General features: G+C 45.0%; 1 protein-coding gene across 2 annotated transcripts; it reads right to left on the reverse strand.

Moving 5' to 3' along the window:
* Positions 1 to 9,394: 9,394 nt before the first annotated feature.
* On the reverse strand, positions 9,395 to 90,251 carry Rcan1 (regulator of calcineurin 1). 2 transcript variants are annotated; one of them, XM_090349124.1, is made up of 4 exons: positions 89,848 to 90,251; positions 15,535 to 15,708; positions 13,627 to 13,786; positions 9,395 to 11,133 (listed from the first exon to the last, which is right to left on the reverse strand). In XM_090349124.1, the coding sequence occupies exons 1-4, from the start codon at positions 90,088 to 90,090 to the stop codon at positions 10,961 to 10,963; spliced, it is 750 nt and encodes a 249-aa protein (XP_090205250.1). In that variant the 5' UTR covers positions 90,091 to 90,251; the 3' UTR covers positions 9,395 to 10,960. The 2 variants fall into 2 exon arrangements, with proteins under 2 accessions (XP_090205250.1, XP_090205252.1); XM_090349126.1 differs by lacking the exon at positions 89,848 to 90,251 and adding an exon at positions 19,013 to 19,175.
* Positions 90,252 to 105,187: the final 14,936 nt, after the last annotated feature.

Consider the following 105,187-nt stretch of genomic DNA (forward strand, 5'->3'; position numbering starts at 1 on the left):
GCCGGGGCATTATCCTAGGACACGTTTTGCCACAGCATCCCTTCTAGTTTTTCTGTGTATGTGACACCGAGCAATCGAACCCAGGGCTTCATGCATGCTAGGTAAGCACTCTCCTACTAGTGTATGCTCATGGCCTCCCTAAGACTTTTATCTCTAATTAGTCACTGGAAAGCTGGCAGTGGCACTGTGGCTCAAAGTGGTAGAAGGCTGATCTTGAGCAAGAAAGCTCAGGCTCTAGGTTCAAGCTCCGTGACTAACAAAAATACACAAACAAACTATCAAAGAAAAGATGCCAATGAAAAATATTGACCGTCTGTAATACAGACTATATCTTGTTTGTAGACAAAATTTATTCTACATACAATAATACCCAAGACTGCTGGGCACCAGTAACTCACATCTGCAACCCTAGCTACTCAGGAGGCTGAGAAAAAAGAAAAACTAATAAAAAATAATACCCGAGATTATAAATACAAGACTTATCAGAGAAGTCACTTTTGCAAAGAAAGAAAACACATAAATGTGTTTTATATATATATATATACATATTTTTTTCTTTTGTGGGTCGTGGGGCTTGAACTGTGGGCCTTGGCTATTTTTAAATCTGTATTTTTTTAAACAAAAATGTCTGAGGCTAAGGAGAGGTATAGCTCTCACCCAAAATATGCAAGGCCCTGAGTTCAATCACCAGTACTCAAAAATAAAAATGTCTGTAGCACTGACCTATTGGATTCAGGTATACAGATGTCATAATATATGTTTACCTAGAGTATAATTCTCCAAATTAGTTTTGTAATATATACATATTTCATATATAGTATATGCATATATAGTGTGTGTGTATATACACAAATGTATACAAATATATATACAAATGCATGCATGCATATGTATGTGTTTGTACATTATATATATATTGACAGAGAGCTCTACAAGAATGGATTGCTAATAGTGTACAGAACAATAACAACTAGCAGAAGTAGTGTGCATTTAATACTCGTCCTCTGTGTTATTAAGAATAAATGGATCCATAGAACCCGTGTGGTATGGAAACTTGGCTTCTTTTCATGCCAAGCAGCATTCACCTGGAGACTGACCTTTGCATTTCACCAGCACCTTGTTATTCTCAGAGCTTTCATAAAATCTAGTCTCAAAGTGACCTGGAAGACAAATCGCATTTGTTGACAAGATTCTTTAGAACCACTGGGAACAGTCAGATACTAGATAGAGGTCAATGAGAAACCTGCTCAGCTGCCAAAGCTTCTACTCCACAGCATGTGCAGAGCCAGCCGCGGAGTGCTGTGAGATAGGATGCGGCTTGAACGTGGCTGGTTACAGAGCGGGGGGAGGGGGGGGAGACAGAGAGACAGGGGGGGGAAGGGAGGGGAAGGGGGGGAGAGAGGGGGGGGAGGGCAGAACAAAACAGATCTGAGAAATATTTTCAGTCAGAGCTGTCAAGAGTCCCTGAATGGATCTGAGTGGTAAGAAGAATGAAACTAGAAAACGAGCCAGGGTTGATCAATGGCTGTGTGATAATAGGGAGAGGCGGGAGCAAGACAGGATTGAGTGAGGGAGGCTCTGGGATGATGGACAAGTTTGACTTTTGACTGTGAGATATTTGGGATGCCCTTCGAAGTCCAGCTGCAGAGGGGCGTAGCTGAGTGGTAGAGTGGCTGCTTAGCAAGTAGGAGGCCTTGAGTTCGAACTTCACCACAATGAGACGTCCCTTGGCCTTGAAGGCTGCAGGCTAGACTCCTTAGGAACACATAAAAGACTCTTCCACATTCAGCTTCCTAAAGGCAATTCTCAAACTTGGGTTCATTTCCAAATCCCAGAGAGCATTAAAAACTGCCCAGGAGTTATGATTTAATTAGTTTGAGTTAGGTCCCAGGGACCGGAACTTTTATTTCATTTCCCAGGACCTGATGCCGCCTTGTGGAACCATGTGCAAATTCCTGTACCTTTATCAGATGGCCGGTTTTGTTTGCCAATCTGAGATCTAAGGAGAGATGTAGGAACTTGCCTTGAGGCTTGAATTATTTTACTTGTACTCCCTCCCCATAGTTGGCAATCACTCTTCTGTACTCTCAGGTCAACACTAAGAAGGCCTTCGGGTTTGTAAGTTCCGTCTCTACTGAAGCATTTGGTAGATTTCAGAAGGAAACATGAGGGTGGGGACAGAGAAAAGCAACAGGAACCTCAGACCTGCCAGACTGTCTGTGAAAAGACTATGCCATTCTCAAATATTTCCTTTTGGTATATGACAAGTTTGGCCTGGTAGCCAGTGAGAATAAGCTATTTACATAGCACTTACATATAATCTAGAGGTGATTTAAGGTATATGGAACAATGTTAATTGGTTATCTGCAAATAGTGTTATACAAATACAAAAGACTTGATTATCCACACCTTTTGGTGTCTGTGGGACCTGGAAAACATTCCCCCATAGACACTGAATGATGACTTCATAGACTCTCTTGTTCTATTGAACAGAACCATCTTGAATAAGGACCATAACTCTACTATTATGAGAAACGCTGCTCCCAGAGGAAGAATGAGAAGACTCCCCTTATACAGTGTATAGAGTGCTGCTTCAAGCTCCGCTGGGAAAGGAGAAGGGGGTTGAAGCATAGGTATGGACGGACTCATTCAAACATGAATGGATAGAGAAGACACTTTCATCCCATCTCAATCCTTGCTATTTTCCTAGAGGGAGAGAGGTGTTTGAGAAAGAGGATGAAGTCATTCCTCTTGATAAAGGGCCTGCAGATAGGGTTGCAAGGTCCTGAGGGCAGAATGCAGGTGGGTGAGAGGGTTACAGTCTCTGCTTCCATGAGGTGTTGGTTGGTGAGCATTGGGAACACTGAAAAACCAGCAGAGCTTGATAAGCTCCATACATGGGTGCAGGAACAAGTTCAGACGTGAGGACCTATTGCTGGACTGTGATCTCACCTCTTAGGGCTTCACTTTGTAGCTGGATTGTCCAGGACCTCTACTAATTGAAGACGGCATCTTCCAGTCTCTAGTCAGGACTAAACATAGCGGGATGCTAACTGGGTGTCAGTGGCTCATGCCTGTAATCCTAGCTACTCAGGAGACTGAAATTTGAGCACTTCAGTTTATAGTCAGCCCAGAGAAAGTCCACGAGACTCCTATCGCCAATTAACCACTAAAAAAAAAAACAGAAGGGAACAGTGACTCAAGTGGTAGAGCACCAGCCATGAGTGAAAAATCCAAGAGATGGTACATAGGCCCTTAATTCAAAACCCCCCTCCAAGCAGAAACAACATCTCCACAATGTCTCTGAGCATCTGTGATTCTGTGGGTCACGGGATCTCAAGGTCGGCTTTCACCAGCCAGTAGGTAGCTTGGTACCTGGAAGTCTCAGACATTAAAAGTAGGAATACTGATACCATAAAAACTGGGCAAAAAGGAGATTAAAATCCCAGGTTCACATGTTCTTGCCAACTGTCTACAATACCCTTCTTTTTCAGGTCTGTGTAGACGGAAAGCTTCCCATTGGTCAAGAATGATGTTGCCAATAGAATAAATGAACTGTCTCAGGAAGAACAACCAATCCTTTTGGTGTTCAAGCCTCCATTATATTAGTAACACTTTGAATAATCTCCATCACTAGCACTGTGTTGGACCTTGTTTCATACATCTAGAACACAAACGAATGAAATGGATGAATTCAATAGTGCAGAAACCTCTCTGAATAAGATTTTCTCATTTGTCAAAGTCATACAGTTTGTTTTTCATCTCTTAGGGTCTATCAAGAATACAAACTAAAACTCAGGACATGCCCAGTTCTTTCCGTGGCTGCGGGTTGAACTTGGAGTTCTCCTTATTCCTAGTGATTGATTGTCTCTTGTGTCTACCTAGATGGTTTGGCTCCAACACCCTGTGTTCCCTGACCTGACACCCCCTGAAAAGTTTACCTACAGGTCCTTCCATCAGCCAACAACAATTCATTGAGGAACTACTGTCCAGTCATTGTTTACCCACTGACCACATTGGAGTGCAAAGAGAGACTCAGAGCCCTGGCATGACCTGGAATTGGTGCCCTTGACTCATGATTAGAGGCCACAACATCCTTTATTAAGATTGCAAACAGCAGGAACCATGCCAGGCTTGGGTATTCCTAAAGCTTATGGGCAGGGGTGCACTGGAAACCTCTTTAGGTCATAGGATCAGTTGGCATTGAGGCTGAGAACAAATGTCATGTCATCCTTGCCTGAATCCCTGCAAACTGAGGACAAACACTTGCCTCTGTGCTCGCTCACTCAGCATGTCCTGTCCAGGCCAAGGAGGACTTTTGGTTACTGTGACCCAACTTACCTGTTTTGCAAAAGTGCTTCTAGGTTAAATGTTTTTATTCCAGGGGATCACTTTTCTTGGGTGCCTATAGGAAAATCCTCAGGCATTGTGTGTTCAGAATGTCGTGGCTCCCACCCCCTCTTAACCCATTGACCTGGGTGGATCACAGCGAGAATGCAGTCTGAGGGCACCGTGGGTGAAAGCCGGCCCATCCTGGCAGCACCTGGGGGGAATCCAGGCTCTGGCATCCATATTTTGCCACAGTCCCTAGTGAGTAAACAGCCCTGTGAAATATTTATGAGCGTCACCTGCTCTGCCCTGGGTTCCACCACACACACAGACCAAGCAAGGCTCAGTGGTATCTGTGGAGATCTAGAAAGGGTTAATTGCTTACTAGCTGAGTAAGCAATCCAAGCAATAACAACAGCAACAACAAAAGACAGAAATGCAGTGTTTAAATACACACGCATAAAGTGAAGGAATCCTTTGAGGGGAGCCTGGGTCTGTCAGAGCTGAGGTTTGTGCTCAGAGGATCCCAGACCCAGGGTCTGGCCTTGTGTCTCTGTGAACCTGGCTGGGATGGAGGAGAGCCTTTGTTACCACATTTCTGAATTAACTTTATATTTCACATAACTAACTGCCACATGGAGGCTCACAGCAACAACAAATGCACCACTTCCGTGACCAGTTGACTCAGGGATTCACCAGGCCTAAACAGAAGTGGCAGTCAGAGCTGCCATTGCACCTAACCTGTAGGTTCCCTTATTAAACTCACATTGTTGCTAGTAATGTTTATTTCCCTGTGGTGGTCTGCCTGAGGTGTTGCTTTTCTTGGAGCTTTTCCTTGGTGCCTGCTGCACTGTTCTTAGCAGGTAAAGACCCATCCAACCCCACCAAGGTCCTGGGAAAGCGCTCCCTCCACTGCCTGTGTGGCTGCTTGCTTTTTTCTGGCCAGCAGGGGGAGTAGCTGCTTCCTGTCTGCAGGGCTGTGATTAAGCCAGACCCCCTCTGGATAACCTTTCTGAGAAGCTCAGAGCCAAATGGCTCCAGATCTTTGCAAAGTCCCTTTTGCCATGTAGAGACTGAATCCAAGTTGCTGTGCCATCCTTATCAGATGTCCTGCCTACAAACAGAGTTACACACAGGCTGTTTACTGGACATGGGTGGGTGGAAATCGTGGGGACCATCTTAGCACCTAGCCCAATTTACATCATGCCTGCTAATCCCATTGGCTCTAAGGGGAGGTCAGTCAGGATTCCTCTTGAGTCCCGTAACATTCTAGTGCATATGAAGGAACTATTTAGATAGATTGGAGCCCCCAACCACTGTCCCTCCCCCCACTCAAGGTGCATGCCTAGCACCTTACATAGGCCGCTCTGACCCTTCCGTCTACATTTTGCTGATACGCCTTGTCTCGTTTCTGCATGTAGAAGAAGCTGTCAGTGGGGTTCAACTTACCTCGGCTGAACTGGGAGCGTGGCCCCGGAGGTGCCTTTACCCTGTGCTGGAGTAGAGGATTTGTGGCAGCAGAGAACACCTGTCAACGTGAACCTGTCTGCTGGGTCTGCTTTGTGTCCATCCTCAGCTTGCCCACTCTGCATCCCAGGACTCTTCAGGGACAGGAGAGGGTGTGTCCTGGCTGGGCCTTTAGGGGGACCTGTAAGTCACCACTGCTTCTGCCTGACTGAAAACTAGCTCCCCTGAGCACCGATGGTGTCCCAGAAGAGATTCAAATGCCTGTTTCCATCACTGCCTCCGTGGCTCACCCATTTGCTTTGACCAGCCTCCTCTACTGGGCTCCTTCTGTGCCCATGGCTACCTGGCAACAACTGTCTGTGATGTACTTCCCTAGGTAGAAAGTCAGCAGTTTCTTCTGAAAAAGGCTCACAAATCACCATCCATGCTTCTTCTAGTACTTTACATACATGTCAACATTATCTTGAAAGAAGTAAAGTATTAGTTCTAATATTTAGGAAAAGGACCATATAGTCACCTTGCAGGAAGTAAATATGATCCAAGTCAGATGTTGAATTTGCCGGGTGAGTTGAGGGTGTGGACGAGAGACTCAGCAGTAGGGGCTGGTAATGAGGCTCATTGGTGACAGGCACCTCAGGGTAGATGCTGAGTCAGTTAGTTATTCCAGTGATATTTATTGAATGTTGTGGGCTTGGCATAGGGATAATTGTTTGTGAATCTGCCAGAGACAAGCAGGGCGGACTTGGGTCTACTCTCATGGGGTTTTCAGGCAGAGGGGACATAAGGTAGGAAGAAAGAGTGGCAAGTAAGAAAGGAGGATGAATGTGAGCCAGGAGGGGCTCGAAGTGAAGAGCCAGTGAAGAGCCTGTGAGCGGTGGTTCTGCTTCTGCTTGGCCTCCTTTTCTGTGAGTAAGTCATAAAACCCCAACCCAAATCCTGACAGGAAAGAAAAAGGCTGGGTGTGGGCACTGCATCTCACTCACTTGTCTTTCACAAACACAGCCATGATTAAAATGACCTTTCACGAAGAACCAGGAAGAAAATGAGGGCTGAGAGAATCAAATCTATCTACCCATGTAACTTTGCAATGAGTCACACCGTGAGAGTTTCAGATGTGAGGGAAAGATTGCCAGTACGCTATATACTTGGAAAATGAATTCTCTTCATGCCCCATTTAGAGACAGAGACTGGAAAAGAAAGCGTATTTGTTATCATAACAGGCCTTCTTCCTAAGTAATTGTAAGGTGAATTATTTATGCAGTTTCCATCTGACTCGGTGACCTGTGGATGAGTGGGATTGGGTATGTACTTACTATATTGTGGCAAACATTCCAGAAAGTTCTGCAGACACTATTTAGTATGACATTCTCTAGCTGCCCATTCATTTCTGGTCATGACATGCCTATGTGGTACATTTAATCTTCTGCAGTTTAATATTTAGTTTACAGTGAGTTCTGTACTTTTCTGCCTAAAATTAAAAGTTCTCTGAAAACACAAATCTCCTGTGGGCATCAATTCACATAACATTATGGAAATAAAAATCCTAAATGCTTGTCAAGTGTGGACCAGTGTGTATAACCTGAGTGGTAACAGCTACGTGAGCCACCGGGTTCCATTCATCACCACCCTTGTCTGAAATTTCACATACATTTTGCTGAGTTTTCTTTCCTTGGATAGCATTAAGTTATTTACTGAGGAATATATTCTATGAGACCGGTATGGCTTGAGTGTGTAATGTCTCCCACTGGATCAGCTCATGGTTTCCAGCTGGTGTTGCTATTTCAGAAGATTCTGGAAACTTTAGGAAATGGAAACTGGCAGAAAGAAATAGGCCACTCAGGGCATTACTTCAAAACTTCTATCTAGTATCCCCCCCTCTATCTTTGGTTGTATATGGTCTCTCTCTTCCCTCTTCCTCACCATTGTGAGGTATCTTTGCTCTCCCAGGATGCTCTGCTTTCACCTCTGTCCCAGGAAACAATGGAGCCAGACTGGCATGAACTAAAACCTCTGAAACCATTGGCCAAAATAAATTCCTCTTCCTTTAAACTTCTGAGATGATTTCTTATAGTGATGTAAAATCTGACTAGCACATGAGCCTGTTTGAAAAATATATTCCATAAATGACAGAGAATGTGGTGCCTGTGTATGCCTGGTTTGTGCCTGTTATTCTGCATTTGACTGAGTCCTGTTCAAAGACATTTGACTCTTGGGTGGGTGTGCTCTCATTTGGGGTCCTTCAGATCTAACAGCCTGGGAGCTAGTGACCTAGTATGTTAATGATTTTGAAATTTCTACCCAGGTTGCCACTACAGAGACACTGCACCCTGACAACCATTGGTGATGTGTGATCTTACATTCTAGGCTCTGTCTGATCTTCTGCCAACTTCTTCCAAGTTAGGTAGAGGACCTTCTAGACGTCTGAATTAACTGGTAATACATATCTAGATTATTTGTGAATTAGGATCTGGGTCCACCACAATGCTTTGTCCATCATTGTTCACATAAATGACAACCCCAGGCTGTATTTCCACTTGAAAATACCTTCCTTCTATCTCCAGGTGGTTAGTTATCAAATCTGCTCAATAATGATCTGAGCAACTACATGGAAATGTGGATCTTCCAACATGTTCAAATCTTGAATGTAATAATTGTAAACCATGCAAATAAAAGCCTGTTGGAAAATAACAGGAAAAAAAAGTAGCATGTGAATTTTCATGCAGAAATACCTAATGTTACTCCTGATCAAGATCCATTGTCAGGGAGTGCTGGTACAGTCTCTGAACCCCTGCTACTCCAGAAGTGATGGCAGAAAGACCACAGGCTGAGGCCAGCCAGGGAGAAAACGTACGAAGACTCTGTCTGAGAAACGAACTAAGGGTCAAAGGACTATGGGCATTGCTCAAGCAGCAGAGAACCTGCCCAGCAAATGAGAGACTCTTAAATTTTAATCCCAGTACTGCCAAGAAGATGAGTTCTTCAGATTTCAACAAAGAATCACTGAGGTGTTTGTGGGCTAGCCAGGTGGATTACATAGGTGGTACCTGAAGTAAGAGTTCCAGGAAAAAGGCAGGCTGAGTTTTAAACAGAAGTCTTACAGATCTTCCAAACACAACTAGCCTTTACAACTTAGCATCTCCAATGAACATCTTTAACAGGACACACACAGACAATGCTCAATCGCAATCCTTACTACGCGTCTGGAGATATAGAGCAGTGGTAGATCACTTGCCTAACACATGTGAGACTCAACATTCCATCTCAAGCACTGATGGCAAATACATACATACATACACACACATACATACATACACACATACATACATACACACATACATACATACACACATACATACATACTACTCAATTGATGGTGGTGAAGGTATGCAGAATTTTCAATACATCATCTACTTGTGAGTTTCAGTGTCATCAATTTTACCCTTTTACCATGTGCTGTATATGAGTGTGGCATACCCTGAACTATTGCACAGAATCAGAAGTTTTTAAGTTGAAACTGGTAAAGGAATGTGCTCTTGGAGACTGCAGAACTCCAAGGGTTCACAAATTAGGCTTAGAAATAAAATGAGGAATAGACAACTTTTCCATAAAGAGCATATTGTGCCGATTTATTATAGAATGCAGTTAAAAAAAATATCTTGAGGTTAGCCTCTCCAGTTTAAAAGCACTTAACTAGAAACACTGGAACAGCTGTGATGGCCTCTCCCTGACGGAGGTTTCTCCTACCAAGTACTGTAAACAGAGGTGTGAGAACATTCAATCGATTTCATGTTAGGAACAGTCAAACACTTCAATGCATACAGATCTGCTCCACGAAAGAAAACCATCTTCCGAATTCCCAAAGCATGCATTGTTAACTTGGCATTAGGTATTCTGAAATGACAAACTTTGTTATGGTATTGTAAGGCCAAAATATAATACCTATTTACCAGACATACACATTACAACTAGAAAAACATTACGAATGTTCAGCTAGTGCGACGGTTCCCGCAGGAATCCGTGGGTGGGGGAAGGCACTGCATCCTTCTTGTATCAACACACGTCTACGACTCACGTTACATGCTTTGAATTCAATCCTGTGACACGTGGCCACGGTGTTTGCTATCATAGACAATTCACAGGTAGGTAGGTTACTACATCATACAACTCTTCCACTGCCCTACAGTTCCAACCCAAGTGTGTAACACGTATGGATATACACGACCAGCTTTATTTACAAGTTTATCTTGAGGTTTCAGTGGGGGTGAAAACCCAACTCCCTCAACCAACAGTTCCCCAGGCGTTTGGCTATGATTCACATCCACAACCACTACATCAAACGAAACAAAACAATGGAAACCACTATCCGACCCCAAACACCAAAACTAACGTTTCTTGCCCATTAAAAGTTGGCAGTGAAACTGCTATTCTCTGAATTGTCCAAGCTAAACTCTACACAGCAATTTCAGGTCAACATTTTTTTTTTCAAAATCACAAGTTACATGACGTACCAGACAGGTGCCAGATGAATGCATTCCAGGCAGAATTTCACAAATGAGGGCTATGGCACAGAGTGGGGGGGACCTGGCGAGGGGACAGTTTCCCCGTGGGTATCTGGCCTCCCAGGGATGTAAAACGACAATGTAACTTTATATCGGAACAGAGGGGAGTCTTGAAAACCAATAGTATACATGCACAGATATGCAGACAGGAGGGGAGAAATGAAACGCTACAAATTTCCACATAGACTGGTTGTTTTCACAACCTTGCAGCACTGGGCGCTGGTGACACTGAGCGGTGTCTCTGCCTTCCAGTTGGGTTTGGACCCTGGACACTGGTTAGAAACAGAAAACTCCCTCTGGCCCTGCTGACGAACCTGGCCTTGGCAAACACAGAACCTACCAAAAAAGAACGAGTACAGAACACAATCATTATCAGTTTTCTCAAGACACTCCCAAAGTCCCTGTGTGATCACCACAAACTCAGTGAATGGCCCAGGTGCCACAGACATGGGCTGAGGTGCAGCATCTGAACAAGGAGACAAAGCCTCGATTCTCTTCCACAGTGGTCACAGCTGCCACCTCCAAAGTTGTGACTGGCCATTTGCACAGTAAAAGATGTCTCCGGTGAGTGTAATTCCACGCATGCTCTTCATCCGTGTGCCAGTTCAGCTTAAGTGGATAGGTGTGTACTCTGGCCTTCTGGTCTGGATAATTTTGGGCTTGGGTCTCTTCATTCTTTCCACCTCTTCCTCTTCCTCATTCTCTTGATCGCTCTCACACACGTGGACAACCACGCTGGGTGTGGTGTCCGTTGCTGCATGCAGTTCATACTTCTCTCCTAGGGGAAGAACATCACTGCCTGTTAGCAGGGACATCTTCCCGAAGCAAAGGGCTCTTGGGTACGAGGGTGAATGGAGCCCCCTGGGAAGGAGGGGTAGAGTCACCTGCTACCCAACTTCAATAAGAAGGAGAGACTCAGCCAGACCCATTTTGCATTTCTGTTTTCTTATTGGCTCATTCAAAATCAGAAAGAGACACATTCCCTGGGTACAGTGTCTTCACGGGCACACTGAGCCCAGAGCCCAGGCACGTGAAGAACAGAGGAATGTACTTTAACTTGAACTCAGGGCCTGGGTGCTCTCATTTGGCTGGCATTCTACTACATGAGCCACACTTCCAACTTCTAGCCTTTTGCTGCTGCAGTGGAGGTGAGAGTCTCACAGACCTTCCTGCCTGGGCTGGCTTAAATGTGACCTTCTCACCTCTGCCCCCCGGAGAGCCACTGGCGCTTGACAGCGCTTGTTTTATGTGGTGGACTTCTCTTGTCCACGCTCCATCTCTGGCTACCTCTCCCCAAGGCCGGGGGCGGGGGGAGTGACTGTTCCAGACAGGAACAAAAGGAACACACGTTGGAAACTGAAGTCCTACTTGGGCTTGCTTTGAACCACAATCCTCTCATTACAGCCTCCTGAGTAACTAGATTACAGGCAGGAGCTACCCGTGCCCGGCCTAGAATTGTGCTTAAAAAAACAGAGGAGGCCAGGGATGCTGCTCAGAGGCAGAATGCTCACTGACAACGCAAGCGCCGGGGTTCCATGTGCAGCCCTGACAAGAGGGAAAGAAAGGAGGTCCTTGCAGTGGCTGATTTCCAAAGGACAGGAGCAGCCAGGCAGGGCGCCCAGCCTCATGCACCACGCACGCTGCTCTAAACATGGAAAGCACTGTGTCAGGGAAGATGGCTGCCGCACCCCTACCCCACTCTAGAGGCAGGAGTGTTAATGTTATGGCACCTGGAAATAAATATGCCAGAGCCTCAGCTGGCTCAGAGCATTCAGATAAGAGAGGCTCCCAGGTCACTGGAAATGGCCTTTGGGAAGGCTCTGACCCAATTCTAGAAAGTTCAGGGCTCAGCACCTTGGTGAGAGTGGGGGTTTGCACCCAGGGCCTCGTGTTTGCTAGGGAGGTCCTCAACGCCCCCAGCCCTGTTTGTTCCTAGTATCTTTGAAGCCCAGATGGGACAGAAAATATTATTCAATTCAATGTTGTATAAATGGATCCCAAGTTGACCTCCCTGCGTCGTCTTCCATACAAAGTCCTTTCCCGAGCTTCAGCAGAGGTGAGGGGGACTCCCGAGTGTGCACTGTCACCCCAGTCCTGCCTGGCTCGCCAACAGTGTGTGCCGGCCCTGGCGGAGACCCTCCCGCCCCATCTCTAGCTCAGCCTTGCTCATGACGTCTCCAACAGCGTCCTGGAGGACCTACTTGTCAAACCGGCCACCTTTCACCTTGACCTTCATGCCAGGTTAGCACTAAGTAATGTGATTCTTGGTTGATAGCAAGCTGGGAATTTCTGCGTAGGGGATGTTTTTAGAAATGCAATCTTTTCAACTTGAAACTGCTGATGGTTCATGAAAATAAAACCCGTGGCCCAAAGGAACATGAGATCGTGGGGACAAGGAGAGATGAAGAGCTCACAGGCTCAGCACTTCCTCAGCTTGCTCTGTGGTAGGGAAGGAGGAGGCTGGAGCCTCCTCACCCCAAGATTCCTTCCCCCTTAGCCCTGTCACCAAACCCTAGCACACAGGACAGGAGACGCCAACATGTAAGGAACAGTTTTCAAAAATCCTGTGCAAGGACCATGCACTGCATGCGTGCTTCCTGCTGGGATGACCTTGTCCCTGACCACAGATCTCCCACGCGAGACCCACTGTAGACAACCGGGCCTGCGGTGCCGTTAGGTGAGGACAGTCACCTCACTCAAGTGCAATTTCTAAAAAAAGGGTCTGGTTTCTTTTTGCCAGTCCTGGGCTTGAGCTCAGGGCCTGAGCACTGTCCTTGGGCTTTCTCAAGGCTAGAGCTCTACCACTTGAGCCTCAGCACCACTTCCCGCTTTTTCTATGTGTGTGGTTCTGAGGACTCGAACCCTGATCTTCGCGTATGCTAGGCAAGCACTCCGCCACTAGGCCAAACTCCCGGTCCTTGTTTTCTCTTTCCAAAGTCCACTCACTCATCCCACTTGGGGAAGCAGAACCTGGGGCCTGGGCATCGACCACACAGGTAGGTCTGGCAGGGGAGGGGACGGGTCGAGGGAAACCAGCCAGAGTGGCAGAGGCACAGGACCCATGAACAGCTGCTCTTTCTTGCACAGCTTCTCAAGAGTGGTACACTCCTGGCACAGGCGTGGTGTGAGAGGATGGAAGTCATTCAGATCATATGGTACACCTGCACTGGATTATGCGAGGGCAGGGCAATGGAGATCCCTAGCTCTCCTCCTCGAGGCAGGCCTCCTGTCTGGGGACTATCTCCCACGCCCAGCCAAGGGCGCTGCTTACCTGGCCCCAGCTTGGAGATAGCATATAAAAGATCATAATTTATGACGGGGGTAGCATCTTCCACTTGCTTCCATCCAACTGGCGGAGAGGCAGGAGGAGAGATGAGAAACTGCTTGTCTGGATTGGGTGGCGCCAGATGTGAGCTTCCTATGTGTAAAGTCTAAGGAGAGAGAGCGACATTCATCACTGCACCTCGACGAGCCTGCAACAGGTCACAGCACCCCCCGGAAGCTTCTGGAAGGCAGGTATGCTGGATAGAACAATGGTCAGGCAGCAGGGCAGTGATTCTGAGGTGAATCAAATCAGTCAGTCAGAAGGTAAAGGGTGACTGCCCTCGCTGGCAGTGAGTGACAGATGATGCTAGTGTGAATGGAAAAAAATAAAGCCCTGTCCTTGAGGTCAGAGGTGATCTCAGCATCAATTTCCCCAGCTCCTTATGCCACAGAGGGAGGAGGGGCCCAGTGGCAAGATCACAGTGGCAAGATCACAGCAGGTACCAGGATTCAGGGTTCCTCTAGCACTTCCTTCCCTGCTTCCAGGGCTCCTGACAAAGGCCAATTTCTTCCTCAAGATTTCACAATAAGCTAGGAACTGGTGGCTTACATCTCTATCCTTAGCTACTCAGGCTGAGATCCCAGGATCAAAGCCAGCCTGGGCAAGAAAGTCAGTGAGATTCTTATCTCCAATCAACTATCAGAAAAGCCAGAAGTGGACTGTAGGGTAGAGTACTACCTTGAGCATAAAAGCTTAGAGACAGTGTCCAGGCCCCGAGTTTAAGCCCCAGGAAAGGCACCAAAAAAAAAAATGTTTCATAAGAAATATCCATCATTTAAATAATCAGAACAGGCCATGAAGGATGAAGGTAGTTAAGTCGTTATTTACATGAAACCTTACTTAGGGCAGAGAGGTACTTACAGAGTAAGTGCTCTTTTCTCCCCTCCTCTGTGGGGGTGGAGGGGATTGGGAGAGCTCCTTGATGGGATGGGCGTTACCTGGCCAGTAGTAGAAGCTCCTTTCCTCTTCCCAAATAACCAGCTAGCCCCTGTTACAAAGTCAACAGAACTTTGGGAGCTGCCAGACAGGTCACCGGTCACCTAACGTCCCCTGGGCAGTGACAGCAGAGCCACCCGCAGTCCCTTCCTTCTGTTCCATAGGTGTGTTTTTGGCTGGCACTTAATGAACAAGAAGGTTTTTAGTATCTACATCCTGTCTGGTTAGGCCATGTTCCCCAATCAGGCTAGATCTGGCAGGCCTGAGGGGACTTCTGGTCCTTCACTGCCTGAGTGTGCCGAGACTCTGGGAACACCGACACAAGCTGCAAACCACGGGGATCTGTTTGGTCCGAGGGCTCCTTAGCCGAACCCTCGAGCAGTTCCCACAGCCCAGATGTCCGAGTGCTGGAGCAGCCTCGAGACGGTGACGTGGGCTTCTTCCCATTCAACACTATTGCAAAGTCCAGGGTGATCTATCTCTGAGTTCACTTTTACGTTTATCTTGGTTTTTATTTACTTATTTATTTTTTTGGTGTTGGTAACTGGGGCTTACACACAGGGCCTCCTGCTCTAGCTTGGCTTCTTTTACTCAAGGATGTGACTCTACCACTTGAGTTGAACCTTCTTCATTCCTGGCTTTCTGGTGATTAGTTGGAGATAAGAGTCCTACAGACTTTTCAGCCAAGGCTGGCTTTGAACTGTGATCCTCATATCTTTCTGAGTAATTACCCTTGATGTTGTCTTAAAACAAGGGAGACACTGAGAATTCAGAGTATTATTTTCTTAAGAGTATGATGCTTTTGAGATAAAGGTTTTCTTTGGGTGGGGGAGGAGTGTGTGTGAATTTTAATCCATGTATACTGCTTTAAGAGGATATGAAGGAGAGGGCAAAGCAACAAACACATTTAGCACTTACCTGAGCAAAATATAACTTCATTTCCTTCCCCAGAAACTCGGTCTTGTGCAGCCGTAACCTGGCGTCTGCTGCAGATAAGGGATTGCTGAAGTTTATCCGGACGCGCTTGAAGCTCTTAAAATACTGAAAGGTGATATCCTTGTCATAGGTTCTGAAGAGGGATTCAAATTTAGCCTGGAAGGGAAGAAAAACAACAAAAGGAGTGAAACCTTAAGTGCACATGGCCCCTGCCCAACATACCACATTCCTCACTGAGGAAGCCAGCTATCAACTCTCACTTCTGAGGAGATACTACTCTATTTATTTTGGAACCCAGGGCCTCTCACACATGTTCTGCCACTGAGACACATAAGATTGCCCTTGCTCTCATTCAAGTGATGAAGAAGATACGATTTACTAAATCTGGTTCGTTTTATTTAATTCATGAAATCAGCAAAACAATTATGAACACTGAAATGTGTGTGTGTGTGTGTGTGTGTGTGTGTGTGTGTTGCTAAGAATGGAACCTAGAGCCTAGTAAATGCCAGGCACGTATCCTACCACTGGGATACACCTCAGGTTCCTAAATATTTCACATGCCCCCTCCTTTTTCTTTTTCTTTCTGTCAGTCATGGGACTTGGACTCAGGGTCTCGGTTCCTGGTGTTCCCGAGCTCGTTTGCTCAAAGCTAGTGTTCTACCACTTGAAGGCACAGCTCCATTTCCAGTGTTCTGGCGTCTCAGGGATTTGGACTTTCTTGCCGAGGCTGGTTTTGAACCATGATCCTCAGATCTCAGCCTGCTTAGTAGCTAGCCACTAGTGCCTGGTGAAAAATTCAAGAATACTTACATTCTTCAGGGAGGTTAATTTTTACCATGTAAAGTACTCATTATCCATCGACTGATGCTTCTACGCCTTCCCCAATCCTGATACTCAGTTCAGGGACACCAGATATGTGAAATGTTTCTTTTGGGGGGGCGCTGTCCCTCAGCTCTTCAGCTCAAGGGCTACCACTACCCTAACCCTGGGCCCGGGCATTGTCCCTGAGCTCTTTAGCTCAAGGCTACCTCCCTACCCTTGAGCTAAGCCCCACTTCTCATTTTCTAGAGGTTAATTGGAGGTAAGAGTCTCAGGTCCTTTTGTGCCTGGCTGGCTTTGAACCTTGATCCTCAGATCTCAGCCTCCTGAGTAGCGAGGATGACTGGCATGAGCCACCACTCCCCGCTACCAAATGTTTCTTTAGGTCTTCAAAAATCCTACTGTTAATTTGAAAGAAAAAGAAAACACCTTTTTTCTGAATGAATAATAAACTTTGGAAAAGTCTTGCATTTCTTAAAGGAAGCAGGTGTGCAAAGTTCCGGTTACTGCAGGATGTCGAGGGTTCAGGCCTGTAATCTTAGCTACTCAGAAGGCCGACATCTGAAGACTGTGGTTTGAAGCCAACCTGGGCAGGAAAGTGGGTGAGAGTGTTATCTCCAACTAACCCAGCAAGAAGCTGAAAATGGACCTGTAGCTCATTTAGCTCAAGTGATAAAAGAGTGCCAGCCTTGAGTACAAAAGCTAAGGGAAAGTAGAGTACAAGCCCAAATATGGCACAAAAAGAAAACCTAACCACTACTATTTTATCTGAATCTGTTCCTTTTTAACTACCTGCAAGAAACTGATTTCAAACTGAAGGCATTGCACTGAAACCCGCAGTGCATGCCGGCTCTCCCACAGGTGAAATGGGCTCTGCTGGTGTGGGAAGGGCTGGTGAGAAAGATGAGTGAAAGACCCAAGTTCTGGATGCCCCACTTAGCTCTAGGGCAGCCCATCAGCCTGGGACAGCTGGGGAGGCAGAGGCTTCAGGTGGACAATTAGTCTCCTTTCACCAGGAGGGAGTTAGGAGCACGGAACCTTTCTGCCTGTTCTCCTCAGCTCCTCTTTCTTTAGCTTTGGAACAGTTCTGTGACTTCCATGGGGGATTCTGCAAAGGCATGTGCCTGAGTACACGCACAGATGTGCCCTAGGTTTCCTCTGGCCGTCCAGTATTGGTCCCACCTATTGGGGTCAAGGGAAGTTTGTGATATAAGCATGTCTTTGTAAATCCAGAATTTCACATGACTTATCCCTAGGTCTGGAGTTATGATTCAGAATTGGGGAGAGATGACTTTGATGAGTATTTTTAGAATGTAAGTCAGGGTTCAGGTCCAGAGCAACAGAAAACAGACATTAGCACTAAGTCCAGGTCACTAGTATAGCTTTAAAAAAAGTATTTGTTCCAGTAGTTGATATCTAGGCATTACTATTTTTACATAGTATTTCCACACTTAATTAAAAGGTGTGGCATTGGTAGCTCCTCTCTATAATTCTAGGTACTTAAGAGGTTGAGAACTGGAAGAAAAAGGTGCACAGTCCAGAAAAAAAAAAAACCACAATAAAAACAGGTTAGAGGTGTGGCTCAACTGGTAGAATGCCTGCCATAGCAAGGAAGTCTAGAGAGGCCCTGAGTTCAAATCCTAGAACAGAACAGGCACACACACACACACACACACACACACACACACACACACACAGGAAAGTAATGTTTTTAAGCACATACGGTTAATATGAATTATGTTGACTATGTCATATATTTATGCATAAAATGAGCCCCCCCATAATTAAGGGCGAAAACATGTGCCAGCCACTCCCAAATACTGTACACAATACTGTACACAAAGTTAACAAAAGTTAACTTTGATTAAAAGAAAAAATCCTTCCCAAGATAGCTTTGAGTACAATGCATATAACACAAATAACATTCCCATACAAAACACATACACCATATCACTCCTATACGATACTATATAATCTTTCCTGCATGAAACATCAATAGACACATTATTCGCTTCTATATGATACTATATGTTCACTTTTGCATGAAACATCAATCAGGTACCTACGGATGAGAAATCATACATTTTAATCAAATGAAGACAAAAATATAATGATTAAAACTGCTAATTATATTAATTATTGCAATGAGAGCTGCTACCCAGGAGGCACATTTATCCTACACTTGAATTATCTAGTTTTATTATTTGCCAGCCAGAGAAATCTGGAAGCTAGAGGCGTTCCCTTGTAATTACTAGAAAATACACAACAAACTTGCGTTATTGACTTCCTAGGAGGAAATGAAACGATTCCAAACTCTGGCTGTAGATGGTTCCTTTGGCTGTCAGAATAGGCCTCGGGTGGAAGAGCTTTCATGCGACACATTCAGAATAAAAACATGATGCCCACATATTGCCCAACTCAGAAGGTGATGCAGGGACTGGACATTTCCAAATACTGAGATCTTCAAAAGTGAATTCTATAGACAACAGCTTCTGATTTTCACGGCTCAAAACACTTGGGACTGATTTCCCACACATTTCCCCAGCCCCCACCAAAGCCACTAGAGAGCATCTACCCCCCTGAGGATTAGCGTCATGCTTTCAAAACTTTCAACCATTCCATTCACATTCCGAAGTCTTACCCTGCTTTCACTTTCGCTGAAGATCTCACTGCTCGCCACACAGGCAATCAGGGAGCTAAAACTGTAGTTAAAGTTCCTAAAATGCATCTTGCTTTCTTACTAGGAAATCTCTAGAGACCCACGCAGTCAAACAAACCCCAAGCGGTGTTCCTTTCTGCCGGGTTCTTTCTCCAGCCCAGGCTTATAAACCAGCCAGTGCCAGCCCCTGGGGGCGGGAGAGAGGAGGATCGCAGCTCTCCAAGCGTCCTGTTTGGACAGCAAATTCCTGAGTCAAGTCCTGTGTGGCTGGTAGGCAGACAGGGACAAAGTGTAAGTTTCTACTGGAAAGAGGTGACGTCAACACCTTAGTCATTTTCCCTATGCTAATTACCTCTGGCGAGAGGATGGAAAAGGCAGCTGAGGTTTGCTTCGCAGCTGCTGTATCCGCCCCTCTTGCAGCATAGTTTCCACTGGTAGTAATTCCATTCAGTATTCAGACAACAGTCAGCTAACTCCTCAGCTGAACGCTGAATGGGGCGGGCCTGCTTAAGATGGAAAATGTTACGGAAGAAAAAGGCCCAAGGTCCTAAGCAGTAAACAGTAATTAGCCTCCAGGGAAGTTTCAAGGGTTTGGGAGACCTGGAAACTAAAGTCTTGTTGGTGAGTTGCTTATCCTTGCAATTTCCTGAAAACTTCAATCAGTGTTTCATCTTGGGGCACTGAAGAAAACATTTTGAAATCTGAATTGGCCAGTGAACTATTTTTTAAAGAAAACAAAAAAAAAAGGTGGCATTTGTTTTGAAATGTTTTGGGGTGTGTGTGTGTGTGTGTGTGTGTGTGTGTGTGTGTGTGTGTGTGTGTGTGTGTGTGTGTGTGTGTGTGTGTTTGTCCAACTGAACTTCACTGCATGGATGTGCCAATTCCCACTTGGATTCCACTATAGGACAACAGGAAGAGATCCTAAAGTAATTCCAGCATCTTCATGTAAGCGGGGAGCCAGCTTAAATGTGATACTTGGATGGCAAGCAAACACAGAAAATCATTTAGAGGGCTGAAAATATCTCAATGGTAAAACACTTGCCTAGCATATAGCACCATAAAATAAATAAGTAAATAAACAAATAAATTTATTTTTGAGGAGATTTTGGCCTCTGAAACTGAGAAAGGTATCCTGCTGAAAGACTCATGGACAAATTGTTCCTTCCTTCCTTCCTTCCTTTCCTTCCCTCTCCCTCTCCCTCTCCCCCCCCCCTCTCTCTCTCTCATCTCTGTCTCTCTCTGTCTCTCTCTTGCCTCTCTCTGTCTCTTTCTCTCTTTCTTTCTCTCTGTATGTGTGTCAATTCTGAGGCTTGAACTCAGGGCCTGGACACTGACTCTGAGCTTTTGTGCTCAAGGCTAGCATGCCACTACATGGAGCCACAGCTCCACCCCACTTTTTTGGTGGTTAATTAGAGATAAGAGCCCCATAGACTTTCTTGCCTGAGCTGGCTTCAACCCATAATTCTCAGCCTCCTGAGTAGTTAGGATGACAGGCCTGAGTCACCAGCACCTGGCTTTTTTTTTTCCTTTTAAAAATAGGAAATGAAGAAAACATGGAAAGAATGTCCAACGCAATGGACAAGCTTGTTCTGCTGGCTCTCCGGGTAAGCTGCCTCATCTGAATGATTTTGCAAAACTGACTCCAGGCCTCTGAGCATCCCATCATTTGACTTCTAAACAGTGTCAGTCTTGCATTCTTTGTCCTCCTGCATCTCTCCAACTTCATTATCACCTAGAAGCCCCCAAATGCATTCTGTAAGTCAGTGTCTGGCAGGAACAGCTCCTCTGCATCGGAAAATTTAAGGGAACCCTTGCATTCACATAAAATGTTTACTTCAAAGCATTATTAATGCCAGCCAATAATTAAATAGAATATATGCAATCAGGGGAAAATACAACGGCAAAGTAGGCATTTAGCCCTTCAAGAAAAGGAACAGCAAAGGCTTCTCGAATGGGTACAGAGTTGCTTAATTTCAATGCACTGTGTCTTCTGCCAACTGCTGAGTTATGTAAGAAACCAGTTATGTTGTCTGCTTTGCCAAATTACCACAACTCCCAACCTGAAAAGACCTAGCTGCATTGATTCTAAAAAGGTTTGGAACGCAGAACAGTAGTGTGCGCCACACAGCAGAGGACGCAGCCCTGCTGAATAATGGGCTAGGGAGAGGCTGGCAGGATACACACTCCATCCCTCCAGAGCCAGACCAGCCCCTTCCCTTTGGTACAACCATGGGCCTCTCCTTTCTGTCCTTCTGCCATTCTCCTTGACCGATAATCTGGAGAAGGAGAAGGAAAGGGAAGACTAGGAGAGATGGAGGAGGAAGTGATGGAGTTCATGACACAGAGCTCTAAATCTCCAGCATTTCTGTCCATCTGAGACAATTCTGGCTCACTGGACTCTACCATTGTCATTTCATTGTACGGATCGGGGGTGAGGAGAATGAGGAATGAAGTGTTTGAAGATCATCGAACTGTCTTTGTCTCGAATGACAGATCTGTCCCCCAAGCAAAAAATGTGTGCTTTGGTTACCTGCCTTTAAATTGGTAATTCCATTTGAATTAAATTTAGTGAATTTGAGCATTTCTATTTTTAGATTACAAACAGGGACTGACTAAAATGATGGCTGGTATTTTATAGAAAGGCTGGAACTGATCCCATCTAGGGGAAAAAATCATTGAGTCACAAAATAAATGTGCTAGAGATAGATTGGGACCAACAAAGAGGCTCAAGATCAGTGTGAGGCAGTTTTCTTGGGATATGAGTGGGGTGGGGAGTAGCGGATTTACCTTTTTCCCTCTTTTGAGCCAGTCCTGGAGCTTGTACTCAGGACCTTGGCTCTGTCCTTGAGCTTCTTTGCCCAAGATGGGCATTCTACCCTACCACTTGAGACACAGATCCACTTAGGACCTTTTTGCAGTTAATTAGAAATAAGACTTTTTTGGTCCAGGCTAGCTATAAACCTTGATCCTCAGATCTTAGCCTCTTGAGCAGCTAGGGTGACAGGCCTGAGTCAGGGCAGTCAAGGGCTATTGGCCTTCTTGAGATGTCACGCTGTTCAGCCTGGTTCCTTTGTGGCACATGACACCCAGGCTGGCAGAGGGGCAGAGCATTGGGCTTTCCAGGACCTGGCCCCTTACCAGTTTGCTCTATGCCTGTCTGCTCATCTAATAGTTTTATTTGGGTGTCTGTTCTCTGCTTTGGCTTTGCACACAGTGTCTCATAATAAGAGTTCATCCTAAGTATTTAAAAAGTACACTTTTCTACTTACATATTCCTTGTAATATAGGAGGACTTTCTTTTTTGTGCCAATGCTAGGGCTTTGACTCAAGGCCTGTGAACTGTCCCTAAGCTTTTTTTTTTTTGCATAAGGCTAGCACACTGCCATTTGAACCACACCTCCATTTCTAGATTCTTCACACTTAGGTCGAGAAAAAAAATCTCATAGACTTTTGTTATTCAGGTTAGCTTTGGACCAGGATCTTCAGATCTCAGTCTTCAAAGTAGTCAGAACTGCAGATATGAGGCACTGCACCCAGCTGAGACAGGACATTCTTAGTTCCTGCTTGCTAGCTGTATATGAGTGTTAGGGGGTTGGGGTGCCCACAGCAACAGCTGATTAGGACTCCTGAAAAGTAAAACCGAAATCAGTAACTCCCAAAACAGTAAAACAGAAACCAGAGGCTAAAAAAGAAATGAAAAGCTCAATCAACCCACTTTTCCATGTTTTGCATTTCTTCCATTTAACCATAAAACTCACAAATGAAGCTCTTTAACCTGCATTTGCCTCCGCTGGCTCCACTCAGTTACAGTCTATTTTCATTAATAGTTTCTATTTTAGGTGAGGAAAAAAATCAAGGTTTATGAGGAATTCCATCCTTCCCATTACAGAATTCCTGAGGCACAGCTAGGATGACCTTTGCGATCCCCTGCGAAGCCCAAGGAGCTGACAATTGTGCCAGAAACACACCAACTGAAAAACCTGAAAAAAGGAACTGAGCAGAGCAGGAAACCGAATTTCACTTGCGTGTGCAAACTGAGGCCAAGAAGGAAGAATTGACAAGAGTCTTTGTGGAGGAAGATGGTAGCACACAGAACAGTTATAGGTGCACTTATCTTAAAGACTTTCATTAGCACCTTTAGCCTGAGACTACACACACACACACACACACACACACACACACACACACACACACACACACACACACACAAGTTTGCTGTTGTTTCCCCTCTGCATTTTCATCCAGGGCAGAGCACTGATTCTCAGCCCTAGGGATAAAAAGTGCAGGGGCTCCCTCTTTTACTCATTTTTACCATGCCCCTGAGATGGGCTCTTCTGCATTTCCCTGGCATCATACTTGTTCTTACTTGGCAAACTTACAAGGTGCAGGGAGAACTTTGTGAGAATGCAAAACTCATCCTGTGGTTCCCTGACAATTCAGACAGAGACTTCGGAGGTTAGTGACCTCCTATCCCATGCAGGTTAAGAACCAGAATTTACCAACACCTCAAAGAGCCATGGCCACTGGTGGTACACATCACGTGAAACTTCCTGTTTATGGGCCTCATGGCACTCAAGGGGGTACGTACATGTCTGCACCCCTAGTGTGCTGTCCTCTAGAGCACGGCTATACATTGGATGATGCTTGAGACAATTCTTTTGAGCCCCCCCCTTTTTTGCCAGTTCTTGGGCTTGAACGTAGGGCCTGAGCACTGTCCTTGGACTTTCTCAAGGCTAGAGCTCTATCACTTGAGCCTCAGCAGCCGCTCTGGCTATTTCTATGTATGTGGTATTGAGGAATTGAACCCAAGTCTTTGTGCATGCTAGGCAAGCACTCTACCATGCGGCCCCTTCTTCTGGGTCTTTAGCAGAACCACAACCCTCTGCAGGCCAGAAGACCATAATCAACTTAACAGCTGCTCACGTTGTCTTTTTCCCAGTGTCTATTTTTAACGTCTATTTGTTAAGGTATCCAGTGTAAAAAGTTTGAATAGAATTTACAAATAAAGTGCTTGGTTGACAGAGGCACTTAAAAATAAGGTTCATGATAAAAGATACTTGGAGACAAACTTTTGTCTAAGTAGCTATATGATTAAATTGTGTGTTTTCTTTAGTATTGTTCATGATGAATAATGTTTATAGGGATTCTAGTTTTGGTCCATTTTAAAAGGAAGTCAGGGAATGGGTTTGGAGAAAACCAATCCTGAACTTAGAAATGTATTGATCTTAGTGTTGCATTATCACTGGCGAACTCTGCTTGGCCACAGCGAAAAGACAAAGTCCCAGAAGAAATGAAAGAAGAGTAACCTCCTCTTTCTAGTGGCATTCAGTGGTTCTAGCCAAAGGTCCTGGAGGAAAAAGCAAGGTGATGGTTCTCCAACCACAGGAAAACTCAAATAGGAATACTAAATGAAATAATGAAGTTGTCTTACAGGAAAGTAAAGGATAATATAAAACATAACCTGTAGAAAGTCAGAAGATGAGATATTAATAATAAAATTTCAGCCTGGCACATTTCTGATATTTTGGAGGAACAAAAGGAGAAGTCTGAAGTATCATTTGGTACTTTGTATGGATTAGTTCAAAAGAAAGTACGAGTAATTCACACTTGGAGGGTAACTCAGAAGTTTTAAGAATGGCTTACTATTGGTAGTGTAGTACATGACAGATGGCATGGTGCTCTGAGCTCACATTAGAAGTGAAAATGATAAACATTCCAGCAGTATGGCATGCATGACTTGTTAGAGCTTATAGTGGATGTAAAGAGAAGAGAAAGGGCTGGCTCATGCCTGTAATTATAGCTACTCAAGAAGATCATGGTTTAAACATATGAAGATCATAGTTCAAAGCCAGCCCAAGCAGGAAAATTCATGAGACTATCTCCAGTTAACCACTAAACAGCCAGAAGTGGCTCTGTTACACAAGTGGTACCATCCAAGTCTTCAGTGAAAAAGCTAAGGGGCAATGCCCAGGCCTTGAATTCAAGCTTCAGGCACACATGAATAAACTAACAAACAAACAAATTAATGAACGGGAGGAAGGAAGGAAGGAAGGAAGGAGGGAGGGAGGGAGGGAGGGAGGGAGGGAGGGAAAGAAAGACTGAGAAAAAAGGAAGGAAAGAGGAAGAAAGAACTAAAGAAGGAAGAGAGAGGAAGGAAGGAAGGAAAAGAAAAGGAGACAGACATAGACATACAGACAGAGAGACAGAGAACGAAGAAGAAAGAAAAAAGCCAGGTGCCTGTGGCGCATGTCTATAATCCTAGCAACTCAGGAGGCTGAGTTCTGAGGATTGTGGTTTGAAGTCAGCCCAGGCAGGAAAAAGTCCGTAAGACTCATCTCCAATTAACCACCAGAAAACTGGAAGTGATACTCAGGCTCACAGTGGTACAGTGCTACTACCCACACCCTGAGCTTAAGCCCCATGACTGCCCAAAAGACAAAAACAAAAAAAGGAAGAAAGAAGGAAGGAAGGAAGGAAGGAAGGAAGGAAGAAAAAAGGGAGAAAATCACCAATCTAAAGCATGTGTGTGTGGTGGTGGGAGGGGGGTGTACAAATTTGTTCCTAAAGACAGAGGTCAAGGTTCACAATTCATCTTGTTTGTGAAGTCCCACGTGTGCTCAGAATCTATTAGCTCCTTTTTCCATTTTATCTTGATTTTTTTCCTTAGTACATAAAGATTAACCACCATTACCCACTCTCGCTAACTCCTTGGAAAGGCAATGTGTACAATGTTTAAGTTGAAGAAATCACCACAGGCAAATGGAAATAATACTTAATGATTTGGAGACCAGCAGATGAGGACTGAGTGAGGTGACATTTATTTAGAGATTACTAGGGCCAAAGTCACCCTGATTCATAATCCATTCTTTAGTCTGTTCCAGACCTGTCTTGCTTTGATGACTGATTTTAACTTTGGCTTTGCTATCATTCCCAGCCAGATCTACAACACCACAGTAACAAAAACCCGGGCAAGAACCATGGCTCAAACGTGGGCTGTGACACTGTCATGAAGCCCCAGACGATCGTCACTGCCATCTAAGCCCTGGCTCATTCCTTTCAACTATCAATTCCTTCCCATTCAAGAGAGGAGCAATGCTTTCTGGGTGTTACTGACTAGAAAGTCTTATTCCTTCCCTGAAATACTTTGTACTTCTATCTCAGTGAGACTGAGATAATTTAGCCCTAGCCAGGAGGCGGGAGCTCTGTCTGGGTGCTGCCTCCCAGGCTGCCTGGCAGAGGCTTGGATGTGCAAAGACAACGGCAATACAATCTGACAAAAGACTGGTCAACATAAGTATAAGATCCAGAAGCCCAGAGAAGGAAGGGAAAAGAACAAGCAAAACCAACATGTGTAGAGCTTAAACATCTAATAGAGGTCCCATTCACATTCAGTTTCAAAATACAGGAGTCAGCTCAGACGTGGCTTTTGGGTTTGGGGCCAAGAGCGGGAGAAGTGGGTAGTATGTCCTTTGCTTCTGTTTCCATGCCCTGTTTACCCATGTGCAGAGTGAAGCACACAGGGCCACGGCATGCCCTTTCATGTGAAGGGGCACATTGTATTCTTTCTTGACCAGAAGTCTGGCAAATCAGAGGAGTTCTCAGGAGGAGAATACAGTGATGAAGTGGACTGCAAACAAATTATGACCAGAGAACCACGATGCCCGGACCACAACTCTGATGTTTCCCAGTCATAATCACTAAAGACAGCGACCGCACCAAGTCTGTAAGGGAACTCGGGATGTTCACAGAAGGGCCTGAGACCTGGGTATGTCTTTGCACCCAGTGTTAGACACCAAAAAAAAAAAAAAAAAAAGGCTGTCTTCTTTCAACGAGGCCTAATCTACCCCTTTGTAAACTGGGAACACTTGTTGACATGAAAGTTGGGGACTTCCAATTGGGCAGGTGGCTCACACCTCCAATCCTAGTTACTCAGGAGGCTGATATCTGAGGATCGAGGTTCAAAGTCACCCGAGGAGGACCAACTCTAAGACTCTTATTTCCAGTGAACCACCAAAAATCTGGAAGCAGAAGTGTGGCTCAAGTGGTAGAGCACTAGCCTTGAGCAAAAAGGGTAAAGGACTGTCTTGAGTTCAAGCCCCAATAACTGTCACGATAAAAAGGTATCATGTAGGGTTCATGTACAAATTAAATTTCTGATTCTTTTGAGGGGCAGGAGGGACACGGTAATACAGCTCAGGGCCATGTGTGGTTTTGGCAGATACCGTTGGGAGAAAGGTATGTGTACTGCAGTGCTCACACTTTTCCTTGTTTTATAGAGTCCCCTTCACAGACGACTGACCCCAAAGGCATTAGACTGCTGAACATCTCACCCAAAACAGATCAGTCACCTCCTAGAGCCAGGCACTACACGAGGTGCTGGGGACTCCATTTCAGGGCTCACATCAATTAATCGGCACCAAACTATCCCATCCAGAGAGCACCCATCCCCCCCCCACACACACCCTATTCACAGGCACAGCACATTCCCCCTGGGTAAATTTCCAGGCACTGCAGAATGTTCTCGCCCACTTCTGAAGTTTTAGTGAAATGCCAGGGGACAGTGAGATGTGCTTAGAGGGATGACCTTGACTGTGCTCCAGTGTACAGAAGCCTCGGCTGGGCTCACCAGCCATTGTTAAGAACCATTGTTCTTAACAAATGACCAGGCTCCACCAGAAAGTGGGCAGGGTGGCTCAGAATCAGAAAGGCAATACACTTAGGGGTCTCTACAGAGTCAGATGAATGGGGAGGCAGACAGGTATTAATAGGACCAGCATGATAAGTCACAAGGAGATAATATAAAGGTATTTTCAGAGTGAGTTGTTTGAAGGCACTTTTGCTTAAAAGACCAGCTTGAGAAAGCAGCATTTGAAGCTGTTCCTGCAACAACTGCGAAGTTGTGCTGGTGGGCAGTTAGAAGCTCAGCCGGGAATTTAGAACTATAGCTCTTCTCCACTCAGGCTTCTCTGTGACTACTTGGACTTCCTGACAGCATGGCAGCTGTGTTTGTGTAAGAAGGATCCTAGAGAAACAAGGCAGATGTATGTCATGGCTTTTTTATAACCCCACACCATGTGGAGTCTTCTGCACCAGATATTATCAGTTGAGGTCCTCACACAGATCCTGACATTTAAAGGCAGAAGACAGGCAGTCTGTCTCTTGTTGGGAGAGTGGCAAGGTTCTCCAAGAACCTCCTGATAAGAAATAGTGCTGCAGGTATCTTGGGAAAACTCCATCTCCCACCTACAGCTCATACACACACACATACACACACTTGTGTACACTCCTACAACACTCTCATGTTCACACACTGTCCTCCATGCCCAAATTACTGTGCATGACCTAGTAGAAGATTTTGTCTACTATATTAACTTATTTTGTTGTTTTCACAAAAAATATAAAACAATGCAGCCATGTATACTGCATGGATTATTTTTATTTTCAAAATAAACAAAGTCTGTCCTAAGAAATCCAGGACTTAAATGAACAGATCAGCTACATAACCAACATCCTTCCAAAAAATTCAGGCAAAGGAATTGTTCAAAATGAAGAAAGTGGGTATGTCCTTTTGTTTTTTTGCTTCCCTGCTTGCTTACTTTTGAGACAGGGTCATGCTATGTAGCCTAGACTGGTCTGGAGCACACGATCTTCCTAACTTGACCTCACAAATGCTGGGATAGTAAGTATACATTACCATGCCCGGGAGACGTGTCCTTTCATAAAAGCAACTCCTTGTTTGGTTTTTACATGAAAAATGTAATTTCTTAATTTTTTTTCCAGATAGTAATGAGAAAATGCAAAGGGGGCTCCTTCCCTTATCAGTTAAGACTTAATCCTGTTTTCCAGTCTCTGTAACTGGACTAGTTGAACATCAGGGCGTGACCATTACCTACTGGATTGGTCCTTCAGGTCTTTCTTGAACTGAGAGCATCCACAGCACCCAAGAGCTATCCTTTCTATTATCTTGTGTCTCAAGCTGCAGTCCTGCCTCCCAAGCTACTAACTTAAGCCCTTGAACAGAGAATTGTAAGTCCTGAGCAACAGCTCTGTATTTCCTGTTGGATTAGACTGAGAGCTTTTTGAAGGAGTGATCATACCTTCTTCCTCTTTATATTTCCAGCAGAAAGTCGAGAACTCAGCTGCAAGCATCATTCAGGACTGTCTAGGGAGAGGTTTAAGTGCTCTAGGGAGGGGTTTAGTTTGCCCATAGTTTAATGGAGGAAATTAATTAGAATGCAGCAAAGGCTGAGAAAAGCAGAACTTGTAACTGGTAACATTCTGGTAACCTGTGTAACCAGAATGTGTAATATAAGTAATTCAACCCATTTATGGATTCAAGTTGATGTTTCGTTAAATGGATGAGTTATTGTAAACTTAGACATCTGTTCAATGTAGGTGTTTGAAAAGTATGTGTTTTGTCTCTAGGTAGGCAGCACCTAACCTCAGAAAAGCCCACCTGCCCAGAGAATTTTCCCCTGTAAAGGACTCAGCCTGGAATTTCCCTTTAGCAATGCATTCCTTTGGGGCTGAGACTTTGATCTCTAGAATTTGCTGATTAAATACAAGTTTGGTTGGAAGGCCTTGTACATTAAACAGCTGTCATCATTAACTGCTCTAATGGGGAAAAGTTTACTGGGTAACATTCCAAGCTTGTTAGGAGGGAGAATCTGAGGAAGGGGGTGTGCTGGGAGGAGGAACAAGATCAAGATGTGATCTGGGGCAGAAGGCAGAGAAAGGGGGATACTGGGGAGAAAGCAGTAACTATGAAGAGAAGAAAAAACGGGAGTTCCACTCAGAAATGGCATGTTGATTGGAGGTCACAGAAACCAAGTGACAGATTTTTCCAAAGGGCATTGGGTGTTTTCTGCTGGCCCTCAGGGGGGCGTGAAGAATGTGTGTTGTGCTCTGTAGGGTCTGCTCACATTATGCACATTGCTTCCCAACCAGCAGAGGTTCACCCAGGACGGTCAGGTGACTGCTCCCTGGTGCCCTCAGGGCCCTGTCTAGGGCAGACAGGCATCACAGTGAATCCATTTGGGTATTTTACTAGATACAGAGGGTTATCTGGAGAGGTTATCAAAGATAAGCAAAATAAATATTTTTCTGGTGAAATCCCTGTTTTCCTTACCTGATTTAAGTAAAGAATGGGAATTTTCCCCAAAACATAATAGATTAAAAACAAGATTGTATATAATAACCACAGTGCAAACAAATGTATTGTAAACAAGTTAAAACTACTGATAAGCCACTGATTAAAACCCTGGTACCTCTGCGAACCCAGTGGACACTCCACAGAAAAGCACTTCTGCAGGGTTCTGCAGAAACCGCAGTTATTGTTCCTTTATTCTGTCATGTTATTGCTCTGCAGCAGCAGGACCTGGAAAGCCATTTCCCAGATGGAAAAGAGTGGCAAAGGTTGCCAGCAGACTGGAAAGCAACCACGGACTTCTCCATCGAAGAGATGGCAAGAATAGGGCCTGCTAGAGTTTGGATCAGGGACACGCCATGTTCTAAAGGCTTGGGCTCCAGGTTGAGACTGCACAACAGTGGCGGGACCTTTAGGAGGCAGGATCTAGAGTCTCTGGTGGAAATTGTGGGACCCCTGCCCCCCCCCCCTCGCCTCTTTCTTTTTTACTTCCAGGACGCTGCCAGGGCTCCCACTGTGATATGCTGCCTCACCACAGGACCAAAGTAATAGGAGCAACTGATAATAGACTGCGACTTCCAATACCTCAAGTACGGTGACAGTGACTTAATATAGGGTCCTGAAGGTGGACTGGGGATGTGTTTGGAAGTAGTCTCCTCCTGAGCACCCACACAGGCATGCAGTCCAGCCGAAACCTCCAGTCTCATCAAACCTAGTCCTGCACGCCTGGACTTCTAATCTATGTAGCTGTCAGGGATGGTGCTGGCCTAAGCAACTTCTTTGCCCTGTTGCACAGCAAGAGACACTGTTCTTTAACAAGTCTTCCCGGTGACTAATGAATGGCAAGTTTGAGCACCTGAAATGTGCTTAAAAGACCACTGATAAAGCATGTGGGATGGAGGGGAAGACATTATGGCTTTTCTATCACACTTTTCTTTTTCAGGAAACATCAACCTCCTCCATTGTTTGATTTTTTAATTTTCTGTGTTTTTTTTTTCTTTTTTCAGTGTGCTGTTATTGAGGCTTGAATTCCAGGCCTTCACAGTACCCCTTAGCTGGTTCTCTCAAGGCTGGTTCTCTACCACTTGAGCAGCAGCTCCATGTTGGCTTTTGGCTGGTTAATTAGAGATACAAATCTCATGAATTTTTCCAGCCCAGGTTAGGTTTGAATCTCTGATCCTCAGAGCTCAGCCTCTGGAACAGCTAAGATTATAGGATCACCAGTGCCTGGCCCTCTTGCATTTTAAAAAAGCACAAAAGAAGCAAGCAACTCAGGAAGCTGAGACCTGAGGATGGCAGTTCAAAGCTAGCCCAGACAGGAAAATCCAGGAGACAGGAAAGTCTTATCTTCACTAAACTATCAAAAAAAAAAAAAAAGCCAGAAGTGGAGCTGTGGCTCAAGTGGTAGAGCATTAGTCTTGAACAAAAGAAGTTCAGGGTCAGAGAAGCCGAGTTCAAACCGCAGGACTGGCACATATGCACGTGTGTATGCATACACATACATATAGTACAAAAGACTTGCTTTTTCAGTTATTAGGACTGAAGTAGCCATAAGAACATCCACAAACACTAGACAAGACTTTCTTTTGAAACTTCCCAAAGTAGGAAACACAAGTACTCCCGTGTATTCTGCAGAAAACCTGGCCTCTGCAGCTTGAGCTTCTCACTGTCTCAGCTGCTCCCAGCTCCATGCAGCCTTCCCTTGCACCTGTGTGCGACTGCAGCTTCCCAGTCCTGCTTGAGGATGCTCTACAGTCTGTCCCCAGGACGTCTAAGATGGTCCTTCTGCCTGGGGCATCTTCCACGTTTCTCCCGGCTCACTCCCACTTTAACAGCAGTTTAAATACCTTCCTCTGGTAGCTGGTCCTAACCTGCTGGTGGAGTTGAGCCCTTGCTCAGTAATCCTCTTCCTTCCTTGCACAGATAACAATCAAAATGGCTCCATGATTTATCTTTTAAGCATCCAGGTTCCCTACAGAGAAAACGATCGCCTATGCTCACACCTCTAGACATCTCTGAGCACCCAGGAGATAGCGTGCTGCTCACTGTCTGCTGACTGAAAGCCTGTGTGAATTAATTAATGGTAATCTCCAACAGATTCCCTAGGGTGGGTGGGGGGGATAATTGGTGCCATATGACTGAACTCACTTAAACATGGTGAAGAGAATACATTTTATGTTATGCATATTTTATTATAAATTTAAAAACTGGAAATGGGGAACTTTTTTGGTGGTACTGGGGTTCTGAATGAGATACTTTGCTTTAGCTAGGCTAGCATGATACTGCTTTCCACTGGTTATATTTAAGTTAGGGTCTCGCTTCCCCTCCTGTAGTTGCCTGAGCCACAATTCACCTAATTATAATCTACCCTTTACTGCTGAGATGACAGATAATCCATTTCTCCAGCTCCTCTCTGTAGAAATGCTTGAGCGGGCCTGGGACTGCGAGCCTCCCAATTTCAGCCCCTGTAGCCTGAGATGACAGGTTTGATCAGAGTGCAACTGTAGATTGCAAAGGAAGTCTCGTGACCTTTTATGTGCAGACTGTCTCCCTGTTCTTGGCCTCCAGAGCAGTTAGGATTACAGTCATGAGCCGCCAGCACTTCTCCTTTTTAAAATTTCTTTTGTGGTACTAGGGATTGAACAAGGCCTTGCCCTTGCTAGAGAGACCTTTACCACTTGAGACATGCCTCCAGCCCCTTTTCAGATTGGTTATTTTTGAAATAGGCTCTTACCTTTTGTCCAGGCCTCCTGAACTGCAGTTTTCCTATTTTTTCCCCATAGGATGACAGGCACACACCACCACTGTGGTGCTTCCTCTGAGCCCAGGATCACAGGGGAGCTCTACCCTGCCAAGCTAGTGGTCAAAATAAAGCCTCATAAATTTCTTTTTGCCCAGGCTGGCCACAGATCACCCCCTTTCTGTCTCTCAGGTAACATATTGGAACCATTTTGAATGATGGGAGTGCTTATAATTTGGGATTTAAGTTTCTTCACATTCCTTCCATCAAGCATTTTCTGAGTTTTTTCCTGTCTGAGGACCCCACAGAGCTCCAGGAGGCATGAAGTGAACCAAGCCTGACCCTGTTCTCTGCTAGCTCCAGCTCTGGTGAGTATGGGGGGGGGGGGACAGCAGTTCTAGGAAGACACATGGATGAACAGTGGCAGTGGGCTGTGAGCATGAGGAGGGGAGGTACCCTGGCTGACTGGCAAGTGATCCTCTTAGAAGCCGTGCATCTGTAACGCACCCTAGCCACTCAGGAAGCTGGGCTAGGGAGATCACAGTTCAAAATCCACCTGGGCAGGAAATTCTGTAAGACTCTTAACTACGATACACTATCAAAAAGCTGGAAGTAGAGGTGTAGCCCAAGTGGTAGAGCACTACCCTTGAGCAAAAGAAGCCTATGGACAATGTACAGGCCTGGAGTTCATGCCAAAACCAAACCAAACAGAATGTCCCTGAAGGCCACAAAGTAGATGCGTTAGCAGCACTCGTCTTCCTGCTGTCCATGGAGAAAAATTCTGCCTGAGCCCGTGTCTGGACTGGGGAGTGTGGGCTGGCTGGCCCTCTGAGACTCAGTACCCCATCTCAGTGCAAAGTACTCTTCCAATGAGCTGAAATCCAAAGGTGAAAAAATAACAGAAATAAAAACTAGGTGCTACTGACTCACACCTAGCTCCTGAGGAGGCTGAGATTGGAAGACTGTGGTTTGAAGCCAGCTCAGGTAGGAAAGTTCATGAGACTCGTCTCCTAAAACCAACAAAAAGCTGGAAGCAGAGGTGTGGTTCTCGTGGCAGAGCACTGGCCCTGAGTGGACAAAACTAAGAGACTACACTCAGGTCCAGAGCTCAAGGCCCAGATAAAACACATACAATAATAACAACAATGATAAAAATCCTGGTTGAATCACCAAGACAGAGAGCAATTCACGTTGTCTTAATTCTTCCCCAAACACAGCCAGGTTACAGTCTCAACACAAGCTGACAGCAGCTAACATGCTTCTGCTAGTGGAGATAAAAGTTTTGGGTTCATGGAAAATGGACTGGAGCCTTGGGGAAGGTCATTGCACAAACGAGGAAGTGTGTGGTGGGATGCTTGTGGTTTCTGATGAAACCTACTGCAGTGTGGGCCCAGGGTGAAAGGCAGACACAGAGAACATAGACGTGCAACTAAGCCTGTGCTCTGATACAGGACCTTCTGGGTTCTAACACCCGATGGTTGGAAAATCCATGATTTCCCTCAGCATTTCTCAACCAATGACATTTTGCATGAATCAGTCTCTCCCATACGTCCCTATTCCTCACCTTCTAGACTTTTCTTTCTGCATTTTCCAGTATTCTTTTGACTGGTTCTTCCTCCTTCTATCCTCAACTACCAATCACTCTACCCAGCTGTGGCTGCAACCATGGACATTCAAATGTCCCCAGATGGAGGCTCCTGGAGATGAGATGAGATGTTCAACAGGCTACTCTAACGTCCTAAGACCACCCTGTACTCGCAACGCACACAGTCAATTTCTTGCTCAGCAAGGAAGAATGAATTCTTTAATAGAGAGCTCCTTTGAAACATGTCGTTTCAAACAGGCACAAAGAAGACAGCGATGCTGTCTCAGACTCAAAAAAAAAAATAAAAAAAGAGTAAAGCACACCTACAGCAATATTCACAGACTTTGGTCGAGATTGACTATGAAGAAATGTCTTAGAGATATGGAATGATCTTTGAGCACCTGAGAAGAGTTAAAGGAAAAGGATTTACTGACATAAGAGAGATAAAAATACATTTCAATGTTATAGAAAATGACTCAAAAGCAATCATGAAAACATTTACCTTTTCATTTAAAAAAAATTCCACCTTGGCTGGGCACATGGTCTAGTGGTAGAGTGTTTGCAAGTCCTTAGTATCACATAAACCACAAAAGCCAGATGTGGCAGTGTGGCTCGGGTAGAAGAGCACCACCCTTGAAAAAGCCCAAGGACAGTGCCCAGGCTCTGAGTTCAAGCCTTAGGACTGACAAAAAAAAATCCATCTAATAAGAACTTCTTACAGCCTTTTCTTCCTTCCTTCTTTCCTTGCCTCTCTCTCTCTCTCTGTCTCTCTGTCTCTCTCTGTCTCTGTCTCTCTCTGTCTCTGTCTCTGTGTCTGTCTCTCTGTCTGTCTGTCTGTCTGTCTCTCTCTCTCTCTCTGTCTCTCTGTCTCTGTCTCTGTCTCTGTCTCTCTCTCTCTCTCTCCTTTCTTTCCCAGTCCTGAGGCTTGAACTCAGGGCCTGGGTACTGTCCTTGGGCTTTCTCAAGGCTAGCACTCTACCACTTGAGCCACATCACTACTTCCGGCTTTTTCTGTGTATGTGATACCCAGAAATCAAACCCAGGGCTTCATGCATGCTAGGCAAGCCTCTACCATTAGGCCACACTTATAGCCCCAGCCTAGTATTTCTTTCCAACAGCTCAGAACTTGTTTAATAATGGCTCTAAGAGGAAATGACATATATGTCAACCTGATAGAACTGTTTGGAACTTGTGTTCTCATCAGTAGGTTTTTATTTTTATTTTTGCTATTGTTTTGTCTCAGTATAGGGCTTAAACTCAAGGCCAGGTGCTTTCCTTTAGCTCTTTCACTCAAGCCTGGCACCCATACCTCTACTTCTAGCTTTTTGGTCGTTAATTGGAGATAGAGTCATTTATTTTCCTTTTCAGGCTGACTTCAACTGTGACCCTCAGATCTCAGCCACTGGAGTACTGATGGCACAAGCCATCAGTACTAAACTGCATCACTAGTTCTTTTCCTTGTTTTATGGCTTGGAAAATACAGAAATTATGATCTCTGTTTCAAACTAAGTAATAATCTCTAACTAAAAGCACTACTGGTGTAATGAAATTATTTGAATAATCTTAGTTAATGCTAACATTGCCAACAGTTACATAGTCCCTATCTATTTTATAAGTGGATATAAAGAACCCTGTAAAATGTGAAGAAAAATCTCTGTGGCTTAAAAGCAAAACTAATTTGCAGTTTGAAAATAAATGCTGTATTCTCTAGTCTTATCTATTCTGAAAGTAGAAGTCAGAAGCCACAAGGTCTACTGTACCAGGAACTTAAGAAGAGGAGGAAGCAGGTTTAGAATAGCAATGGATTTTTCCCTTGAGATGGATATTTGACAGGAAATGTTCAATTCCACTTCAGATGTGGAAAGATAGCATATTTTTCCCCACTCAAAGGGGAAATAGGAAAGGTCTAAGGAGCTTGACCTATCACTGTGTCCTATCTGGAAAATTAACAAGAAAAAGCCAAGAAAATGACTAGTCAGGAGGACATGACTTGCTACAAGTGACTGCCAGGATAACAGGAGCATACCTGTGAGAATAAACAGGGCCCCTTGGAAAGGTCGTACACAGTGCGCAAGAAAGAGAGTGGCTTTGAAGGAGGGTTCTTTGAACACAAAAGGCCACAAGCTCTCATGAGGCAGCAGCTGTCATGGCCACCAGAATCGAACTGCCGGAGGAATCAGGGAAGGGTGGGCTGCCCTCACATGGGTAGGCAGGAGGGGAGTCGAGGCCCAGAAAACACATCCCCAATTGCTCAGAGGTGGCTCAGGGCTGTGGCTCACTTTGTGGCCCTCACTCGGGACTACAGCTTGTTTCTTGCACATAATCTGGCACCCTCTCTTCTCTCTCCAGTTCCCAACCCACTCCTCGAATTAACCCAGGAGATTTGTAAAACAGTTTCAACCGAAAGTCAAAGCTGTCATGGAGAGGCTGAGTGAAGGCAGAGCCAGCCTTATCTGGTCCTCTAACTGTGAGAGGTAAAGTCTGCTATTTAAGCCAGCTGTTTTGCTATAGAAGTCTGAGTAGATTAAAATACCTTCAAGTCTCAGCTTTGGACCCAGTATTTAAGACAAAGCCCATGGATTCTAAGACCATATTCCCAACTTTTAGAGAAGTAATCAGTTAAGAAATGTCATGTCTTTTCATTATAGCATCCTTTTTGTTTTCAAAGCTAAATGTGAAATATGTTTTTATAGCTATATATACACATATATATAGAGAGAGAATAATTAGGATTTTACAATGAGTATATCAACAATCAAATCAGCTCTCCTACTGTTAAATGGCACATTTATGATTCCTGCAAAAGATCTTTATTGTCTTCTTCAACTAGGAATGCTGGGAAAGGTTAAATACGATTTATTTTTATTTTAACTTAAAAACTCTTATTATAAGCCTAAGCCGGGTGCTGGTGGCTCACACCTGTAATCCTAGCTACTCGAGAGGCTGAGGTCTGAGGATCACCATTCAAAGCCTGTCTAGGCAGGAAAGTCTGTGAGACCCTTACCCCAATTAACCACCAAAAGACTGGCTCAAGTGGTAGAGGGCTAGCCTTGACCTGAAGAGCTTGGGGATAGCACCCAGGCCCAGAGCTCAAGCCCTACAGCTGACAAAAACAAAAACAAAACCAAAAACCTGTTATTATAAAGGCGATGTACAGAGAGATTACCATTTCATAAGTCAAGCAATGTGTATATTTTCTTTTTAGACAATGTTATCCCCTTCCTTTTGGGCTCTCCCAGTTTTTCCCTCTTGCCTAAATGTGATTTAAAAATGTTAAAGTAGCATATGTTTAGCACTTAAATTAGCTTAAAAAAAACCTGAGATTTTGAAATATAAGCACAGCATTTTAGAAAACTGGTTTGTTGAGCTATAATATATACATTTGTAGATGGGGTAGTGCTTTTAATATGTTGGTCATTATATGAAGATAAGGTAACTATATTGCTTAACACAGTAAATATTGTTTTAACTGTAAAAAAATTATTTGTGAAAACTTTCAAAGTTGTTATCAACTCCTACATCCATCAATAAACCCGATATTGGCAGAAGAATGTAAGTAGAACATTATCTTTCTAAGTTCACACTGTACATTCCAGCAAAGGACTAGGTTAGAGGATGACGTGACTACAGAGCAATGCCTGCTTTTCCTCCGTGTTTCCTTTTGCAGGTCTGATGATCATGCTGAACTGCCAGTCACTCAAGTGGCTTGTGGTTCAACCCCAGGAAAAGCATGTGGGCTTCTGATTGCTGGGTGCTGCTCTAGGACCAAAGCCTCGCAGACCTCAGACGTGCAGTCTGAAGTTTTCTCCTTCATTTGCCTTCTGTTACTCATGCTCTTTGTTGTCTCTGTCCTACATGATGGAAGAAAGATGGTCTCTGACCCATGACTAAGGCACCGTGCCCACACATGCTTAGTTTGGATATTGGTGTGTAGTGACTCATGTCCTTGGTGGCCTTCAAAGACACTGGGTAAAAGGAGAGTCAGACATCAGGAGCCATACTGGTAGTCTGTGATTTAAAAAAGTAAAATGAACCTGGAAGACAACAGCTAGAATTTAACCTGTAACCTGTGTTTTTTTTTCCTCTTACAGTAAAATGTTCCCTTTCTAACCTGGTGATTTAGGTGATGCTCTAATCTGAAAGTGCATAAATAAGATGATTCATTGTGGTTGCTCAAAACCAGGATTAGTGGTGAGCACCTAAGACCCCCAAAGGACAAATTATGGAAGGAAACTTGGAAAATTGATACTGTTTCATAGCATAAGTGATGCTGGTGACCTGCCAGGTCAGGTTCAAACAGGACCGCACAAGGCCGGCTGCAGGTCAAATCAAAACTGAGTGGAGTTCACTGGTGGTCCCCAGAGCCGTCCTGGTGACTGGCAGAGGCCCAGTGGCTGCTGTTCTTTTTAAATACTCCAGTGTGGACATAGATGGGAAGTGGTCTGTCGTATTATCTACTCACCCATTCTAGTAGTCATTGAATATTTACCATGGGTCACATACTGACTAAGCCAGCTGCTGGGGTCCACTGTTCCTAGAGGAGCCAATGGTCCCACAGGGCGCATGTGACAGTGCAAGCTGACTCCAAGAACTACAGAGCACAGATCAGATGTGACCTTTCCCTGATGTTCCGGCTGGCAGCTTCAAGATAACCCAGACAGTGAGGTGTAGCCTGCGCGAATCATGAGCCAGCACCCAGACTGGCAAGACACAAAGAGCCATGCTCCGCTCCACAGCCCTGTGGATGGATTTCTTAGGAAATCTCATTGAGCAAGAGTTTTCCAGCAATACAAAATATAACTCAGAGAGTTGCATTAGATCCCAGTTCTTACTTTCACAATAAAATTCTGGTGTGTTGTTCTTAATGTACTATGTTATTTCTCTTCTCTTTTATTGCCCTTAATCTCATGGTGTTACTGTATCGGACTTTGTTACCTGCTATATTGTATATATGTTTATTTGAAATAGGGAAGGGAAGGGTGGAAAGCAAGATAATTGGGAGGGGGTGGGGTGAGGGAAACGAGGATAAAAACGTAAGAAGGGATATTAATGTGCAAGAAGTAATGCACCTACTACCTGATGAATGTAACCCCTCTATACATTATCCCAAGTATAAAATGTAAAAAGAGAAAAAAATAGAATTCTGGTCTGTCATTAGCTCACAAAGATGGAGATAGAATTATTCTTAAAAAGAAAAGGAAGAGTCACAGAATAACCTGTATCTGAGAAAAAAGTGGGTTCCTTTGAGCTTTGTTTTGGACTGAATTGCACTTCACCTAGATTCATGTAGTGAAGCTCAAAACCCCTGATATCTTAGATTGTGACTGACTTAGATGGTGAAGTGACTGAGTTAAAATAGTGCTATATGGATGGCCCTAATGAAATCTGCCTGGTATCATTAACAGAGGAGATCTGGACATACAGGAATACCAGGCTAAGGAAAGATCACATGAAGACACAGTATGAAGGTATCCTCTGCAAATCAAGAGACGCCTCATGGAAAACAACAACAACAAAACAAAACCAAAAAGCCCTGCTCATTCTTGACCTGAACTTCCAGGCTTCAGGAACTGGAGAAAAAAAAAGTTGTTTAATATCTGATCAGTTCTACGTGTCAGGTGTCCCCTAATAAACTAATATAATCTCCAACTTAGAAGGCATCCATAAAGTGTCCATTTTGAACTTTGCCTCATATTATAAAGGCTCTACAAGAATCCAAATTCCTACCTACAGTTTAATTTTTTTTAAACAAACAAACAAACAAAACCCTCTGGAAGTAAACAGTTAACAGGAGGTATCTGGCTCCAGCCCCAACAGTAAGCTTCCGGTAGGCTTAGTGGCATGCACAGATTTATCATGTGTCTTACAAAATTCAAGTCCTGCCATCATCCAATATCCAGCTGTGGGTAACTCATCCATACATAGAAAACTACGGAATGTGATGGTGTTGACAGGGTAAGACAAGGTACTCTGTGACAATGACTAGACTTGCCTTTCCTGAGGCCACATTCTTGGCAATCATCTGGAATGGCCTCTTTGGTCCTTTTTTCCAGTTAGACCCAAGGAAAATGGTAGAACGCCTTTCAAAGCCACCTACTACATCAAGAAGAAAACATCAAGAATGGATGCATGCCAACAGTAACTATTTTTGCTCTTATGTCTTCAGCATTGCTTCTTTTCAAATGATGTCTATGAAGGTCTGCTGGCTGGAAAAGTCACAGCAATGTACCCTTGCAAAAAAATCTATCTATAATCATTTCTTCCTTGGAAAAAGTAATGACAAAAACCTGAATCATGTTTCCCAGGATTTTAAAATAATGATGTTGATTTGCTGGTTTATTTGAAAATTCCATGGTAATAAAATAGGTATTTTAAGATTGAACCTATTTCCCCTAGGGCAATGAAGGGAAATAAGAGGTGGCAGAAAGCAGGAGTCACTCCAGCCTGACAATTTCTTCAGTCCAAAACCCATGTTCTGACAGCTGGTGATTCTGAAATCAGCTGCAGACTTTGCTGGGACACTCTCCAAGAAACAGTTTCCTGATTCTTCCTTTAAGTTGGTGCTGAAGAATTTGAGACTGGGACCTTACTTTCCTCACAGTATTTCCACCATTTTCCTCTCCTGTCCCTAAAGCTCATTTTTAGGGAGCTCACTGTTGACACCCGAATTTTCTGATCCTGAATAGCAAACAACAAGTAGCCAAACCCTAAACTTGTCAAGGTTTGGTACACAGAGCATTTCTTCATCTAAGATATCAAGTCCCCTCTATTACACTGCGGTCACTCTTTCCAGCAGTTCTAGATGTCTTGAAGGTTTCTAGAACATTCTTTATCCTCTAACCCTTTCTTTGAAGGTTGGGGGATGAAGATTAGTGCCCCTCCATATATACCAGAGTGAAGGGTTCAGAAATCCTAAGAGATTTAGGTGACAGTAGTTCTAGAACCTTTCTCACTAAGAAAGTCGAATTGATGATGGATAAAGAAAATTATTACCAGCCCTTTATCTGGCTTTGGAAGAGTTTGGAATAACAATGTAGCCATACACTCAGAAGATGGACTAAGATTGGGGGCACAAGTCAAAAGGTCCTACAAGGAGGACTCACTCTACCTCCATCAGGGTTATTTTTCATCCTGGAATATTGGCGTGGCAGGGAAGACAGGTCCTGGTAGGGAATTCCTCCTGTAGGGCTGGGAACTGCAGAGTAACCCTGTACCAGCAGCACAGGCATCTACCTATGACTGTGCTGGAAATGCAAGACACTGGGCCCTGGCCAAGAGTCACTGAAATGGGATACATATTTTCAAGATGCTCAGGTGACCCTATGCACATGAAAACGGACAAGTGAGAATTTGGGTTATGGGGAGAAAGAATATGCAAACTATTGCCATCTGACTGCTAAGGGATACCAGGTAATGAGAACCTAGGACTGCACTCTGAATTTAATTATTTCACTAGACGTGCTGGTTGAAGAACAAACATATAAGCTGAAATAACTGAAGGTGATGTGTACTTATTCATCTTGAAATGTAGAGAAGCTGACTTGATTTTATTTTGAACAACTTATGCTTTTAGTAACAAAACAATAAGCCCCCCCCCACTGTGAGCGATTTCAGTGGTTGACTCAGCAGAACTGATGGGCAGTGGAATCCCACTGAAGCTGAAGAAGATGAGCCACTACTGAAAGGGCCTGGTGGCCTTTTGCTCTATCAGCACTTCCCAACAATATTTCAAAAATTATACTTATACCTATAATCCTAAGTACTCAGGAGGCTGAGATCTGAAGATTGTGGTTTGAAGGCAGCCCAGGCAGAAAAGGTCATGAGACTCTTATCTCCAATGAACCACAAAAAGGTGGAAGTGGAGCTGTTGCTCAAGTGGTAGAGCACTAGACTTGAGCACAAAAGCTCAAGGACAGCGCCCAGGCTCAAACTCCAGGACTGGCTATTGAAAAACAAAATTGGAAGCCAGATGCCAATGGCTCCTAGCTACTCAGGAAACAGACCTGAAGATTGTGGTTCAAAGCCAGGCAAACAAGACACTGTGACACTGTTATCTCCAATTAACCACCAAAAAGCCAGAAGAAGAGCTGTGCTATAAGCGTTACAGTGCTAGCCTCAGCACCCAGGCCCTAAATTCAAGTGCTAGGACACACGGACACACACACACACACACACAGACACACACACACACACACACACACACCCCCCTGGAATTATGGGGCGAGGGGAAGATGACTCTAGCCAGGTGCCTGAAGCACGACGGCACATGATTTGTAGTTCATAAAATCATGGAAAGTCAAGCTACTTCCTGCTAGCGACAGCTCAGGCTGGCCACTGAAATGCTTCTCCTGACTAATTCATTCCATGCTGTCGTTTTCCATGGGTGACTCATAACCATATCCTACTTTTCTCATTTCCTGAAATGATTGTGATGAGAGTTATTCCACATAAGGAGTGGAGTGATATATATAAAGACCAGAGACTAGGTACAATTTTAACTCTAAACTCTAAGTGCCAGATAAATGTTTGGCTGAAAATTCCTAAGGTAATTGGTGTTTAGGAAAAGTAGGGATGGACGTCATCCATTCCAGTCAAATAGCCTCTAGCGCAACACTTAGTTTATGATAAAAACTTTCAGGTCAGATCTACTTCCTAAACAAAAAGCAGGAATCTTTTCAGATCAACAAGTGCAAACTGGATAAGGAGGCATCATATATCCTCCTAAGCAGTGACGCATTCTGCTTCATTAAAGAGTAAGTCAGTACTTAATAGTTGATTTGAAGCAGAAAGTACTCAAGTTATTTTGAATTGCTTATGCTTTAAGACAGATAAATACTTGAAAACTGCTCATGATTTTATTTTAAAAAAATCTCTCAGAAGAAGTGTACAAATTTATAGGATGATAGTGAACAAGCTAACTTTACCAGTTACTTCTCATATTCATCTTTAAGTCCACTAATTTTATTGTCTTAATTACCATCCTGAAAAGTCTGTGTTCCTATTCAAAAATGTCTGAAACATGGGGTGGGAGTTTGGCCTACTGGTAGAGTGCTTGCTTAGCATGCGTGAAGACTTGAATTCGATTCTTTGGTACCACATACATAGGAAAAAAAAGCTGGAAGTGGTGCTATGGCTCAAGTGATAGAGCTCTAGCCTTGAGAAAGCCCAACGACATTGCTCAGGCCCTGAGCTCAAGCCCCAGAACTGGCAAAAAAAAATGCCTGAAACATTTTTGAATTATATCATCACAAATCATTGTTTTATTAGAATCATTCAATGTTTCAAAATGCCTATGAGTGAATTTTTTAAAGAAATTTTGATTTCAAATTGAGTTGGTGCTGAAAGGTGAATTCACTGATAAACATAGGTCATGGATCAGAAATTGCTTCTAAAATCCAACCAGGTAATTGGCTGATGGCAATTTTTTTTCTTTTCTTGGTTCTGAGGATTAAACCCAGAGCCTTCAGCATGCTGGACAAATGCTCTATCAAGCAAGTCACACCTCTATCCCTTTTTAGCCTCAAATTCCAGGTCGTTATGTCTCCACTTTCCCAGTTAGCGGGGATTGGGGATTACAAGTATGTGCCACACACTTGTCTAGAATAGGGAATTTTATAAGCTGCATCAGCCTGACCACATCTGAACCCAAGGATGGTTCCAATCCCTTAACGTCCCCAAAGGATTGCGTGCCTCCTGACGTACAGCATTACTCCGTGAAAGGTATCTCATATGAAAAAGTCTTGTCCAAATAGAAATGAAACGTATTTATCAACAGATGAATGGGGCAGAGAAAATGTACAGCAGGGACTTTTACTCAATCACTAAGAAGAATGTAATGATATCATTTGCTGGAAATTGTATGGAACTGGAGATCATCATAGTAAGTGAAGTAGGTCGGTTCCACAAAGACAAGTATCACATATTTATACTCATTTGTGGAAGCTGGGGGAAAACAAAGCAAAACGATCCAAGATTATGAAAATAAAGTAGACTATCAGAGATGTAGAAAGAGGGAAAGAGGATAAGGAACACTAACAAAGTAGGCAGATAAGAGTAAAGCACATTACATGCATATATGGAAATGCTATCATATATGACAATAAAAATTAAAAATACAAATAAGGAGCTAAGCTTCTTCTATTCAACTAAGCTTCCAAAGACTTTAGGGTAAACACAGAAAAGTAAGTGCTTAATTGCTTCCTCAATCTGACAACCTGTCAGGCAAATGAGACAATTTCTTCAAATACAAATGATTAAGGACAAAGAATGTAGATTTTAAAAGAAAAGAGCAAGATCAATCAAAAGCAATGGATGTGTTTTCTTTGGATTCAAATTCAAATGAGCTAATTAGACAGTATGCATAGCCAATTGGGTAATTTTGAATACAAGAGGAGTACTTGATGATATAAAGAATTTTTTTAATTAAGAAAGGAGTCCTTTAACGATTAATACAAATGAATGGTATAATGCCTTAAAATTACTTGATGGTATATGAGCAGAAAGGAGGAGTTTCTTCTGGCTCAGGAGTTGAATGTATGAGCTCCATCTGAATACGCTCCCTCATTGCCTTTGCAACAGAAAACTTCCGAAAAAAAATTTTAAGGTAAAATGTAGGACAGAGGTTGATGATATGCCTCAAGGGGTAGATTACCTGCCTAACAAGCTCAAGGCCTTAAATTCAAACCCCCCAAATAGAAGGAAAAAAGGCAATTAAAGATTTAATAAAGGTGAGCACTAATGACACAAACTATAAATGGATTATGATAATAAGATGGCTTTCACAATAACAGATAAAATTCACATGAGAAGAAAATGTTAACTTGCTTAACAATTTTTCAAAGGAAGAGTTCTCGCAAAATCTCAGAATCATATAATACTGAAAGTTTAAAATAACATTGTTTTGGAAATTTGGGGGGGTAGATTATAATCATTGTAACACAGTCACTGGAAAAATATTTAGCTTATCTTCCAATCAGATACAACTATCAGTAGGGCAAGTATGGAAGAAAATTTTCAATAGTGTAGAAATATTATGAGCAGAGAAATGCCTCCACTAAGCACCAGGGGAGTGTTTGCTTCTTGTAGCTATTTGCTACCATCTCACCTGGCAGGTCAATCTCATTTCCCTGGAAGGAAAGGGCTTTTCTGAGAGGGGTGCCCCAACTGCCTTGTGAATGGTAGTGCTTTTTGGAGACAGAGGGTCCATCTGGCCAGCTATGTCACTCAAGTACCTATACCTATATGACTCCTTCCAGCCAGCCAGGTCAGAAACACTTAACTCACAGCTCCCATAGCAATCTCATGAGGTAAGGAGATGGTGGCCTGGATTATTTTATTTATCTGCGGAAGGGTACTACAGATCCTGTGATTGCTCAATTCAGGGCATGAGTCCAGGGGAGGGCCAGAACCAGAGCTCATCTAAGCCGATGCCACAGAATGGCAGCAGGTAGTTTTGACTATTATCAAGCCCAGAGAAGATGCTAAATTGAAGGAGAGGTTTGGATGCCTATTAGCAAGTATCATGTGGTGGCTTCTAAAATTTTGAGATAATTTTTAAAAATAGGGAAATGTGAGAACAATATTCACATGTCACATACTTGGAAGATGAGAATGCTAGTCTCTGTTTTTCATAGAAGATGATGTTAATAGGCCTTTATAGCAAGGGGCGGTGATGGTGACAAAGATGCTAGGAAAAGCAGCTCCTCTAAATGGATGACTCCCTGTCTTTGAGGCACTGAGGGAAGGACTCTGCATAGGAGCTCTACTTACTCCTCCCCCCACTCCACTTGGACACGTGTACTGTGGAAGTACACCTCAAAGGGACTTTCCAACAACCAGTTGCTGGAATGTGGTCCCAGTCAGTTTCGGGAATGTGGGGTGGGAGCAGACAAGATGGGTCTATCTGAACACAGAGGGAAGCCCACAAGACATTTTTAAAGAATAATAATACAGAAGGGGTAGTATAAGTTACATCATGATTTCTAAACACTAGGAAAGAATTGCCCACCCGGTCAGAAGCTGATGTTAACCCACCTGGCTTTTACACATCTGATCAGTGCTTATACAGTGTGTAACAAGCATTAAAATCCCAGGTGCTCTCCTCCTCAGAATCCAAACTTCTGGCATTAGCCTGGTTCAAGTTGCTAGCAATAAACTCCTTTAGCCTTGCTAAAAAGTGTTCTTGATCTTTGCGGGGCTGTGTTGCCTTAACATGTTATCTCTTTTACAGCTACTGTGGAGATGCATGTAGAACGTAATTCTCTTGGCCATTTGACTGGGAATTGGAATAGGAAGCGAAGCAACAATGAAACTGTATCCAGCCTGTCACAAATTCTTCCAATAGTGAAGAATGATCCATCAATCCTGTGACAGCGGTGCTGACAAGTTCAAGCTGTGGGGGAGGTGGCTGTGGTCCCGCATCCCACTGATGGAAACAGTGTAGTGCTTTTAATGGTGCTGACAATGCACAAGACATCTGCCTGCTCTGAACAAGATGTGGCCAGACAGTTCCTGGGAGAAGGCTGCACCTCACCCGCTGCTGAGCCTATGTGCAGACAAGGGCTGTGATACCCTGGGGGGCTACTCCATACATTCGTGGCGGCTCACCACTGTAATCCTAGCTATCCAGGAGGCTGGGATCTGAGGATCAATTTGAAGCTAGTTGGTGCAGGAAAGCCAAGAGATGCTTATCTCTAATTAATCACCCAAAAGCCAGAAATGGAGCTGTGGCTCAAATAGTAGTAGTAATGCTGGATGGCCAACCTTGAATGAAAGGGACAAGGCACAGTGCAGGAAGGCCTCAGGAGAGCAGGCTTCTGGCTTTGTCCTGTGGACATTCCACTCAATGATTGAGGCTCAGGAAGACTATTGAGCTGGGATGGCAAGGAAAAGGCCAGCTGCCAGTAGTTAGCAAGAGAAAAGAATGATCACAAACAAGATTTCTATCAGTGTTGAAGGAGTCCGGTTGGACTGTCCATTTGAGACCCTGAACAGAAAATGGTCTACCATTAAATAGCTAGCATTCAAATCTGTGGATAGCTAAAAGGCTATCCACAGTTGAGCTCTACAGGAAACCTGGATATTGGAAATGTCTTAAGTTTCACTCGGATTGCCCAGAGAGCCCTGCCAACCTGGGATTCTGAAGTCACAATTTCTAGCTTTGGCTTTGGCAATAACAGTCTGTTTGCTCCCCTGGGCAGACATTCGGTATCCCTGCCTCTCAGTTTTGCATGATGAAAAGCCAATAGATCCTTCAGCTCTAGTGCCTGAGAGTCAGGGGACCCAAAGGGATGTGACTGCAAAACAAAACAACTCCTCCAAAGAAACTATCATCGTGTATAACTCAGTTTAAATTAGTGAACTGGATGTGGGGAAGCAAACTGCTAAATGGAACACTATAAAATGTTTCACCTGAATACCAACAATAGGCTTCAAGTAATGATAACCACAGTAAAAATGACAAATGGCTGTCATTCTAGCTGCATGCAATTCCCATTAGGCTCACTGGAAATTATGAGAATGCAGTGATGGATAAATGTAGCTTGCTTATTCCAGGAATAGTTGGAAAATTCGGAACAAGGCCAGGAGTAAAGGGGAAAAAATAGAAAGGGAAAAAAAAGCTTGCCTGAGAAATGAGATGGTATCAGGAAGTTGAATACAATCTGCATTTGACTCACATACCAGTGTAGGAGTCTTCAACAAATGTTGCTTGTTCTCAGGGTCCCATGATGAAGCTTACTTTGTGGGTAGCCACCAAAGCATTCCTTTAGCTTTCATGGGCGAGGGAGAAGATAAAGAACTCATTTGTAAGGAACACAAATGCTCCACTAGCAATAGTCTAAAAAGCGCTTCAATGCCAGAGTCAAAGCTATCTCCTTGTTCCAACGGATTAAGTCAGTTAAAACATCCGAAACTGGGTCCCACAGAAGATCCTGACATTCTTCTGACCACGGCTCACGTTTTCCATCATCAAACCACACAGGCTCTGTTTGATGATGATTCCAGATTATGTTCAACCTACACTCCAATTTGCAAGATCCTTTCATGCGTGTGAACTCCTTAAGTGTTTCCTTATACCCTTGGAGAATATGGGGAAGACATTCCTATCCTCTCCTTTGTGGAGAAACCAGGTGAGTTCAGATTACTCACTCAAGGTTACAGCCCAAGGTCATGCTGCTTATCACTTCATCATCCCCATTCATATTCTCAGACCCCACGACACAGGATAGCTAGACCCAAAACATTTATTTCTGAAAATGCTTAAGTTAGACCCCCAAAAGGCATGCTACAGGTATACTCAAACCCTCAGATTTCGGAGGCAATTCAACAAATATTGTTTAACTAGAACAGTGAGGTAATGACTGTCTTAAACTTTGATCAGAGAAAAGGTTCAGATCATTAAAAAAAAACATTTACCCAATTTCATTTTAATTGCAGAAGCCATTTCTAGATATTCTTGAGACCCCTGATACAAGCCAAGACCTAAGTAGCAGAGATTGTACAACTGTGATTCTGACATCCTGAGTTAGTTTGAAGATGTTGCTAACCCTAAATACACAATGGAGGGGTTGGAGGTTTCTGAAAATAGGCCAATTTTAGACCCTTGAGTTCCTCCATATAATGAGGCTATTTTATTTTAGTCTGGTGTGTGTGTGTGTATGTGTATGTGTGTGGGTGTGCATGTGTGTATATGTGGATATCCTTGCACACATGTAACATAGCATCAAGGTAATTTATAAAGGAAATAAGTTTATTTAGCTCATTAGGAACCCCAACAGCATGGTGTCATTGAGGGGCCTCACACTCCTTCAACTGATGGAAGAAAGAAAAGTGAGACCCGCATCAATGCCACAAGGATAAATATCGCATTTTCTCTCATTTGTGGAAGCTAGAAGAAAGGGAGAATAAAGGTAAGACATAGCAAGAAAGGAAATGAATATGACCAAGACATAGTGCATGTATGGCAATGTCATGAAGAACCCCCCTAACTCTGGACAATTTACTGGCCAATAATAACTTTTAAGGTGCCGACAAAAGAACATAAAAGCAGGATATTGCAATATCATTTCTTTATCCTTTTTTCTTTTTTGGCTAGTCCTGGGGCTTGAACTCAGGGCCTGAGCATTGTCATTGGGCTTTCTCAGGAGTAGCTCTCTACTACTTGAGCCACAGCACCAATTCTAGCTTTTTCTGTGTATGTGGTACCAAGGAATTGAACCCGGGTCTTGTTGCATGCTAGGCAATCACTCTACCAGTAGGCTAACCTCCCTGCCCCCATTTTTTCATTACCACATTTTCCTTCTGAGTGTAGAGAATAGAAGAAAAAGAGGAGAAGCAGAGGATGAATTCCCACACTCAAGTTCACATGAAGGTTACTGACCCTTGTGTTATACCCACTTCCTGGAAAACGTCTTTACAAAAGAAGGATTGTTGAAGAAAACAGGATTTTATAAGGGAAATCATTTTGCAAGGCTTTATAACTTTTATTACTTAATATAATGTACCAGAAAATTTGGTTGAAGTGACAACAAACAAGAAAATAATGTGTTAAAACTGGAACTATCAATGCGATTTCACAAGGACATCAGAAGGACAATGCCTCTGCTTAGGAAGCCAAGGGGTAAGGAGGAGGTTCTGGGAGGATTAATGGTCAAAGAAAGAAACAGGAAAGAGCAATGTCCAGTAATGCCCCCTGACTACCCTGGCAGTGTTGAAATCATTACCACCAGAGTGGGCAGACATTCCCCATCCATACAGTTTTCTCAAGCACCCGGAAACTTGGTTTTGGCAAGTGGCTACTTTAAAAAAAATTATTTTTAGTATCCAAAAATGATCCCAAAAGTTTGTATTTGTCAGCTACTAGTCAAAGTGTTTGTGGGTCCAGAAAAAATAACTTGCCTATATATCCATTAATTTTAAATTCTACTTTAATGATCTCTCTTTTAAAAACAAAACAAATAAGCATTTAAGATAATTAAACTTTCCTCTAAAAGTTAAAAACATAGAGCGAATTCTATGCGGGTTTAAATACTTGAGAGCAGAATTTTAAGAATTCCAGTAATTTCTGGAAAGTGCTACCTCTTTCTGTATTATTTTACATAAAACTGATTTACCCTGGCAATCTGTTTAGGGAGAAAAACTAAACACAGTATACACAGAGAAACAATGCCAATAAGACCTGAATTTTAACACAAAAATATTATCTCAGTGGCCCCCAAGCAGGGGCCACGAAAGCCCACTGTTAGGAAGGCTGATACATATCGCTGGCTCTCACTGAATTTTCCATGTACTCAGGATTCAGGGATCTGGTTCCTTAAAAAGCTCAAGGTCCTGTCTCACCCATCCAGGGGCTACCCAGAAAATTCCAAGTCATTCATCACTCATGTCATACCCAATTACATCTTCTCACATGTGACTGCTCTTGCTTGAGTGAGGCACTCCCAGACCGCCTCATATTTTCTGTGAGGTCACACAGAGAAAGTGCTCTGAGAAAATCCAATGAATGATCTGTGAATTCCATTACAGAGCGGAGAAAACAATCACCTTACTCGGTTTCTCTTAGGGACAATCCCTTAAGCCACATGTTGGCTAAGACCCAATGAAGACCTCATGGAGCACTGCTTTAGGTTGTGGAGAAATCTGTGTTGGGTTTATCCTTATGCTCCTGGAAATCAAATTGTGGTCAGCCTTCTGCAACCAGGGGTTCTACAGTTGTGGATTTAACCAACCATGGGTTGAAAACAACTAGGAAAATGAATACAGTATCTGTACTAAATATGTATGGACTTATTTATCATTACTTCTGAACAGTGCAGTCTAACACCTAGTTATACAACATTTCCATTGTGTTACTTACGATAAGTAATACAGAAATGATTCAGAGCATACGGAAGCGGTGCACTGATTCGATACAAACCCTGTGCTGTTTCATGGCAAGGATGGAACACTCATGGATTTGGGTATCTGAAGGGGGTCCTGGAACCAATTCCCCACTGTACTGTTTCCTCCAGATCACAGATTGCATACCTACCGTGTGCCACGTATTCCTAAGAAAGTATGTTTTCTAGGGAAGCACATGAATGGCACATGAAGAAAGCTGCAAGACAAATACTAAGATGGAGGCATGTGCCAAGTGCCACAGGGCACCGACAGTGGACAGCAGGGGTGTGGATGGGCAGGGTACCTCCGCCATGTTCCACCTGAGCCTGCCATTTAAGGCAGTGCTACCCAAGTGTGGTCCCTGGACTGGGATGGGTCAGCCATGGAAGAACAGACCAGGAAAGGAGGCTGTGTCTGTGGGGCTGGTGCTGACGTGTTATAGCTTATACTATGTGGGCCTTTCTTCCTCATCTCAGTCCTGCAAATTCATTTTTCTTATGCTGTTATGTTTAGATGTGCTATTATGTTGTCCAGCATTTGAGAAGTAGTGACAAGCGGCATCCCAAGCCTGCAGGGCCTCTGGGGGCTGCATGTCCCCAGAGTGTAGCCCACGCCAGCTCATCCTCAGCTGCAGCCAGGCCTCCCACCTGTCCTCATCCCAGGAGACTGGACAGTAGTGCCAGTCGCCCAGTTGCATTGCGTGGCAGCATGTGTGTGTCACAGGTGAGAAGCACTGGCACACAGGAAAGGTGCCCTCCAGCAGTCCCCCAGCCTGTGGTTCAGCCACTCTACCTCGTCTTTGTTGTCGTCGTCATCATCATCATCATCATCACTATTATTGGCAATACTAGGGCCTGAACGCAGGGACTTGTGTTCGTTGGGGGGCGGTGGCCGAGAGATGCTGAAGTCACACCTCCTTTTGGCTCTAGTTATTTTTCAGAAAGGGTCTTGTGTTTCTGCTAGCTGCAGGCCTTGAACTGTGATCCTCCTGTCTATGCTTCTACTGTGAGCCACCGTACCCAGCTTGTTTGTTGAGATGGGAATCTCACAACTTTCTTCCCTGGATGACCTCCAACTGTGACCCTACTAATCTCCGTCTCCCAAGTAAGCCAGAAAGGTTCACTTTGTCATCTGGGAAAGACAACATCAAATTCAGTGGTGTCCTGTTTATTTGCTACAGAATGAATACTGGTGACAAAGAGACGATGTCCCCTCTGTGGGCTGAGGGAATTCTAGCTCTGTAGTACACATGAGTACACGTAACACGTGTGCATGCGCACACACTGAATGGGAAAGCAGAGCGGGGAGCATCCATCAGGACTGGAGGTGGTGCTCTCGCCTGCACATCATCTCGGGGACAGCGAGGGCTGGCTTGATGCTCAGGCACAGACACCTTCAACCTCTCTAGTACAGGCCAGAGAAAAACCCGCCCCCTCTCTGGAATGTCTGAGATAACATCACAGAGGAAATGGAGGTATTTCTGGCTAAGAGGAAGGATTGTTATTCTGGAGCCATGTAAAGATGAGATAGGCTGGCTAGGGGCACAGGCAGCTACTCTTTCCTGGTGCAGGTGCAGGCCAGACAAACACCGGCATGGCCACTTGGCACCAGAAGGCTTTGGGTGAGGGCTGTTTTCCCAGCTGTCCCTCCAATCCCCCTGCTCCTTTCCTCATCCTTTCTCATGCACTGGTACACACATACACGTACATCAAGAAAGATCAGTAGCTCTCACTGTCTGGGACCAGATCCAGTCACCCAGGACTAAAGACACTCAGACTCCACCTGCAGAGCAAGTAGAAGGGAGCCAGACTGTGTTAAGCAATCCCCTTTGTTCTTTTTTCTTTTAGCTAAAAACCCCTCACCCACCCTCCTACTCAAATCCCACTGTGGATCTGCCTATTTCTACCATTTGAAGTGATATTACCACAAATCAAATGCTTCACAGTCACAGAAGTATGGGCAATTTCTACTAAAAAGCCACTGAATACATACTAGGTGGAGAACTCCGGCTCCTGGGAGTGTCATCTCTCAGAGGGAAAAATCTCTAATCCATTTTGAAACTTTAAACTTCAGCCTTGTGACTGGGAAGCATTTAACTGGGAGCAAAGAAAGCCCTGGTGATGTTTTTCTTGCTTCTAGCTATGCTGATAGAATGAAACAGGCATAAAAGAGAAAGGGGGGAGGAACCACGAGCTTCACTTTGGCTATTTATATCCCAGAGTTCATGGTTCTGCTACGTGGACAGCATGCAAGGAGAAGGCTACTGACATGTTCCCAGGTCTCCCATGCCTTTGATCACTGTCACAGTCAAGACCAGATTCCTCTTGAAGAGTAATGGCACAGAAAGAGCCAAGGTCTGAGAACACAGAGGGCGCTGACAGACCTGGAGGGCAAAGCACTCGCAGTAGCTTCCAGTGGGACCTGAGTCTCCCACAAAGGCTCCATGCGCCTGCTTTGAAAGCACTCCACGTCTGGAAGTCTGGGCCTCTGCTTCGGTTCTTCTGCCAAATGCTCACCGGCCTCATCAGCCCCTGGCATCAGAACCAGTTGTGGATTTTACCTTCTCCACGCTCTAATGATTAGAAAGGTGAATGGAAGGTGCCCTGAACTGGATGCAGTCCCTTAGTTAAATGGACAGATACTGACTTCACATGTGGTGCAGAAATTCTAAATACAAAGAATTCTTGTTTCTCGAGTGACTGTGCTCACAGACCACCAGGACAAAGGTAGTCAAGCCCAGGGCAAATCCTGAGGCCTTCTGAGTACCCCAGGAGGATCAGAGCCATGTCGAGTCCCATTTCCCTCGGGTTTTTCTCAGTATTGCTCATTTCCACTAGACCCTCTCTGTGTCTGTTTTCAAGGACTTTAGACAGCTTCTGATGGCTTCTTGGGCAGAAGAGGTACCTGTGGCTAGCCCAAGAGCCTTCCAAGCACCCAACGGCAGGTACACAGAGACCTTCAAGAATAAAATCGACTGCTGTGGCTAGAGGAAGAGCTGAGTAGAAGTCATCATAAATCCTGAAAGCTTGGGCCTCGTTCCTTTCTGTTATTTCCGTGATTTTTCTTTTTCTTTCTTCCTTTTGCTAGTACTGGGGCTTGAACTCAGGTCCTCACACTCTCATTTGACCATTTTGCTCAAGGCTGACACTCTATCCCATGAACCACAGCTCCACTTCTGGCTTTTTGGTGGTTAACTGAAGATAAGGATCTAATAAACTGTCTTGACTGGGTAGGCTTTGAATCCTGATCTTCAGATCTCAGCTGCCTGAACAGCTACGGGTAACTGGCACCTGGTCATTTAGTTTTAGATAATTTAATACAAATACCAAAATATGAATGCTATTTTTATTCTGTGACAAGTTTTATATGCTAGGGTAAGCCAAATTGGAAACCCACTAAATTGGGAAGGGATGGGAGCCCAGTGGGGAGCAGGGGCTCTGCTTCCGTCCACTTTGAGGATATGTGGGACACGTGGGCAATCTGCAGTGGAGTGCATGAAGACTGGAGGCCACAGAAGGGCACCTGAAGAAAAGAGCAACAGGAGGACAGAGCGCGCAGCGTGAGCATACTGCAACGCCTGCACGATTCTGGGTGTTCATTTGATATGGGCTTGTTCAGCTTCTCATGTTGGCTACTGGGTGGGTGTGACGGCCACATCACAAGGAGGAAACCATCGCAAAGAGATCCAATGCATTGCCTAAGGCTGTCACTGAATTCATTTCTGGTGCCAGTTTTTGAACACACAGCCTTCCGAGCTCAGGGCAAGGTAGGCTCTTAAGGGGCCTCTGAGGATTTGGGTGGATGAAAGGGCTGGAGAAAAAAGCTGGTGTGTGTATGGGGAGCTGTGCCCCACTGCTTCTCCTGGATGCCTATGGTCTTGCCCACTCATGGGCTGCAGCTGAGGTCAGGAGGTAGAGGCCAGGATGCCCAAGCTACTACAGCAGCAGAAAAGCCCTAGAGTTGCATTTTTAATACATGGGGTGCTAGTCAATATAGCAGATCCAAGATAATGAAAAAGGCCCTTTCTTGTCTGAACGTAAAGGGTCAAGAAAATGAGTTATCGGTAAAATATGATCTAGAGAAAGTAAGAGAGGGGCCAGATGTGTGGCCTAGTGGTAGAATGCTTGCCTAGTATGCATGAAGCCCTGGGTTTAATTCCTCAGTACCACATATACAGAGAAAAAAAAAATGGAAGTGGTGTGTGGCTCAAGTGGTAAAGTGCTAGCCTTGACAAAGCTCAAGGATAGCACCCAGGCCCTGAGTTCAAACCCCAGGATAGATAAGATAGATAGATAGATAGAGGAAGGAAGGAAGGAAGGAGGGAGGGAAGTTAGGGAGGGAGGGGTGAGGGAAAGAAAAGAAAAGGGAACTATCCACATAGCAAAAGAATTCACCCAGTGACTGTGGAGTGGCTGGCTTCTGCATGTAGCCTTCATTAATCTCAGGCCCAGGGCTGGAACAGGTTGTTCTGAAGGAGGAGAGAGGAAGCAATGGCCGTGCACTCCACGCTACCTGGCTGGCATCTCTGCTGGGAGTCAACTTTGCATTGCCTGCTTTTCTAGTGACACACCTCTGTCTTTTGATGATGGTGGACTTTATCCTGAGCACTTGAAACCAAAATATGCCACACGAAGTACACTGTGAACCCAGCAATACAATTATAAGCCGAAAATAGAACATGATTGTCAGCCACGTCTACTTTTATTGTGTAGTACCTAACAACCCGTTCCCAGTGCAGGGTGGAAGGAGCTAGCACAAAGCTAGCCTTTGTTCATCAAAACTTACATGACTCTCTATAAAAGATCTTAAAAAAAAAAAATAAAAGCTTGGGGCCGGGAATTCCGCCTACGGGTAGAGGCTCAATTCCTCGGTACCACATACATAGAAAAAGCCAGAAGTGGTGCTGAGGCTCAAGTGGTAGAGCTCTAGCCTTGAGAAAGTCCAAGGACAGTGCTCAAGCCCTGAGCTCAAGGACTGGCAAAAAAATAAAAATAAAAATAAAAAATATATTTAAAAAAAAAAAGCTTTTCCACAGTGGCTAGCTACCAACTTTGACAGCAGTGGGTTTGGAGAATAAAGAGGCACTACCCAAAGAATATATCTGGGAAAGGTGAGCCACGGGAACCTAGCATGACTGGGGCTTGAGGTGTGACAGACAAACATCAGACGTTCAAATCTCAGCTTTGGGCATTTACTCCTCTCTAAGTGTGATTCCAAATCTATCACATCTACTGGAGGATGGCTGCTTCAGAGCTAAACTATATTAAAAATTCAAAGCTGAGAGCACAACAAAATATAGCCTTTCTCTAATCACGTGTTCAAATATAAGCAAATTAAAATGAATTACAAATATTAACAAAGACTCACAAAAATTAATCATGATGCTTAAGTGCAATAAAAGATCCCTTCTAAGAGGAAAGTTGCTTTCTTCATAAAAGAGTGGAACATGTTTAAATCTGTCAAAACATCATTTGGTTTTTCTGACACAGTTGTTAAATTGAAAAAAAAAATCTCACATCAAAATCTTACCACTTCAAAGTGATTAAAGAGTGTCTATAAAAGTTTATATCTACTTCTTAAAAATAAATGTTGGGCTAAAACATGAAGGTTATTTTAATTAAAGAAATTAAATTTCCTTAATATTACCAATCAATTCATTTCAAATTAGAACTACACAGAAAATAGAAATAAACGTTTTTTAATGACTTCACAATGAATCATTAGGATAATTGACTTAATTTGGTAAATTACAACTGTTGTTACTTGCTTGCCTATCCAAGACCTAATTAAATCACAACTAGCATGACTCGTGACCATGAGAAGCAGAGAACTGAGATCAGGCTTATGTGTCAGAAGAGAAACAATGACTTGGATGCCAAGTGACCCTGGGCATATCCCCTGGGCATTAGTTCCAGGGCCATTAGAGCTCCACATCACAAATGCTCACCTCTTATAATAAATGACATCGTTTTGCATGAAACCTATGCATATCCTTTGGTCTTTAGATTTTAAATCATCTCTACATTACTTATAAACTTAACTGATCCAAATTTGAGGTAGACTTGTTATATTGAAGGATCTGGGGAGTCATGAGAAGAAAGAAGTCTGGCCATATTGAAAATTTTTGTTTAACATTTCTGGCCTTTGGATGATTGGATCCATGGAAGCAGAATGTGTGACTGTGAATGGCTGGCCACTTCCGGAGGCATTCCAAGGTATTCAATATGGCAGGCTAGAAAAGGACAACACCCTCAGCTAGCTCCACTTGGACTGGTGGTTTCAGAAGACCTCTAGGATTCAACCCAAATTCCCTGCAGTCTGAGATGGCTCTGCTGGCCTTGGTGAAGATGGGGGCTATCAGAGCTCTGGATGCATGCACACATTTCTTGGACTCTGGATCTGCTATTTCCAGGGAAGCATGGAGAAGAGCCCAGGCACAGTTCCCACCTGAGAGCCGGTTCAGTTTCCTTCAGTGTATGGCTCCAGGGTTGACACACCTGCTTCACAGGAACCCCACAAACACCCAAATCAAATCCAGATGTTCAAGTCTTACAAAATAGCATACAGTTTTGTATAGAACCATACAGGTCCATTTGGTTTTATGTTAGGTCCAGTGAAATAATTCACTTAAGACATACCTTGTCAGGTGCTGGTGGCTCTCATGCTTGTAATCCTAGCTATTCAGGAGGCCAAGATCTAGGATCTAGTTTCCAAGCCAGCCTGGAGGGACAGTCTATGAAATTCTTATCTCCAATTAACCAACAAAAAGCCAGAAGTGGAGCTGTGGCTCAAGTGGTAAGCACTAGCCTGGAACAAAAACTCTCATTGACAGTACCCAGGCCCTGAGTCCAAGCCCCAGGACTAGCGCACAAGCACACATATACACACACAAGATGTTTCTCTCAAAATACCACTAAAATCCCAAAATGAAACCATTTAATAACCACTGAGCTGGACATTCTCTAAGGTTCCTTCCAGCTTCAATATTCTAACACCTATGGAAGTATGTGACTTTGGCTCCTCTAGATTCTTTCCAGAAAATATCAGGTGGAAATTCTAAACATGACAAAAATCACTTCCTTGTTTGAGTGAGGCTTTGCTTTAACAATAGTGACCCAAGGATGCCATCTGAAAACTGGCTTGATGTATATAGATGAGTATTTTTAGCGAGGAGCTACTAACTTTTGGATCAAAAGTTTTTTTTTTAACTTCCTTCTACCTTTTTCCTTTCCTTTATCTTCCTTTTCTCTGTTTTCTGTTCCTGGAACAAGCTTTGGCATGGCAATGGTGACCAAGAAGGGAACAGGGAGAACTCAGAGCAAACCAAGTCATGACAAACTTGGACAAAGTCAATATTATTTAGTCTTTCACATGAAGCTGGTGGGATTCTCCCAACCATGTTTGCCTCACCTAATTTAATCAAATCCCCAGGATAACTCTCTGGGTCAATGGTTAGGGCACAGAAGGCAAATGTTAACTGTAGATGAAGAAAACTCAAAGGCCTGGAAAAGGCCCATCCCAGGACTGGCTGGCACACTGTGGATGACTATTCACTTTTGCTTACTTGGAGCGAGTAAAGAAACACATGTAGGAGCCAAGACTATGGAATTCTCTAGAACTGTTGTGACCTAGATGTGATCATTGGAGGAGAAGCTTCAAGAAGATTTTGAATCATGTCTAAGAACTCAGCAGTGTGGTTTACTTGGCATGGTTGCTAAGATACCACCCAGTGATAAAACCCTGTGAACTCACAATTGTTCTTCATGTTCTTCCTTCTGCCTCCAATGCAAGGACAAGGCTTGCGCCATCTTCTTGTAAAGGAGCTCTGCAGGTTCCTGTACCTGCACCATCCCACGCTAGGGGCGTGCCCTACACTTGAGCTAGTCTTTCCATTATTAGGAACTGGGGCTCCTCCAAGGGCAGGGCTCTGGAGCCTGCGACGGGGAAAAATGAGCCTGGGGACACTGTCCAATTCAGACACAGGTGAGTGAGAGTGGCAATTCTAGGATTACAAGGTACAAGAACTACAACGACAAGTTCCAGGCTTGATAGCAGTCTCTTTTTGCTTTCAATCTCTGATTGATCTCTGCGCTCTAAAATGAGGGGATGTAACTAAGAATGATGAATTTGAGAGCAGCCAGTAAGTATACCCCCAACCAGAAACAAATTACAGCAGGCTGAGAATAATGCACTGTTAGGGTAGATACACAGATTGTCTTACAGCTAAACTGGGTGGAGCTGCTGAGAATGCAGCAGGAAACCGATTATCACCAAAGAATATTATAATATAAATGAACAAGTAGAAGACCCAAAGACATCTAATGTATTTTAAACACTTTGCCAACTCATTTCTTCATTCATCAAACACACTGATAACAACACAGCAAGCAATGATGCTAGAGCACAGAGCTGACAATGCTATGCTAGACAGTCTCTAGTCCAGAAGCTTAGGGGGCAGGAAGGAAAGGGGTTTGCTTCTACCGAGAAAAGGACACGAGAAGGTCAGCAGGGCCAGCTCAAGTCATAAGGGGTGGAATGTGGTAAAGCATCCCCAGTGGTGAGCAGACCAGTTTGCATCCCTGTCATCCTATGCCCTGGTTTTCAACACCCCTGTACTGATGAACAGACCCAGCCAGAGTGAAAGACCTGGCTTGCACAGCAAGGACTTCCAACTCTGTCTACTAAACAATGAGCAGCAAGAGGGGGCTGGGGAGGGCGTTAAAAGCAGAAGAGTAGGATGAAAGCAGTGGCTTCTGGAAAGATGATTCAGGCAGCAGAATAGGGCTGTGGAGGTTGCCAGAGGGGATGAGAAGGGCCAGCTGGAAGGCTGCAGTAGGCCTCCAGTCTAGAAGTGGCAGAAGAAGCTGAATCCAGGCTGTTAGGATGAGGAGGAAAGTAGAAACAGACTGAGCACAATCAGATGTGAGATCTGTAAAACGCAGAGTTTAACACACAGGAAGAGCGAGGTATCCACAGTGCCCCCAGGGCTTCTAGCACAAACAGCTGGGCACATGAGGGAAGCAAGAGAGGCCCAGTCAGTTCAGGAATAAGGACGAGGGCTTAACTCCATACACATGGCCAAGGGAAGGTCTGCTAGGAAGTGGATAGCAGGCCTGGAGTTCTACAGAGGTATAGATGAGTCCTTGACTGTAGGCAAAGACAAGGATGAGGAGACCAAGAGCACAAAGGTCAGAGTTCAGACAATTTCCATGAGAGAGATCACTCAAACACTTGGAAGGAATACTTTATGTCTCCCTGGACCCTTGTGTCACTCTGCCTGCTTCCATGCCATGGTCCCTCCATCCTGCCACCAAGTACGTCACACATACTTGGAATAAGCAAGTGAGGAAATTATCCTGGATTCACTGGTAAATGACTATGGAGGCAGGAACAATAGGGAACACGAATATCCACTGACTTGAACCTTCAGGGGGAGGGGTTCAAGTCAGCCGTCCCCCCCCCCCCGCCCCTAGCTAGCAGCCTCACCACCCAGGGGAGGGACTTGGGTGTTACTGTGTCTCAGGCCAGCTCACCATCCTGTGGCTACCACCCATGGGAGAGTCTTACCTATTTCAAATAAGCCAATCACTACCTGACAAAGAGCCTAAAGGGAGGAGGAGAGGGGGAGGGGCAACATAAAAGCTACTGCCCCAGACTGTGTAGTAGACTACCAGTTTCCTGTCCTGATGTTAAGTCTCTTGAGGGGCCTTTACGTTCTCTTTGTTACCTTACCACAACTGGCTCAGTGTTCTTAGCTTGATTTCTATACTGCCAGAGAACTAGAACCTACCACACTCATCATCAACCAAGCCTTCTGGTCTAGGTGTGGGCCTTGGGCACTCGACTGATGCAGGAAGCAGATCAGAGTGGGCAAGGTAGTGCTGTATGCTCCTGTCTTGGGGCCTCACTTTGGGCCCTGAGGACACAGCCCGGCCAGGGGGAAGGAGATGGCTTTGTAGGTGGCCCCACAAAGAGTCCTTCCTAAGGCTTGGGGAAGAAATCTTCATCTTGATCAGACACCTAGTCAGGCTGGAACAACCTCCCAGGAGGCGCTGGCAGGTTCAGAATTCGAACACAGCCACTGAGATGGGAACCTTCTATTGCGTTAGGTCCACCCTGAGGTGTGAAAGCAGGAGAGCAGAACTTCCAGTCCATTTCTAATGCTGATGAAGCAGGTGGTCCCAGGAAAGGCCACTATACTTCTGGTTCTTCACCCAGTAACAGCAAATAATAAGCCAACAACAACCATAACAAAGAAGGATTTGTATTTAGTGATTTGCCAGTGTAGGATCCTTGGAGATTTTTGGCTGGACACATAAAATCCACCTGGAGAGTTTGTTGAAAATGTAATGCTAAAGATCCAAAGTCTTTTGTGTGTGTGCGCTGGTCCTGGAGCTTAAATTCCGAGCATGGACACTGACCCTGAGCGTTTTTGCTAGTATTTTACCACATGAGCCACAGCTCCACTCCTAGCTTTTTGATGGATAGGGATAAGTCTCACGAACTTTGCTGTCTGGGCTGTCTTTGAATGGTGATCTTTAGAACTCAGCCTCCTGAATAGTCTGGATTATGGATATGAGCCACCAGAACTGAGCTCCAAAGTCAAATCTGATAAACATCTGAATTTTCAATAAGTTGTACATGTGACTCCACTAAGCATGCAGACTTGATGATCAAATGATTAATGAAATACTTCTCAGGTTCTATGTCCTATGTGCTTCTATGCTTGCCTTTAGCAAGAGTTCCTGATCAACTCCACAAGCACACCCTGGAACTTAAAGTAGTGTCGTTACTCAGACATTACCTGTCCTCACAAACAGCTAATGCTTGCTTTGCAGAGCACAGAATATACAGAATTAGAGTCCTCCAACAGACTCAGTCTCCCATTTTCGTCTAATCAGTCTTCTAAAACAACAGTGTCAGCTATATCTCTGACCTCACAAAAGGAAGTGTCAGGTAAGTCTGGAGCTATGAGCCCTAACTCTCATCTGAGCCACTGGTTTACAGTGGTGACCCTGAGCAGAGGAATTTCTTGTGCCTCTCAGATTGCCCTTCTACCCTACAAAACAGAATTGCCTTTGTAATTCTGTCTCCCAGGGCTGTGGAGAAGAATTCTTGGATAATTTGCTATCAGACTACCACCTACTCACACCAGGTGCCAAGGCCCAAGCTGTTAGACTGTAGCATAGACAAACTTAGTATCTGTACCAGTTACCTCAAGGGCTCAGAAAATAGAGGGAAGTTGGCAGAGGATTTTCGTGGAGAAAGGAGACGCTCATGTGTTTTGCTCTTATAGGCACAGGGAGTCCTGCTTGAAACAGCAAGAGCCATCTTATCTGTCCTCAAGTGTGCTAGGAGAAGCAGGTCTGCACAGCCCGGTCAGCATTGTGACTTCTGTAGCTAGACCTGCTGGCACTCAGGCCTGACAGCAAGCAGGGTCAGCATGAATGGAAAGAATGACAGTGTGTCCTTCCACCTTCCTGAGAGCTGGCCGATATGGAAACTGGCTGGCACAGGCGATGATGGAAAATATTAAGCCATTCTTGCTTAGGGTTGAATGACTGAAGAACAATCAGATCAGAGCTGGTGCTAAAATATCACTGCAGCTCACTTGGCCAGCTGTTATCCAGTCACGTCCTCCCTTGAGGCTCTAACTCGAAGCAGTGGGAGAGACAGTGCTTACAGAAGCAGGCATGGATGCTCCCTGAAGCTGTGCACTGTGCACTGAAGCTGTGAGGAGCCATGAGTGTGCTGGCCGCTTTTACAGACACCCAGGAAGTGGCAGGCAGCAGGCAGACTACTCTTTCTATGGCTCCTCACCGTGATGCATGGTTTTACCATGACTCCACTGAGGATGGGGGATCTGGCCAATGGTGTCCAAATACCTGGCTCTGGTTACATGAACCAGGGAGATCTTAAATCCAACCCCCGATTACCTGCAAATTTCCTATAGCTCTGGATATCTGTGCAGAGAACTGGGAGTGTACATGCTGGGAACCCAGAAGAGCAAGGGAAGGCAAGTACTGCAGGGACTGTCTGTGACCAGGGCTGGCAAGCAAAGAGAAAGAAAAACTTGAAAGACAAAGCTCTGAAAATGTCCTATAGACAAGCAACAGCAGAAGAATCCAGGCCCTTCTAGAGAAGGGTGTGGGAGTGCTCTTAGGAACGGGTGCCTTGTTTTATTTTTGCTTTTAGGTGTCTTAGAATTGAAAGGCACCTGTTACATCATCCACATGAGATCACATGCCCTTGCTAGGGCCCACACTTGCCTTTGTGTGCCATCCCCACGACTGGATGGAACAGGGGAGATTAAAAAGTTTACTGGAAAACAAAACACAACCCAGTTCTCAAAGAGTGGAAAAATGATGTCATGCTGCCCTGAAGACATTTTCAATCTGAGGAAGTGTTATTCATACTCCATCTTTCTTCACATTAGAAAGACATCTTCAGATGCAAGAGAAGGAGGAAGAAGATGGAAGAAGAGGAGAATGAGATCAAAGATACGGACCAGGACTAGGTAGGGACAACAGAGAAGAAGAAATCTCCAGTTTATTTCATTTTAACGCAGGGTGAGCCTTAGACTGCCACCCTCATATCTACACATCACAGGCCCCTGCCACCACACCCAGCTTACGTGGCAAGCTTATTTGAGATCCCATTGACATTTCTCCCAGGAAGGCCTTGAACCATGATCCTCCTGACCTCCTCCCATTTAACAGGGACTCTAGCTAAACAGACATGGTGAAGCACCTGTTATCACTTTTAAGGGCATTGCGGCAAGAATTAGCTAAGAAACAGAAATAATTCCTGAAGATGGCCCTGGGTATTCCTGTAGGGCAGTCAGATTTCTTTCATAGTGCCAGGGCCTTGTGCTCATGTCCCCTTTTCCCCCTCAAATCTATGTGCTGAAGCCCGAGCTGCTAGTATCCTAGAGTATAACTGGATTTGTAGACAGAGCCTCTAAGGAGGTATTACGTGAAAGTGAGGACTCTAGAATGGGCCTGAATTCAATCTGATAGGGGAAAAGCATAAAGGTACACTAGACATGTGGGCCCGCTGAGGGACCAGTGAGGACACAGGAAAAGATGGCCAGATGTAAGCCCAAGACACAAGGCTCAAAGAAACCAACCCTGTTGATGCCATGATTTCAGACCTTCAGCCCCACCCCCCCAAAAAAAAACAGAAAATAAATTTCTAGTGTTAATGCCACCTGGTCTCTTGCATTTTGTTCTGGAAGGCTGAGCAGACTAATACACAAGGCCTAATTTGCTTTGAAGCTTGATAAACTTAACTATAATTTACAGAGACTATCTAATAGAAGTAGCAAACTGCAGAAACATGAAGAGGCCATTATAAAACCAGAGCATTTCAACTGCCAACACATACACCACACACACACACACACACACACACACACACACACACACACACACACACACGCACACACACGCACCCACTGTTCTTGGTTCATAATGACTATAATAATGAAGTCTAGCCGATGGCTCCTGTTTATTCCCGGTTGTCCTGGGACAGCTTCCCAGTGACCATCTTGCAGAAGGGCATGGCAGTTGCTGACCTAGTCTGGATCCTTGAGGACAAGGCCGGCCTAAGAGTCATCAGAAGGGTTCCAGCCTGATGCATCGCCATGCAGTAATATGCTGACTTTAAGACTCTTCCCACACTCTAAACTCAAAGAAAATCCTATCCCTCACCTCAAATCATTTCTCTTAATACTTCTTCCTGGCTCGCAGATGATGTCCAGACTCCAAAGGGAAATCAGAAACTCTGTTATGCCAGAAACACCCCACTGTCTCGTTCAGAAAAAATTCACCAAACGACTTTGAAGCAGAATGACAAAAGAAATGAGCCTTCTGACACCACAATATTTCTCTGAGTGTTTCTCCAAAATTCAGAAAAACAGACATTATCATAGTTTAAAAAAATGTGCCTTGTAAAAATAATTATAGCTTGTCCTTGTGAATAACTTCCCAAACACATCACATCCTTCCTGAAAGAGGTTTTCTTCTACCGACTCACTCTTCAGCCACTGCTGACTGTGGAAGAAAAATGCATTCCACTGCAAAACACAGCCCTGTGGACAGGAACACCTATTAAGGTTTGGGTGAGACAATTGCTGGGTGAGACAGTGTAATTAGGAACAGTGAGGGAGAAAATCACAAAGGAAGTGGAGGCTCTCGGTGCAGAGGAGGTAAACACCTAAAGACCATCATCCTGTTACCTGGGCCACAGCTTATTCATTCAGAAGGGCTCATGGGCCACGCTTCTCCAAACCACTGCAGAAGCATGTACCTGCTTGCCTGACAGTCTGAGAAAACATACCTGCACCCTGTCTTGCCTTCCTTTCTCAATCTTTCACCAGAGGATTCACAGGAGCATGTTGAATAAAAACAAAAAAAAAAAATTCAATTTTTTTTGTTAACAATTTTTTGTTGTTAGCAAAAAAAAAAAATTAGATGCATGTCCACCACTAACCTCGAGGGCCCTGTGTTCGTGGGTGGCCTTCAGAACCCCAAAGCAAGCATTATCTCAGGCTCCATCTCTGTATGCTAAAAGGGAAGGCCAATATTCATAGTACTTATGGGCGTTATTTATTTTTTTTTGTATTTCGTTGGTGCTGGTACTGAAGCTCGAACTCAAGGCCTGACATTTTCAATTGTTTATTTTTGTTTTGTTTTCACTCATGGCTGGTGTCTAACGTCTGAGCCATACATCTACTCTCTAGCTTTATGTTAGTTAACTGGAGTTTCACATACTTTCTGCAATGGCTGGCTTCAACCTCATTCCTCAGATCTGAGTGACAGTGAGGATTACAGAAGTCAACTACCAGCTTCGTGTGCTTTTTACTAAAGTAATTTATGTAGGAGTTTGAGGCCAGCCTGGAATATATAGCAAAAACCTGTCTCAGAAAACAACAAAACAACTTTACATATAAATTTATAATGATTTGGATAGTAAATGTATGAATATGATTGTATATATTATTCATTGTCTGTGGTGAAACTGAAAAATACTAAACTCAAGCTAGGTGTGGTGCATACCTGTAATCCAAGCTACGCAGGAGATGGAGATCAGGACTGCAGTTTGAGGACAGCCCATGTAAAACATTTCCCCCATCTTAAAAAACAAGCTGTACATGGGGGTGCATGTCTATAACCCCATGTATCTATAATCCTATGCATTAGGCATAGGTAGAAGGACTGTGATCCAAGTAGAGACTGGGCAAAAACCACAATATTTAATCAGAAAGGAACCTAAAGCAGGGAGACAGGAGGCATGGCATATGTTCTCAGACAAGTATGAGGTCCAGGTTCCAACCTCAGACTGCCAAGGAAAAAAAGGCAGGAAAACAGAACAGCGAAGTGAGGCCCAAAAAGAACAACAGAGTGAGACCCCAAAAAACAGAGGAAAAAAATTAATTAAAAATTAACTCAGATATTCATTCAAAATGTTAATAAATGTAACAACACTCTGATAAGACAAACTGATACGATCAAAATTCAAAAGGTGGATACAATCAGAGGTCCCATAGATATTTAAAAAATACCTGATGAGGGGCCGGGAGTTTGGCCTAGTGGTTAAAGTGCTTGCCTAGCATGCATGAAGACCTGGGTTCGATTCCTCGGTACCACATATAGAAAAAAAGCCGGAAGTGGTGCTGAGGCTCAAGTGGTAGAGCTCTAGCCTTGAGAAAGTCCAAGGACAGTGCTCAGGCCCTGAGCTCAAGCCCTGGACTGGCAAAAAAAAAAAAAAATACCTGATGAAACACAAAACATGGAAGTTATTTAAAGTTTTAAACAAAATAGTTAAATTCCTAGAAAACTACAATTTAAAAAAATTAAGAGTACATCTATTGAGTCTATACCTATTTTTTAAAAAAAGACCTAGATCTCTAAAAACTCCAGACCAGTGAAATCTAATACATATTTTAGAAAGAAAGACTAGCAGTCTTGCATAAACTCTTCAATAAGAGAACTAAGTAAGAAATCCTTTCCCTTCTCCCTCATTCTATTTTAACATACCCTGATCCTGATGCCTGGTAAGGCAGGCTTATAAAGGAAGAAAAATTAATTAATTTTTTAAAAAAAAGCTTTGCCTATGTCTCCTGAGCAAAAAGGTCAAAATACAGCAAAACAAGTATGATTTAAAAAAAAAAAAGAATATGGTATATCACAACCAGAGAAACGTGTAATGGAAGACATACAAGAGAATGTGAAGTTGTCATTATTCCATGTATTTCAATGGAGAAATATCTAAATAGAACAAAATTCAACTGTGATGTACTCACACCACTGACTAGAAACAATAAAAATCAAAGTAATGAGGGCTGTGTGCAGTGGTTAACTTTGTGTGTCAACTTGGCTGGGTCACAACGCCCACGTACGTGGTCAAACATTATTCTAGATAGTTCTGTGAAGATATTTTTAGGAGTGTTTAACATGTAAATCAATGAACTTTGAGTGAAGCAGACAGCCCTTCCAGTCACTGAAAGTAAATAGAACAAAGAGACGCCCCTCACCCCGACTCTTCCCAAAAGAAGGCTGGAGGCAAAGGCTTGGTGCTGGTTCCTGGGTCTTCAGCTCTCAGCCTATCTGAACCCTGCAGGCGTCTGTATCTGTGTGAGCCCGTTCCCTCAATCTTTCTCCACATGCATCAGGCTGGCTGTTTCTCTGGGGAACCCTGACTAATAGAACAAGCATCACAAGGATGAATTTCATAAACACAATATTGAACCAAAGAAACCAGACACAAATCATTCAAAAGCATGTCTATCTACATTAGGTCCAAGCAAGGATACTAACTTGGGAGTGATATGATGCAAATGGTGGGATGTGGGAGTGGTCACTGGAGAGTGTGGACTGAGAAGGACACGGGGACCTCTTCCAAAGCGCTGTATTGCTGTCTCCATCTGATATATGTGTGCCTGTACTACAAACTTTCCCAAGGTGATGATATGTGTACTTTGCTGCATTATACTTCATTTTTTAAGTGTAACTTTTTAAATTACCCTCTTATCCATGAAGAAGACGTTATAAAAGGGAGAAGGAGTGTTGACAAGGATACATAGAAATCAGAACAATATATAACCTATTAGAATGTAAAATGGTGAAATGATTGTGAAAAACACTACAGTAGTTATGCAAAAAATGGAAAACGGAATAGCATATGATCTACCAATCCTAAAGAACTAAAAGCAGGGTCCTGGAGAGCTATCTGTGGAGTCACAGTCACAGCATGGTTCACAAAATGGCCAAAATGGAGACAACAAGTGTCTCTAAAGGGCCAATAGATTGCAAAATGCAGAATCTTCACTCAAAGGAAGGAATTCTGATACATGTTCCCATTAGGATGGGCCTTGAAGATATCATGATAAGTGAAATAAAGTTGTTAGCAAAAGATGAACATAGCATGATTCTACTTGCATGAAGCATCTAAACAGTAGATAGAACTTTCCAGAATTCTACTGGGAACTGGGAACTCAGGGGCTGGGAGAGGAAGAATGGGGAGTTGCTTATCAATGCATACAGGGCTTTAGTGTTGTAAAATAAATAGCACTCTGGAGTTGGGTTGTATGTCAATGGCAACATATCTAACACTAATGAACTGTATGTACACTTAAATTCTATACTATATATATATTATAATTTTTACAAAGCTTGTTAAAGGCCAGGCACTCGTGACTCATGCCTATAATCCCAGCTACTCAGGAGGCTGAGATCTGAGGATCACGGTTGTATCTCTTCTAGTATGTGTCTGCTGAAAAATGCTGACAGACACACTTCTCCATGTGCCCTCTGTGTTTCACAGGTGGGTCATGCCTGTGTGGACTCACCACGCTCCTGTCAGAGACCGTGGTGCCACACACTTCCTGCCTTGACTGATGGGGCTCCGTGTACCATGCAGGCCTCCGTTTCCATGTCAGCTCCTCAGAAAGACCACCAGGCCTCCCTGAAATGCTCCGTCAGTGTAACCATGACTCCTCTTTACTTTATGCATAGCAGGAATCACAATAGAGATTTGAAAATCATCTCTCCCACGAAAATGAACATTCCAGGAGGAACAGCGATATGCCTTTGTCTCCCCTGGATCTAAATATGAATCAGCAGACAAATGCTGAATGAGCATATGAATGCCTCATGAAATACATCTCAAAACATCTAACATCTAACATCTAAGGAATAGGACTAAGCACCTATAGGAAAAGCATATTCTATTTCCTAACCTGTATCTCTCTAAAGGACTGTTTTCCTCCACATCATCCTGACACAGAATTTTCATGTTGGCCCATAAAATCAGCCCTTGGAAGGAGCCAGAGATACACAGTGGAACAAACACAGCCTATTCAATTACTGGTGCTGGCAAAACTGGGCAGCTACATGCAGAAAACTAAAATATCGATCCCAGCCTATCGCCATGCACAAGCATTAACTCAAAATGTATCAAAGACCTCAATATCAGATCTGAAACCTTGAAACTGCGTCATGATAGAGTAGGAGAGACATTGGAACTCATAGGCACAGGCAAAAACTTCCTGAACAGAATCCCAGGGTCACAACAGATTGGAGAGAGACTCGATAAATGGGACTACCTAAAAATAAAAAGTTTCTGCACTGACAAAGGAATAGCTACTAAAATAGAAAGACAGCTAACCAACTGGGAAAAGATATTTACCAATATATCAGACAAATGCTTAATATCCAATATCTACAGGGAACTCATGAAACAAATCCCGCCCCCCGCCCCCGCAAACCCAACAAACCAATCACTAAATGGGCAAGGGAACTAAAGAGAGACTTATCAAAAGAAGAGGTTAAAATGGCAGAAAAACATATGAGAAAATGCTCATCATCCATGGTCATAAAGGAAATGCAAATAAAAACAACCCTAAGATACCACCTTAACCCAATCGGAATGGCCAATATTCTGAACTCAGACGACAAATGTTGGTGGGATTGTGGAGAAAGAGGAACCCTACTGCACTGCTGGTGGGAATGTAAACTAGTTCAGCCACTCTGGAAGGTGGTTTGGAAGTTTCTTAAAAAACTGAAAATAGACCTTTCCACCGTACCACTCCTGGGCATCTACCCTGAACATCATAACCCAGGATATGATAAGGACACCTGCTCAGCCATGTTCATTTCTGCACTATTCACAATAGCCAGGCGATGGAAACAACCCAGATGCCCTACAGCAGATGAATGGATACAGAAAATGTGATATATATATATATATACACACATATATACAGTGGAATTCTACATAGCCAACGGACAAGATAAAATAATGGCATTCATGGGAAAGTGGATGAAATTAGAGCGAATCATGTTGAGTGAGACAAGTCAAGACCAAAGGAAGAAAAGGCGCATGGTATCCTTCATATGTGGCCATTAGATCCAGACAGTACAAAAGTGATGACTTAGTATTTGGGTACCCAAGGTTATGGACATGTCTTGGAGATATAAACATAACTACATAGACATAGAAATATATGATGAATTATATACTTTATAGACACAATCTATGTAAACATAGATTAATATGTATCTAAGTCTCAGCTTAATTTTAATTATGTTCTAAAATATATGTGCCAGTGATTATATATAGAGATTCCCTGCTTGAATCATGGTGGTTAAACATGACATTTGAAATATGATATAAAATCCATGTTTAAAAAAATCTTAAAATTTAACAAGTCGGCCCTTGGCCGGCATCAGCACCTCACTGGGCTCCAGCGCTCCTGGTGCTGCTTCACGGCAGTGTTTCATTCTATTGGAACCAGTGCTCAGGGCTGTTGGATCCTTGACGGTCCCTGAGTACTGTGCCTCTAAAGGGAAAGCTGTAAGACCTCAATGTGTCCTGTGTGGGGCCTGGTCTCTGGGTTGTGCACAGAAACCCAGATCTTCAGATGCTTATGTTCCTACGGAAAACAGTACATGCAGTGCAGTATTTACACACAACCTACACGCCCTCCAGTGCACTTGGAATCATCTCTAGATTACTTCTAACACTATGCTATGCAAACAAGCCCTTACACTATATTGTTTAGAAGGGAAAGATCTGTATGTGTTCACTACAGAGGCAATTTTTTTAAACCAGAATAATTTCAGACTGTTATTGGTTGAATCCAGCTGTGAGGAACTCACAAACACAACGGGTGAACTATACACAGGAAGCTTAGAATGTCATACGTTATTGGTGAAATAATGTATTTGGCTAATTACAGATGAAACTGCAGTAATCAGAATGATTGGATTTGGATGGTCTAGAAGAATCTGGGCACAGTATTATATATGTACATACATGTATACATACATGTCTTGATTTTAGAGGTCATGTTAAGAGTTTCCTTATTGAATAAAAACCATTATAAGCCAGACACCACTGGCTCACACCTATAATCCTAGCTACAAGGGAGGCTGACATCTAAGGATTGCAATTCAAAGCCAGCCTGGGCAACAACACCTATAAGAATCTCTGTCTTCAATTAACCTGGAAGAAGAGGTATGGCTCAAGCGGTACTCAGAGTGTCAATATTCAATAAATAAGCCAAAGAACAGTGCACAGAATCTGAGTTCAAGTCCCAATTAAAACAAAAACAAAACCCTTTTGAGTAGTGCACAATAATGCCTATGCTGTGTCAGAAGAAGAAAGGCGACAGAGCTCATGGTTTCCTTGTGAGAAACACAGAATCCAGGACAGCCCAGACAGTGCCAGCAGGGCCCACTATGTGCTCAAGCACCTACTGTGTGTCAAGTTCTGGTAGGAGGTGGAGATGTAGCAACCTTTGCCTGCATGCCATTCACCCTAGTCAGAAGAGATGGACAGAGGCCGAGGGTGTGGCCCAATGGTAGAGTGCTTGCCTAGCATGCACAAAGGCCTTGGTTCAAGTCCTCAGTACCACATACATAGAAAAAGCCAGAAGTGGTGCTGTGGCTCAGGTGGTAGAGTGCTAGCCTTGAGAAGTGCCCAAGGACAGTGCCCAGGCCCTGAGTTCAAGCCTCAGGACTGGCGAGGGGGGGATAAAGAATAAAACAAGTGACCCAAAGACAGAAAATAGGAAAGAAGTAGGGCAAAGGAGGAGGGTGCAAACAAAATCAGACCCTGATAAGCAAAGTTAACATTTAAGGAAGCAAGGCAGTGAGCTGTGGCTTTTTACTAGACATCCATCCCAGGAGGAAGGAGTGGCAAACAAGGAGTAACAGAGGCAGATGGTGAAGGAGCTGCCAGAGGGAGAAGGATGGAGAAGGATGCCGCCTACTGGAGGATGCAGAGAGAACCCCGCAAGCACAGCACAGTGGAGGGGAATTACAGCCCAACCTCAGGTACAACTGTCCTAAGTGCAGATGAAGCTGAAGTCTGCTAAACTACCAGTAAATTCTAATTCCTACCAATAAATCTGTCTAGAATAAATGGGCTTTATGACACCCAGGTAGTGGTGGCTCTGCGGAGATGTGTGTGAGACTCAAGCGTGCACTATATTACACGGGTCTATGGACTTTAAATACCATCAAAGTGACATTACACACCCAAATTACCAATGTAAGGGTTACACAACAAACCGTAACAACACGGTGATTTAGGCTGCAAAAAAAGGGCCATCGAAAGTCAATTTGATTGTGGCAGTCACCTCATGATGTAAATATGGATGAAATGACGTTACATATTTTAATTTCACACATGTAAAAATGTGGATTAATGGGGTTTGAACGATGGGCTGCCCACCTGGTAGGCAAGTGCTCTGTGAGTTCCAGCACCTCCAGAGTCCTCTGGTTACTTTAGAGACAGGGGTCTCACTTTCTGCCTGGCCTAACCTGGATTGTGATCCTCCTATTTATGCTTCCTTTGTAGCTGGGATGACTGGAAAAACCCACTGACTGCTCCAGCTATTAGTTGAGATGCAGTCTCCTGAGCTTTTTACCAGAACCAGCCTGGAACTATGATACCCCAGATGGCAGGGACGAAGCCACCAGTGCCCAGCCGTGATATACGCGGAGTAAAAGATGACAAATGTTACCTCACGCCCCATCCAGATTTCAGACCTGTGTTTATCCAGTCCCCACTGTTTGGCAGACAAATGAAACTTGTAGGGAGCCAGAAGACCTGAGAAAAATAACCAGATGTATCCCACTGTCTGAACTTCCATTCTAGAGAGAAGGTTAGCTAGCCCTGCACCAGGGCCGGGTCGTGCCCAGCCACACACCCACGCTCCCTTGAAACTGTCCTCCATCTGAGTGGGCTAAAAAAAGGCTCGACAAAACCCCGGATCAGAGCTGGGTAGTGTTCTTCTGAACACACCCCTGATCAGGAGGTGATTAGGGCTCAAGTGGAGGGGAGCCAAGTCCTATTTTCCAATACCAGGATTAGACTGCAAGTTAATACTGAAATGGGACAGGCTGTACCTTTCTCCCCGCTCCACACAACCCCTACATCCTTTTTCATCTAAGCCACTTTCCCAGGGCTGTCATTATTCCACACCAGGATGCCAAGATGAAAAGATTATTATTTATTAACAAGCCCATATTGATTTGTGTTGCCTTCAAAAGAGAACAGAATCCAATCATTTGTTATTTGTGTTTTCTGATGCCAAGAAAAGAAAAAAAAAAAACATTTCTTGGCTGGCAGTGCTTCATCCCTGCCCAGACTTTCCCGTATAACTTCTACGCGCTCTAGCGACTGATCCGGAAACTTCAATCTACAGTTGCAGGAAAACCTCACTGACTTGGCTTAGACGATGGTGTTGGCTCTTTCACGTGTCCATGGGAACGGGAGGACGGGGGGTGGGGACTGGGCTTCACCCAGGAGGTGGTGGTTATGCCCAGTGCTGCACAAGAGTGAGAATGAATGTTTTCCCGTTTTACTTTACGATCAGCTTAATTCTCCCTCACCTAGATCTTAATAAAATTTGAAGCCTGCTTTATACAGCCTGGGATGTCAGTTGATACCCTCTACCTCCCTTATTATAAAGAGCTCACTATGAGATGGTCTCTTATGAGAAACCCGATCGGAAGCAAGCATAATAGCAAAGCACAGATGTTTTGAAGTCAAACACACTCAAATACTGGCAAGCCTCATGTGTTTCGACATGGTACTAATTGGTCTCGCCCATCTGCCACAAGCTGACAGCACAGGAGCGACTACTGCCACAGCTTCGAGGCTCATCCTTCAATCTGCTTAGTACCTCGCAGTCAGCAAGGGATGAAATCCTCATGGACAAGGTGGAGCTCTGCGGGGGGCTGAGGCACAGCCCCGAGGCACGACCTTCCTCTTGGGGACGTTACAAGGGGCTTTCAACAAGATGGACACACGTGCTGTGTTTTCTACCTCAGAGTGGAAAGCATACAGATGCCCACTGGGCAGGAGAGGGGCTGGAGGCATTCTGGACTGGAGGGAGGGTCTGGGCCTCCCAGACGGCCTTCAGGGGACAGAAGTGACCTTGGCAGTACAAGAACCACTGGGCAGTCCCAGTGGTTCTACCTACTGCCATATGGAGAAAGCACAGAAACGGTCTTAGTCAGTAAACAAACTGAAACTGTCCAGAAAGTCCAGCCAGACGCCATCTCTGCCTTGCAGAACAAGGGCTTGATCTAGAGGAAGGTTTTACATCCCGTGGTGACTATAGAGGCAGACACACCTAGAGATCCATATAAACCGTGAAAACAACTGCTCACATTTATTCTTTTTTTGGATCTTGAGGATGCAGGGTTTGGAGAAGGAACTGCAGTCTGACCATCTTATTCAGCATATGGCCAAGATGTGTGTATGTCTGTGTATGTGTGCACACACATGTGCGTGCGAGTCCTAGCACTTGAACTCAGGTCCTGGGAACTGAGGTCCCTTAGCTTTTTCACTGAAGGCTGGCACTCTATCTTTTGAACCACAGCTCCATGTCTGTCTTTTTGGTGTTTAATTGGAGATAAGAGTCTCATGGACTTTCCTGCCAGGCTAGCTTCAAATCGCCTTAGAGCTGAGCCTTCTAAGTAGCTAGGATTACAGGTGTGAGCCACCTCCACCTGGCTCAAGCAATTATTTTTAGAGTTGTTGCAAAACAGAAAGGGGACTAAGTCCCTGGTTGACTGGTGATAGCAGAGGAATGTCTTTCCTGACCTATGGCTAGAAATCACACTTCATAAGAAATGTCTAGTGGTTGAGTAGGTGATAGATGTGGGATGCCAGCCCATAGGAGAAAGCACTTTGGAAGAGAGAACAATCTTGAAGTCAGCAATGTGGTTGGGAAAAAAACCAAGTATAGCTGGGCATTGGTGGCTCACATCTGTAATCTTAGCCGAGATCTGAGGATAGTAGTTCAAAGCCAACCCAGGCATGAAAAGCTGGCTGTGAGACTTATCTCTATTAGACGACAACAACAACAACAACAACAACAAAACCAGAAGTGGAGCTGTGGTTTAAGCGATATCGAGCTAGCCTTAAGCAAAAGAAGCTCAGGGACAGCACCCAGGCCCCAAGTTCTAGCTCCACGACTGGCACATGTATACGTACACACACACACACACACACACACACACACACACACACACACAGTTAACAAGAACACCCCCCCCATCTTCAGGGAAGAAGCATGAGAGCATATGCCCACATATATCATTTATATCTACATATGTGAAGACAAATCTGCAAAAATCACAGAAGCCACCTCTAAGACAGGTTGGGAAAGATAATGAAGGGATTTTTAGTAAGTGCCAGCATTCTTCTTTTCTCCTATTACTTTCATTATTAATATCTCTTCAAATCAGAAAGAAGTGTAAATAGATAATTCATAATTGGTGCTCAGTAGTTGACACTTGCAAACAGTGCTCCAGTCCCCACTCCCAAGTGCCATTACATGGTCTTTCAGCCAGCAGGGCACAGACCTGAGACAGGTGATGGGTAAGTAAGTGCAGACGTCAAGCTCTCAAGCTTTCTGCTCTCTGGCTACAGTGGTAGATAAATGAGGAGCTATCCTCAATAAGGCCTTACATTAAGTCCAGATGACCCCATGCTAAAGTCCCTCCCTCCACTCTTCAGTCTCCCCTGGGGCCTTCCTATGATCCAGTCACCTCACTGCATTGACTGGCATTGAAAGACTCTGGTGACTTGCTGCTAACAGGGCTAAGAAAGGAGTCTTTAAAAACCTGGCTCATTTAATTAAAAGCACAGCAGGTCTTAGACCTGTGTACTAAGCAGACAGCATGCATTTGGTTATGAAAGGTCCTTTTCCCTAGAGCAGTCTAATGAGAACCAGGAAGCATTTGGAAATAAGAAGCATCCCAAGTTGATTGTGTCTGGCTAGGACCAGATATGGGCAAGAATGTCCAGCTGCCTGGCACAAGGATGCTTGGCCAGCTGATGTGCTACAGGGAGACATAATCGATGATGATTCAAGTCTGAGAAAACCTGTTAGCTTCCTGAGTCATTCTAAGAACAGTGAGAGAGGAGGAAGGGAGGAATAGAAAGGAGAAAAGTGGGGGGGAGGGTAAGGGGTACCAAGACATGTGAAAGGGTATCAATGTATGTGAATTAATGCACCTTCTATCTGGCAAATATCATGTAACCCTTTTACTAATTACAATAGAAAAAAAAGACAAAAAAAAAAGAAAAGAGAAAAGAGAAAGAAAAGAGGACCAGGGGAGGAGATAAGAGGAAAACCTAACTATCAAACATCATCCTTTATTTTTCAATTCTAAGATTTGTGTTGTTGTTGTTTTGGGGGACGGTGATTCTGGGGTTTGAACTCGGGGCCTTGTGCTTGCTAAGCAATCACACTACAACTTGAATCACTCATTCAGGCCCTCCCTCCCCTTTTTTTGCACCATTTAATTTCCAGAGAGGGTCTTGATTTAAGCTTCATGGGCCTCAATTGCAATTCTATTTGTTCTTCCCTTTGTTGCTGGGATTGCAGGTGCATGCCACTGCACCTTGCCACTAAGATGGAATCTCATAAACTTTAACCAGACTAATCTTGAACCATAATCCCCCAATTTCCACCTACCTCCCAGGTAGCTAAGATTATAGGTCTGTACCATGGTACCCTGCCTAGAATATTTTTAACCACATTAGCTAGGAAACCTAGGATTTCTAGTCATGGTCTATAATAGTGATTTTATACTTTACAGTTTATGGTCCTTTCATTGCTCAATGCTCATTGTTATTTGAGCTATAGTTTTCAAAGCAATATTCAGGGTTGTTTTTTTTTTTTTAGTTATTTTCCACTTTACAGTAAAGCTCATTTCACATTAAATACATTAATTTCACTTATTAATGAATTCCCCATATATGATGGTAATATCATGTCTTAGTCTAGGCATGTTGTGAGCATGGACACACACACACACACACACACATACACACACAACACACACTTGTGGTCATTTTAAAACCACAGATCTCATTGACCTGAAACAATTTATGTAGTTTCTGAAAGTGCTAAAGTTACACCTGGAAAAATAGGCTTATTATCTAATGCACTGCAAAGAGCACTATTCTCATTTTTGGGAGGTTTTACTTCCACTGCTCCACAGATACTCAGGAAGTGCCTGCAAGTGGTGGGGTGGTCATGGACACGGGATGAAGCAACACAGGCTTCACCGTCATTCCAAATAAATCTCCAGCTCCCTCTAGACTTACTCTGAGCCTGGCCTTGTTCTCGGCTCTTTGTGCCTCATGAGAATCCCAGGAGGTAGTTACCTGACTGCCCCACTTTGCAAATGAGGAGGCCAAAGCAGTGTAGTTAGGCTCCTTCCCCAAAATCACACAGCCAGTTTCTGGAAGAGCTAGAACTTGAATCTAGGATGACCTGTCTCTTGGGAGGTAGAGATTAAGGGATAGTGGTGAGGCCTGCTTGGGCATAAGGTTCACGAGATTCCATTTCACACCCCTGTCATCTTAAAATATGGGAGAGGCATTAGGGACGTATACAGCTGTATAAACCTCCCATCCCTGTAACAAAGCGAAGACCGCAGTCCAGGCCAGCCTGCCCTAATGGGAGATCCTATTTCAAAAGTAATCAACACCAAAATGGGCTGGCTGGAGGGGTGGGAAAATATCTGCTCAGCAAAACTCAATGAATGCCTAGAGTTCAAATCCCAGTGCTGCCTAAATAAGAAGGGTTGGTATACACAGGTGTACGTCCCATACCTTCACCACATCTCCACCTCAGCAGAGGCAGGAAATTAGTATGACTACTAATCAGCAGGAAAAAAAAAAAAGCAAATTTATAAGGGTGTGATCCTGACAACACATTCCCTGTGCTAATTAGGAGGGAAAACAAAGGAATAGGAAATCATTAACAGGAAACAACTGGGCCAACAAAAATTAAATGATGACTTGATATCAACCCTCAAGCAATATGTCCACTGAGTTACAATGAGATTCCCGATAAAGTCTGAATAAATGTTTTCTGAGCAGCCTTGCCTCAGATGCTACCCCACACTGTTGGTTGCATTTCTTTCTTTGGCGCACTAGTGGCTGAGGCGCCACCCAGAGACCTCTTCACATCTCTTCATGTAAAAACAGGCCCGATCCCAGGCCTCAGAGCTTGAGGCCGTTTTGGTTGTTTAGATTAGGAATGCTCAAGTGGGAAAGCCCATGCAGATATTCCCAAACCTGAAAAACTCCAAAATCTCCAACACCTCCGACACTTCTGGTACCCAGAATAAAAGGGAAAGTCGACCAGTACCCAGAATCAGAGACACATTCCAAGACCCTCTTGTAGCCCTGAATGCTCGTTACTGGGCCTGAGCTCCCTCCACCTCTGGGGTCAAAGGTCACAGTCACTGTGGGAACATTCCCGCTTTCCATACGCTGCTGGCCTCACCCAATACGTAGTTTGAAATCTGCATCTTGGATTTAACCGGTCTACAAAGAGAAACTGATACAAATGAACCCTAAGTCACTTTTTCTTTTTGCCAGTCCTGGGGCTTGAACTTAGGGCCTGGCCACTGTCCTTGGGCTTTCTTAAGAACAGAACTCTACCACTAGAACCACAGCACCACTTCTGGCTTTTTCCATGTATGTGGTACCAGGGAATCGAACCCAGGGCTTCATGTATGCTAGGCAAGCACTCCATTACTAGGCCACCCCCCCCCCCGCAATCACTTTTCATCCATTTGTAGGCCAGCCCATGAATAGTCATACAGTAAATTTGTGTCAGGCAACCTGACTTTAGGAGACATAAGAGTTTTCCAGACTGCTAGAATAGCTTACTTCAGGGTACCTGAGTGAAGCTGGGATCTATTTAAATCTCCCAATGCCAGCCCACAGGGAGAACTCTAGTTTACCTTGGGCAGGAGCTCCCATGTATGGGATCAGTTCTCACTATATAGTCTGGCAACCTATCTACCAGCATAAGTCACCCAGGCAGAAGCTCACACTGAAAGCCTGTTCAGAAAAGCCTATTATCACTGAAGTACAGTGTTTTCATGAGTTCTTTTATGTGTGTGTGGGAGAGTTGGGGACGGTGGATTCCATTCCCAGGGTCTCACGCATGTTAAACAAAATTCACCCTGTCTTCATTTTGTATTTCTTTATGTTGATCATCTGAGTCAAAGAAGTTGCATCAAATCAGAGCATGTGGCAGGAAAAAAATCTTATGTGGAAGCTAGCTGAGTATGAAAGTCTGGTTTAAGAAGTCTCCCTTTCCCATTGAACTTCATATCCCACCAACAGACAGCAGCACCTGCCACAGGGCAAAGTTCTGTCACCAAGTAGCTTGCTTACTTGTCTCCTTTTCTGCTAAAAGATATCATAGTGTCTCTCCAATTTTGAGTTTAAATCATAAACGTATTCTCTGTGGCACGAGGTACAACTTCTCCCTTTGATTCTCAAGTCACTTTCTTGTCTCATGTGCCTAAAAGAAACCTTTTAAGTCAGTGGAGTGGGCCCACTGCAGAACAGACAGGAAATTACTTCCCCCTAGTGGTGACCACTGGTCCTTCAAGCAACATCAGGGCAATGCTTCCTCTATCCTCTGCACAGGCAGAAACTACCCTAGGGGCAGCTGCTGGGGAGGACAGGCCTTCCCAGGCCAGTTCCATTTATATCTCTTCTGCCTGTGACCTGTATTGTGGGTCCTTTTGTTGGGTGGGAAAAGAGAGGTCCTAATCTAGTAGGACTAGAGTCCTTAGAAGAGGAAAAAGCTCACTGTCTCCATGTGAGGACTCGGTAGGAAGGCGCTGGACTGCAGGCCAGGAAGAGGCCCTCCCCAGACCCCAACTGTGGTGCACCCCAATCTCAGATCTCCAGTTCTTAGAAATGAGAAAATAAATGCCTGTTGTCTAGCTGCCTGATCTGAGGTATCTTGTTACGGCAGCCCCAGATAACTAATACAGTGATAAAGGAAGACAAGCTATTGTTATGTTGAAGGGAAGAATCCAAGATTAGCTCTCTGAATTAAGGAACATTTTTGTCTTCTAATTCTAAATCCAGGCCAACCTCAAATGCCTCCTCTCTACGGTGTTAATTATGACTGCAGTGGGAATTTCATACTGCACCTGCCGAAATTAGTAATGACAGGAAAAGTACTGAGCCTTTCCAGCCTCCAGAGGGTTTCATTTCTTGACCTCTCCTCTCAGAAACGTGGTGAGTAATAGCTTTTGATGCCTCTGAAACAATATCACAGCTGTACCCCTATCATGAGGCATTTTATATTAAGTTGTGGAGGCCAAAATTATATTCTTCCAGGTAGAAGAACCTAAAGAGAAAATAAACTCGATGAAACCTTAATAAAAAGATACATTTTTTTGGCAGTGCTGAGGCAGGAATCTGGGGCCCTGAGCATCATGGCAAGTGCCGTATCTGGGGCCGACACCTCCACTCCAATGAACATTTCCCAGCATTAACTTCTCCAGGGAAGTCTAGGCGAAACAAGCGTTCCCAGGTCCTGCGTTGTGGCAGGTACATCCTGAATCCATCCCAGGAGCACAGCACAGCCAAGGCAAGGGTATCAACTTAGGATTCAGGAATTCAGAGAGAGTAGGCTCTCTCACTTGAAAGGCAGCCAGGTGCCATGCTGTGAGCTGCCTACCCTACAACCCACAGCCAAGGAACTGACAGAAGCCTCCAAACCACCGTCAAGAGACAGGCTTGCAGCTGGAACCCTCTCCTCCCTTCCAGCCAGGCCATAGCAGACACTTGATGGGGACCTTGAGAGATTCTGAAGCAGAGGCGCCACCACCCCTGCATTCCTACCCCCCACCCAGGTAGATCTGTACCACAGACTGGTCTGTGCCATTTAACTGGTGGGTCAGTTCCTTCCATACCAGGAGATAACAAACACACTGGCTGTATGGATGCCCAGGAACTCTGACAGGCATTAAGTTATGCAAGTCCTCATAGCAGCCCCATTTCATAGGTAAAGAAACTAAGGCATGGGTCAGTAAAAATACACCTCAGAATCACCCTGCCCAGGGGCAAAGGAAAATCTAAAACCATCCTCTAACCCACTAGTCCATGGTGTCTCTTCATGGACGGACTTCACAATTTCTGTGATGACTGAAATTTAGACAAACAGGAAGTCAACCCTTATGCTGACATCAACATTTACATTAAGGCAATCCATCTTCTCCTGATGTTATATTTTGAAAAATCCTTCTGTCTTCTCCCATAAAGGGCAGATAAGGCATATAATGTTATATCCATTAGTGCTCAGAGAACAAGCAGCAGCATCCACAGGTTGGAATAGTGATTAATATATTTACAAAGGCAAAATGGTCCCTACACAACTGAATTGTATTTCAAAAGACTGGCACTTCCTCACAGACGTTGAAATAAGTCCTAATGCTTATGCTCAGTACAAATACCCAGGGGTCTAATTCAATGCATGCGTGCGGGCGCGCGCGCGCGCGCACACACACACACACACACACACACACACACACACACAAATGTGTATTCGATTACCATTGCTATACTAAGAGCATGCATTCACGGAAGTGTGCAAACCAGTCCCACACCGATAGGCACCAAGAAGAGTGGGTTGTGTTGTCTGATTATGTATCTTGAAAAAGGAAAGAGACAAAGAACATAGCCTGAAATATGAACACAGGAATCAACAACCTCCACTCTTGCTATTTTGCTCTCTCACAAAGCCTATTTTTCTGTTCCCTTATGTAATTGTCCTACGGTTTGAAGAGTCTGTAGTTGCAGGCAAAATAACATCTAGAGCTACAGAAGAAAAAAATAAAATTGCTGGGGCCATGTATTGCATGGCAGACTGAGCTGAAAAAGGAATCAAGTGCTTCTCAGGGGACGGGGTGGTGACAAGGGACTTTAAGAACAACCTAGGGATGGAGACATGGTGGATTTGTTTACGAGTCAGACATTCTAAAATTGAGGAAAGTGAGGGTAAACTCACACATATGTAACCAGCAAATCTTAAAAATTACAGTTCTCTGAGTATGCTCAAATAGCTGAACTGTACCATGTTAAAGATCAGATCTTAGAAGGGGACATTTTAATCCATAACTTAAGTCTGTGAACCACATCCTTCACCCTCATTCTAGAATGAAACATGGAAACAGCCTAAAGCCACCTGGATTTCTCAATTACGGCTCTCTGCCTACAATGTCACATTTTACAATCCACTACACCCAGACCTAGAACAGGACCAGGCCAGATGTACAGCCAAGGATGTACAAGCTCGGAAGCATAGCTCAGGTGACCACAGGTGCCACCCTGGATCCCCAAACATTTCAGTCATTGAACTGACCTTGAATAATGTCTTGTCTATCAAGATGTGTTTCTAAGAGGGCAAGGGTGGGGCTGGTCCTGGCTTATTGCCTACACAGGTGAACAGAAATGAAGCAGCCACTAGAATAAAAGGCTCTGGTCTCCAGGTCATTTCCCAAAGGCTTAGGCACTCAGTTGTCAACCAAGAATGCCACTTCCAGATTTCAAGGTCAAATAGCACAAGTCCCAGTCCTCAGTCCCCATTCAGAAATCAAGATAGAGTTACCAGGCTAGAACTCCATTATCAATTCCCTTATCTTTTCAGATCCATACAGTGGTACCCGTGGGTGGTCAGGCTGAGCTGAGCCCTTTATAGTTGACCCACAGCTAGATCTACAGTTCCTTGTGAGCTCCTGCCTCAGATTAGAATTGGTCTCGTGGGAATGCCACAGGAATGTCACAAAACTTCCCTGACATTTTCGTGTGTAGCTAAGGCTGGAATTTACCTGCTCTGGGGTCACTATAGATAGAAAGGACTTAAGGTCTTAATTTAAAATCCTTTTATATCGATCACTTGTACTGTGTGCCCCTACTGAGGTTTGAACTCAGGGCCTCATAGCCTCACTTGGCTTCTTCGCCCAAGGTTCTGCCTCTTGAGCCACAGTTCCACTTTCAGATTTTCACTGGTTAGCTGGACTTTCCTGCCTGGGCTGGCTTTGGAGAGCTGCAATCTTCCGATCTCAGCCTCTTGAACAGCTAGGATTAGATGTGTGAGCCACCAGCAACTGACTAAGTATTTTGTCACAAAAAGGAACGCATGGAAGTAGCTATCACCAATCTTAAGTGGTCATTTTTCTTTTAGAGAAAGTGAGTGTATTCACTGGGGGAAAAAAAAAAAGCAGAGTTGTGTTTGATTTTTCTGACTTGGCCCTCAGGCAAGGCATTATCAATCAAATATACACATTTCTATTTAAGACAACCAAGGAGGAGGAGGAGGAGGAGGAAGAGGAAGAGGAGGAAAAGGAAGAGGAAGAGGAAGAGGAGGAAGAGAAAGAGGAAGAGGAGAAGTAGCTATCATTATTATACAGAACTTTGGTCCTTGGGAACACACAATACTATTTGAGAACTATGAAATTTCCAGTTAGCTTGGTGACCCAACTAGAGACCCAAATGAACCAATGCTAGCAATCCATGCACAGACAATCACTAGGTCAAAGCCTTGCGTTGCCTTGCTAAGTAGAAAAAGGGTTCAGAGTAATGGAAGAGTAAAGGGAAAAGTAATGCCCTGGAGCATGCAAGGCAGACATCTATACAAAGAGAAAATAATCTCATTCTAATCAGCCTTTTCATTCATTTGAAATGGCATGAATCTAACATTTTAAATGAGTGGTGATACAGCTTTGATTATTTTTAGATGAACATTTAATTATCATGTTTATAAATTATTTGTGCTACTAACGGTGATGAAGTTAAACAAATCCCACATATCATGCTGAACTGTTCATAGATATTCTCAAATGACTAGTCTTGAGCTCAATGTCTTTCTTTCCTTTAAGACAAGGTTACAGAATCACACAAAGTACATGTCAGGAATTGGAGCCATGTCGCTTCCCCACAGGTCTCTCTCCCAGGGTAGCCCACACTGACTTGGCTAAGGAGAGGGGATGCCAGTCCAAAGATTGACAAAAATGGCATTGCCACCCAAAGGAGATGAAGCAGCCTGGAGGAGTGGCCTTAAAATGTTAAGGTGTCAGGTTGAGACTCAGAAGCCAGATCGCCCCATTGGCGTGAATGGTATTAACTAGATAAGAAATGGACCCTTGGCTTAAAGGCCTACAGTGACCTCCCCTGGCTCAAGCCTTCTGGTTACCTTACTGCTGCCATTTGTCCTTGGGGAATGCCTGGCCCCTTAGGTCCCTACAGGACTCTACAAATGGGAGACCAGTACACAAAGCTCCCCACTCCATACTGGAACTCCTGAGGCTCAGAATGGGTAAAGAGAGGCTCAAGTTCTCTCCCCAGAGCAATAATCTCAGGATCTCCTCCAACAATGACAACAGCTCCTAGTCCTGTCTCCTGGCTTCCTCTCCTGCTCACTCTGCTTTCTTCCCTATAAGCCAGGGGTGGAGAACCTTTTGGCTCCCCATCCGTCAGGCCAACTAAGGCCCTGGGAATCGTGTGGTATATGACAGGACAGACATGTATGCTTTTCATTGCCTGCTCGAGGCCCATCTGCCTGTATTGATAATTTTGTATTCCTCTGCAGTTGCTTCCCAGTTCTGCAGCGAGAATAACATCTGAAGGTGCCATAGCTTCCACACCCTGTTTGACCCTACCCTTGGCTCATCCCAGTCACCATCTCATCCAGCCCCTTCAACATTCCTGCCAGCTCCCTGGGGCCTTTGCCCCGCGTCACCCTTGCTTCAGGGCTTCAGTTGTTGCCAGTCTTTTGGCCCAATGTCCAGCCACACATAGATCTCCCTCAGGGGGATCCTACCATCAGCCCAGTCGGAGCTGGACAGAAGCCTTCCTGGTTCTTCTCTCCAGAGACTCCATGCTGACTGCTCTCTCTGTGCCCAGACCCACTGCCTGCGTTTGAGCCTGGACGGCAGAGCCAACCTATGGATTCTATTGCCTGGGCTCTTCTGATCCTGCCTGTTTGCTTAGTGCTGCCAGCAGATCAGAGGCTCTGACATTTCTTTCCTGACCACCTTGGGCCTTAGCATCAACATCATCCATCAAATCTAGAGCTCCTATGGAGCCACCCCTGCCCTGGGGTTCCAACATACCGCTTCTCCACTGGCTTCCAGCTTCTTGATGTTGCTCTGGGCTGCAGCCTGAATATCCCATGTAGATTTATTCAGGCCTGCCTCAGTTTACTAGTTCAGCCAAACATTTCAAACCAGCTTGGTGCATGACCCTATTAGGATCTACCTGCACCACAAAGCCCCACTCCATCAAATTTTCCTGGTATATATTCCTTTTTTTTAATGCCAGTCCTGGGGCTTGAACTCAGGGCCTGGACACTGCCTTTAAGCCTTCTCAAGGCAAACGCTCTACCACTTGAGCCACAGCACCACTTCTGGCTTTTTATATGTATATAGTACCAAGAAATAGAACCCAGGGCTTTGTGCATACGTAGGCAAGCACTCTACTACTAGGCCATATGCCCGGCCCTGCTGCTCTATATTCTTACTTACGTTCTTATCACTACCACTGGTTCCACATGCTTCATCTTGAGTCAACAGGATTAAAACACACACACACACACACACACACAGACACAGACACAGACACACACAGACACACAGACACACAGACACACACACACACACACACACACACTCCATCAGCCCTGAACAGTCTTCTTTTCTTGTCTTTCTCAAAAAAAAAAACAGCAACTGCTTTTTGGGGGGGTTTTGTTTTTGTCGGTCATGAGGCTTGAACTCGTGTGTGTGTGTGTGTGTGTGTGTGTGTGTGTGTGTGTGCTGGTACTAGGGCTTAAACTCAGAGACTTGTCCTCTTGCTTGGCTTTTTCACTCAAAGCTATTACTCCACCACTTGAGCTATATCTCTACTACCAGCATTTTGCTAACGATAAGAGGCTCTCGGGTTTGTCTGCCCTGGATGTCTCCAACCAGAATCCTCAGATCTCAGTCTCCTGAATGGTTAGGATAGACATGAACCACCAGCACACAGCTCTAGGTAGAAATTAAAGTACACAGGAGGATGTGTCTGTTAGCATGTGCACACATTATGCTACTTTATAATCACTCACAGATGTTAGTATGAATGTGGTTTCTCAGAACCCACAATCCCTGCGGATACTCAAGTCCTTTGCAGCTGGAAGCGCCTGGCTCACTGGCTTCTTTTTAGGGCCTCACTCTAAAACTGCCCGCAGAAGGGTATCAGTGTGAATGGATAAACAAGTGAGTGTCCCCAAGAAAGAATCTTTGTTCAGGGGACCTTCCCAGACCATCTGAGGTCAATCATCAATCTCCCAAGTTTTTTTCTAGCACCATCAACTTTTATATTTATGCTTAATCCTTTATTGCATTTTCCCCAATAAAAGTGTCACCCTTGAAGGCAAAAATGCTGTTTTACTCACTTCTGTATCTTTATTAAAATGGACGGGGGGGGGCAATCTTCATACAAAAGCAGCTTCTGAATGTCCCTGGATGAATACAAAACCACGAGCTGCTAGGTACCCCAGCGAGTAAGTGCAGTCTGACATGACCTGTTCTTACTGTAGAGAAAGGCAAGCTGGGACTCCCCACCCCTAGCCCATTAAAGAGAAAAGGACTTAAGAGTAACGAGGAAAGAGACACCGATAATTCTTGCTCTGCAGAGCCTGTCTGAAGCTTAGGAGACCCTTGTAAATCCTGCCTGAAAGTACAGGGGCATATAAAAACCATAAACAAGCCAGACATCAGCACATAGACCCTGGTCTACAGCAGCGCTTGTTTCTGGACAGCTGCTCTCTCAACGGGGCAGCCCTCAAAGACAGGCTTCCTTCTGCAACGCCTACACGGTCCAATTTTTATTCTGCACAATAAATGAAGATTTGAAATAGGTGCCTCCTCCCCGCCACCATCCCTGATTACTCATCTCTGTCCCCTCAACCTCCGAAGTGTGAAAATGTTGTGTCAGTTTGGGAGGAGGGAGAGGTGGCTTTCCAAGGGTACGTGATGTCCCCGAAGGCGGCAAGATTGATTCCTGGCTAACTATTCTAAAGGCTTAAATAAATGCCCCCCCCCAGCACACACACATACACACACACAGGCACACACACGCGCACACGGAGGCACACAGGCACGCACACACAGGCACACACAGAGGCACACACACGCACAGGCACACACACACACACAGGCACACACACAGGCACACGCACACGGAGGCACACACACACACAGGCACACACACAGGCACACACGCACACAGGCACGCACACACACAGGCACATGCACACGGAGGCACACAGGCACGCACACACACAGGCGCACGCACACACACAGGCACACGCACACACACAGGCACAGGCACACGCACACACAGGCACACACACAGGCACACGCACACGGAGGCACAGGCACGCACACACACAGGCACACGCACACACACAGGCACAGGCACACGCACACAGGCACACGCACAGGCACACGCACACACAGGCACACACACAGGCACACGCACACACAGGCACACACACAGGCACACGCACACACAGGCACACACACAGGCACACACGCACAAAGGCACACAGGCACGCACACACACAGGCACACACACACAGGCACACGCACAGGCACACGCACACACAGGCACACGCACACATAGGCACACACACACAGGCACACGCACACACGCACACACACACACACGCACACCACGCTCCATTCCATCTTAAGTGGCCAGCCACTGCAGAATAATGAGCAACCAGGGATCCTCACCCAAACACCGCGCACTGGCTTCGCCCTCCAACCGTGCAGATTGAGAAGGCAGGAACACTGAGTCACGTTCTCCCCGTGAACGAGGTGAACCCCCCCACACACACAGAGTCCAGGACGGAGGGGGGCGGGGGCTCACGCGGGGGGGGGTGGACGGAGGGCCGCGGCGGCGGGGGGGGGGTGGGCGGAGGGGGGCGGCGGGGGTGAACGGAGGGGGGCGGGGGCTCACGCCGGGCTCCTGGGCCGGGCAGATGCTGGGAATGCATTCCAGGATAACCTCGTACCTGGTCACCCCTGCCCCCGGCCCTCTGAACGGTTAAACCGGGTGCGGGGGCGTCGCTGGGAAGCTCTGGACACCACGGGGAGACGCAGAAAGCCACCCCCGAGGGCTGCGCACATGCCTAGGGGTTCCCGGGAGCCCGGGCGCGGGTCCGGGGGTTTCGGGCGGGGGTTCGGGGGTCCAGGTGCGGATCCGGGCACGGGTCCAGGAGGTCCAGGCGCGGGTCGGGGGGTCAGGGCACGGGTCCGGGGGGTGCCGGGCGCGGGTCTGGGGGGTCCAGGTGCGGGTCCGGGGGGTCCAGGTGCGGGTCCCGGGGTTCCCGGAAGCCCGGGCGCGGGTCCGGGGGGTCGGGGCGCGGGTTCTGGGGTCCGGGCGCGGGTCCGGGGGATCCAGGGGGCCCGGGCGCGGGTCCGGAGGGTCGGGGCACGGGTTCGGGGGTCCAGGTGCGGGTCCGGGCGTGGGTCCGGGGGATCCGGGGGGCCCGGGCGCGGGTCCGGGGAGTCGGGCGCGGGTTCGGGGGTCCAGATGCGGGTCCGGGCGCGGATCCGGGGGTCCCGGGCGCGGGTCCGTGGGGCCCGGGCGCGGGTCCGGGGGGCTCGGGGCGCGGGTCCGGGGGGCCCGGGCGCGGGTCCGGGGGGCTCGGGGCGCGGGTCCGGGGGGCCCGGGCGCGGGTCCGGGGGTCCAGATGCGGGTCCGGGCGCAGGTCCGGGGGATCCGGGGGGCCCGGGCGCGGGTCCGGGGGGCTCGGGGCGCGGGTTCGGGAGTCCGGGCGCGGATCCGGGGGGCCCGGGCGCGGGTCCGGGGGTCCAGATGCGGGTCCGGACGCGGGTCCGTGGGGCCCGGACGCGGGTTTGGGGGTCCGAGCGGGTCCGGGGGTTCCGGGCGCGGGTCAAGGGAGTCCGGGCACGGAGGGGGAGCCGAGGACTTGGGGGTAGCGAGGGTCTCCGCCCCACCCCACCCACCCCCGCCACCGAACCTCCCCAGCACGGTGACCCGCGACGCCCGCCGGGCAACAAGTGTCGGCCCTCCCCGACGGCCCCGACGCCCGCTCCACTCACCCGACACAGGCCGTCCACGAACACGCGCGGGTCCAGGTGGCAGGCGATGGTGGCGCTGGGCAGGTCCTGCAGGTCCACCTCCTCCATCTCGCAGTCGATGAAGCTCCAGTCGCCGCCGCCCTCCTCCTCCTCGGCCGTCCCCGGGAAGGGCGCGAAGGGCCGCAGCGTCACCTCGGGCCGCGCCCGCTGCTCGGCCGCCTCCGCCGCCACCCCGACCCGGGCGCGGGCCACGCCGTCCCCCATCGCCGCCAGCGCTCGCCCGCTCGCCCGCTGCCGCCCTCGCCGGCCGGCTCTCCCCTCCCTCCGCCGGCGGCTCCGGCGAACCCCGTCCGGATCGCCCCGCGGCCGGCGGCGGGCCGTCACCACGGCTCCGGGAGACGCGGCCTCCGTCAGTCGCGCCCAACTCCGTCCCGCGCGGGTGGGGCTCGGAAAGCCGAGCGCCGATCCGTCCGCCCAGCCCCGGGGGCGGAGCCCGAGCGGATCGAACAGGGGCCCCTTTAAGAACGGGCCTCGTTGGGCATTCCGGTCCCCCCTTCCTTGGAGAGTGGACCAATCAGAGGATGGGATCTAGCTCACGTGATCGTCACGGCGCCGCCCTAACCCTGAAGCCCAGGAGCGGCCATGCTTGTTAAGGGCGAAGGCCTCTTGCCAGCCCTGCTGCTTCTGACAGCTGCTGGTGTCTGCTGAAGGACGCCAGGATGGGCCCTGGGCCCTGGGAGTGGTCACCGAGGAGGCAGAGATTCTGTGGCTCCCATGGGGGGAAGTTTTAGAAGGCAGGGACCAAGTTCAGGGGGAGGATTTAAGCTAGAGGTAATTCTGTACTGCTGGGGGGACTGCAGGTGCTTAGCCTGTTATCAAATGCAGTCACAAATAGGGACTGAAGCAGGGCAGGAGAATGCTCTTTACTTTTCTGTGTCAGCCTATTAGTCACTGTAGGGGCCCCAAGCTTATAGAATAGAAGTAACTTGTTTAAATCACCAATATATATTGAGTATAATAGGGCAGGAAGTAAGAGAACATGGACCTTTACCATTGGGGGGGTTGATAGAGAAGAGAGACACTCGGTCTCAGGAATGTATTTCTCTTCCTACAAGAAATAAGATTCCTTCATCATGAAAGCATGATGCAATCAACACTTGAGCCTTACTGTTAATTACTTGGATGAGAAACCTCAGTGAAACTTCAGTAGCTCCGTTTCTTGTCTTTAAAAAATGAGATATGTGGTCTGGTGGTAGAGTGCTTGCCTCGCACGCACGAACACCCAGGTTTGATTGCTCGATACCACATGCATAGCCCAAAGCTAGAAGTGGTGCTGTGGCTCAAGTGGTAGAGTTCTAACCTTGAGAAAACCCAAGGACTCAGGCCCTGAGTTCAAGGCCCAGGACTGGCAAAAAAAAAAAAGTGAGATATGTATAAACCTCTAGTGGGGACCTGGCTAAATGCTTTCTGTTTATGCACTATATTCTTTGGAAGATGCACAGTGGGTCTGCAGTGCATCCTGAAATAAGATCCCTTTTATTTAGTAGTGTATTAATTGTTTGTTTTTCCCCATCACTTTGTCATTAACAGGAGAGGGCATTTTTCTCTCTCAGAGTTTCAGAGCAGAGAAGAGCAGTTCATTCACCTCATGGTCAAGAAGGATAGAGAGTAGGAGGAGGGGGAGGAGAGGGAGGACGAATACCTACCTAGCCGGCTCTCTCCTTCTATCTCTTTTATTCCATCCGGGTCCCTAATCTATGGGATGCTCCCTTTAGTTAATCCTACATAGAAAGGCCCTCATGGCCGCAGCCAGGACTAGGATGTACTTATCTCCTGGGCAGACCTCGATTAAACCAGTGTGTAACTGATTATTGACAGGTTTAGCTGAAAGGAAACAGCCACATGATTCAGAGTGAAAAGATTGGGGGGGGGGAGCACACAGCAGCCGGCCTGCAGGAGATGGAAACTTGCAAAGAGAGGAAGGGAGGGGAGAAGGGGAAAAGGAGGGGACTAGGGTTAATGTAGGGGGCAGACGGGTGGATCATGGATGTAGACTGGACCTCAGAGTCTGGGAACCTCCTGGATGGGAAGGAGAGATGACCAGGGCAGTCCAGAATGTGACCTCAGAGAAATGGGAGGTAACTGACTCCCCCCTCCCCGTGGGCAGGTCACCTGGGTACCACAGATGCTGGGTGAAGGCTCCTGGAGACCGGCCCTGTGCACCCTAATGATGATAATAAACAGCACACCCAACTACCAAGCAGAGATCTATTCAGAATGTGCCATGTGTGCTCGGGTTGGTATCATGACCATCTCCAGGGCAGTTTGGGCGTCCCCTGCAGAGAGGACGAGGGTCTAGAGAAATGGGAGCCACTGTACCTTGCTGGCAGGAATGGACAGTTACAGCCACTTCAGTAAGCAGAGTGTTAAGCTCGCCAAGAGTTACATGCGGAGTGACCCTACCACCTAGCCATTCCTCTTGTAGGTATCTACCTCCAGAGAAAGTGCCTTTGTGGTAGAGCGCATGCATGAAGCCCTGGGTTCGATGCCTCAGTAACAAATAAACAGAAAAGGCCAAACGGGGTGCTGGGGTTCAAGTGGTAGAGTGCTAACCTTGACCACTGTTCTAAACCTGACTAATATCATTACTCACCTGTAAAAAGGGAGGAAGCACAATGTTTCTGTATCTCGGAAATATATACTAAGTGAAAAGGGCAGTTCACAAAAGTCACATAGGATTCCATTGATATGGAATTTCTGGAAAAGGCAAATCCACAGAGACAGAGAGTAGGTACCTGGGAACCAGAAAATTACTTCGAATGGATAAAGGATCCCTTTTTATGGTAATGACAATATCTTCATCAGTGTAACAATTGCACAACATTGAAAGTACGACAGAATACTACATTGTACTCATAAGGGTGAATTTCATACTATGCCATTATATCTCAATAAAACTAGTTTTTTTTAATATGACAAAGGCCAAGGGGGATGAGGTGAAATGCAGCAGCAGTCTGCATGACCTTGTAGAGTCCAAAACTGTCACCAGACCTTCTGAAGAGGAAAACAAAGGAGATGAGACGCCAGCTTTGGAAAAACAACTCCCAGCCAACTGGTTGCTGGGTGGGTCTGTCCTTGGGGCCAGTGTGCTCTTTCATTGTGGCTTACTGAAAGCCAACACAGCATCATTACCAAGGGAACAACAGACAGAGAGCACAGCCGGGAGAAATCTGCTGGGAACTGCCCTCCCCCAGATGCGCACCCTCACCGCCGGCTGAGTCTCTGCTGTTGGAAAACAGCAGAGCAGGTTAACAATCTCAGGCAAGTAGCAAAGGCACGAGTGAGTAATTGCCAGTGGAATGTTGCAGTCATAAGTGGAACACAAACCAAATGGATTTCCACGGCGCCCTCTCCAGGTACAAAGCAGCGAACACGGTACCATTTCTTAGTTCACTAGCCAGATAGATCAGGTGCTCCAGTCATCACACTGGACTCTTTGGTGTCACTCCTAAACAGTAAATGGGTGACAATGCAAACTTGATCAGTCCAGGCAGGTGCTACCACTGCACATTCTGTGGGCTGAGACTTGCTAATGCCAATGGGCTGATCTGTTCAGGTGCAGTGGCTCATGCTTATAATCCAGCTCTGCAGGAAGCTGATATCAGGAGGATCATGGTTCCAGATCTTAAGACACCCAGCATGGAAAGGAACCCAGGATGGTAAAGAACCGCTCTCATCTTTTGTTTGTTTTGCTCCTTGGTTTTCTTTTTTCAAATGGGAATAGAGCACATATTTTAATTAGGATATGCAACCACTACCCATCCTTTTCTCTTCTTACGTTTCCTTTGTCTCAGCCATTGGAATGACCAAATATAAAAGGGCAGGAGTTGCTCAGAAAGCCGTATTTGGTTAGCTTAGTTTATGGCATCTACTTCTTACATCTATTGCAACCCAGTCCTAGGAGAGATAAAGCAGTGTATTAATTCCCCAGGTGGGAGCAGTTTTACTGTCTCCTACCTTGAGATGCTTCCTATGTTGTTCTGGAAATTCAAGGGGTCTGTGTATTCTAGGCAATTGTGGAATGCATATTAAATAAACCAAAGGCATGTCTGCATATTCTAAGAAATGATAGACATTTGAAACATTTACTCAACATGGAATGTAAATTGTTTTCTGAGAGTCTGCTTCTACATGGAATTAAGTATTTCGAATATTGCTCAAGCAAATAGGATCTTGAGCTAATTTAATCAGAAGATTGACTCTTATTTTGTCACTGCATAAAAAGATGAAGAAAACTGCTGTGCTATTCTGTTGTTTTGGGTTTGGTTTGTTTTATCTTGGCTCAAGTGACAGGCCACTTGCCTAATGAACTTAACACCCTGAATTCAAACCCATGTGCCATAGTAATAATAATGATAAAAAGAATCAGCTTGCCCTGAGATCTAGCTGGTTACCTTGTCAATGTTCCTACAGGCGGGACTTCCTTAAAAGGAAAGGGCCTCTTTTGTTTATTTTTCCCTTGTGCTGGTCCTGGGTTTGAACTCAGAGCTGCCCTTGAGCTTATTTACTCAAGGCTGGTGCCCTACCACTTGAGCCTCAGCTCTACTTGCAGCTTTTTCCTGGATGACTGGAGATAAGAGTCTCATAGACTTTCTTGCCTGGCCTGGCTTTGAACTGAGTCTCAGATCTCAGCTTCCTGCGTTGCTGGGAACCAGGGGTGTCTAGCTGGAAAGGGTCTTCTTAGTATCTCTCCCAGTTCCCTTTCTCGGTGATGCTTGGTTCCTGAATTTAGACTGAGGTCTGCCCCTCTGGACCTTGAGGATAATGAAAGGTGTTTTGGTTAGTGTCCTCCCAGCTTGTGCTGTAGACGCAAAGAAACCACTGTGCAAACTCTGCTTTTCTCTTTGTTGGAGGGGTATCCTCAGCTACCCATTCGCTTCTTCATTCATTCATTTCTTCCTTCAGTGTCAGTGACCCAGAGCGGGAAGCTGAGGACACATGAGCTGCTTGGTGCATGTGATATTTGGCAATGGCAGATGCACAAGGGATGATGATGAGAAACCCCCACCACCTAGTGATACCATGGCTGCCACAGCCCCCAGGACAAGGGACTCCTCAGTGTTTTGGGATGATGTGAGCATAAACAGATTGAGGGCCCCACCAGGCCTCCAAAAGTATAACATGGTGATTATTTATTGTCATGATAGATTACAATAAGGAGTGACTCATGTCACTGGCTCATGTCTGGCTCATGCATTCACTGCACTAATCATTTTGTTGTTATTTTCAAGTATGTGCTACTAGTAAAAGATAATTTAACAATAAAACAGTAAGTCATGTTCCAGCAGCAGTCTTGGTCTGGTGTTTGGAACCGTCTATAGTTTGGTGTCTTGATATAATCAGCAGGCTGAGCCAAGGGTCTGACAAGGTTTCTGTAACTGCTTTAGGATGTACCCACAATGACAAAATCATCTGAGGAGGCACAACGAGCACATGTCCTTGTGTTAAATGACAACTGACTGCATGATTACAGGCACAGAGACACACATGCCAAATCCATTGTTGAAAATAACAGGTCAATTAAGATGCGGCTGCTACACTGTCAGGTGGAACCCAAGAAAGAATAAGTCCACAAAGTGTTCATAGAAACTCAATTAATAATTACAACCAAAAGTTATAAATGGCCAGACAAACTGTTACACCCACACAATGGAATATTGTTAGTGATAAGAAGAGCTCTCCCACCACAAAGAGCAAAGGAGGAGATCTTTTAGTTCTTGTTTTGAAAAATATAATTTTATTGTTATTGTTACCGTGTTGTGCAGAAGGGTTAGCATTTCATAAGTCAGATGAGTATTTTTCTTCTTCTTTTTGGACAATGTTACCCTTTCCTTTGTTTTTCCCTATTTCCCCCATCCTCTCCCTGCCCACAAGTTACATAGTTCATTTTCCATATGCTATATACTGAATAGCATGATTGCATTTGTTCACCTTTCTTCCTTCCTCTCTGTGCTCCCTGTTGCCCCACTTAAAAAAAAAAACCTCAAAGCAAAAACAAATACTACTATCACCACCAACAACTCGACTTTTCCATTTTCTGTTCCAATAAATAGCATTTTAAATGTTCAGAGAAGTTGTAACTTTGGATTCCTCAACTAAGGGTAATTTTCATTTAGTCTGACTGTGTGAATATCTAGAGTCGAGTTATATTTTAGATCTAGCTTCCACATAGGAGCAAAAACTGTGCTGTTGGTTTCTCTGAGCTTGGCTTACCTCATTTAGCATGATTTGTTCTAGTTCCATCCATTTCTGTATGGCCAGGTCATAGGAGTCCCCAAACTGCTTTCCAGGGTGGTTGTATTAGTTTACATTAGTTTATCAGCAGTGCAATAGGGTTCCTTTTCCCCCACATCCTCACCAGCACTTTTTGTTGATGTTAGCAATCTAACTGCAGTGAGGATGGGATCTCAAAGTTGTTTTGATTTGCATTTCCATTATGGCCAGAGATGTTGAGCATTTCCTTGTGTGTCTATTTACCATTCTTACTTCTTCTTCTTCTGAGAAGTTTCTCCTTGGCTACTTTGCCCATTTATTGATTGGTTTATTAGTCTTGGGGGAACCTTAATGTTTTAGCTCCTTATATTTTGAGTATGAGGCCTTTGTTGGATGCTTTTCTGATAAATATCATCTCCTAGTTTGTTGGCTGCCTTTCTAGTTTAGTAACTATGTCCTTTGCAAAGAAGAGCCATTCTATTTTGATGTAATCCCATTTGTTATATCCCAAGGAGACAATCTTAAATACTAATTGCTAAGCAGAATAGAATAACACGAAAGCGATATTTCATGAGTGTTAAATGAGCTGAATACTGGTAGCTCATGCCTATAATCCTAGTTACTCAGAAGGCTGAGAGTTGAGGATCAGGGGTTGAAACCAGCCTGGGCAGGAAAGTCTGTGAGACTCTTATCTCCAACAAACTACTCAGAAAAATCTGGAAGTGGTACTGTGGCTCAAGTGGTAGAGTGCAAGCATAGAAAAAGAGAATATCAGGACAAAAACATGAGAAGGGGTGTCAATGCGTGTAAAGTAGATCACCTTCTATCTGGCAAATATAACTGTCACCCCTCTATTAATTACAATAAAAATATCCTTCATAACCCCCCCAAAAAGAACCGCAGGGATAGCACCCAGGCCCTGAGTTCAAGCCCCAGTCCCAGCACGCCTGCGTATGCACACATGTGCATGCACGCGTGCACACACACACACACACACACACACACACACACCAAAGACAAACAAAGTGTTTTATATGATAAACAGTTTTAACTCTGTGACATCCTAGAAAAGGCAAGAGAATGACAAAGTCATGACCACTTATGGAGGAGTTCCAGGGACACAGGAAGACATATACAGGCAAGGCATGTTATTTTCTGGAGCAGCAAACCTACTAGAATAATGGTGGACATTTTATGAGACATTTTTTCCAGAGCTCATAGTATGCATAAGGCAGAGTGAAATTTGATATTAACCACAGAATTCAGTGGATAATAATATATCAACACTGGTTCCTCAGGAGTAACAAAGGGAGAGACCAATGAGGGAAATCAGTGTTTTTACCACTGAATTTTTCTGTAAGCTAAAACTATGAAAACCCAGCTTATAACTTTAAAAGATTTTAAGCAAAACAGTAAGCCTACAAAATGAAGTCACAACGCTTCAGGATACTATTACAGGATATCAAGAGTTATTTTACTGTTAGAGTAGGTAACCAAGGAGTTACCCCGACCTTAAACATTTAGAGGATAAAATTCATTTATTCCCTGAGCCTCATCCAGCAACTCACCAGGGAGGAAGAGCAAGCTGTGGAAGCACTGCCCCCTAGTGGATGATGACAGACTTGCCTAAACATGGCTTACTGCTACGTTAGAAGCATTTTTTGCATGATAGTGTCATCCCTGGGGACACCCCACGTCCTTTCACAAAAACTGTGAGAAAGAAAAAATATGGGGCCGGGAGTTTGGCCTAGTGGTTAAAGTGCTTGCCTAGCATGCACGAAGACCCGGGTTCGATTCCTTGGTACCACATACATAGAAAAAAGCCGGAAGTGGTGCTGAGGCTCAAGCGGTAGAGCTCTATCCTTGAGAAAGTCCAAGGCCAGTGCTCAGGCCCTGAGCTCAAGCCTAGGACTGGCAAAAAATAAAAAAAAAATAAAAAATATGGGACTGAGAGTAAAGCAAACGGGAAGGTCTGGAAACATTGCAGCATCAAGGGGGATGATGGATGTCAAGTCCCTATCATTTTCTCTCTTTTTTTTTCCTTCCTTCTTCCCTTTGTTCCTTTGTTCTTTCTTTTCTTTTCTTTCTTTCTTTCTTTCTTTCTTTCTTTCTGTCTGTCTGTCTGTCTGTCTGTCTGTCTGTCTGTCTTGAGGCTTGAATTCTGGACTTTGTGGGCTGTCCCTGAGCTCCTTTTTGCTCAAGGCTACCACTCTACCACTTGAGCTACAGCGCCAGTTCTCATTTTTTTTTCTGTGATTAATTGGAGGTAAGTGTCTCACCGACTTTCCTGCCTGGGCTGGCTTTGAGCTGCAATCCTCAGATCCCAGCCTCTTGAATAGCTAGGATGTGAGCCACCAGCACCTGGCATCCCTAACATTTCCTATCAGATAGGACACCTTAAAGAGAATGATCAGGTCTGGGGAGAAACACCTGCATCCTGTGCTGTCTGACACACTGCCTAAGGCGGGCACCTGTGGGCACAGTATGTGCCAGCTGGGACAGAAGATTCATTAGCCTCTGGTGAAACCAGGATGGCTGGTTGATGAGTAGTAGGTTCCAGTTTTCACCTTGTGAGTTTAAGTGTGTGGGATGTTCTGGGGATAATTCAGATTTCTGAATACAACCAGGATTTACTGACATGAGATTTCCAAGAATGCTGCCTCACACTGGAATTTAGATCACTGGTTTTCTATCAGAAGCAGAATCCATCAGGTCTTTGAATCCCTCTTAAATTCAGGAGCCGTAAGGTCTGATGGCACCATCTGATGACAGAGGCAAAGCCTGAGCTGTTGTCCTGCACTCTGGATAATGAGAAAGACAGAGGGAGGCAGAGACAGTGGACAAGCTTTCGTGATATTTTCCCCTAGGGTTTCTGGTGGTATTACAATCACAGATCTGCTCATAAGCTTGAACATGCAACAGAACTTCTCCTACTACCGTAACTTCATGTGAGGGTACTTGCAGCCAGCCTTATTCCCATAGACTAAGGCTTATTATCATAGAGGAGATTTAAAAACCCCAAATCTTTGAATTCATTTCCTTTCCTCTGCACCTTGATTTTGGATTTCTAGTCTCTGGACCTATGAGAGAATAATTTTCTACTGTTAAAGAAGACACTGATGGCTCATACATGTAATTCTAGTTACTCGGGGTCTGAGATAGGAGGATTGTGGTTCAAAGAAAACCAAGGCAGGAAGGTCTGTGAGACCCTTATCTCCAGTAACCTCCCCCAAAAGCTGGAAATAGAGCTTTGAGCTCAAGTCCCAGAACTGGTGGGGGGGAAAAAAAAAGAAAAAGTAGTCCAACTCTGATGCTGTGGTTCATGCCCATAATCTTAGCTATTCGGGAGGATGAGATCAGGAAGATCCTGGTTTGAAACTAGTCTAGACAAAATGTTTGTGAGACTATCTCAATTTAAGATCGTGTCCTCTCAGTAAGAAGCTGAGCATGAACATGGCACCAGGAGCTATAATCCTAACAACTCAGGAGGCCGAGATCTGAGGATTGTGGTTTGAAGCCAGCCCAGGCAAGGAAGTCCAATTAACCATCAAAAAGTCATAGTGAGGTGTGGCTCAAGTAGTAGAATGCTAGCCCTGGGCAGTAAAACTAAGGAAAAGTACATCATTAGCACACACACACACACACACACACACACACACACACACACACACACAATGCTAAGCATAGTAGCATGTGATTATCATCATCCCACCAACAGTGGAAGGCTTCAATTCCTCCTTCTTCCTTGATTTTTTGCTTGTCATCAATTCCTCTGTCTTACCAATTCTTCCATTGAAAGGGGTTTTCTTCTGATTTGTTCCCATTGAGAACACTTGTGATTTGAGTCTGTGTGACATGATTACACTTGGCAAGGAAGCCAGATATTTAATGTATTTGCATAGACTGAGAGAGCTCCATGTACAAAACCACCACCTACCCCACAGAGGGGCTCCATAGGAGTCTCTGGCTGAAGAATGGCTTTCCTTTTCAGACCAATGGAAACTCAGGACTTATGAACCATTCTCAAGTGACCCACTAAACCAAAGAGAAGGGAGTGTGTTAATTAGTAATATGTAAAACAGCTAAAAAAAAAAAGACAAGGTAACTAGAATGCAGTCTAGAGAAAGAGGGAGGAGAGTGGCAGATCCAGGCACCCCTGGGCACAGGCTGGGTGGACCAGTGTCACTTCCAGATCTCTCTCACAATCCATGGTAAATGTCTCTCTGGGTTCTGAGTCCATGATCACAAAGTGCCCTGTTGACTACTAATTAGTTTCCCTCAGTACCCGGATGTCAGGGAAGCAGTGTCTTGGATGGTAGCCCAGAAAGCACCAGATCTATTATAGAAGTTAATGGCTGACATAATAGTAGAAGTAAAATGGCACCCAAGGGGCTCGAGGACAGATGGAGGGTCCCAGCAAAGCTGTGTGTGAGCACATAGCTGGCAAAACTCCGTAACAAAATCTTAATTCAAATCCAAACCTATGAGCCACCAGTCTTCCCACTTACTGTATCAGAGGCAACCACTGGCCAGATAGCATTAAAGGGAATTGGGATTCAGGCAATGGTAACAGGAAAAGACTTCCAAGAAATCTGTGGGAAGTTCTCCTGAGTTCATTTGTGGCTAGGGTTGTAACATACCTGCCTAAGAAAAGAGCAATCACTTGATCAGGGGAAAAGATAGTGGAATGGTCCGTGTCTGTGCAGCCACCAGCTGAGGAGAGGAACTATCTATGGTGACACAGTGTGATCCAGACTTCAGGAGAACAGCAAGAGCATGGGCTCATGAACCAGGGTGCTTTTGGCCTTACAAGCTAGAAAGTCCAGTGTACCTAGGCTTGAACAAGTGGCTTATATATTGACTCAACCAAGTTTTCAGAAATGTTCTGGCCTCTAAGCTGATTCAATCCAACAGGGATTTCAGTCCCATTTCCCATAATTCTTCGGGTTTACCTTTCTGTGATAGAGACAATGTTCAATATTGACTCAGCTAACTATAAAGAAGGGTACAGGACTGTTGTGGCTTCAAGGGCTGATTAAATCCAACCAGAATTCTAGTCCCTTTCCATGATTCCCTGATCCTACCTTTCTTTGAATTGAGACAATACTACATTGACTACACTCACTATAAGTCTGCAGCAAAGTTCTTACTTCAGAGTTGATGAAATCCATCCAGGATTCTAGTCTCGTTTCCCATGATTCCTTGGTCCCACCTTTCTGTGAAAGGAGACAGTGTTGTAGTTTTCACCTTCAGCTACGACAGCATTGTGAGGAGCAAGAAGCATTCACTTCTGCAATTTACTTGAGAGAAGAGAAAATTGCCCCCAGCATGCCCTTCCCACTGGCCAGTCTTCTATACCTCCTGATGGTGGCATCCAATCAGAGCCACAGTAACCACAGGAATCTATGTTACCTCGGACAACTGACAGTCTTGAACGTCTCTCCAGATTCAAATCAGAGCTTCAAAAGAATTTCACCTCCATTCACTTATTTCACCCTTCAGAACTCTTTCTTATTACCGTTTGCAATCTCATAAGAGCACATCAAGCAAACAAGACTGGTTAGCAGTTCAAATACTTTCCTCTGAGCAGTGGCTACTACTAAATGGTAGTTTTTAGACACTTGGAAGGCCAGGTGCTGGTGGCAGACTCGTGCAAGCTTAGCTAGTTAGGAGGCTGAGATCTGAGAATCCCAGTTCAAAGCCAGCTCGTGCAGAAAAAGTCCACGAGACTCTTGTCTCCAATGAACCGGGAAAAGAAAATAGTTGGAAGTGGAGCTATGGCTCAAGTAGTAGAGAGCTATCATTGAGGATAAAAGCTAAACAAAAGCATCAGGCCCTGAGTTCAAGCCTCAGTACTAGCACAGTACAACAGAACAAAACAACTGAAACAAAACCCCAACAACTAAAACAAAAATGAAAACAAAACAAACAGCAAAAAGAAAAAAAACCAAAAGAGAGCCAGAATAGATTTAGCTGAAAACTCAGACTTCTCGCTCCTCCCATCCCCATGTTCCGAGCAAAGGGGGAGCATTCTAGCTGCCTAACACAGTTAGGTATGTCATAAATTTCAAAGTCTGACCTCACCACCCCTCCAGTTCAGGGAGTTGGGGGCCTCATAATCTCAGGCTTTCATTAGCAAGTCAAGGCTTCAAATTCCTGGAGGCTAATCACCTACCAAAAGCCCCTTCACAGGTGAATGCCTCCTGAAAGGGGCTTGCCTACTTTGGATATGTGATCCTTCTGCCTAGCAGCCAGTCCAGCACTTAAAAACCTTGTGAAAGGACCGTGGCCATGGAAGAAAACAAGAACCATGACCTTCCAGCACCTATGGACAGCCGTGAAGGATCGTGTGACTCATTCATTCAAAAGCTTCAGGGTAGAATAAATACATTTTTCAGGTAAGTCTCAGGACAAAACAAAGTTCACTGAAACTAGACCACTGTTGGCTTCAGGAAAGTTTTAAAGGGAAGATTGCATCTTTTTTTTTTTTTTTTTTTTTTTTTTACTAGGGTAGACTTCAGTGGTATATATTTTCCAGGAAATATGTAAAACATATACAAAACATAGGCAGTCTCTGAATTCACCAGAGTTGCAGTTAATCAAGATGTTCCATATTTATTTCACAAGAAAAGTCACTAGTACAATCCACCTTACTGGAGATCTGAATTGCTAGCATCTGTTGAAAGCATTAAAGTTTGCCTGGTACTAGTGGCTCATGCCTATGATCCTAGCCTACTCAGTAGGCTGAGATCTAAGGACCACAGTCAGAAGTCAATAGAAGGCAGAAAAGTCCTTGAGCCTCTCATCTCCAATAATCCAAAAAAAAAAAAAAAGCTGGAAGTAGAGGTGTTGCTAGAGTATCAGCCTTGAATGGACCAAAGTAACAGAGCAATGAACCACCAAGTTCAAGCCCCAATATCATCACAAATTATTCAATATTACTTGTGAACTAGTAATAAATGGGCAAGATTCAGAAGTCAAAATCAAGCTGGTGCTGCTGGCTCAGGCCTGTAATCCTTGCTACTCAGGAAGCTAAGATCGGAGGATCACACTTCAAAGCCAACCACGAGACTTTTATTTCCAAAATATCTACTGAGAAAAAGCCAGACATGGCACGCTGTGACTTGGGTAGCAGGAGCACTAGCCTTGAGCACAAAGAGATTCAGGGACAGTGCCTCAGGACCTGAGTTCAAGCAACAGGACTGAAAACAGAGTTCAAAATCATACTAAGAAGTTGTTCGTAGAGATGGCTCTCCCCTCACTCCTACCTCTACTTGATCGTTTGAATTAATTTCTTATTTATTCTTCCAGTGTTGCTGAGATAACCACAAACAGTATTTATTGTGATTTCTCCCCTGTGGAGGCAGCAGGTGTTTCCTACAACCAAACACAATTGGGGAAAGGAAGGAGTCATTTTTCCACTGCAGTTTGGAGGAACTAGAAAGTGTTGGTCTAAACGTTGGCCCACCCCCATTTCTTCCCCTCCTCCTTTCTTCTCTCCCCTGTCATTTCTATCCCATTTCTTTCTATACAAATACTGAGGCATGAACTCAGGGCCTCCATGCTGTCCCATAGCTTTTTTGCTCAAGGATGACGCTCTACCACTTAAGCCTCATCTCCACTTCCTACCTCGTGCTAGGTAATTGAAGATACGAGTCGTATGGACTTAGTTTCCCAAGATGATTTTGAACCTCAATCCTCAGATCTCAGCTTTCAGAGTAGCTAAGATTACCGGTGTGAACCACCAACACCCAGCCTAAGTTTAGACTTTCTATGAACCCAGTCCTTACTAAGGCCAGGCCTTGCCAGCCTCTCCAGGGCTCCCTGTCCTCCAGCTATTCCTGGGCCTGTCCATTCTTTGCTCTCTCTTCACTGAGTTAACATTTTTAAAATCTTTTCTAGCATCCTCCTCGCTCTGAGCGCTTCCCAAACCATCTCAGATCTGCGCAAACCTCTCTTAAACTCACCTCTCCCAGGTCACCCTTGGGCCCTCAACCTACAGGCTCTTAGATCTGTAGAGCATTCACTTCCCCTCATGTTGTAACTGCTCGTCTGATTGTCTACAGTTTCTCAGGAAAGCAGCTTCCTGAGGACACAATGTGCCCTGTGTCCCAGCCGTGACCGGCAGAGTGACTGGCTCACCATAGTTGCTGGATGCATGCGTACACAGCATGGTGCCTAGAGTAAGCACACGTTCCCCAAAGATTAGGAAGGATTAAGTTCACAGACTCTGGAGCCAGGATGTCTAGGTACTTTCTACTGCTTTCCAACTGGATGCCCTTGGCCCAGTTACTTACCCTTTCTATTCTCTGTCTTCAGTGGAGTGGTTATAACAATATGCACATCCAGGGTTATTATTTAAATCATATGAGTTGATACATGGTACATGCTTAACACAGAGTCTGAAATACAATGTGTACCCCAAATGTCTAAAAGTCTAATGGCCACCTTGCCTAACCATGCATTTCCCGACCTTCTAACTGCATAGACCCATTGGAAAATAGGGAACAGACTGTTCTTTAAAGCTGTGGTGATGTCATCTCATTAGCAAGCCTTTGGATTTAAATCTCCATGTCACACTGTCTGAAAACATCTTACTATGAGATTAGTAGCTGGATTCCCCACTCATGTTTTCAGTTTACATGCAGTGCCACATCTGCTGGGGTGTCAGGTCTGGGTTTTCTTGTCTAGAGGTGGGGGGTGACTCCCTACTTCCTAACCAGTTTATCGGGAGTGGAGGAGAAACCCTGAGCATGAACATTCTCCTGCTTCCAGAACCTCTAGCAACTCTCCCGACGTTGTCTGGACCATCTTGCCACTGAGAGAGTGAGGGCACAGGTGCAAATGCTATGAGAGAACCCCAAAGGTTGGCATCTGTTGAGGTCATTTGGGTGTTTGAACAGTGCAGGCATGCTGACTTTTTCAATCAGGTGGGCAGGAGGTAAGGAAACACTGGCTGACACCAGTGATGAAGGTCACCTTCTGTCTGGACAACTTGGCTGTGCCACTCTCCAAAGTCACTGGGCAGCTGAGAGCCTCATTCTGCTCATCTGTAAAATGGGGTGGTCCTTCTTGTCACCCCAGAAGT

The sequence above is a fragment of the Megascapheus bottae genome, chromosome 1 (genome assembly GCF_031878675.1).
Source record: "Megascapheus bottae isolate mThoBot1 chromosome 1, mThoBot2.hap1, whole genome shotgun sequence".
NCBI classification, from domain to species: Eukaryota; Metazoa; Chordata; class Mammalia; order Rodentia; family Geomyidae; genus Megascapheus; species Megascapheus bottae.

Excerpts from the sequence above, each read along its gene's own strand:
- Rcan1 (XM_090349124.1), bottom strand. The coding sequence starts at position 90,090 with ATGGGGGACGGCGTGGCCCGCGCCCGGGTCGGGGTGGCGGCGGAGGCG. Across the intron at positions 15,709-89,847 it reads TCGTGGACGGCCTGTGTCGG|GCTAAATTTGAATCCCTCTT; the intron begins GTGAGTGGAGCG and ends CTTCCCTTCCAG. Across the intron at positions 13,787-15,534 it reads TGAAGTTATATTTTGCTCAG|ACTTTACACATAGGAAGCTC; the intron begins GTAAGTGCTAAA and ends CTCTCTCCTTAG.